At 42.4% G+C, this 144,179-nt stretch overlaps 3 protein-coding genes and 1 long non-coding RNA gene across 6 annotated transcripts in view; 2 read left to right on the forward strand and 2 right to left on the reverse strand.

The window, feature by feature from the left end:
* Positions 1-27,419: 27,419 nt before the first annotated feature.
* map1lc3c (microtubule-associated protein 1 light chain 3 gamma) lies at positions 27,420-28,376 on the reverse strand. The gene is made up of 4 exons (XM_055906186.1): positions 28,217-28,376; positions 28,079-28,134; positions 27,883-27,989; positions 27,420-27,621 (listed from the first exon to the last, which is right to left on the reverse strand). Exons 1-4 carry the CDS (start codon positions 28,275-28,277, stop codon positions 27,444-27,446), a joined length of 402 nt encoding a protein of 133 aa, XP_055762161.1. The 5' UTR covers positions 28,278-28,376; the 3' UTR covers positions 27,420-27,443.
* A 736-nt stretch (positions 28,377-29,112) lies between these two features.
* Positions 29,113-109,430, forward strand: LOC129838898 (striatin-like). 3 transcript variants are annotated; one of them, XM_055906159.1, is made up of 18 exons: positions 29,114-29,481; positions 63,774-63,877; positions 70,412-70,500; positions 74,021-74,102; positions 90,038-90,208; positions 90,488-90,623; positions 92,875-93,034; positions 95,764-95,874; positions 97,664-97,807; positions 98,095-98,231; positions 101,872-102,047; positions 102,506-102,553; positions 102,811-102,932; positions 103,275-103,442; positions 104,540-104,680; positions 105,133-105,234; positions 105,413-105,499; positions 105,804-109,430. In XM_055906159.1, the coding sequence occupies exons 1-18, from the start codon at positions 29,266-29,268 to the stop codon at positions 105,971-105,973; spliced, it is 2,364 nt and encodes a 787-aa protein (XP_055762134.1). In that variant the 5' UTR covers positions 29,114-29,265; the 3' UTR covers positions 105,974-109,430. The 3 variants fall into 3 exon arrangements, with proteins under 3 accessions (XP_055762150.1, XP_055762134.1, XP_055762144.1); XM_055906169.1 differs by having other exon boundaries at positions 29,115-29,481; positions 70,412-70,488; XM_055906175.1 differs by lacking the exon at positions 95,764-95,874 and having other exon boundaries at positions 29,113-29,481.
* Positions 109,431-125,293: 15,863 nt separating this feature from the next.
* Positions 125,294-132,447, reverse strand: LOC129834402 (opsin-5-like). The gene is made up of 6 exons (XM_055899339.1): positions 132,098-132,447; positions 130,885-131,090; positions 127,194-127,293; positions 126,947-127,051; positions 126,403-126,626; positions 125,294-126,098 (listed from the first exon to the last, which is right to left on the reverse strand). The coding sequence occupies exons 1-6, from the start codon at positions 132,258-132,260 to the stop codon at positions 125,583-125,585; spliced, it is 1,314 nt and encodes a 437-aa protein (XP_055755314.1). The 5' UTR covers positions 132,261-132,447; the 3' UTR covers positions 125,294-125,582.
* A 5,916-nt stretch (positions 132,448-138,363) lies between these two features.
* LOC129838922 (uncharacterized) overlaps positions 138,364-144,179 on the forward strand; it is an 8,197-nt gene continuing 2,381 nt past the window's right edge. The window contains exon 1 of the long non-coding RNA XR_008756932.1: positions 138,364-138,493. This is a non-coding gene — a long non-coding RNA (uncharacterized LOC129838922). The remainder of the gene's footprint in view (positions 138,494-144,179) is intronic.

Raw genomic sequence — 144,179 nt, forward strand, 5'->3', positions numbered from 1 at the left:
TCTATCTATATGCAGGAGGTGTAGCGTGAGATACGCACTCGCATTCCAATCAGAACGAGGTCTTGCAAGCCAAGTAGCTGTCCCATCCAGCCGTCCGATTTCAATCTCCACGTCCTTGGCATATTGGCAGCCCATGCTGCGGGTGAGCGCAGGGTCACACGGCCCGGAACGTCACTCATTTCAAAGGCCATCATCAAGGGCCCTCCCTCTCCAGCCATCCTCCTCCAACTAGGCCCCCTATTCATCGTCTATGGGGCTGGAGGTGATATGTGCCTTGAATTTCATTGGCAGGGCATTGGTTGTTAAGGCATACTAAGCAACACAGCGATGACATTTATGTTTGTGTTTTCGCACCTGCGGGCTAGTAGAGTTGAGCTGTTATGGAGTGTAAATGCATGTTACAGGGGTAGAGAATATATTGACGTGTATATCGGATTTGACAGGTGTCAGTTTCCAGAGCGCAGATATACAAACTGAATGTTTATGTGTATGTGTGTGTGTGTGTGCATGTGAGGGCATAACACATTTTTACCTCCTACAGTGCTTGGCCCGATGCCAGGAGTACCACTGTTTCTATGGCCATCTGCCAATGTTATCCACTATTATTTTTCACCCACACCTCTAGCGCTCACACCCACATAGTATGCCTTTCACGCACACACACACACACATTCATTTTCACCCACACGCACACGCACACACACACGCACGCACGCACGCACGCACGCACGCACGCACGCACACACACACACACACACACACACACACACACACACACACACACACACACACACACACACACAGGGTGCAGTTAAAGGTCACCATCTGATCCAACAAAGTGAGAAAAGTATGTTGGGAGGAAAAATCACCATCAGTGTTTCATAACTTTATCAACAAAACTTGGCAATGGTCTAAAGAGTGAAAAAACACGGTCAGACAAAAAAAAAAACAGAAAGAGGGGGGCAAAGAAAAAACGCTCACAGCATAATTGGTGGCCCGAGCTCGGATAATTAAACATGTGAGAACCTCATTGGCCGGAGGACAATTTCTGAGGAAAGGGGGTGGAGCCGGTTATGAGCTACAGACAGAAGGTCATGTAGCTGAGGCTGTCTGTGTGTGTGTGTGTGTGTGTGTGTGTGTGTGTGTGTGTGTGTGTGTGTGTGTGTGTGTGTGTGTGTGTGTGTGTGTGTGTGTGTGTTGAGACAGTTGGTCAGCTGATAACGCCATGCACAGCCGTGTCAGTTAGCTTTGCTGCATCGTTTTGATTGATTGGATGTGGGGCATAGGCCCTATTAGCCCGGCTGTTTGCGTCACAGGGCTCAAAGGCCAGGGAAAGTTCTGGAAACCCCACTCGGGTGATGTGGTATGTGTGTGTATTGTGTAATTTGTGTGTGTGTCTTGTAGTTCGGGTCAGGATGGATCCATAGTGGATACTAAGTTTCAGTGACACCAAGGCCGGGTCAAAGGGTATTCCCTCCCTTCCGTTGTCACTGCCTCCCTTCCGTTGTCACTGCCATTCATCTTTCCTGAACATTATGTGATGTAAACCACATACCAATGTAAAAAAAAGCTTTATAGATAGACTAATATGCATTTAAACTTTCAGTTTAGCAAACCAATGGCAGAGGCTGAATTCCACAAATCAACGCGTTTCTAGTCTTCATGCCTGACTCTCATGTATGTAGGAAAGGGTTACATTTTTGGCCAAGTCAGTAAGCATGCTTTGCTTCTGAACTATGGTGTAGAGGGGACGATGACAAAGCATTCTCTGGAACCTTCAGGAATTGCAACATCAGGTTGAGTAACTTCTTCTTTTGTTTCCTAACAGCGAAACGCAATTGAGTCAGTGCCTCAGGTCTCTAGCAGTTTCACTTGAATTACATCCATGTACACACAACTGTCTACTTGTCACAGAGACTGTGGGCCTATATCAACACAGACACACGGTAGCATTTTAAAAGTCGCAGGCTACTCCGTCAAAAGTCATTGTCTGAATTTTACTAGACAGACGTGACATTCCGTGCACAGTTACAGAAAACCATGTATTCACGAGTGGAGCCTCCTCAGAGAAGGAAGGGGAAGACCATCTTCCTCAGTGAATTTCATAGAAATACAAATTGTGAAACATTAAAAAGTTTTCCTTTTTAGATAAAACTTTACTAAATATATATATTCACGTCACCAAAAGATTTATTACAACACACTGTTTTGCAATGAAGGTCTACAGTAGCCTCAGCAGCACTCTGTATGGTAGCACCATGGTGTAGCCGGAGGACAGCTAGCTTCCGCCCTCCTCTTGGTACATTGACTTCAATACAAAACCTAGGAGGCTCATGGTTGTCACCCCTTACATAGACTTACACAGTAATTATGACAATTTCCGGATGACGTCCTCCAACCTATCAGAGCTCTTGTAGCATTAACTGACATGTTGTCCACCCTAGCAAAGTATCAGATAATTAATCTAGTACTGAACACATAAGCTATAGCTAGCTAGCGCTGCAGTGCATAAAATGTGGTGAGTAGTAGACTCAAAGAGAGAGAAAAACAATAGTTGAACATGAAGGAGAAGCAAGAGGAGAGAGAGAGAGTAAGAGAGAAAGATATATGCAGCTAGCTGGTTTAGCCTACTCAAACACTCAGATCAAACAGAGAGGGATGCTATGTTAGCTAGCTGGCAATGGCTATCCAACACTGGAACTCTTCCAAGTCAAGTTAAGCTTTTGGTTTAATTAATTTATTGCCACCGGGAACTGCCGGTGTAACTGCTAAACTGCTCGCAGACTGTACACTGTACTGCATGATTGTAGTGGGTTTACTAAGATGTTTGTTCTAGTAGCTATGTTAACGATGACGTTGATAACGTCGTTAGCTAATATGGTGACAACAATGTAGGCTGTGTGTAGCGGGTAGCCGTTATGATATGAAGGTTCAGCTTTGAATGTTTTTTTTGCCTGGTCACAGAAAACTGATGTGTTGTGCACTGAAGTCCACAAGCGAAGGGAAAAGGAGAGAGGAGGAGAGCAAGCAAATTCAAGAAGGAATTATACAACGAGCAAAATATTCATGCTGTGTGTATGTGTCTGCTATATAAGTGAATCAGGGGTGTATTCATTCCGCCGATTCTGTTGAAAAACATTTCTTAAATGGAAGCAAACAGAACGAAACAGGGATAAACATACCTGAATTTGTCCAATAGAAACTCTTGTTTGCAACTGTTGGACTAATGATCACACCCTAGATCAGCCAGATGCAGGCAAGAGTGTGCAAGGCAGTATTGAATGTGTCACTGTCTGTCTCCTTGATTACTTACATTTTTCACTCGACCTGTGCACCTACATTGTAAACTTTCTTTCATAGGCTAGTTTTAGCAACCTCATGATGAGTATAGGGAAAATGTGAGTATCATGTAGTAGCATAAACCTATCGATGTTACATTGAGCTGGGTGAAAGGAATATTAATGACAGTCATCCAATATGCTGTAATAGAAATAAGGCCATGCTCATAAAAAAAACATTATTGTCCTCCCTCATCTTAAATGTCACCATCCAGGCTCTGTCACATCCGGCCGCGACTGGGAGACCCATGGGGCGGCGCACAATTGGCCCAGCATCGTCCAGGTTAGGGGAGGGTTTGGCCGGCAGGGATGTTCTTGTCCCATTGCGCACTAGCGACTCCTGTGGCGGGCCAGGTGCAATGCACGCTGACACGGTTGCCAGGTGTACGGTGTTACCTTCGACACATTGGTGCGGCTGGCTTCCGGGTTAAGCGGGCATTGTGTCATGAAGCAGTGGGGCTTGGCTGGGTTGTGTTTCAGAGGACGCATGGCTCTCGACCTTCGCCTCTCCCGAGTCCGTACGGGAGTTGCAGCGATGGGACAAGACTGTAACTACCAATTGGATTCCACGAAAAAGGGGTAAAGTACACTGCTCAAAAAAATAGAGGGAACACTTAAACAACACAATGTAACTCCAAGTCAATCACACTTCTGTGAAATCAAACTGTCCACTTAGGAAGCAACACTGATTGACAATAAATTTCACATGCTGTTGTGCAAATGGAATAGACAACAGGTGGAAATTATAGGCAATTAGCAAGACACCCCCAATAAAGGAGTGGTTCTGCAGGTGGTGACCACAGACCACTTCTCAGTTCCTATGCTTCCTGGCTGATGTTTTGGTCACTTTTGAATGCTGGCGGTGCTTTCACTCTAGTGGTAGCATGAGACGGAGTCTACAACCCACACAAGTGGCTCAGGTAGTGCAGCTCATCCAGGATGGCACATCAATGCGAGCTGTGGCAAGAAGGTTTGCTGTGTCTGTCAGCGTAGTGTCCAGAGCATGGAGGCGCTACCAGGAGACAGGCCAGTACATCAGGAGACGTGGAGGAGGCCGTAGGAGGGCAACAACCCAGCAGCAGGACCGCTACCTCCGCCTTTGTGCAAGGAGGAGCAGGAGGAGCACTGCCAGAGCCCTGCAAAATGACCTCCAGCAGGCCAGAAATGTGCATGTGTCTGCTCAAATGGTCAGAAACAGACTCCATGAGGGTGGTATGAGGGCCCGACGTCCACAGGTGGGGGTTGTGCTTACAGCCCAACACCGTGCAGGGCGTTTGGCATTTGAAAGAGAACACCAAGATTGGCAAATTCGCCACTGGCGCCCTGTGCTCTTCACAGATGAAAGCAGGTTCACACTGAGCACATGTGACAGACATGACAGAGTCTGGAGACACCGTGGAGAACGTTCAGCTGCCTGCAACATCCTCCAGCATGACCGGTTTGGCGGTGGGACAGTCATGGTGTGGGGTAGCATTTATTTGGGGGGCCGCACAGCCCTCCATGTGCTCGCCAGAGGTAGCCTGACTGCCATTAGGTACCGAGATGAGATCCTCAGACCCCTTGAGAGACCATATGCTGGTGCGGTTGGCCCTGGGTTCCTCCTAATGCAAGACAATGCTAGACCTCATGTGGCTGGAGTGTGTCAGCAGTTCCTGCAAGAGGAAGGCATTGATGCTATGGACTGGCCCGCCCGTTCCCCAGACCTGAATCCAATTGAGCACATCTGGGACATCATGTCTCGCTCCATCCACCGACGCCACGTTGCACCACAGACTGTCCAGGAGTGAGCCACCTCACCAGGAGCATGCCCAGGCGTTGTAGGGAGGTCATACAGGCACGTGGAGGCCACACACACTACTGAGCCTCATTTTGACTTGTTTTAAGGACATTACATCAAAGTTGGATCAGCCTGTAGTGTGGTTTTCCACTTTAATTTTGAGTGTGACTGCAAATCCAGACCTCCATGGGTTGATAAATTTGATTTTCATTGATAATTTTTGTGTGATTTTGTTGTCAGCACATTCAACTATGTAAAGAAAAAAGTATTTAATAAGAATATTTAATTCATTCAGATCTAGGATGTGTTATTTTAGTGTTCCCTTTATTTTTTTGAGCAGTGTATATATCTTTTAAATGTATTCAAATATTGCCTATTATGAAATGTTGTCTTAGCAAGAAAAACTCTTGCCTACCTGAAAGAATTTGACCTACAGGTGTGTCTGTGTTGGTTAATACGGTAACACAGCCAAGTGTAATACTTGACATCCCTAACATTTTGCTCATTGGCTTCAGGGCATGTTAGAGCATGTTAGCTGTTTCAAGCTTTTAGATATAGTTTCACAAGCAGATCATTCCTCATTTCATCAAAGCAAGGCATCTACTCAAAATAGTAGCCTTTCGGGAAAGGCACAAAAAGGTTGTTAGCCAACGGCCACTTTTGCTACAGTTGGTCACTAAGCTAGCTCCAGCATTAGCTTAGCTTGCTCAAGCTCAGCTAGCTCAATCTAGGTTACCTAGATGTAGTGCATTAGCACATGAGAAGCACACGTCCTTAGCATGTTCTCGTTGATTCACTAAGCATGGAGACACACGTGTCTGTTCATACCAGGAAATGTAGGCTAGGCTACACAAGAAAGAAGACAGAGACAAAAAGAGGGTTTGATCGGGGCCTGTTGTCTGGTAACTCTGGGAGAGATTTCTCATTTCTCTCACTCCAACTCCCCCCCCCCCGTCCTTTTGATGTACTAGCCTGTGGATCCTCCTACGCCCTACTCCCCACCCAACGACCTTCATGCACCCACGCACATAACCCAGCCGTTACCTGGCAACCCAGCTCCTGCATGGAACACCTCGTTGCCATGTCAACAGAACGCAATACACGTGCAAGTGGGGTGTTTTGTGCTCGCAGTTATTGTCAAGGGGCGGGAAACAAACCTCCAACCTCCAACTGCAGTTTTGATCTCTAGACGTTCTTTCGAGGCTGATGAGGGTCGCATGGGGATGTTGTCAACACACTGACACACCAGAATATCCCCCAGATGATTCATATTTCCTAGGTCTCAGTGGAACAATCAGTGTTGACAACTAACAATTTGTCTAAGTCCATTTCTGACATTCATTGTCTTTTTTTTTGTGTATGTTAAGATTAAGACATTTTGAATTCTTGGTGTCTTACTTAATTACACATTTTGAGGAATAAAAATAACCCCGGCTTCCCTGTAGACATGAACTTGTGTCTCATCTAGTTACCCTTTCACTTCTACCTATATGAAAGGCACTTGTTTCTCAATCCCTGCTGGGAAGAATTTCACTACACTAAAATATGCGCACAGAGCCTCTTGCTCAAAGGTTCTCAAAGGGTTGGCGGCTCTCTAACGGTTGTCCTGGCAACCACACTCCATTGACTCTGTATTGGCATTACTTCCAGGGCACGCCTCAGAACTCTTTCCTACATGCCATATCAGGGGGTAACCTAGCACTCTCACGGTCAAGCTATCAATGTTGATCCCTTCGCTAACTTCCAACAATAGTGTGATGGATGAGCAGGTAAACAAAGTATGCTATACTCCAAAAGTTTGGATTTGAAATCAAACAATGACTAGGTGGGTAGAGTGCAGACTGTCAGCTTTGATGTGATGGTATTTTCATCCATGTCGGATGAACTGTTTAGAAATTACAGCCCTTTTATGTATATAGTATTGAGACAAATTCACTTAGTGCATTCGGAAAGTATTCAGACCCTTGACTTTTTCCACATTTTGTTACATTACAGCCTTATTCTAAAATGTATTAAGTCGTTTTTTCCCCTAAAATCTACAAACAATCCCCCATAATGACAAAAATGTTTTTTAAGAAACGTTTGCAAATGTATTAAAAATAAAAAACTGAAATATCACATTTACATAAGTATTCAGACTCTTTACTCAGTACTTTGTTGAAGCACCTTTGGCAGCGATTACAGCATTGAGTCTTTTTAGGTATGACGCTACAAGCTTTGCACATCTGTATTTGGGGAGTTTCTCCCATTCTTCTCTGCAGATCCTCTCAAGCTATGTCATGTTGGATGGGGAGCTTTGCTGCACAGCTATTTTCAGGTCTCTCCAGAGATGTTCGATCGGGTTCAAGTCCGGGCTCTGGCTGGACATTCAGAGACTTGTCCCGAAGCCACTCCTGCGTTGTCTTGGCTGTGTGCTTAGGGTTGTTGTCCTGTTGGAAGGTGAACCTTCGCCCTAGTCTGAGGTCCTGAGCGCTCTGGAGCAAGTTTTCATCAAGGATCTCTCTGAACTTTTCTCCGTTAGTTTTTGCCTCGATCCTGACTAGTCTCCCAGTCCCTGCCGCTGAAAAACAGGGTGCCAGGTTTCCTCCAGACATGACGCTTGGCCAAATAGTTCAATCTTGGTTTCATCACACCAGAGAATATTGTTTATCATGGTCTGAGAGTCTTTAGGTGTCTTTTGGCAAACTCCAAGCGAGCTGTCATGTGCCTTTTACTGAAGAGTGGTTTCCGTTTGGCCGCTCTACCATAAAGGCCTGATTGGTAGATTGCTGCGGAGATGGTTGTCCTTCTGGAAGGTTCTCCTATCTCCACAGAGGAACTCTGGTGCTCTATCAGAGAGATAATCAGGTTCTTGTTCATCTCCCTGACCAAGGCCCTTCTCCCCTGATTGCTCAGTTTGGCCGAGTGGCCAAAGAGTCTTGGTGGTTCCAAACTTCTTCCATTGAAGAATGATGGAGGCCACTGTGTTCTTGGGGACCTTCAATGCTGCAGAAATGCGTTGGTACCCTTCCCCAGATCTGCGCCTCAACACAATCCTGTCTCGGAGCTCTACAGACAATTCCTTCAACCTCATGACTTGGTTTTTGCTATGACATGCACTGTCAACTGTGGGGCTTTATATAGACAGTTGTGTGCCTTTTCAAAGTATGTCCTATCAATTGAATTTACCACAAGTGGACTCAAATCAAGTTGTAGAAACATCTCAAGGATGATCAATGGACACAGGATGCACCTGAGCTCAATTTCGAATCTCATAGCAAAGGGTCTGAATACTTATGTAAATAAGTTTCTTAAAATGTCTAAAAAACTATTATCGCATTGTCATTATGGCGTATTGTGTGTAGATTGCTGAGGATTTTGATTTATTTAATACATTTAAGAATAAGGCTGTAACGTAACAAAATGTGGAAAAAGTCAAGGGGTCTGAATACTTTCCAAGGCACTGTATATGTGTATTACAGTAATAAAAAGTTAAGTATTTGGTCCCATATTTATAGCACGCAATGACTACATCAAGCATGTGACACATTTGTTGGAATGCATTTGCTTTTAGTTTTGGTTGTGTTTCAGATGATTTTACATTATTTACCATTCATTTCTATGTCATTTTGGAGTCACTTTTATTCTAAATAAGAATAGAATATAGAAGTGTTTATAAACACTTCTACATGAATGTGGATGCTACTATGATTACGGATAAGCCTGAATGAATAGGGAATAATGACAAAGTTACAGACGCACAAATATCATACCCCCCCCCCACCCCCCAAAAAAAAAAAATGCTAACCACTGTTATTATAATGGTGAGAGCATGTCTTGGGGGTCTCATATTTGTGTATCTGTAACTTTCTCAATCATCATTATCCACGATTCATTCAGGAATTGGTTGTGATGTTCTACGAAATTTCCCAAAGATGAGTCTGTCTTTAATGCCCAAGTGACATTAAAGTGTGTGAGAGCCTACCTATTCTCCACATCCAAAGTCAAGTCACATAATTTAACTGGGGATTAACCTTATAACGCTGAGGGATAACGCCATGGGAAAAAAACCCTAAGGAGGTAGCAACTCACTGGCACATACTTTCTTTCCAAAGCTTGTGTTTACATAATTCCGTACCGAACAGGGAATACTAACTGACAACTGATATATGACAGCTAGGTAATAAAACAGGCCGAAATGGGGAGGTACTATCTGAAGTTGTCCATTCATTTTTGTTTTCTATTGCTCAACATTTTGAAACGTTTTTCTGCCCTAATTAATATGAGCCTTTTGCAGTAATCACTTCCTCTTTGTACTGAATGTGTTGGACAGCAGTTGTATAACAACCCACACAAACACAACTATCTGTCTGGTTATGTAGCTCGTAAATCCATGGGGTATGCTATGTAACAATGCTGTAGCCGCCCCATGGCAACATCAGTTTGGGACGACCTCACCATGCAACAGACAAACAAGACAGAGAGAGAGAAAGAGAGTGAGAGAGAGAGAGTTAGAGAGAGAGAGAATGAGGGCAGAAAGGGAAGCTCAAATAAGTCATTACCGAGACCAAAGTGTTGTTAAATTATTGATGTCATTCCGGGAACCTCTTGCCACTAGTCATCTCTCTGGGGTGTTATATCACCCACTATGCTGGGCCGGGGGGGGAGGGGGTCAAACATCGACGCCAGTCCTGGGATCGAAAAAACAACACATTAATTGATTTGTTAATCAGCTTTGTGTCAATTTAATTCAGGAGGGCTGCGAATTAGCGAAGACAGATTAGCTACGAGGAAGAGAGTGAGGGATGATGCACGAAGGAAAAGAGGGAAAGAGCGTGTCTTGCTTTTAATATTTGGCCCACTCGCGATTCGCTTCTGATCCCCACTTTCCTCGTCTTCTACCCGCCCTCCAATCTCCCCCGCCTCTCCCCCAACCATCACATTGGCAAAACAAACACGGTTACAGTCGGAAGCTTCAAAGCTCTCGTGCCTCAGATAATGACATCAAAAGAGAGTTATTTTCTTTTCAGATGTAAATTGGGTTTTCAGGCGGCGGACAGAGGCGCCGCTTCTTTGCGCTTGTGTGCAAAAATAAACATGTTTCCACGGTGTCACAATTATTCATTGGCACACACACTCTCTCTCTCTACACCAGCTGAAGAGAGGATGTGAGGGGCTTTTTGTTTCCTTATTTGGGGATGGGGTGAGGGGGTGGGGGGTAGCTTGACGGACGGGGGCGGATTAGTCAAGCTCTCACAATGGGCTGATAGGATTATGGGGGGTGCGGGGGAAAACAACACTTGTTTGCTGAAGGGGCAGAATCTAGTTTGGCTCATTTGTAATGAGAGTCAGGGTGTGTGTGTGTGGGCAAATGCAAATGTAAAACCAACGTGCCCCCTAAGAAGGTAGCGAGGGTGCAGCCTGTAACCAAAAGACACCAATAACCATCGATAAAGGCCCTATTTTAGGAACCATCATTTCTAGCGTAGCATAACTGCTTTAAGTCCAGGGTAACCTAGCTTGGCGCTATTCATTTGTGTGCAAAAAAAAACTCCATAGGATGCTCATGCTAATTGATACAACGCAACGTAGCACAGACTACTCACATTGAATAGTCAAAATAGTCACACCGAATTGTAATATAGGGTAGTCGCATAGAATTGTAAGCCAGAATAGTGATGAATAGTCCCATAGTCATGGAGGCTCACAATATATGATAGGATAGTCACACAGAATAATAATACAGGATAATCATAGAGAATTGTCAGAATAGTCGTACAGGCTCGTCCTATAGAATAGTCAAAGTAGCCACAAATGTTAGTCAGACAAAACAGCCTATAGTCGTGTTGGCTTGCCGCGTGTAATAGTCAGACTGACTCAGGCCACAGCATCTGTCACTGCTCTCCTGTAACATGCGCTCTGCGGCCCTCTCCGATGACAACGTGGCGAGCGCACGGCAGGGCATGCTCTGATCCGTATAACCCTGGCCATGTGGAAAGGGATATCGACTCATTTGCCCTTTCCTTGTCAGGGGTGAGGGAGTTGTCCCCCCAGTCCCTCTTCCAGTACATTCGCCCTCATCGGCAATAGAAACCCTGAAGAGGGTAGACTATTTGACTATTTTTACATTGGGCTCATCTTTGTTTGGTGGGCAGCTTGGAGCCATTTTCAAATGGCTGTTTGACAAACAGCAGCAGTGGACTGTGGGAACTAATACCAAGTCGTGGAGGCCAGGAACATGGAGCCAGTGAGAAGACACAGCTGTGAGATACTCCATCAAAGGACTACCGTATAGTGTTACTGTTGATGCTCAACCAGTCCAATATCAAAATATGCCAATTCCTCGGTTTCTCAGTATCACACACGCATACTGGCATGAAAATACACACATACGGTCTACCTCTAGATTGGCTGCACCATCTGTGTTTGTGACACAACGAACCAGGCCTCAAATTAGCTTAATCTCACCATGGAGATCAGGATATGGGTTAGTCTCAGGCTAACGCTAATTGTGGTTCGCTACGCAGCTGTGTATACCCAATTCTGGGAGAATAGCCAAGACTGACTGGGACTCTAAGCACGGAAAACAATGAAAGAATGTCACATTTAGCTGAATATGAACGTTTGACTTTTGACTAAAGCGAGTAAGGCTGAATACCACGGGTCAAAATGTGGAGTCAGCGTTATCAAATAAGTATGTGGAAATGCAGTAACAGGGATAGAGCTAAGTTGTTCTGAAAAGGAAAATAATGTTGCCACAAATGTTCACTCAGGAGAAGAAAGTGAAAATGCAGCAGTTGTACTGACTCACTCTCGGTCTTTTAGAGGAAGAAACTGCCGAGCAACAATCAATTTTAGTTGTATTTCTCAAAATCATTGCTCTGAATCTAGATAAATTGGTCAAAGTCAAATAGCCTAACTGGTTGAATACAAGGCAAGAATAGTAGAGATACTCTTAATGATCGGCTATGAAAAGCCAACTGACATTTACTCCTGAGGTGCTGACTTGCTGCACCCTCGACAACTACTGTGATTATTATTATTTGACCATGCTGGTCATTTATGAACAATTGAACATCTTGGCCATGTTCTGTTATAATCTCCACCCGGCACAGCCAGAAGAGGACTGGCCACCCCTCATAGCCTGGTTCCTCTCTAGGTTTCTTCCTAGGTTCTGGCCTTTCTAGGTAGTTTTTCCTAGCCACCATGCTTCTACACCTGCATTGCTTGCTGTTTGGGGGTTTAGGCTGGGTTTCTGTACAGCACTTTGAGATATCAGCTGATGTAAGAAGGGCTATATAAATAAATTTGATTTGATTTGATTTAATTACTGTTTTAAGAATGTTGACCAAATGTTCAAAGAATATTGACCTTTGACCTCTTCTCACTACCTTACTTCTTCGTCCTGTTACAATGTATTAAATTCAATGCATTGGAACAGAAATGCAACCTATAGTATCGACACCAAATCCTCCACTACACCACGCAATTAAAATCCCCATTGGGTATTGTTGTAACACACAAGTGGACCTTCTTGCGCAATCTTCCACCCATTTTCGGAGAGAGGTGTGTGTGTGGGCGTTCGTGCATGTGTGTGGGTTTGAGGGGGGTGCAGTAGAGATGAACTCCGTAGAGATGAACTCCCGCAGATGTTTGAGCTCATTCAAGTCAGAGAGAGAGAGAGAGAGTGGGTGGTGCCTACACATGCCGAGACCTCAGTCAGCCGAGTCACACAACAAAGACAGAAGAGGAAGAAAAGAGGAAGAAGGAAAAACAGATTTTTTCCCCCCTTCCTTCTCTCGCTCTCTCTCTATTGGTGCTGTCGACATCAGACTAGGGAAGGAGGGAGGGAAGGGAGAAGAGGGCAGCGAGTGCAGATTGCATCATAAGAGGGCTCGTCTCTTTCATTCGGAGGTTGCCGGCCCCCAGCCATGTAAACAGGAAACAAGAAAAGGGCTGATGATGAATCTGGGAGGGAGGGAGGGAGGGAGGGAGGGAGGGAGGGAGGGAGGGGAAAAAAGGCGAGTGCCTTTCATCATCTCAGAACTTGGAAGAGGGGGATAGAGGGAAGGGAGGAGAAGGGAGGAGAAGGGAGGAGGGAGAGACAAAGTAGGTGCGGTTCAGAATGTTTCCAATACCTCCCGTTCCCGAACATGCCCAGAAAACATCGCCTCAGGGCCCCCTTATGAAGTATCCCTGTCCTCCGTAACATGCAACAAAGACTTCAAAGCCTCCGAACATGATATCTACTTTACGAGCTCTGTTTATTTTTAACACGATACTTCTGTATTTTATTGCCAAACACGGCATACATATAATGCATCGGAAAGGAGTTTCACCCACCACACAAGTCCTGTGCTTTTTCTGCAACACCTCAAGGCTATGAGATTTGAGATATGAGATAGTAATGAATGTGTTTTGATTTCAATTTTCCTCAATAGGGGTTTGGTTACATGAGGAAGTAAAGTGCGGTTAACATAGCAACAAGCCCATAGCTTTGCCTTTCCCCTCCTCAAGGCTGTCTGTAGCGCTCGCATGGGTCTGGAGGATGAAAAGCCAGATGGGTTGCATGGCAAGACAGCACAAATAGATTTACGACCGGGCTAGTTTACATATAGGACGTGGACACCAACACGGCTGGCCAATGCATTTGATGGCGCTCTAGAGACTACAGGGGTTGCTTAAATAACATCAACATTTGTAGGAAAATAATCATTTAGGGGCAACTTGTTTTTCCACCTCAGCTTCAGTTGTGAGAGTCTAGTGAAATCGGATATTGTGGAGGTGAACTGTTGTTAAGGAGGAAGTGAAATGCTGTTGGAAACGTCTGAATTCCAGAGTGCACTTTTCAGCCTGGAGCAACAGTGCCCCCTGGGGCTGGTGTACGGTACTACAGTCTGACCTACAAGAGCCTCAAATGAGGTTTATAAGCAGAAATAATGAATGATACGATGTTGCACCTGAAGAGGGGTATACTTTCGGAACAATGACATGTTTATATAAATGTTTGCATGTGTATCTGTGTGTGAGCATGCATGCAGAATTGGAAGTGGATTTGTGTGTGTGTGTGTGCGTGTGCGTGTGTGTGTGTCAGCCAAGGTCGTATTCATTAGGACACACAATGCAAAAAGAATTAACACGGAAAACGAAAATGAGCACTTCTCATTGGTCAAATCCAGAAAGTCCCTCCCTGTTTCAGTCAGTTTTCTTCTGTTTGGCTCAGGTCTGCTATCAGATATTCTCCTCAAATGACAAGATTGGAATCCTACGAAGGGCACAGCTGTGCAGTTTAGCACGCATAGGTATTCTCCACGCATATCATGAATGTATGGTGTCCCTACTAAGACAGCCTCAGACTGACTCATGTCCTGTTCAGATTGAGACTGTTCTTATATGGCACTGCATTCGTGCAAAGAAAATATGAGTGAAGGATGTTGGTTAATGCGATTTTATGTAATTATTAACCCATAATGCCTTGTACTCCTGTATTTAACTCTTTTATTGTCCATGTTTTGTTTTTATTGTGTTGCTGTGTTTTTGCCCCTTGGCTGTTATTTTAAATTAGCACTGGTTCTCGGTTGACTGGCCTGTTTAAGGAATGAAAATTGCATAGATGAACCCTAAAAAATGTGACATACTGTATATGTAACATTTCATAACATTTTATTAGGAGGGGGAAAAATCTGCTTAATTTTCATGGTTTCTAGAGGTTAAAGTATAAATATTTTACCAGGTAAGATGCTAATTATGTAATATATTGACCAGCCTTGGACTAATCCTTCACTGCCACCGACACACACTGTCGAAGTGCAGGTCGTCACGGTTACCATGATTTCAGGAGTACCTTGCATAAGATCTGGCTAATTGCACTATTTGCATTTGAGGCACGACATTATCAGTCGAAGACCTCCTTAAAAGAACACGAGGACCATCTACGTGAGGTGTATCTTAATTTACAGTGCCTTCAGAAAGTATTCATACCCCTTGAATTATTCCACATTTTGTTGTATTACAGCCTGAATTCTAAATGTATTACATTTGTTTTTGCTCTCACCCATCTACACACAATACCCCATAATGACAAATTGAAAACATGTTTTTAGAAGTTTTTTTGCTGATTTATTGAGAACGAAATAAAGAAAAATCTAATTTACATAAGTATTCACACGCCTGAGTCAATACATGTTAGAATCACCTTTGGCAGTGTTAAGTAAGTGAGTCTTTCTGGGTAAGTCTCTAAGCGCTTAGCACACCTGGATTGTACAAGCAGATTTAAGTCAAAACTGCAATTTGGCCACTCAGTGTAGATTTGGCCTTGTGTTTTAGGTTATTGTCCTGCTGAAAGGTGAGTTAATCTCCCAGTGTCTGGTGGAATGCAGACTGAACCAGGTTTTCCTCTAGTATTTTGCCTGTGCTTAGCTCCATTACGTTTATTTTTTAACCTGAAAAACTCCCCAGTCTTTAACGATTACAAGCATACCCATAACATGTTGCAGTCACCACTACGCTTGAAAATATGGAGAGTGGTACTCATTAATGTATTGGATTGGATTTGCCCAAAACATAACACTTTGTATTCAGGCCATTTTTTGTAGTATTACTTTAATGCCTTGTTGCAAACAGGATGCATGTTTTTGAACACATATATATATTTCTTTTAAAAAATGAATTATTTAACCAGGTAGGCTAGTTGAGAACAAGTTCTCATTTGCAACTGCGACCTGGCCAAGATAAAGCAAAGCAGTTCGACACATACAACAACAGAGTTACACATGGAATAAACAAACATACAATCAATAATACAGTAGAAAAATATACAGCATGTGCAAATGAGGTAGGATAAGAGAGGTAAGGCAATAAATAGGCTATGATGGCGAAGTAATTACAATATAGCAATTAAACACTGGGATGGTAGAATGTGCAGAAGATGAATTTGCAAGTAGAGATACTCGGGTGCAAAGGAGCAAGATAAAAAAAAAAATACAGTATAGGGATGAGGTAGATTGGATGGGCTATTAACAGTTGAGCTATGTACAGGTGCAGTGATCTGTGAGCTGCTCTGACAGCTGGTGCTTAAAGTTACTGAGGGAGGTAAGAGTCTCCAGCTTTAGTGATATTTGCAGTTCGTTCCAGTCATTGGCAGCAGAGAACTGGAAGGAGAGGCGGCCAAAGGAAGAATTGGCTTTGGGGGTGACCAGTAAGATATACCTGCTGGAGCGCGTGCTAGGGGTGGGTGCTGCTATGGTGACCAGTGAGCTGAGATAAGGCAGGGCTTTACCTAGCAGAGACTTGTAGATGACCTGAGGCCAGTGGGTTTGGCGACGAGTATGAAGCGAGGGCCAGCCAACGAGAGAGCGTACAGGTCGCAGTGGTGGGTAGTATATGGGGCTTTGGTGACAAAACGGATGGCACTGTGATAGACTGCATCCAATTTGTTGAGTAGGATGTTGGAGGCTATTTTGTAAATGACATTGCCGAAGTCGAGGATCGGTAGGATGGTCAGTTTTACGAGGGTATGTTTGGCAGCATGAGTGAAGGATGCTTTGTTGCGAAATAGGAAGCCGATTCTATATTTAATTTTGTATTGGAGATGTTTAATGTGAGTCTGGAAGGAGAGTTTACAGTCTAACCAGACACCTAGGTATTTGTAGTTGTCCACATATTCTAAGTCAGAACCGTCCAGAGTAGTGATGCTGGACGGGCGGGCAGGTGCGAGCAGTGATCGGTTGAAGAGCATGCATTTAGTTTTACTTGCATTTAAGAGCAGTTGGAGGCAACGGAAGGAGAGTTGTATGGCATTGAAACTCGTCTGGAGGGTTGTTGACACAGTGTCCAAAGAAGGGCCAGAGGTATACAGAAAAGTGTCGTCTGCGTTGAGGTGTATCAAAGAATCACCAGCAGCAAGAGCGACATCATTGATGTATACGGAGAAGAGAGTCGGCCCGAGAATTGAACCCTGTGGCGCCCCCATAGAGACTGCCAGAGGTCCGGACAACAGGCCCTCCGATTTGACACACTGAACTCTATCAGAGAAGTAGTTGGTGAACCAGGCGAGGCAATCATTTGAGAAACCAAAGCTGTTGAGTCTGCCAATAAGAATGTTGTGATTGACAGAGTCGAAAGCCTTAGCCAGGTTGATGAATACGACTGCACAGTAATGTCTCTTATCGATGGCGGTTATGATATTGTTTAGGACCTTGAGCGTGGCTGAGGTGCACCCATGACCAGCTCTGAAACCAGATTGCATAGATTATTCCATACAGGCTTCCTTCTTTTCACTCTGTCAATTAGGTTAGCATTCTGGAGTAACTCAAATATTGTTGAGCCATCATTCAGTTTTCTCCTATTACAGCCATTAAACTCTGTAACTGTTTTAAAGTCAGTGTTGGCCTCATGGTGAAATCCCTGAGCGGTTTCCTTCGTCTCTGGCAACTGAGGCAACTCATGCCTGTGTCTTTGTAGTGACTGGGTATATTGATACACCATCTCAAGTGTAATTAATAACTTCACCATGCTCAAAGGAATATTCAATGTCTGCTTTTTTTTACCCATCTACCAATAGGTGCCCTTCTTTGTAAGGCATTGGAAAACCTCCCTGGTCTTTCTGGTTGAATCTGTTTGAAATTCACTGCTCAAATGAGGGACCTTACAGATTGTATGTGTGGGGTACAGAGATCATTAAAAGTGAGTCCATGCAACTTATTATGTGACTTGTTAAGCAGATTTTTACTCCTGAACGTATTTAGGCTTGCCATGACAAATGGGTTGAATATTTATTGACCCAAGACATTTCAGATTTTAATACATTTGTAAACATTTAGAAAAACATAATTCTATTTTGACATTATGGGATATTTTATGTAGGCCAGTGACAAAAGAAATCTCTATTTAATCCATTTTAAATTCAGGCTGTAACACAACAACATGTGGAAAAAGTCAAGCGGTGTGAATACTTTCTGAAGGCACTGTACTTCCCTCTCCTCTGACACAAACATTGATATACTGTGTTTTAACACTCATGCGCAGGTACACACACACCTCACTTTAACATAGTGTTTACAACCCAGGGGACACACCTGTCACTTCTTTGGTTACAGTACAAATCTCTTATCTTTCTTATGTTGATCTTTCGGGATCCACAATTTTTCCATTTTTTATTTAACCTTTATTTAACTAGGCAAGTGAGTTAAGAACAAATTCTTATTTACAATGACGGCCTAGGAACAGTGGGTTAACTGCCTTGTTTAAGAACAAATTCTTATTTACAATGACGGCCTAGGAACAGTGGGTTAACTGCCTTGTTTAAGAACAAATTCTTATTTACAATGACGGCCTAGGAACAGTGGGTTAACTGCCTTGTTTAAGAACAAATTCTTATTTACAATGACGGCCTAGGAACAGTGGGTTAACTGCCTTGTTTAAGAACAAATTCTTATTTACAATGACGGCCTAGGAACAGTGGGTTAACTGCCTTGTTTAAGAACAAATTCTTATTTACAATGACGGCCTAGGAACAGTGGGTTAACTGCCTTGTTCGGGGGCAGAACAACAGATTTTTACATTGTCAGCTCAGGGATTCAATCTAGCAACCTTTCGGATACTGGTCCAACGCTCTAACCACTAGGCCAACGCTCTAACCACTAGGCCAACGCTCTAACCACTAGGCCAACGCTCTAACCACTGGGCCAACGCTCTAACCACTGGGCCAACGCTCTAACCACTGGGCCAACGCTCTAACCACTGGGCCAACGCTCTAACCACTAGGCTACCTGCCGCCCAAGAAATAATAGGAAACAACTGTACAAAACCTCAAGGGATAATCTGTTTACAGTGAGCGGCAGTGTAATGTGTTTGTGTGTGTGTTGAGATGGGCAGAATTTCTGTTATGTGTATTTGAAATATGTATTTGAATGACTTCTGAGTGTGTGACTTGTATTTTCAAAAATACAAAAATACTTTTCTATAACATTTTTATTTATTTATAGCGGTTCACGTTTTGTGGCCCCCTTTCACCCTGCATTGGAATCAGAAGTCTGATGGCACTATGGTGTGATAAGAGTGTCTGCTAAATTAACTAAATATAAATGTACACTGATTGTACGAAACAACTTTGCCCTCAGAACAGCCTCAATTTGTCGGAGCATGGACTCTATAAGGTGTTGATATTGTTCCACAGGGATGCTGGCCCATGTTGACTCCAATGCTTCCCATAGTTGTGTCAAGTTGGCTGGATGTCCTTTGGGTGGTGGACCATTCTTGATACACATGGGAAACTGTTGAGTGTTAAAAACCCAGCAGTGTTGCAGTTCTTGACACAAACTGGTGTGTCTGCGACCAACTACCATACGCCGTTCAAAGGCACTTACATATTTTGTCTTGTCCATTCACCCTTAGAATGGCACACATACACAATCCATGTCTCAATTGTCTCAAGGCTTAAAAATCCTTTAACCCGTCTCGTCCCCTTCATCTACACTGATTGAAGTGGATTAAACAAATGACATCAGTAAGGGATCATAGCCTTCACCTGTATTCACCTGGTCAGTCTATATCATGAAAAGAGCAGGTGTCCATAATGTTTTGTACACTCTGCTCTGCCCCCGAAACAAGGCCAATAATAACACCCAGTGTGCATTGCAGTTCATTTTGGTATGTTTATTTTGATTCATTGATCTGGTATTTTGTCATTTTTGCCCATCCCTGTGTGTGTGTGTGTGTGTGATGCCTCGCTTTACCTTATTGCTATTCACCAAACATTTAGCCATCCGTCGATGAACCATTTATGGACATATAATGTCTTGTTTAACCTGAGCTCTCATTAAATTTTCATGTGTTCCTTTTACGGCTCTCTGGGAATATATGGGCTGTGTCCCAAAACGGCACCCACACAAAAGTAATTGTGCACTATATAGGGAATAGGGTGTGGTTTGGGACGCAGGGACAGTTATGAAATATTTATCATGCTCTGAGAAAGATTCACACACAAAAATAGAACAAAACATTTTAGATCTCCCTCTCTCACTGCCCTTGTCACTTTCCCTTGCTACATTGCTCTCGCTCCCTTTTCTCTCCCTCATTCACTATATCTACTTTCCTTTCTCTCTTGCTCTCTCCTCCCATCTCCCAATCTCTCCCCTCTCTCTCATTCTCTCCCTCCTTCACCTCTGATGGGGCCAATAGCATTCCGGGAGAAGTGATGTCACAGCTAGCCGTCTTTAAAAGAGAGAGAGGTTGAAAAATGTATCACTCCAGAACTCAACTCCAAGTAAGCTTCCGGGCCTTCAGGGTCCTCATCCTTTTTTTTTTTTAAATGGCCGCCCACACACTGGGGCTCATTAGGGGTCAAGGGTCAGGTGGTCAGGTTGAGATCACATGGCAGTGTCTGTGGTTGATATGGAAGTCACATATGGATAGAGAGTTTAGTAAAGAATAGCCAAACTGATGCATTTGTATGCAGTGTCTGATGTTTTGGATATAAGAGATAGGTATTGTTTAGAGTAGCTGGATATCTCCAATGAGTTTGGAGAAGAAGACACAAGACAAACTGATACATTACTGTGGTATGTTGTGTTTGTTTACTCAGATAATAAGACATGTTACAAGTATGGAGGCAAAATGCAATATTCAGGATTATCGACTCTACAGTATGTAGCTATATGGGACAGACAATGCTTATAGCACAATATACTGTATAGTTTCCGTCCCAAATGGCACCCTATTCTCTTTATAGTGCACTACTATTGACCAGAGGTGGTCTAGAGTTGTGCACTATACAGGGGATAGGGTGCCATTTGGGGGACACACATAGCCCAACTGACCTGACCTGTATGATGTCATGGTGCAGTAGTAATTCATCGCTTCCTGGCCAGACGGCAGATTTGCTTGGTTATGTTGTCATCCTTCTGATCGATCATACTTGGGACTGAAAATCAGAGCCAGCAAGGAGTCTAGACTCCAGACTGACATCACATGAAGTAATAATGTATGACTTGAATGAAGCAGAGTCTAGGGTTTCATCTCAAATGGCACCCATTTCCCGATAGAGTGCAATACTTTTGACTAGGGCTCTGGCCAAAAGTAGTTCACTGTGTAAGGAATAGGGTACCATTTGGGATGCATCCTAGCAGTCTACTCAGTAGACTGTTTGTACTAAAATGGATGTCTACATAGCTTGCCTTTGGCAGGAGCTACAACATAACATTATAGAGAGACACTTATGATGAATGCACTCACTTTAGGACACCCCCGTGCACACATTTATGTATAGACCCACACTCTCACGTACACACAGTGTATAAATGTCAACAACTACAGGTTGGGAATTCCACTGTGTACCACTGAGAATGCCAACCTGCACTTGTTGACATTCAAGTAGAGCAAATCCTCTGAAAAAAAAAATGAGGCGCTTCCATAAAAAATTCTCAAACAAAAAAGAAACCATTCCACTGTGTTCAGTTCAAATGTTCACTGTTAGAAAAAGCAGAACATTAATAGTCCTAAAGAGTTCATTTTGCGTCATTTCATGTGAATTAGTCTCGGCAAACAAATGTATTAACTAATATATATTTTTCTGGGGTTTGGACAGGCAATTTACACTTTTAGAAAAAAAGGGTAATAAATATTAACCTGACATTGATTTTGGAACTTTTATTTGGTGTTTTAGTAGTAATGCTCATACTTCATCATTGCCATATAGCCCTGCAGTCACTGAGTCAGTCTACATTAGGCCCCTTTCCCCACTTTGACTATAACAACCACGAAAACTCAATTACGATGATGCATGGTCTATTTGGTCTTTGGCTTGATTACATTCATGAAGTGAAGTCAAGGCATTTCATGTTCCTGCCAAAACGTGGTCCCTTAAGATCCTACCTTGATGACACGTCAGGTTTTCCTGAAGCCAGATTATGATCGTGACAGTGTAGTAATTATTGAAGTACTTTGAGACCTTGTGAAACACTTTTTCATGAATGTCATTACGGCTAATTAAACTAGTATATTGATTAGCTTCGATTTTATTGTGTTTGTGGTTTATTACAAAGTGTTAGGTGCACTATACATGAGTGATGCTTATTTTTTTAATTATAAAATGACATTGGGCAAATACAAAGAAATGTTCCTGGAGTCCTCTCCCCCATGACCACAAATAACTGAAAAAACTGAATAGATTCCACTAGAGTATTCAGTATATGGATCTGGATATAACCATATTTCCTACACCTACTGTTTCAAGGCTATTTAGATCAGTGGTCAGACAGAAAAGGAGACAAGGAAAATATTGACTGTTTCGCTACCCCCTATAATCTACAGATGTAGGATCTTAATATGAGCCAGTTTGCTACAGCAGGAAGATAATCCTGCAGCAACAGAAAATGTGAATTATAATGTGGATTATAATTCACAGACATTTTTTGTAGGGGTCGATGAATTGTTTATTTTTCAACAAATCAAGTCTGAAATTTTAAAGTGGAAATCACAAACTAATACACTACAAGTTTGCATTTCCTGCTGTGCAGGAACATTCTGAGCAACAGAAGAGTGATCAAATGAAGATCCTACATCTGTAAGTAATATGACACATCACAAATAGAGTTTGCACAGCAACAGCCTAAAGAGGTAGAGGCAAAGCCCTGATCAAAGTTAGCATGACTTTTCCCGACCTTGAGAAGAAACCCTTTTCTCTCCTCCAGATGCTGCTTTGCCCACTTTCTCCCCACACAGCAGGCTCCCTTTGGCCTGCTGAAGGGTTGCTATTACTGCTATGGCAGCTTGCTAATGTCTGTCTGTCTGTCTGTCTGTCTGTCTGTCTGTCTGTCTGTCTGTCTGTCTGTCTGTCTGTCTGTCTGTCTGTCTGTCTGTCTGTCTGTCTGTCTGTCTGTCTGTCTGTCTGTCTGTCTGTCTGTCTGTCTGTCTGTCTGTCTGTCTGTCTGTCTGTCTGTCTGTCTGTCTGTCTGTCTGTCTGTCTGTCTGTCTGTCTGTCTGTCTGTCTGTCTGTCTGTCTGTCTGTCTGTCTGTCTGTCTGTCTGTCTGTCTGTCTGTCTGTCTGTCTGTCTGTCTGTCTGTCTGTCTGTCTGTCTGTCTGTCTGTCTGTCTGTCTGTCTGTCTGTCTGTCTGTCTGTGTGTGTGTGTGTGTGTGTGTGTGTGTGTGTGTGTGTGTGAAGACCTCCTGGGCTACCTAGCATTTAGGACAATTAAACACACACACACCAGCAGGATGCCTGTCACCTCTCACAGTTCTCTCGATGACCTGTCTACTGTGCTAGGTCATAACCAAACAGCCGTCTAAAGAGTCTGAAGGACATGGGGTAACTGATCCCAATATCCTGAAATCCTACCATGTTTCTAGAAAACGAGAATTTTGTACTGACATATAGCCCTCTAACAACTCAATGATGAGGACAGACAGTAGGACAGTCAGACTGGGTGCGTGTACGTGCATATGGGCACTCGTGCAGGTGGCAATGTATATAATAATCCTTTGATTTTGCTCTTAGCGAAGCACACTGCTTTTTATATGATGACCAATATAACCAGGAACCCTTACGTTAAAACATTTGCCAAAACAAATGGTCTGGCAACTCCGACAAATGAGACTTTGTAAAGTTAGTTTGGAACATTAAAGCTTCAGTTGAACAACAGGCCCCATTAACTTTCAGTATTGGCGCTCCAAGAGGTCTGTGGCTGCTTGCTTGCTGATTGCGGTGGCACATTAAGCCGGGATCTTTATGCCATTAAACAAATAGGTCTGAATGTCTCCCTCGCCCCCTCTTTTAAAGCGGAAAAGGATATACTCGCTTCCCCAGTCACCGATAAAAAGGCAGGAATTGGAAAAAGGGGGTTTGTGATGAACAGTGTGTGCGTGAGTGTTTTCTTTGTCCCCTAATGAACCAATGTAATTTGGTAATGTACAAAAGCACCACTTGAATCAAAAATGACAATTATAATATAGTGTGGTCCTGATTGCAGAGAATCAAGTGGTCCTCTCACTTTCTCTCTCCATGGCCCCCTCCTGCTCTCCCTCTCTACATCTGTCCACCAGGGCTCTCTCTTTCTCTCTCTCAAACATCCATCCACCAGGGTTCTCTCTCTCTCAAATATCTTACCCCGCTTCCTCTCTCTTCGCCTCCTTCTCAACATGCAGTGGAGGAGAAGGTCAGAGGGAAAGAACCTTGGATCCTCTCCTGCAACGCATTTTGAGAGGAAGGCCAGGAGAGAGGACATGAGGAAAGACAATCGTACTGTCTGTCTCTCCAACTACTGTACATTTTGAATGCTCCTCTTTGAGTTCTTTCAGATTATATTCCACAGAGCTTTGTCTTTATTTTTTTAACCACCGTTAACACTTGGTAGCATCCATGGCTAAATGTCACAACGAGATGTTTTAATGTTGCAAAGAAAAGCCATTCAATACAGTCATGGGCATGACTAAGGAAAATGAAAACATCCTGCTCCCCAGTCAGAATGAGATGGTCGATATCGTTGGGACGTAATTGGTTAGTCGCATTACGGTTAATGGACCATAAAACTTTATGCTGCCTATCCAATGTCCTGGACTTCGACAATGCAGCACTGGGAGGAGTGTTCTCCACAAAGTCTTCAAAGATGAAAGAAATAATGTAATGTAGTCTGATTCACGTGTGAAAGCCAACATGGCTGTACATTTAGAAAAATAAGATAACATTCTTTACACGTTTGGGACTAAATATCAGGTGCGCTGCAGTGCTGAATGATATTGGACTTCTTTAACCGTCACAACAGCTCTATGGATCTTGGGCTCCCCCTTGTGGTCAGAGTTATAGTCACTTAAAATTCTCCATGCAGAAGCACATCTGTTTCTGTATTGTAGGGCAGCCCTTGAAGTGACTCTTTTCATCAACTGTATGCAAGCATTTCCTCTGTGTTGTCATAGGAATTCAGCATTCTCTGTGTTGACGTCTCCGACACCCATTGTCCAGAGGTTACATCATGTAGGTCTGATATCGGATTGGAGGTTAACTTTACAGTAATACTATTGGTCAACAACTCCGATTTTGAATCCAAACAACTCAGATGCTTAGAAAAGGGTCTTAGATTCATTGTTCTTTCTCTTTTTTGTTCCTGATCTGCTGTGGTGAGATATTCTTTCTTTCTCTGGACACCCAATGGACTTTTGGGGCATGGTTTTTCAGGCTGATTTCTCGCTCTCTCTCTTTCTGACCATGCTTAGGATAATGCCTTGTAATACTTTGTAACTTAAGCTTTATGCCTTGTACGTGAATCCATTCACATACAATGCTTGAAATCAATATTCACTAATATCCAGAAAGTAATACCTGAAATAAGCAGCTGTGGGAAAAAATACCGTTATTCTACAAGGAAAATGAACTTGTTCATGTCACTATGATCGCTCGAAGACCATTTTGGAAATGTGTTTCAAGTGATAGGCCTATACTCTGGGATCAAATGGATGTATTATTTAACCCCCCAAAAATGCAATTCAATACTCTTAGAGCTGCAGGAGTGACTTAGAAATAGGGGCTAGGGGTTGATTTGGAATTCAGAAAGTGATTCACATTTCTCTGGGCTATCCCAGTTCCCTGCCTTGTCAAGGAACATGTCCAGTCCCAAGTTGCAACAATTAGGCTGAGATTACACCGGCAGCCCAACTGATCTTTTTCCACAAATTGGTCTTTTGACCAATCATTTCAGCTCTTTTGCCAATAGGACAAAATATCAGAATTTGGATGCCTAAGTAAATGCAGCCTTAAGCACTGCATACAGACTTGTGCTTAGTCTGGAATTCTTCATTTTATTCCACATGATAGAAAGTAGATTGACAATTTGAATATTCTATGCATTCTACACATCTCAATAGGACCTCAGTGCATCATATTAACCACACATTGATTTGGAACTTTGGTGTTTCAGTTGTATTGCTCATACTTCTTTGCCATATGGCCCTATTGTCACTGAGTCAGTCTACATTGGGCCCCTTTCCTTTATTTGTAGCCCTAAGACTAAAACAACCACAAAAACCAAATTAGGATGAATGGTCTACTTGTTCTTTGGCTTGATTACATCCAGGAAGTCAAGGCATTTCATGTTCCTGACAAGTGGTCCTTAAGCTCAATAGGACCTCATTGAGTCAGTGAAGGTCCTACAGGATCCACGCCACAATGAACATTAACAGTCTTCCTGTTTGAAATACATCAGTCCAGTCAAATATGCTAGGTTAAGATACACTACCAAAATTGTTTTCTAGAAGTTGGAATGGTTCTCTTACCAGTATGTTTTGCAGCCTATTGACTCAAGAACTTCAGCCTTAAAGACCCAAAATCAAACCAGATTTAAGACTGTTTAACAATGCCACTTTCAGGAGGATTGTTCCTAGCTGGGAAGTTCCCCTTTGAATGCAGTCCTTACACGTCAATCTTCAGACCTTGGTTCAAATACTGTGTGTTGTCTAGCCTGCCTGGAGTGGCAGGTAGAATAGCCCCAAAACCAAAACCCTTTATTGGTTCATTAAGCCAAGCAAGTTTGGTCAAGCACAGATTTCAAATACTTAGGTCTGATCCCATATGGCAAAAAGGGACCCATATTGGATTGAATATGAATAGCTTTGCGTTAACACTGGCAACCTAATTCTGATCATTCTCGTCTTTTGACCAATCAGATATGCACAAGTACTTTGAGGTAGTATAGGAGTCGATTTGCGCAACCTGTCAACAGGTCCTTCCTTTATAACTGATGTCTCAGAGTTCCTATTGAAGGCAAAGTCCAAGTCTACACTTAGAAAAAATAAATTAGCATTTGAGTGACAAGAATTTTTTGTTGTTGCGGAAATCGCTGCGCAACGTCGTGTTTACTGAAATGCTAAATGTGCCCAATCTCAGTTTGTGACCAAATAGAGAATAATTAAATGTACCATCTAACCCGCTGTGAAATCACTTTAAGAACCAAATATTTAACTTCAGCTGTTTGAAGCTGGCTTACAAACCAAAAAGTTGGAAAAAAAACTCAGGAATAGCGCACAGAACAGATCTACCGCTTAGACATGCTTTGAACGAGTGACAAACCTACAACTATTTCTTTGCGAATTTGATTGGTCACCCAAAGTCACATATGTCCGCTTAAATTAATCCGGCCAAAGACATGTAATTCAGAGCATGATCCTCAATAAAGGTTGAAACATTTATTACCTTAAAAACAATACAAAAACATCAAGTAATATTAAATATCCTTATATATAAATTGCATTTCAAATCTATAGACGAAGTTCAGTTATTGGGCCTGCCAAAAGCTGAGGCCTCACATTATCCAATCCTGTAATTTAGATCTTCTCAAACATTTCCAGCAATTTGCACCAACTCTTAATGGATTTCAACGCAATTCCCAAACATTTCTTGAGAAGCATATGTCATGTAGAGAAATCCATCGTCATCTTTGTGGTCCTTGTAGACTTGCGCCATGGTAAGAGACATGCTGGCCAGGCCACTATTATTGATGAGCAGGTAGAACGCTTGACTCTGCATCAGCGACATTCGATTTCTGAAACGATAACGTGCAGCAATTATTGACAAGTAATCAAATGTAGAAATTCTCATGCAGAAACGCAAGTCATTGAGTCATTTAAGAAAAGTGACAGTCGCGCGGCACTCGTGTCTGATTCAGATCAGGTGATTACCAAGTTTGAAATTACGCACGAGCTCAACCAAAAATTTAACACATGATGATTTAGGTCAATTTCAGTCATGATAATCCACGCTTAACAAGTTAAACATTCACAGCAAAACACATCAAGAGACAAACCTTATTATGGTGACAAACTGAGTCATGGAAAGTTCTTGGGGGACCAAGAATTTCGTTTTATCAAGAGGCGGCAAGTACTTCTCCCGTTGATACCTTTCAATTATAACCTGTGTGTGGTTGGAAAGGTCACTTTTAGAAGGTGCAAATTCAATGGAATTTCAGGGTAGAATAATGTTTTAGAAATAAGCGAACTTACAGGAATTTTAGTTGGAAACTTCGTTCGGATCCCCGCGACCTCCTGTTTTCTCGTGGCTGTTTGGGATGGAAAACGTGGTTGAGATTATAAAGCAAATCATAGCCTACCACATGCAAATTATTACATCAAATTAATCACCAAAGCTTTTTCTCTGCTTGAAGGACTTGGGGTGCTGTGGTTTCTCAAATGGCGGCATCATGTGGGCAAGTGACTCCTCTCTTCAATTCCTGCTGTCTGATCTAGGCTATAAGATTTGACCAAGTTGATCAGCCAACTGAAATTAAATAGTGTGGTTGCAGTGACGTATCACATGATTACCATGGGGCTGTGTCAGCACGCATCATATGGCTAATGAATTGACCGTGCATTAATGACTCGGAAGTGTGTAAAACCAATCCAAATGCTTAAGATCTAATAAAATACCTGAATGTAATGTTTCATTTAATATATATTTGAAAATAACAATACATTTTGAATTAGTAAACATTATATATAGGTAATTTGGTAATTCAAATATCTTACACACAAATCATACATAGAGGCCTTATAATATTCTCACACTAAAGTACGCCCTATCATGTGTTGGCAATATTTAGTTTAATGTATTTTCTTGGATTTCAGGCCATTAAATTTAGTCAGGGGGTCGTGGATGATAGGCGTGTGAGTGTGCTATGTAAACAACTGGATGAATGGCTCTATGGAATGCATAGATAAATTAATGGAATTTGCTATAATATATGAAATATGGCTACCACAGATACACTTCTGTAGCATACATTATGACATTTCCAGTTTCAGATACAAACAACTAAAGAAAAAGACAGTAAAAGAGAACAGGCGCATTTTAGTGTGAAAAATGCAGCTCTTTCTTCTTTGAACTTCAAATTCCATCATGCGTAGGATACGGCAGTTGTCAACACCACGCGCATTTATGTCCGATTGGCTTATTCCAATGTGAATCGTTGAAATCGACCAATGGGTAAAGAAAACTCTGGATGTGGGTGGGAGCTCAGTGTGAACGTCACCAATTGACAGCTGGCTGCTCAGACATGAGTGTGCCTGCCCAGTAGAGAGAGCTGTAGGTAGCTATTTCCTTTCATATCACAGGGGCGGCTAAAGGAAAACCCATTCGTCTGAGCACGGTCGTGCCAGTTTGCGCGAACCGAATCCACACACCTGGCCTGGGCATGGACGAACAGGCAGGGCCCGGCGTATTCTTTAACAACAACAACAACTCGGGTTTGCCTGGCGCTGGCAAAGGACCGCATCAGCCTGGCGACGGCGACGGAGAGGCGGCCAGGGCTCATTACAACATTCCGGGGATATTGCACTTTCTGCAACACGAATGGGCCCGCTTCGAGGTGGATAGAGCGCAATGGGAGGTGGAGCGAGCCGAATTGCAGGTAAACCACGTCAAAATGTCCCGCTTATTTTTGGTGGGGGTTTACTGTGTTGAGTCCGCTCTAGGAAGATTGACATTTGTGTCAGGAAGCCTACTCGCGCGCTACGGTCTATTGTGGCGTGAACTGCTCGAGCTACGTAGCTACTAGAGTAGTCTTGGTCGGATGACATTAGTCACTATAGCACAGGGTTTCCCAAACTCGGCCCTGGCCCCCCCCCTGTGTGCACGTTTTGGTTTCTACCACACCACAACACAGCTTATTCAAATAACCAACACATCAAGCTTTGGTTAAATTGAATCAGTTGTGTAGTGCTAGGGCAAAACACAACGGGGGACCTTATAGCAGAGCACTGCCTGTATTGTACTGTACACAACTTTTAATTTCCAAGTGTAGCCTACTGTGCACAAGTGTATTGAACAAGTAACTCATTAGGCCTACACACACTTCATGTTATTGAAAGCTGAGTTCACCTGTGAAGTGCAATGGCATGTCCAGTTTAAGTCGGTTGAACAATTAACAGTTATTCTTATGAACAGCACAGTGACATACGTTTTTGTGCCTTATGACTCATCTTAAATCTATCAGAGGTAAGGCTATTAGCATATTGTGTAGGCCTTGAGTGAGTTGTAGCTCCCAAATATAAATTTGGGAGTAGATTGAAACAAATTCATTAGGCCCAAATCTATGGATTTCACAAGACCGGGAATACAGATACCTTAAAAACAAAGTAGGGGTGTCAGTATCTGGTGTGTCCACCATTTGCCTCATGCAGTGCGAAAGATCTCCTTGCTTAGAGTTGATCAGGCTGTTGATTGTGGCCAGTGGAATGTTGTCCCACTCCTCGTCAGTGGTTGTACGAAGTTTATGAAAATTGGTGGGAACTGGAACACGCTGTTGTACATGTTGATCCAGAGAATCCCAAACATTCTCAAAATGGGTGACATGGTGAGTATCCAGGCTATGGAAGAACTGGGACATTTTCAGATTCAAGGAATTGTATACAGATCCTTGCGAAATGGGGCCGTGCATTATCATGCTATAACACAAGGTGATGGCGGTGGATGAATGGCACAATAATGGGCCTCGTCACACCATTGATAAAATGCAATTGTGTTTGTTGTCTGTAGCTTATGCCTGCCAATACCATAACCTCACCCCACTCTGTTGTGAGACCTGTCGGACGTACTGCCAAATTCTCTTAAACGACATTGGAAGAGAAATGAATGTTCAATTCTCTGGCAACAGCTCTGGTGGACATTCCTGCAGCCACCATGCCAATTGCATACTCCCTCAACTTGAGACATCTGTGGCATTGTGTTGTGACAAAACTGCACATTTTAGACTGGCCTTTCGTTGTCCCCAGCACAAGGTGCACCTTTTTAATGATCATGCTGTTTAATCAGCTTCTTGATATGCCGCACTTGTTATCTTGGCAAAGGAGAAATGCTCACTAACAGGGATGTAGTGAGCAACATTTTAGAGAAATAAGCTTTTAGTGCATATGGAACATTTCTGGGATCTTGTTTTTCAGCTCATGAAATAAGGGACCAACACTTCACATGTTGCGTTTTTATATTTTTGTTCAGTGTACATGAGTACCTCCGAACATTGCTAACAAAGGACAGTGCCAAGTGCTAGCCTAGGCAACCGATAGTGCATGGGTGCTACGTTAGATCTGCACAATCATCAAGGCTTGATGTGCATTCCCGTTAATACAATCGTGTCCCCGTAGACCGGATTGTACATGAAGCATCCTCTATTCAGGCCGCAAAGACATAATTTTCCTACTTAACTAGCTTTAATGGTGGGGATAAATGTGGTAGATATGCATACTTTCTTTATGAAACACAATTTTCCACCAACCTTTTTGGAGTTTCGGAAAATTTAGGATGTACACTGTTTTCAGCCAAGGGTGTGCAACATCCAGAATTGTCTGAAAATGGTGGCGTAAAATTGTTTCATAAAGAAAGTATGCTTATTTCCCCCCCAAAATTCTGTCTTCTCGCCATTAAAGCTAGACGATAGAGCATGGGCGCTAGATCTGTACAATGGGCTGCCTAGGCTAGCTAAAATAGGCATATTGTTTTTCATTTTTAAAGGGCAATGCTTGATCAGATTTGAAATGAATGATGTGTAACTGGACGTGGCATTTGTGCATAATCTACTTTGAAAATGTCCTGCCTCAATCAAAGCAGACTTTCATTTCTTATTATGCCTGGACGAAGGAGAGCGACTAGGCCTAGATGTCGAAGGTACCCTCCTGATTCCGGAGTAGGTTTTGTTTAAGTTTTCCTCCCCATTTACTTCTAGTGCTTATCAGTAGTAGAGGGAGCTCATTGGCAAGTGACAAATGAGTGTCAGAACCGCTCCACTGGCAATGAGCAGAAACCAATTTCATATCTTAATGCAATTGTTCTGCTGCCGTGCTACTATATATTGTAGTAGCGACCCTGCATTCCGTTAAAGTCTTAGCTGAGCAAATGCAAAAATGTAATTGACCGGATATACAGTGCCTTCAGAAAGTATTTACACCCCTTGACCTTTCCCACATGTTATTGTTGTTACAGCCTGAATTTAAAATGGAATAAATTGAGATTGTGTGCCACTGATCTACACACAAAACCCCACAATGTCAAAGTAAAATTTTGTTTTGAAAATAATTAATAAAAAATTCAAAGCTGAAATGTCTTGAGTCAATAAGTATTATGGCAAGCCTAAATACGTTCAGGACAAAACATTTGCTTAACAAGTACCATAATAAGTTGCATGGACTCACTCTTTGTGCAATAATGTACTGAACAAAATGTAAACGCAACATGCAGCAATTTCAAAGATTTTGCTGAGTTACAGTTAAATATAAGGAAATCAGTCATTTGAAATAAATAAATGATTGACTGGTCAGGGGCGCAGCATAGGCCCACCCACTGGGGAGCCAGGCCTAGCCAATCAGAATTTGTTTTCCCCCACAAAAGGGCTTTATTACAGACAGACTCCTCAGCACCAAATGCTCACCAACAGGAATGTAAACAAATTTGTGGACATTTGAGAGAAATAAGCTTTTAGTTTGTATGGAACCTTTCTGTGATCTTGTTTTTCTGCTCATGAAACATGGGACCAGCACTTTTACATGTTTTTGTTCAGTGTAGTTCTTAACAATTTTTGAATGATTATTCAATCTCTGGTTTTACCCCACACTTGCAATTCTATGTAAGGTCCCTCAATTGAGTACTGAATTTCAAGCACAGATTCAACCACAAAGACCAGGGAGCTTTTCCAATACCTCACAAAGAACACCTTTTGGTAGATGGGTAAAAAAAAAAGCAGACACTAAATATCTCTTTCAGCAAGGGGAAGATATTAATTACACTTTGGATGGTGTATCAATACACCCAGTCACTACAAAGATACAGGTGTACTTCCTAACTCCGTTGCTGGAGAGGAAGGAAACCGCGTAGGGATTTCACCATGAGGCCAATAGTGACTTTAAAACAGTTACAGAGCTTAATGGTTGTGATAGGTGAAAACTGAGAATGGATCAACAACATTGTAGTTACTGCACAATTCTAACCTAAATGACAAAGTAAAAGAAGTCAGTGCAGAATAAAAAATATTCCACAACATGTGTCCTGTTTGCAATAAAGCACAAAAGTAATACTGTAAGACATTAACTTTATGTTTGGGGCAAACACAACACATCACTGCGTACCACTCGTCATATTTTCAAGCATGGTGTTGGCTGCATCATGTTATGGGTATGCTCATCATCTGAAGGACTATGTTTATTTTTATCCTAAAAAAAAAAACAATCGAGCTAAGCACAAAATCCTAGAGGCAAACCTGTTTTTGTCTGCTTTCCAACAGACAACGAAAGAGACATTTACCTTTCAGCAGGACAATAACCTAAAACACAATGCCAAATATACACTGAATGTTCCCGAGTGGCCTAGATACAGTTTTGACTTAAATCAGCTTGAAAATCTATGGCAAGACTTGATCAACAACCAATAATCAGCAACCAACTTGACAGAGCAAGAGTTAAAAAATAATAATGGGAAAATATTGTAAAATCCAGGTGTGCAAAGCTCTTAGAATACTTAAATAAAATACTAATAAATCTTGACTGTTCATTAATCTTTTTAAATGTTCTTTCACATTGACATTACAGTATTTTGTGCAGACTGTTAAAAACAAAAAACAATGAAATTAGTCCCAATTTGTAACACAGCTAAATGTGGGAAAAGTCAAGGGGTGTGACTGTAGGGTTTCACTCTGCAACAAAAGCTTTTCCCTTCTGGAATCTACTGGAGAAAGATGTAATTGAGCAGATGGAGATGTTTCTGAACCTTCGTTAAGGCCCTACTCAACAAGCTGACCTGGAAGTGCCTGTGTTAAAACAACATGTTGGTGGGGAATGCCCACCACAGAGCGCTCAACATTGACGGCAAGGAGCTTTAAAAATGTTTTTTAACGTTAGTTAGTCACTAGTATGTGGTCACCCCACTCCCCGTTTCCATGTCCTTGTGCAGGAGTGTTGTGACACACCAACCTGGTCTCAGAGCATTTTGTATTATTCTGTAAGTAATCCGAGACACTATATTTAGTATGATATGTTACGTTTTGTATGGTTTTGTATTAATTTGTGGATGTCCAGCACCTTTTGTATGAAACACTACATGACCAAAAGAGCATTAGTGAGGTCGAGCACTGATGTTAGGCGATTAGGCCTGACTTGCAGTCGCCGTTCCAATTCATCCAAAAGGAGTTCGATGGGATTGAGGTCAGGGCTCTGTGCAGGGCAGTCAAGTTCTTCTAGACCGATCTCGACAACCCATTTCTGTATGGACCTCACTTTGGGCATGCGGGCATTGTCATACTGAAACAGGAAAATGCCTTCCCCAAACTGTTGCCACAAAGTTGGAAGCACAGAATCGTCTAGAATGTCATTGCATGCTGTAGCACTAAGATTTCCCTTCACTGGAACTGAGGCCTAGCCTGAACCATGAAAAACAGCCCCAGACCATTATTCCTCATCCGCCAAACTTTACAGTCGACACTATGCATTGGGGCAGGTAGCATTCTCCTGATGTCCACCAAACCTAGATTCATCCGTCGGACTGCCAGATGGTGAAGCGTGATTCATCACTCCAGATAACGTTTACACTGCTCCAGAGTCCAATGGCGGCGAGCTTCACACCACTCCAGCCAACACTTGGCATTGTGCATGGTATTCTCAGGTTTGTGTGTGGCTGCTCGGCCATGGAAACAAAAAGTTTTTGTGCTGGCGTTGCTTCCAGAGCCAGTTTGGAACTCTGTAGTGAGTGTTGCAACCGAAAACAGACAATTCTTACGCTCTTCAGCAATCGGCGGTCCCGTTCTGTGAGCTTGTGTGGCCTACCACTTCGCGGCTGAGCCATTGTTGTTCCTAGATGTTTCCACTTCACAATAGCAACACTTACATGGGCAGCTCTAGCAGGGCAGAAATATGACAGACTTACTTGTTGGAAAGGTGCCATCCTATGACAGTGCCATGTTGAAAGCCACTGAACTCTTCAGTAAGGCCATTCTACTGCCAATGTTTGTCTATGGAGATTGCATGGCTGTGTGTTTGATTTTATACACCTGTCAGCAATGGGTGTAGCTGAAATAGCCAAAGCCGCTAATTTGAAGGGGTGTCCACATGCACTATATATACACAAAAGTATCTCTGGGCTGGGTCCTATTCGAAATGGCTGCCTTTGTGACCATTGCTGTCGGAGTTGGACGATAACATTCGACGATCACTGACGGGCACTGGCCTAGCATTTTGACCCCGAAGTACTGCTGTTGCACAACACTGGGAATCCATGACATCACATTGAGTGTGTTAAAGAATCACTATGAGCCTCTCTCTGCCTCTGCTCCTCCTTTGCCCCAGAGGATGTCTGGCATCATCACCACTTTTCCTTCTCTCCTTCCCCGCACTATAAATACGTTGCAGAGTAGGCGAAGACGGGAGTGGGTGCAGAAAGAAACAACCAATGGGAGAAAGAACCGACCAATGCTCAACAGCCCCTGTTGGGAGATCTCAGTTTTTTTTCTTGCTTTTTTCTTCTGCATAACCCACACTTAATGTAAGTGCTGAGTCTCTGAGGAAACAGTACATGGGCCTGTTCAGCCTATTTCTTTGCCTTGGCTTGCACTAGGGAGCCATCCCCCCCATCTGAGCTGCCTGTCAGTGTTTGGTATTCAACTCCCTCAGACATTTGAATAATAGTCATTTTTTTCCCTTGTTCAGAGACATTTGTCGTCGAGAGGGCGGCACAGAGGCGGCCCGCGTCTTTGGGATCTTTCGGATCTCACGGCTTGTCGGCTTCCGCGTGTTCTCCAACAACCCATAACAACCAGTATGAGTTTTGGTTTCAAGTGACTCATGCCACAGAGCTGACACGGCGGATGTCGTGGCTCCCTGCCCCGTCGTTAAAACGGAGCCCGGTGTTTTTCACAGGAGCAAGCTCCAGGCTGAATCTCAGGTAGCTACTACCCAGTGCTGGTGAGGTGTGGGAGGGCGCCATGCAGTCAGGCATTTCAAACACACAAGTTCTCGAAATGCTGTCTCCCCAGCATTTTTTTGTGTACATATTCCGCCACACTGACTAGTATACTTATCGATGTGTTATGCATACTCAAGATACTATTACTTCCTGGCCTTTTCTGGGTCATCACATTTAGTCATTTCCCCACAAGTGTTTATTCCAATGACTCCCTTCGACCGCCCTGGTACAGTATGTCCATTCGAGAATGTGGGAGTGTGAGAAAGTCCTCTCTGAAAGAGAGAGGGTGCGTCTCCAATGGCACTCCGTCCCCTATTTAGTGCACTACTTTTGACCAGATAGCTATGGCACCCTATTCCTTGTAAAGGGAATAGGGTGCCATTTGGAAGGTAGCCAGAGAGCGTTCTCTCAGGCAGTTGGGTTTACAGTAGCCCGGCACCTCCCGTCTATGAGTAACAATGTCTGGTATTCTAACGAGAGGCCCACCTGCTAGCCCTATGAACACCATCACTGTGTTTTACAGGTGTTTATACCGGAAGGAACTGTCTGGCACAGTGGACAACACTGCAGTATTCATACTTAGTTTTTCTGTGTTATTTCTTTGCATTTTATTCCACAATGCATTGGCCTTTAGATGATTTAGAGATTGCACTTCATGAGTTGTTTCACAACATGAATAACTTTTTACTTCAGTATCACTTCATTTTTGTCTTTGGACATTCAGTTATATATACCGTACACAACACAGTGCCAAAGCCAATGCTGGACCTACATCAGTGCGTGGATACTCAATAAGATAGAGATGTTTATTCAGTAAACAAACACCGGTAAGAGGTCACGGGCCAATAGTTAGAAAAGGCGACATCAAACCAACAACTCGGAAATCTCAATTATAACTCTGCATAATGTAAATGTTTTACTAAATAACACCTTTTTATACTTTAATGATTTGCATACCACCATGCTTTCCGTGTGTGGGCCATCATATCATGACACTTAAATTATGCAAAGTTATGTAAATTGGGATAGGCTATGGGGGGTAATAAGGCTGCAGGCTACTATTTAAAGTATCACTGCTTTGGCGTGTAATTCCAATGCCCTTTATCTTTAAGTATTCTTTTTCAGACTATTTTCATCTCACTAATTAAATGATATCGTCAAGAGACCGATGTGCAATAGCCTTTGCTGTGTGTAGACAGTATGCCGAGGATTATGCGTAACTGACTGCATGTCAAGGCAAAATCTGGACCTTGCTGTCATTGCAGGGCATACGTCAAATTCCAGATCGCTGTTTTTATGGCTTCCCATCATTATCCCATGTAATGAGGTAGTTAATGATAAGACCAGACTATTATCGTTCTGCTGTCTGAGGTGTGTTTTATATGCTCAGACTTTGCACATTTGCACATCCACCATGTTGTGATGACATGACACAAATCGGTATACTCGCCAAATGTTCAGGAGATCAATTGACACCCAGGCAGCAATTTTCCCACTCTGGGGAGAAGGCGTGGAGTCCATCAGACTGGGGATAGTGCATCTATAAGCAGTCTCTCTGACCTCTGGATCGATGGGGGAGATTTGAGACCGAGTGCCCCAGAGCTTACAGTCTACTCCAGTGGAACTCGTCTAGCAGCTCCAGAAACACTTGGCCCTGCCACAACATTTGTCAGGCATAAATAAATCTCATAAACCAATTTTAGAATTTGGAAATATACACTGCTCAAAAAAATAAAGGGAACACTTAAACAACACAATGTAACTCCAAGTCAATCACACTTCTGTGAAATCAAACTGTCCAATTAGGAAGCAACACTGATTGACAATAAATTTCACATGCTGTTGTGCAAATGGAATAGACACAAGGTGGAAATTATAGGCAATTAGCAAGACATCCCAAAAAAAGGAGTGATTCTGCAGGTGGTGACCACAGACCACTTCTCAGTTCCTATGCTTCCTGGCTGATGTTTTGGTCACTTTTGAATGCTGGCGGTGCTCTTACTCTAGTGGTAGCATGAGACGGAGTCTACAACCCACACAAGTGGCTCAGGTAGTGCAGTTCATCCAGGATGGCACATCAATGCGAGCTGTGGCAAAAAGGTTTGCTGTGTCTGTCAGCGTAGTGTCCAGAGCATGGAGGCGCTACCAGGAGACAGGCCAGTACATCAGGAGACGTGGAGGAGGCCGTAGGAGGGCAACAACCCAGCAGCAGGACCGCTACCTCCGCCTTTGTGCAAGGAGGTGCACTGCCAGAGCCCTGCAAAATGACCTCGAGCAGGCCACACATGTGCATGTGTCAGCATATGGTCTCACAAGGGGTCTGAGGATCTCATCTCGGTACCTAATGGCAGTCAGCCTACCTCTGGCAAGCACATGGAGGGCTGTGCGGCCCCACAAAGAAATGCCACCCCACACCATGACTGACCCACCGCCAAACCGGTCATGCTGGAGGATGTTGCAGGCAGCAGAACGTTCTCCACGGCGTCTCCAGACTCTGTCACGTCTGTCACATGTGCTCATGTGCTCAGTGTGAACCTGCTTTCATCTGTGAAGAGCACAGGGCGCCAGTGGCGAATTTGCCAATCTTGGTGTTCTCTGGCAAATGCCAAACGTCCTGCACGGCGCTGGGCTTTAAGCACAACCCCCACCTGTGGACGTCGGGCCCTCATACCACCCTCATGCAGTCTGTTTCTGACCGTTTGAGCAGACACATGCACATTTGTGGCCTGCTGGAGGTCATTTTGCAGGGCTCTGGCAGTGCACCTCCTGGCACAAAGGCAGAGGTAGCGGTCCTGCTGCTGGGTTCTTGCCCTCCTACGGCCTCCTCCACGTCTCCTGATGTACTGGCCTGTCTCCTGGTAGCGCCTCCATGCTCTGGACACTACGCTGACAGACACAGCAAACCTTTTTGCCACAGCTCGCATTGATATGCCATCCTGGATGAACTGCACTACCTGAGCCACTTGTGTGGGTTGTAGACTCCGTCTCATGCTACCACTAGAGTGAGAGCACCGCCAGCATTCAAAAGTGACCAAAACATCAGCCAGGAAGCATAGGAACTGAGAAGTGGTCTGTGGTCACCACCTGCAGAATCACTCCTTTTTTGGGGGTGTCTTGCTAATTGCCTATAATTTCCACCTTTTGTCTATTCCATTTGCACAACAGCATGTGAAATTTATTGTCAATCAGTGTTGCTTCCTAAGTGGACAGTTTGATTTCATAGAAGTGTGATTGACTTGGAGTTACATTGTGTTGTTTAAGTGTTCCCTTTATTTTTTTGAGCAGTGTATATCTTCCTGCAATTTGTATCGTAAAAGTGTTACAGTACGGATGGTACCTCACCTCCCAAAGCATGACAGAATATAAATAATCTACATTTAGCTAGGTTTCCATTCATTTGGCGACAGATTTTCCATGTGAATATTCTAAGATCTGCATTTTCCCAGCAGAGGTGGTTTTCCATCAAGCTGACTTGTTGTGGATAGAAGGCTGGGAGTTATGTAGTGCACATAAAAAGCTTTTTCTACGCTTAAGTTTTCATGTACCGAATATTATTATTTATTTATTTTACTCTGCCGATGCTTTTGTTACAAAAACCTATTTGATAAATAGCAAACTTTCCCAAGCTGTTTTTGGTGCATGCTCTCTAGACCAGTGGTTGCCAACCTGTACTGCAGGTTGGCACACGTGTGTATATATATTTTTTTCCCAAAATAATAACAGTTGGGAGTATTAATGGTATTATAAGCAATTTTACATTACTTTTCACAATGCTAATTGTTTATAATAATAATAATAATAGTCCTTTAATTTGTTACATTCACTGCTATAATTGACTTAGTTTGACCAGCAAGATATTTTGTTTTAAAATGTAACTCTGCAAATTGTGGTCCTTGAGCTTTTAACAGTGATTTGGTGGTCCCCGGAACGGTAAAAGGTTGGGGACCACTGCTCTAGACAATAGTTCGCTGGTAAAGTGGACAGGGTATGTTGTATGATGAGACATGGATAAGATCATTTTTTTATTTTATAATAGTCAGCCAAGCACCGATCATCATATCTTCAGCCTACAAATATTACCCTGGATCTATTTGAAATTTGCATTCATTTCATCACCGTGCACGAAACCACCATGTGAAGTTCATCATGACTCCTATTTCGTCTGTGCATAGTAACTTTACCTCTACCTACATGTACATATTACCTCAACTAACCTATGCCCCTGCACATTGACTCTGTTCCGATGCCCCCTGTATATAGCCTCGCTACTGTTATTTTAATGTTGCTCTTTAATTATTTGTTATTTTCCTATTTTTTTATTTATTTAAAAATAATAATAAACTTCAGTTCATTTTAGTAAATACTTTCTACACATGTATTTTTCTTATCTTCATTGTTGGTTAAGGGCTGGTAAGTAAGCATTTCACTGTAAGGTCTATTCGGCACATGTGACAAATACAATTTGATTTGATCTCCTTAATAAACTATTCATGCTTTTCCACGTCATGGTGGGAGGATAACACAACTTACCCTCTTGTGGCTCCAAGTTCACTTCGACATGATGGTTATTAAATCAATATTCACTCATAAAACGCTTCCAATGCAATTGTCGCATAATCTATTTCACTGGCCAAAAAAGTATCATGTGACTTGGGATGGTTGACAACCAGGCGGGCTGCAGTGTTCTGGAGTTGATTTATGCGTCAGCTAATTCATCCAAGTTAATATGGTTGGATGGAAACCTGGTTATTGTCTAACATTTATTGGTGGGTAGGTTTCTAGCATGCAGGTGAGCTGGACAGGTGAGCTTTTGAGATGAGTGTTTTTTATTTATTTTTAACCATTAAAATAATCCCTCTTGCTATTCTGGGAGAGTGCTGGTGGCTATTGTTTTGAACCCTTTCTTTGAAGATATGCCAACACCAAAAAGGCTTTTCAGAATTGTACAGGAGCGCCTTGGAATTTGTTTAGCTTTTCTTGGTCCACTTGCTGTTCTAATGGAGTATCTGTGGCCTAATGTCTCACATCACCTTCGTGTCTTCGCTGTAGCGGTGACAATGTCAGGTATAATATTACTGCAGCAGTGCGATCACGGAAGAGCCCTGCCAGCAGTTAGTGTCACATTCCCCATAGATAAGTCTCCTGACATTGGAGAGGGAGGGAGTGCGGGCTGCCTTACGTGTCTGGACAGGTGAGCGAACGTCGCGGTGAATGCACACTGCTCTTGTCATATGGAAATCACAGCAGACTCCCACGCGTCATTTCACAATTGCCATTAGCAATATCACCCAGTCTGTGGCAGTAATGCTGCTGACTGGGTTTTTCAGGTTTATACCCCATGATGCATTGTCTAAATAATGTAACTTATATTTTAGAAATTTAGCAGAGTGACTTAAAGTAGTGAGTGCATACTTTTTCGTACTGGTCCCCCGTGGGAATCGAACCCACAACCCCGGCGTTGCAAGCGTCATGCCCTACCATCTGAGCCACACAGGACCACTTGTTGGGGCTAATCTTGGGTGGATGCGTGGGATTGAGACGACGCATGCTTCTTAAGCAATGATGCATCACACAAGCACTCTTTCGCTTATGCAACACAGGCCAAAGCAAAGCCCAGGTTTATACCTCTTCCCTTTGACGTCATTCAGAGGCTCCCTTGTAAGAAATGGTATGCACACCTGCTTGTTTTGCCATGTAATGCAAACAGCCGAGCCAAATGCACCACACCCTGGGTCACGCCTAAGCACCATAAGCACATTACTATTATCGTCAACAACAGGAGGTGCCTGGCAGACAACGCTCTGGAGAGTGGCACTGGGGCGTCCATCTTACAATGTGTACCGGGCCCGTGAGTGTGTAAGAGTGACTTTGGGTTTGTGCAAGAGCAGATGTGAGTTCTGGCATCCCTGTGCATTGTCAACCTGATGTATGCCTAATGATGAATCACATATGAATTACAGTTCAACTGATTTACCATGTAAGTATAGTACTGTTTATGTCCCACAGTTTTTGACCACTATACTCAGTTGATTCTTATAACCTGGATCATGTGATGATGGCAGCAGCGACGACACATTAGTGATGGATGCGATTGGACTGGTGACCTGATTTCAAGATTCAGTTAGATAGCCCTCCGAGAACTAACTGGTTGCTCCACTTAGCCAAGTGCTCCAGCTCAGTAGCCGTGTTGGACACAAAATCATGCATACAGGTCCTGGATCTTTCTGGGGGGGCTTGCTGTTGCTTTAAGAAAGGGCTTTGGGAAGAGTGAGTTTTTTTCCTCTGAGAGGAAAACCCTACCACCCCTGCAGTACATAGCAAGGACAACTGACGTGGTAGAAGAAAAGGATGTGGAAGCAAGAGCGAGACTAAAAGAGACTTCACTTCACGTGGTGTCGTCAGTTCTTACTAGTCGGCACTGTTAACTGCTTTCTGGCCCTTGTGATATTATCCACGGGTTACAACTCATGGCAGTTGTCATCTGTTCCTCAAGCATGTGGACCAGATGACAACAGGCTGAGAGCGAGGTATAGAGAGAGAACATGGGAGGAGGGTGAGAAGTCGTCAGGCTCGCACCACAGAGCGAGATGTAAGAAAGGGCCCTGTGGCGTTCTCCAGACAGAAAGTACTTCCTTCCTACTACCTTCTTCGTGCCCCTCAGGGGAAACCGAAAACCAAAAGGGGATTATGAATCCTGTAATTTACATTTTGATGTAAACAAGAGGACTAAAAACAAAACACCCGCGGCTTTCTTAGTCTCCCAAAAAATCTGTTTGTCAAAGCCCCTGGTTGGTCCTTCTCCTTTGGAATTGTTTTGTTGCATTTTTGTTTCTGATCTTTTAAAGTGTCTACTGGTTTTATAAAGAAAGTATTGACATAATTTCTAGAGACTGTCAAGCTATCTAAAATGGATGTGGGTGTATTGAATTAACCATACCATTAAACACAAATGTTTCCTTTTGAGTTAAGTAATCACACAGGCGTATGCGTGCTCTATTCTCCAGATGCTCTTCAATGTCGGTTGCCAGATTAAAAGGAATCTGAGCAGACTGTGTGTGTGTGTGTGTGTGTGTGTGTGTGTGTGTGTGTGCCTCAGGGACACCACCTACTCTTGTGGTCCGCAGTCTCCACACACAGCATTGGTGTTTACACTCTGTGTGTGTGGGTCCTTAGTTCAGACACACTCTGTCAGGGGACTGCTCCAGCCGTTTCGGTATTCATCTGAATTAAGGTTCAGCACTGGAGAGAGACCGTGCCGACGTTAATACCGCTTTGGCAAAGCCTGCTGTTAGCTGTCATGTTTCTTGTTTTGTATTGGGGAAGTCTCAGTGCTCTCTCAAAACCTTTTCTAGCAGGCTACCTATAGAGGGATTTTCACACTACGGAGTCAAACTGCACAGAGCTGACCTGGTTATGTATCCAGCGTTGTTGCTGTAACCGTGCTTAAGAGAACAATGTGAAAATAAAATACCCGAGCCGGCACGGTTGGCTTTGGATCGTCACAATGGTGTGACAAGGGCATTACAGGCATCAAGGGACAGGGGATACATAAACTAGCAACGCTGCAACGTTGATGAGTTCTTCATCTTGGCACTCCTTTGTAAATAATACAACTGCATTGTCATTAAAAGACTGACTATTCAAATCCAATGTACCAGTAATCACTTTGGAGATGTTTTGACGGTAACGACAAGCCCTAGAGTTACATACAGTAGGAGTTTGGAATCGAGTCTTTGTCTTGCAGACCGACGAATATACAGATCACACGGAGTCGTCATTTAGGATGCCGGGTGATTTGTAGATCAGTCAGGCTGCAGTTGCCAAATGCACTTTAACTACTCCCTGAGAGTGCACTGTTAAGAGCCCGACTCTGCAAGGATCCTTGGCCGTTACTCCTCTCCCAGTTGGCCTTGTCGGCTCCAATTGCTGCCGCGTGGCACAGAAATGGCCCGCAGGATGCCCTTATCCAGGTTATTAAACAAAATGAATTGAGACACTTTTGCGCTGTGGCTTGTCAATGAGCGTCCGCTTCGTTAAGCTGTGCTGAAGGACCGACCAGAGAAGAGAATTCAGGATCGCCTTGTGCCAGGGAGCTGATAAACAGTAATAGTAAAACCTTGTTCAGGTCCTGTATGTATCAAGCATCTCGAAGGTAGGAGTGCTGATTTAGGATCAGTTTTGCCTTATTAGACCACAATGAATAAGGTTGCATGGATGGGGGCAGCTGATCCTAGATCAGCACTCCCATGCTGAGGTGCTTGATACATACGGCCCCTGGTATCTTAAAGCTGTTGGGTTTTGTTTGTTAGTCATCTAAATACAGCCACTCGTGAGTGACCGCTTTGTTTGCCTTACAGCACATTTTATCTGTCAAAGCCGTGTGGTTTGTTTGTGTGTGTGTGTGTTCTTCTAATCCCTAACCCCGTTGCTCCCCGCTACTGTATTGTGACATGGAGGGCAATACTGATTTGGTCGTGCCCTCTATGTATATTCTCACACAGGCCCACGTCCTGTCAGTCATATTGTCACATTCAGTATTCCGCAAAGACCTTCAGGTCGTTGAAATGGAGCATTGTTTTGAATTGAGCTATAGCTTGACAACTCCATAGTCATTATGTAGTATTCTAGTACTTCCAGATGAGTTTAGCCTCTTACTAAGCCGTGAAACCAAGTGTTACATTATGTTGACTGATATATCATTAGTATAATGGCGGCATCTTTGCTTGAACTAAGCAGCTCTGAAACTTTTTAAGGATGAAATACATTTGGTGGCTCGTGTGCTGGAATCGTGGACGGTGTATGGACCGTGTGCATAAATGTGGCACAATAAGTTAAACGCAACAGTTTCATTGGCCTCTGCTGTGTGACTGACAATAGAGAAGCTTTTTTGGACTCTGCAATGCCTCGCCATTGATTGGCTGATGTTTTTGGCGGGATAATCAGACTGCTTCCACAGACACTACCGCTTTGTTTTAGTTCAACACAACCTGTGCAAGACTTCACTGTAGAGCTAACCCCGGCTGGCTGGCTGTGATCAGCTAACCACTCTAACCACAACTTTCATCTTCTCGTTCTTACTCACTTAACCACCTCGTAACGGCCGCCGGGTAGCTCAATGCCCGTGCTGTTGCCCCGTAATCCTTGGGAGTTGACTCCTGTCAGCCGCCGCGAATCAAAGGTACAACGGGCGCTTTGTGCCTATGTGAGCCACTATGTAACGCTGGTTAAGCTCGCACGCATACCGTCGTCCACAGCCACTTCCTGTGTTAGCATAGCGAGCTAGCATGGCAATGTTGCGTTCATTCTGTGAGTCCTGGCTGCTCTCTCAGGCAGAAAGACCCGAGAGAGCAGTTTTTGGTGCCTCACTCCATCTGGGTCAGCAGTATATAATCTCAATTTGGGCCAGGTATAGCCGAGTGTATGAATGCATTATGGAGTCTGTTAGAACCAGAATGTACTAATTGCTCTGATTCTTCTGCCATGAGCTGCTGAGGTTACTGAACATAGAGGAAAATTAAGTCCCACTCAATACACGGCAGTCCTTCAACAGTTCATTTTGGGTGTTGTTGTTCAGTGTGACTGTTGAATAATTGTCTGACAGTTAGTGTGTTGGATTTCCTCCTCCCTACTACTGCACCATATGTTGTAACACCTTACACTCTTTGTAGGAGCCTAAATCATATTTCCTCAAACTCTGTCTGCTCTTTTGTATTGTAGGTAATGAATGTCCTTAACATTGGCTTATTTTGGAAATGCCAAAGACACCAATTCGAAGGCATAGCTTTTAAAAGCCTTACAGGATAGGCTATATCAGCTACCTATACTAGTAGTGTGTGTGTGTGTGTGTGTTTTCATGCATTTCAGGCATACACTCCACTGAGCTTCTCGAGCATCAAGGAAAAAAACAGAACGTACTGTTTTAACAAGCATTCAGTTGCTTATGTCAGCATAGCAGCTCCTTTTCCCAACGGCCTTGCTGTTTTCGCCCATCAAAGGGGGAGTATTTGACTACACGTGTTTACAAGTGCGGCCGGGCCCAATTTAATGCTAATATGGCGGTGCCTGCAGAGCTGGGCGAACTGGCCAGGGAGCGGGGGCTTTAGTCCCGCAAACATCATGGTCCCGGCGAGCCAGACCTTACGTCATGTCTCAGGCATTTATAACCCCCCCCCCCCCTTTTCATTCCTCCCCACCACAAAACCCTTTCCCCTGCAGCTTAGTGGAACAGAGAGGATCGGCAATGAAAGACCCTGACTTAAATGTGATTGGGGCTACACACAACCCCCCCCCCCCCCCCCACTCTACCCAAGCCCAACTCCACCCCCTCTGACATTGCCTCCATGCTCCAGCCACAGCTTAGTGGAGCAGCGACTGTGTACAATTTACAGACCTTCCCTGCTGTCTAAATTCTCTAGTAACTGTATACTTGTGCACTTCTCCCCATGCAATTGAAAGCATTGGTTTGGCCACTGTATTTATTCTACCTTTTTTTTAAATCCATGAAGGGAAGTAAGAAAATGCGCACTTGGGCAGAAGTGTAGAGGATTGGGACACAACCGACTTGCATGTAATGGGGTTACACATTTTCTACACTGTCATGATGATTGGTTCCCACTCGTCAGATGGTCCTTCTGTTCTGTGCAATGCTGTACTGCACATCACAGGACTAACTTGCAGGGGTTTTCTCAAGCCTCTCTCGTGTGTGTAAGGCAGAGGGAACAAGCGACGCGTGAGCTAGTCATAGTGTAGTCAGTTCATTCCTTCCTTTCATTTATCTACTTGCCTCCAACTCAGTTCACTCAATAAAACTCTACAGCCAAAGAACGTCAGCAAACGAAAAGCTGCCTGGATTTACTTAGTTTGTTCAGTGAGCGGCTTGTAAGTTGTGCATATTTACATGTAGGCCTAGTCTTTGCTCTATATACTCTTTCCGAACTCAAACAAACACAATCTGCAAGGGCTCCCCTCCCCTCTTGTCCCTGCCCCGGGCTCCGAGAGTTTCGCTGTTCTAATTTAGATGTTGCCCTCAGAAGTGTTCTCATGTCAGCGCTCACCCCAGGGCTGCTGCGTCACTCCGTTGTTCCTGCCATTCCAGAGGCCTAGCTCTTACTCTCTCTCCGAGCTGAACGCAAAAGGCCTCGTTGAGTTTACTCTCCACTCCTCCCTTCCTCCCATCTATTAGTAGCAGTTACTGTGGAGCTGGGGAATTTGGGTTCATCACAATGCCAGTGCTGTGGGTATCCAACTGAAGGTAGTCCCCTCAGGCACGTGTTTGTTTGTGTGAGTGAGTAAGCAAGCAAGTAAGAGAATGAAAGATTATTTGTTAGAGCCAGGAGATTTTTTTTCTCCCCCCGGAGGGTTTCTCTGTTTCCTTTGACGCTCCAACATTTTAGCATAGAGATTCTTTGCATCACTCCGGTGTAACCACGGCTGGTTTACGGGAATGCAGACCATCCACACTGTCTAGAGCAGAGAGCAGCGATCAGGATCTAGGACAATGGATCTAGTGAGGCAGATCTCGCAAAACACATCTGTGATTACAAAACAAACCTATAGAGGAAATACTGAAGACGTGCATTCCCTCCCTAGTATGAAAGATTGAAATAGTCGCTGTGTTCTTTGTACATTTTGAGTTACCAGAGCTGTTTGGTGTCGGTGTGTTCAGGTTTCCACGGTTACCTAGATTTTGCATTTCTATCAAAGGGCTCATAAGTACAAGCATGAAGGTCATAGGAGTATATCGAATTGGGTGTCAAACGAAAGCTAAGAGTCTCAATATTTTTGCGGAAATAAAGCCATAGATACTTTACATATGCCTGTTTAAGATAAAATGTATTTGATTTCTGGGTAAACAGATGGAAAAGGGGGTCTTATAAAACATCTATCAGGAAAAAGAATCAGAAATACATCGAAACACAATGTTGATGTGAAGACCTCTGCCAACTAATAACACTTATTAATTTGTTTTGGAGAAATTGTTTACCTTCTGTAAGTTTAAGAAATATTGCCCAGTGTCTTGTCATTCTGTTACCAAAACCCCACATATCTTTAAGATATTTTCTAATTTCTCTCCCTCATGAGGAGGGAGGATGATGAAAGTTCACAGAAGTAACAAGTAATAGTAGATCTACCAATTAATTATATTGATTTTACTGATATCAATTTTGTTTATGAATTATTAGGTGACTAAATCTCGTAATTCCATTACCAAATTGGTAACTGACTTAACAAAAAATCTGTATCTGAATTACCTCACCTGAGTTGTCGACAATGGGGAAATCATAATAGTATTTTTTTTACTGTTTATGTTCAGCTCATAACTGTTTGTTTTTACACTCTTGGTTTCACCACTAGAAAAACAATCTGAGTCTGGACAACCCCTCCCCCCCTCTCTCTCTGCGTCACTTTCTCACTCTCCAGTTACTGTCACCACTCCCGGCTCTCACTGACACCGACCTAAGAGCCCACTCTTTCCATTTACTGTAACAAACATCCTCACCCACTGAGCACCGACAGACACCGGATGTCCATGGATGTTGAAATTTGATCAGTCCTCCCTGGCCTTGATGTTAACTTCCACAGACTGACTGGACTGGATCAAATCTGAAGCTATCATAGATGTATGTTTCACAAGTTTTGATAGTACTGAGTATTAGTGATGTGGGGGAAAAATCGATACATTTACATATCGGGATATTGTGACGATATATCATTTTGAAAATGTGCTAGTTTTCTGTACCTGCACCAAAACTCCAGTATTTTTCCAACATAGACAATTTGTTTTCTCATCGCTCGCTCTTGTCCCTCTGCAGCAGGCTTATGGTGAACAATATGTTTGGAACGCAATAAAATCACAGTATGGAATCGTTATACGTAGAGAATTGTGAGAACCACAATACATTTTGGCACCAAAGTATTGTATTGTGAGGTCCTTGCCCTACTGAGAACAGTACAGAACAGTGAGTAGAGGACAATAGAGTACGGTATATTGTACTGTAGGGCTTGGAATTGCCAGGGACCTCACGATACGATCACAATACTTCAGTGCCAATATACAGTTGAAGTCGGAAGTTTACATACACTTAGGTTGGAGTCATTAAAACTCATTTTTCAACCCCTCCACAAATTTCTTGTTAACAAACTATAGTTTTGGCAAGTCGGTTAGGACATCTAGTTTGTGCATGACACAAGTAATTTTTCCGAAAATTGTTTACTGACAGATTTTCACTTATAATTCACTGTATCACAATTCCAGGGGGTCAGAAGTTTACATACACTAAGTTGACTGTGCCTTTAAACAGCTTGCAAAATTCCAGAAAATGATGTCATGGCTTTAGAAGCTTCTGATAGGCTACTTGACATCATTTGAGTCAATTGGAGGTGTACCTGTGGATGTATTTCAAGGCCTACCTTCAAACTCAGTGCCTCTTTGCTTGACATCACGGGAAAATCTAAAGAAAACAGCCAAGACCTCAGAAAAAAATTGTGGAACTCCACAAGTCTGGTTCATCCTTGGGAGAAATTTCCAGACGCCTGAAGGTACCACGTTCATCTGTACAAACAATAGTACGCAAGTATAAACATCATGGGACCACGCAGCCATCATACCGCTCAGGAAGGAGACGCATTCTCTCTCCTAGGGATGAACATACTTTGGTGCGAACAGTGCAAATCAATCCCAGAACAACAGCAAAGGACCTTGTGAAGATGCTGGAGGAAACAGGTACAAAAGTATCTATATCCACAGTAAAACAAGTTCTATATCGACATAACCTGAAAGGCGCTCAGCAAGGAAGAAGTCACTGCTCCAAAACCGCCATAAAAAAGCCAGACTACGGTTTGCGACTGCACATGGGGACAAAGATTGTACTTTTTGGAGAAATGTCCTCTGGTCTGATGAAACCAAAATAGAACTGCTTGGCCATAATGTCCATCGTTATGTTTGGAGGAAAAAGGGGGAGGCTTGCAAGCTGAAGAACACCATCCCAACCATGAAGCACGGGGTGTCACGTTCCTGACCTGTTTTCTCTTGTTTTGTATGTGTTTATTGGTCAGGGCGTGAGCTGGGTGGGCATTTCTATGTGTTGTGTTTCTATGTTGGGTTAAAGGGTTGCCTGGTATGGCTCTCAATTAGAGGCAGGTGTTTGGCATTTCCTCTGATTGAGAGTCATATTAAGGTAGGTTGTTCTCACTGTTTGTTTGTGGGTGATTGTCTCCTGTGTTTTTCGTGTCTGTGTATGTGCACCACACGGGACTGTTTTGGCTGTTCATTCGTTTGATGTAGTCTGTTCCTGTCCGTGAGTTCTACGTGTAGTTATGTAAGTTCATGTTCAGGTTTCGTCTACGTCGTTTTCTTATTTTGTAATTTTCCAAGTGTTTTCGTATCCGTCTTTGTATTTCAAATAAATTCATTTATGTCTACTTACCTCGCTGCGTATTGGTCCACCGATCCTTCTCTCCTCTCCTCGTCCGAGGAAGAGGAAGACGACAGCGGTTACACGGGGGTGGCAGCATCATGTTGTGGAGGTGCTTTGCTGCAGGAGGGACTGGTGAACTTCACAAAATAGATGGCATCATGAGGGAGGAAAATTACGTGGCTATGTTGAAGCAACATCTCAAGACATCAGTCAGGAAGTTAAAGCTTGGTTGCAAATGGGTCTTCCAAGTGGACAATGACCCCAAGCATACTTCCAAAGTTGTGGCAAAATGGCTTAAGGACAACAGTCAAGGTATTGGAGGGCCATCACAAAGCCCTGACCTCAATCCTATAGAAGATGTGTGGGCTGAACTGAAAAAGCTTGTGCAAGCAAGGAGGCCCACAAGCCTGACTCAGTTACACCAGCTCTGTCAGGAGTAATGGGCCAAAATTCACTCGACTTATTATGGGAAGCTTGTGTAAGGCTACAAGAAACGTTTGACCCAATTTAAACAATTTAAATGCAATGCAAATGCAATGAATTTTTTAATTCTTCAGTTTAAATTGTTAAAAGTAGTCATTTTGTATGGAGTTGTATGATTGGTTAACCTTTTGAAATCAATGGTTTTCGTTTGGCATACATTTTAAAGTGGAAAAAACTGAGTCAAAGCCTATTTCCCTTACCATGGAATGTCCCTAAGGTTACTGGTCCTCAGCTCACTGCCAAATGGTTTAACTTAATTTCTAGTTTTAACTGAACACATGTAGGCCTATAGATATGACTTTGTATACAGACTGTACGAATTCAGTCATGGTCATTTTGGCATAAGCTTTTTGCACCTGCTGCAATACTTAAACTGAATGTGATGTCTTTTCCTCCAAGTTAGAGCCAGTGCTCTGAGTAAGCTACTGTTTGTCATGCACCGTTCCCTCTCTTGCTCAGCACATCCTTTCGTTCCCCTCTAGTTCTCTCTTCTCTTCCCTCCGTCCCCACTCTCTTGATGATTCATCCCTGTGCTGCTCCAGATTTTGACGAGGGGACATTTCCCCCTCAAGGAATCTGTTGCTGCTCACTTTCTATCCTGAAAATCCCTGACTTTCTGGGATAGTAATGTGGCGGAGGGGTTACTCATTGTCACCCGTTTGAAGTTTGGTTGCAGAATAATTGAGGTTTGGATGACGTATGTGGTATTAGGCAAACTGGATTATTGGGCTGCCTTGTACTGCCTCAGCACCTGATTCAACCCGAAGGGGCTAGTCTTGCACTCCACACACAGGAGGTGGGGCTGACATGCTGGTTATAACAGGTTACAACAGGTGCTCAGCTGGAAATTACCCCGGGGATATTTCGTAACCCATACGACAGCAGAAATGTCATGATTCTCCTGGGATTCACTCTGCATGTCTGGTGATATTCATAAGAGGGTCACTAGTCGGTGCCCATTTACTCGGTGTCCTCCGTCATCAACTATGCATCCAGCCCCAATCCAAGATCTACTATGCGTTGGGCTATTTCCCAATGCATGTAGGTCAGCTTTTAGACACCATACACATGTTCACAAATTTCCCTTATGAGGAATAACGCGGAAAGAAACGCGTCAAGTAAAAACTGGAACACTGCTCTGTAAAGTCGGAACAGTCTGTCTTTTCATTTAAATGTAATGTTGTCAGAAGGCACAAAGACGCTGTTGGAAGGATATGAATCGGAGACCGTCAGTCAAATTTTTGCTACTTCCGTCCCTTCATGTAGAGCAGCAACTCCTAAAGACAAGACAAAGGGAATTTTTAAGAAGTGGGTTACCCAGTTTTCCTGCATTTAGGCGAAGGCACCTCCACATGAAGGCCCCACTGCCAACATACCATTTTTTCTTTTAGGACCAGGCATAGCCTGTACAAGTCCCCTGGGGCTAAGAGAGATTTTTCAGGTATACATTTTCCTACTTTTAAGAGCATAGCTATATGCTTTTACTCATGGGTGTGGGGAGGTGTGCCCCTTTCTGTCCAATGTGGTAATTTCTGGACAATATATCTCTCCATTTAGGGGACCCTCTTGGTAGAGCACCCCCAGAGGCAAAAGTTTAATATAACACTTTTTAGAAGCAGTAAACTAGGTTTCTTAATTTAAGTCTAATGTATTAATCAAGAAGAAGAAGGCCTTAGGATGGCTTTTTCTCTAGTCACTTGAAAATAACTAGAATACTAAGGCCTCAACAAATGGGCTTCCTGAATCCATACAGAGCAGGAGCATGTGCCCAAGGATTTAATGTTCTGGGTTACTGTTTTCTAGCAGAGTCGTCTAACTAGATCAGTGACTCAACTATGACATAATGAGATATTTTTGAATCTGTCGCTGTATCGAGTTGTTCCTAGTGCAGGGGTGATGGAGAGACGGTGGCTCATCATTGGAAGACCTGCTCTCTGCCTGTCTGCCTTGTGCCTCTGCCTCGACCAAAAAACCTTGTCAGTTGCCTTGGTAACCTTGCACATTAGACTGCCAGAGAGGCAGGCTTAGCGTCATCATGTGGGTGAAGTTGAAATTTGGGCCCTTTTTCTATTAGTGGACGAAGCATCGTACACAGAGAACGTTAGGAACTGCTCTTTCCATGACAGACTCTTCAGGTGAAAGCTATGACACCTTATTGATGTCACTTGTTAAATCCACTTCAATCAGTGTAGATGAAGGGAAGGAGACCGGTTAATGAAGGATTTTTAAGCCTTTAGACAATTGAGACATGGATTGTGTATGTATGCCATTCAGAGGTTAAATGGGCAAGATAAAAGATGTAAGTGCCTTTGAACGGGGTATGGTAGTTGGTGCCAGGCGCACCGGTTTGAGTGTGTCAAGAACTGCAACACTGATGGGTTTTTCACTCAACAGTTTCCCCGTGTGTATCAACAATGGTCTACCACCCAAAGGAAATCCAGACATTTTGACACAACTGTGGGAAGCGTGGGAAGCATTGGAATCAACATGGGCTAACATGGGCCACCTGTGGAACGCTTTTGACATATTGTAGGCTTCATGCCCTGACGCATTTAGGCTGTTCTGAGGGCAAAAGGGGGTGCAACTCAATATTAGAAAGGTGTTCCTAATGTGTTGTACACTATATAAACATTGTATAAGAACATTTCTATATACTGGGGATGATCAGAATTATTAGCTGTGCTATGTTTCTGAGCAGCCATGGCTACTGGCAAGAAGCTGTAACATCACAAGACTCACTAACTGCATAATGACTATAGGATATTCTTTTATTTCTCACAATAGTTGCTTAATACAATGTTGAAAGAGCTCAGTTTGCCTGAAAGTAATGTGCCAATCATTACTGTCTTTTTCTACATAATTTGGAATTCTCTATTCCTAGATAGTCTTTGGATGACTAGTACAGTTTGCCCCCCGAAAAATCATTCACTTAGCATTTTTCAGTCGAAGCACATAATCGCCTGGCAATGCACTTTGACAACAGATCAGTGTGCTCAAAGGCACAGCAGATTCCCTCTAGTTAAATCACTGCTGGATAATCAGGGCCTGAGCTTAGAATTAAGAAAAAGTCTGAGCAAACGCACACGTTTGCACTAGCACACACAAACATGTATGCATGCACACACACGCACACGTGCAGGCTTGCTTTCTCTCACTCACATAGTCAAAACACGTCAGTTGGCCAAGTCATTTTCCCGTACACAAACAAATTCGAGAAGCCAAGTATAAGAAAAAGCGGGGAAGATTATGACAAAATTAGCCTTAAAATAAGTCCTACTGTGACATCACTCCAGAGGCCTCTCCTGGGGTCAACATCCTATCTAAATGCACTAACCGCTGTGGCCCATGCAGGCGTTCACTGAGCTGTTGGCCTCGTATAGCATCAAACCATGCTGGGGTGAACAAAACGTGAAAGCTCCTGTCTTGAGCGATGATGGTCCGGGAAGAATGATGCACTATCGTTAGAGGCGATGGCAGTAACTCCTCCTACTGACTTCAACTGGGTTCCTAACTACATAATAATTCATTAGAATTGATTGGATTTATATAGTGCTTCTCCAGAGCTGAAAGCACTTTACATAGAAAGGGTGGAAACTCCCATCATCCACCACACAGAAAATCAATGAGTTTGGTTGAAACGGTGACTTGAAATGAGAGCGGGTAATGCAGCGAAGTTAGCGGTTACGTGGAGGGGCTAACACTCTGTCTTGAGGAGTTGTTTAACAAGGGAAATTGACAGTGACTGCTTGGAGAGGAAAAGCAGGGCATTGCTGCATTCTTGGCCGTGTCCATGGGGCTAAGGAGGGTGGGTGGTGGGTAGGGGTGGCATTCCCCGCTGCGGTTTGTGTTTGGATGCGAGTGAGCTGGCCGCATCATACCGCTCCATTTGGAAACTGTGGGTGTCTCGCAAACAAAAACTGGCAGCAAGAGAGATGAGCTTAAGGCAATGGAAGATGAGTGTACTCTTAAGCGGAGAGGAAACTGGAGAAGAGAAGCGTAGGAGCAGATATTGGGGAAAGGGAGCAAGGCATATGGGGAAATTGTTGTTTCTACAAAAGCTGAATTGCAATGCCTACGGCAGGTACAGTACATTTACCCACCGGTACACCTCAGTATGTCATGTTGACACAACATCGTCACTTTTATAATGTGTTATTGGCCCATATGCGCCAACCAATCCAGCCTCTCCTTACTATCTGGTCCTGTGTGGCTCAGTTGGTAGAGCATGTTGCTTGCAATGCCAGGATTATGGGTTTGATTCCCGGGGCCACCAATATGTCAATTGTATGCACACATGACTAAGTTGCTTTGGATGAAAGCTTCTGCTAAATGGCATTTTACTACAATGTGTTCACTGGCGCAGAATTGCATCACTTGAGCGTTGGCGCTTAAGTCCCTTTTAGCCGCCATATTAAGATCATTGACGTTTTTTTTTTCTCCCACAGCTAAGCTAGTATCGTATGTCACATCAGTCAGTGAACACCATTTTGACATGTCACTTTTGAAGTTAAATTGGATCAACAGACTGAGAATTTTAAGACTTCTCTCATTAACGAGTCACGAGTGCGCAGTCAGAGCACGTCCTCGACGAGGGGAGCCAGCCCGGGTTTTAGATATGTGGAATCGCCCCTCCTCCTTTTCCCAAGTGGCTTGTGCTATCTGGGATGCCTAGAATCAGGCCAGAAGTCTTAAAGCAAGAGATGGAGAGGCTGAAAGACTGCAAAAGATCAAGAGAAAGAGATCGAGGGAGAGAGTTGGGGAAAGAGACAGAGGGCTGACATGAGATACGCGAAGATTGGGAGAGACCGAGTGAGCGAGGCGGATAGAGAAAGATAGAAACGGAATGGCTAAAGAGTGAGACAGAGAGGGAAAGCGAGTGGGAGAGTGCGGGATCCAGAGACACACTAGGAGACCGAGAGAGAGCTATTGGGAAAGAGTGGTAGAGACAAAGAGGAAGGCTCAGTCTGGCTTGACACTGACTAGGGCAGACATTTATCACCTAATTAACAAGAGTCTCGTCTGCATTCTCACCACCATGCCAGCAAAGACAGGGGTATGGGGGGACTCAGCCACGCAGGCTAAAAATACACTAGCCTCAGTGCTTTAGAGGCATGACCCTGGCACAAATATAGCCTGGTCCCAAATCAGTTTGTTCCAGGTTGGCTAGACAGCACAAACAAATATCTGGGATCAGGCTAGTGTGAACAGGGCTCTGCTCAGGATATGATTCATGGCATGTTCCATCATAACATTGAGTTCAAGGTAAAATGAAGTTAGATTAAATCAAATAAAAGTGTGTTTGTCACATGCGCCGACTACTACAGGTGTAGTAGACCTTACAGAGAAATGCTTACTTACAAGCCCTTAACTATATTTCTGGAACTGCATTGTTGGTTAAGAAAATATTTAAATAAACTAAAGTAAAAAAATAAAAATAAAATGTTGAAAAATCTAATAAAGTAACACAAAAAAATTACATAACGAGGCTATGTGCAAGGGGTACCTGTACCGAGTCAATGTGCGGGGGTACAGGTTAGTCGAGGTAATTTGTAGCTGTAGGTAGGGATAAAGCGATTATGGATAGATAATAAACAGCGGGAAGCAGCAGTGTCAATGGAAATAGTCCGGGTGGCCGTTTTTGATGAATTGTTCAGCTGTGTTATGGCTTGGGGGTAGAAGCTGTGTCGTGGAAATTCAATGAGCTCAATGAGCGGATTTGAGCCGCAGCATTTTATAGCAAATGTTCATGACAAACATATGTATGGAATGGGTCACAAGGTTAGGACTCATATTATAGATACTAATAATTAAAGACTGTAGAAACCAGGATCTGGCCCCCAAAACAAAATTCCTCTCATAATTATCCATACTGGAGCCATCTCCACCCGGGTACCTCAGTACAGAAACACCAACTCATGCTATGGACTGTGGTCTTGTTAGGTTTATCACCCAAGGCACAACCATTTGATGCAATTACAGTATTATAACAATCTTGCAATTTTGCTCTCACAGCTGTTAAGGAGCGTTTTGGACCTAGACTTGGTGCTCCGGTACCGCTTGCCGTGCAGTAGCAGAAAGAACAGTCTATGACTTGGTTGACTGGAGTCTTTGACAATTTTTTGGGGCCTTCCTCTGACACCGCCTAGTATTTAGGTACTGGCAGGAGGCTTGGCCCCAGTGATGTACTGAGCTGACTGCACTACCCTCTGTAGCGCCTTACCGAGCAGTTGCCATACCAGGCTTAATGATGGTGTTGGAGTCGTGCTTGGCCACGCTGTCGTGGGTGAACAGTGAGTGGAGTTTTAAGCACGCACCCCTGTGGGGCCCCCGTATTGAGGATCAGCGTGGCAGATGTGTTGTTACCGACCCTTACCACCTGGGGGCAGCCCGTCCCGAAGTCCAGGATCCAGTTGCAGAGGGAGGTGTTTAGTCCCAGGGTCCTTAGCTTAGTGATGAGCTCTGTGGGCACTATGGTGTTGAATGCTGAGCTGTAGTCAATGAACAGCATTCTCAAATAGGTGTTCCATTTGTCCAGGTGGGAAAGGGCAATGTGGAGTGCTATTGAGATTGCGTCATATGTGGATCTGTTTGGGCGGTATGCGAATTGGAGTGGGTCTAGGGTTTCCGGGATGATGGTATTGATGTAATCCATGGCTAGCCTTTCAAAGCACTTCATGGCTACAGACATTGGTGCGTGCATGCTCTGAGTACGAGTCCTGGTAATCCGTCTGCGGCCTTGTGAATGTTGAATGTTTAAAGGTCTTGCTCACATTGGCTACGGAGAGCGTGATCACACAGTCGTCCGGAACATTTTGTGCTCTCATGCATGCTTCAGTGTTACTTGCATTTAACTCGTCTTGTAGGCTAGTGTGACTGGGCAGCTCGTGGCTGGGTTTCCCTTAGTAGTGCGCAATAGTTTGCAAGCCCAGCCACATCCGACGAGCATCAGAGCCAATATAGTAGGATTCAATCTTAGTCCTCTATTGACGGTTTGATGGTTCATCTGTGGGCATAGGGGGATGTCTTATAAACATCCGGATTAGTTTCCCACTCATTGAAAGCGGCAGCATTAGCCTTTAACTCGGTGCGGATGTTGCCTGTAATCCATAGCTTCTGGTTGGGATCTATACGTATGGTCACTGTGGGGACGACGTTGGCTATGCACTTATCGATGAAGCCGTTGACTGAGGTAGTATACTCCTCAATGCCATTGGATGAATCTCGGAACATATTCCAGTCTGTGCTAGAAAAATAGTTGTGTAGTATAGAATCCGCGTCATGTGACCTCTTCTGTATTGAGTGAGCCACTGGTATTTAGGTCTTGATTACTAAACATCGGTTTGTTGTGTGCACACCCACACACAGGCTATATTTGCCCTGTTAACTGAAGGTGTATCCGGCCACCCGAGCCTCGACCAACTAGAAGGCGGAGACAGTACTGGTGCATCAAAGCTGGGACTGAGAAACAGCTTCTATCTCCAGGCCATCAGACTATTAAACAGTCACCACTAGCCGACCTCCGCCCAGTACTCTGCCCTGAACCTTAGTCATTGTTTCTAGCCGGCTACCGCCCGGTTACTCTGCCCTGCACCTTAGAGACTGCTGCCCTATGTACATAGTCATTGAAGACTGGTCACTTGCATAATGTTTACATACTGTTTTACCCACAGTGCATTCAAAGTATTCAGACCCCTGGACTTTTTCCACAGCCGTATTCTAAAATGTATAAAACAATATATATCCTCATCAATCTACACACAATCTACACACAATACCCCGTAATGATGGGTTTTTAGACATTAGGACATTAGGACATTAGGAAAATAGGTTTTTAGACATTTTTGCACATTTTTTTACAAATAAACATACCTTATTTGCATAAGTATTCAGACCCTTTGCTATGAGACTCGAAATTGAGCTCCGGTGCATCCTGTGTCTATTGATCATCTTTGATATTTCTACAACTTGATTGGAGTCCACCAGTGGTAAATTCAATTGATTGGACATGATTCGGAAAGGCACACACCTGTCTATATAAGGTCCCACAGTGGACGGTGCATGTCAGACAAAAAAAACAAGCCATGAGGTTGAAGGAATTGTTCGTAGAGCTCCGAGACAGGATTGTGTCGAAGCACAGAGCTGGGGACAGGTTTGAAGGTTCAACATTGAAGGTCCCCAAGAACACAGTGGGTTCCATTATTCTTAAATGGAATACGTTTGGAACCACCAAGTCTTCCTAGAGCTGGCTGCCCGGCCAAACTGAGAAATCGGGGGAGAAGGGCCTTGGTCAAGGAGGTGACCAATCACCCGATGGTCACTCTGACAGAGCTGCAGAGTACTCAGGACCTCAGACTGGGGCAAAGGTTCACTTTCCAACAGGACAACAACCCTAAGCACACAGCCAAGATAATGCAGGAGTGGCTTTGGGCCAAGTCTCTGAATGTCCTCGAGTGGCCCAGCAAGAGCCCGGACTTGAACTCGATCGAACATTTCTGGAGAGACCTGAAAATAGCTGTGCAGCGACGCTCCTCATCCAACCTGACAGAACTTGAAATGATCTGCAGAGAAGAATGGGAGAAACTCTCCAAATACAGGTATGCCAAGCTTGTAGCGTCATACCCAAGAAGACTCGAGGCTGTAATCGCTGCCAAAGGTGCTTCAACAAAGTACTGAGTGAAGGGTCTGAGTACTTATGTAAATGTGATATTTCAGTGTTTTTATTTGTAATAAATTTGCAAAAATGTTAAGAAACCTGTTTTTGCTTTGTCTTCATGGGGTATTGTGTGTAGATTGATGGGGGGAAAAAATGATTTAATCCATTTTAGAATAAGGGTGTAACGTAAAAAAAAAAAGTTAACTTTCCGAATGCACTGTATATACTCTATTCTAGTCATGACTCATCCTGTATAACTGCTGCTGTACACACCTTGTTCTATTCATGTTCTTACACACCATTACATGTACAGCATATACAGTACCAGTCAAACATTGGGACACACCTAGTCATTCCACGGTTTCTCTTTATTTTTACTATTTTCTACATTGTAGAAGAATAGTGGACACATTAAAACTATGAAATAACACATATGGAATCATATAGAAACCAAAAAAAAGTGTTTAACAAATCAAAATACATTTTATATTTGAGATTCTTCAAAGTAGCCACCCTTTGCCTTAATGACAGCTTTGCGCACTCTTGGCATTCCCTCTGCCAGCTTCAGGAGGTAGTCACCTGGAATGCATTTAAATTAACAGGTGTGCCTCGTTAAAAGTACATTTGTGGAATTTCTTTCCTTAATGCGTTTGAGCCAATCAGTTGTGTTGTGACAAGGTAGGGGTGGTATACAGAAGATGGTCTTTTACCGAATAGGGCTAAGTCTATGTTATGGCAAGAACAGCTCAAATAAACAGAGAAACGACAGTCCATCATTACTTTAAGACATGAAGGTCAGTCAATCCGGAAATATTTCAAGAACTTTGACAGTTTCTCCCAGTGCAGTCGCGAAAACCAACTAGCGCTATGATAAAACTGTCTCTCATGAGGACCACCACAAGACCCAGAGTTAACTCTGCTGCAGAGGATAAGTTCATCAGAGTTAACAGAAATTGCAGCCCAAATAAGTGCTTCACAGAGTTCAAGTGACAGACACATCTCAACATCAACTGTTCAGAGGAGACTATGTGAATCAGGCCTTCATGGTCGAATTGCTGCAAAGAAACTACTGCTAAAGGACACCAATAAGAAGATACTTGCTTGGGCCAAGAAACACGAGCAATGGACATTAGACCGGTCTGTTGAGTCCAAATTTTAGATTTTTGGTTCCAACCTCCGTGTCTTTGAAACGCAGAGGTGGTGAACGGATGATCTCCGCATGTGTGGTTCCCACCGTAAAGTATGGAGGAGGTGTGATGGTGTGCTTTGCTGGTGATACTCAGTGATTTATTTGGAATTCAAGGCACATCTAACTAGCATGGCTACCACAGCATTCTGCAGAGATACGCCATCCCATCTGGGTTGTGCTTAGTTGGACTATGATTTATTTTTCAGCAGGACAATGACTCAACACACCTATGTAAGGGCTATTTAACGAAGGAGAGTGATGGAGTGCTGCATCAGATGACCTGGCCTCAACAATCAGCTGACCTCAACCCAATCGGGATGAGTTGCACTGCAGAGTGAAGCAGCCAACAAGTGCTCAGCATATGTGGGAACTCCTTGAAGACTGTTGGAAAAGCATTCCAGGAGAAGCTGGTTGAGAGAATGCCAAGAGTGTGCAAAGCTGTCATCAAAGCAAAGGGTGGTTACTTTAAAAAATCTAAAATATATTTTGATTTGTTTAACACTTTTTTGGTTTCTACATGGTTCTATGTGTTTTTTCCTCGTTTTGATGTTTTCACTATTATTCTACAGTTTAGAAAATAGAAAAAATAAAGAAAAACCCTTGAATGAGTAGCTGTCCTAAAACTTTTGACCGATATTGTATGTTTTGGAAGATCTCTTTATAAAATAGGTTAAAGTTATGTATAGTAACCCTAGGTAGTAAAATAGTAATTTAAAAAAAGGCTACTTCTCAGAAAGTGTTAAACTGTCAAGAGGAGTAAAACATGTGTCCAAACTTTTGACTGGTACTATACATAAACAAAACTAATACCCAATCCCTAAAAATAAAGAAATTAAGAAATATATCAGAACGAGCAATGTCAGACTGGAATATAAACAAACAAACATCTACAAATCTGTGTTTTCGACCAATAAACGTCTGATTTGAATGTACAGCGTAACATATTTGAGTTAGGCAAACTCATATTAGTTAAGCTAAAATCAGATTAGTTCAATTGATCTGAGCATATGTTTTAGTACACAAGTTCGCTAAATTTGTTCTAATTAACTGAATGTGATTCTTGGTATTGATTTGTGGCATGTTGAGTAAGTTTAAATCAAATCAGGCCATTGATGACACGGAGTGTCTTTTTTACTGGGTACACAAGCTTGGTAGGCTTATATTTAGACTTCGCTAGTTAACGTTTGTAGCTGGTGTTCAGAGAATTTACTCTAGTAGTCCGGCCTGAGAACAAAGTTGCAAAACTCAAGACCATTCAACCCCACAAAGGCCTAATTTAAGTTTAGTTTAAATGTTTTTGTTGTTACATAAATGATGAGCTCTACAAAGTCAAAATGGCTTAGAAGGACGCATGGTCCTGACCTGGTTTGAGTTTTTGGACCAAAGGCGGCTTGTTTTGGCTGAAGTACTTGGTATGTCAGTGCATTCCGGTGTTCATGGGTTACGTGGGGCTTGAAAGCCCTGCGGTTCTCTACAAACCAACAGGAATGTGTGGAGAGTCAAGTAGATGGCAATTTTGGAGATGAATAGCACAGATACCATGGTCAACCCTTGCCATCAGCAACTGGGTAACTGGAATTCACTGTAAATGTTGGGGAGTGGAAAGGTCATTCTGATTTTAGTTTGGAGTGAGGGTTTTATGAGACAGGGTTTGATCAGTGTGTGTAGTATACTGTGTGTGTGGTATACTGTGTGTTTAGTATACTGTGTGTGTGCGTGTAGTATACTATGCCTGTAGTGTACTATGTGTGTGTGTAGTATACATTGTGTAGTATACTGTGTGTGTGTGTGTGTAGTAGTACACTGTGTGTTTTGTAGCCTATTATATACAGTCTGACTTCAACTGAAGTGTTAAATAGGCCTATTATTTTAATTAGACTAATTTTCTACTAATTCTAAGTTACTACTAATTAATAACCTTAAGTATTTAAAGCAACTTTCATTTTGTTGTACAATATACAGAGAAGAAAATAGGCTGTTTTGGGGGGGTGTGCGAGTGTGGGTGGAGGTATCTTATTTTACTGGTTTAGCAAAATGGCTCAGTATCGCGATACGGCCCGATGCTAGTCCTAGAAAACTGTGTGTCTGTATGCGACTCACGTGTGTGTGTGTGTGTGTGTGTGTGTGTGTGTGTGTTATTGGGGAGGAAACGATTCCTTTTTGTGTTTATCCTTAATCGGATTAGTTGCAATTTAGAGTGCTGTCCCTGTGTGGCCGGGCACAATTAGCCCATTCACCCCAGTGACAGATCCGGGATCAGTTCTGCCTATCTTAACCTTAACTATTACGAGGTGATAAACAAGATTGGTCCGGATCTGTCCTTTTTAAATGCAACTTTCACAAACACCCACTCAGTGAGTACATCAGTCAACCATAGCGTTATGTCACGAATCAGCTGACCAGCTACGATGCCTGGAAGCAGTTAAAATAATCCAGATCAAAACAAACAACAGGAAATGTATCGCAGTTGAGTAGCCTATGACATGAGTTCGTCCCAAATGGCACCCTATTCCGTATATAGTGCACTTAAGCCCTGGCTCTTGGTCAAAAGTAGTACACTATAAGGAATAGGGTGCCATTTGTGTCAGAATGTTGAGATTGTGGACATTGTCAGCTTTAAAGCCACAATCAGCACAACTATATGAGCACCTAGCTAAATATTGTGCAGGTATTTCTCTTCTTTTGCTGGCCTTTGTTTCACCCTGCTCCTGTGGACTTTTGTTAGATGTGTGTCCTCTTGATTTGTACTGATGGCTTACGTACCTTCTTCTTTTGCCTCTCCTGGTCTAATGTTCACCTTGAGTTAAACACCTACAGTCACTGCTGCTACTGCACTACTACTGGTACTACTGTATTACAACTACTCCTCTACTACTACTGTACTACTCTTCTACTACTGTACTACTAACATTACCATTGCAATCACTACTACTTACACTGCCATAGAAAGATAGCTCAGCTGAAGCAAACACACACATTTTTCTTCAGGAAATTGACCTTTTCACTCTTCTTTCCTCCAGGCCCAGATAGCCTTCCTGCAGGGCGAGAGAAAGGGCCAGGAGAACCTGAAGAAGGACCTGGTCAGGAGGATCAAGATGCTGGAGTACGCCCTCAAACAGGAGAGGTGAGGACCACATTACACTAAACTACACCACACCTTCAGTCTTTACGCTAGGGATGGGCAACTCGCGGGGGCTTTGGTCCTAGGGGGGCTGAGTCAGTATCTGCTGGTTGATTTTTGTCTTTTGCCTACACTTGTACCCTTTTCACACTATCGTGCCGAACCGTACTATGCTGGCTTGAGTTTTTCCCTTACACATTGTCCTGTGCAGTACTGTTCCAGAACTGCGGTGGATGCGTAACCAGGCCAGCGCAGTACAGGTCAACTTGGCTCAATTCAGCTCAGTAGTGCCAGTTTCCCAGGTCTAAATCAGATGAAAACCAGCAGACACTCAGAAGGCCTCCAGAACTGGAGTCCCCCATCCCTGCTACATGCTGTCCCGAATATGTCAACATAGCTATATGTCACACACTGCATGCCAAACAAAACTGTTAGGTGCTTTGTCATTTTCTAAGCATGTAGCAGCTATGATCCAATACATTTTTATAGACCTAAAAGCTGACGGGGGACTCAACTCTCACTCAATATTTTTCTCCACAACAGCAGGCTGCTGTACTGTAAATTGATGTCTTACTGGAGGGAAATCACACACGGTGGTTTCTCAGGACCAGAATAGAAAAACACTGCCCCAGTAGCGCACGCGCGCACACACACACACACTGTGGAAATATTAGCATTGAGACATTACTATTTTATCCCATCACATACTGTGTCTTCAGAAAGTATTCAAACCCCTTGACTTTTGCAACATGTTGTGTTAAAATTGATTAAATTGAGACTGGGAACAATGAATAGAGCCAAATACAGGGAAACCATTGAACCTGCTTCAGAGTGCAAATGGCCTTAGACTGAGGTGAAGATTTACTTTCCAACCTGACAATGACCCCAAACATACAGCCAAAGCAACGCTGGAATGGCTTCAGAACCAACAATGTGAAAGTCCTTGAGTGGACCAGCCATTGCCCTGACTTGAATCCCATTTTAAAAACTGTGGAAAGACTTGAAGATTGTTGTTCACCACTGCTCCCCATCTAATCTAACAGATCTTGACAAAATCTGCAAGGAAGAATGAGAGAAAATCCCCAAATACAGATTAGCTTTGCACATACAGACTCAAGACGACTCAAAGTTGCTGCCAAGGTGTTTCTACAAAGTATTGACTCGGGTGTGAATACTTATTTAAATGAGATATTTCTGTATTTTATTTTCAATACATTTCTAAAAGCAATTTTTCATTTGTCACTTTGGGCTATTGTGTTGTAGCTGGGGGAGAGAAATTATATTTAATCAATTTTGAATTCAGGCTGTAACTAACTCAACAAAATCTGGAATAAGTCAAGGGGTATGAATACTTTATGAAAGCACTGTATGTACACACACACACAAACACACACTCACGCCCTGTGGTGCCATATCGTAACCCCTTGTCCCCTACACAGGATTATGTCCCATGTTAAAGACGCACACATACATTGTGGGGAAACGCAGCACCGAGGCGGCGCCGTGTCCCCTATAAAAACATTCCCACAGTCATGTGCTGCTCACACCTTATCATGGGTAATGCAGCATGGCGTCACACCCCTATTCCACCATATAATTGCATGTAGCACATCTAGAATAATTGAATAGGATCTTTCTCTGCTACACACTACTAGGCGACCTGCGGATTAGACTAGACTGATTACATGGGAGACTCTGAATGGTCATGTGGTTTGGATGGCTAAAACCTAGCCTGGAATCCAAACTCTCGTATGCTCTGTTTCATTTTGAATTCTAGGCTAGGATGGAATCACTGGTGAAACAGTATGCCAGTTTGGAGTCCAGTCTTTACAATGTGAAACGGAGTATACAAGTTTGGATTCCAAGCTTTAGCCATCCCAACCATGTGTCCAGTCTCTTATTATCAGTTTGGATTCCAGGCTAGCTAGAGCCTCACTCTGAGTCTTAAACCTAGAGAGTCTGGTAGGGTGGATGAAGGAATGAAGAGAACCTGAACGACATGGTCTTTCTGAGAACCTCCGCCACTCGCCGCCATGTGATAATAGCCTCGGAACAAAATGTTCCCGGCAACTCCACGTCACTCAGCCACCCTTTTCTTGCGCACGTTCACGGTCTTATTCTCTCTTGCACTCTTATTCTCTCTTGGTCTCCTTTGCCCTCTTGTTCTCATTCTGTTTCTCTTTGTCGTCACTCTTTCTGTCCTTATCTCACTCTCTCTCCTTGTCCATCCTTTCCCCTCTCTGACCCTGCCCGTCTCCCATCTGTTTCACTTTCTCTGCCCTCTTTTCCTCGCCTTTCTGTTCTCCATCTCTTCCCTTTTGCGCACTTTCCTTTTCTCTCCCTCGCTCCCACTCTCTCTCTTTCTCTCCCTCACTCCCACTCTCTCTCCCTCTTTTTCTCTCGCTCGCTCCCACTCAATTGAGCATGAGTCATTCTGCATCGTTCTGCGTTCCGACTGGTATTATAGGTTTCTGTTTCTGCGTTTCCATGTAGGAGAAACCTTGAGCATCCAACCTACAGTTTATTTCAAATCAAACGGTCTGTCCGTTGATATTGGAACGCTAACATTTCATTGTGCATCTATCAGTTTGCACCTACTGTGCGTAGGAAAGCTAACATTGCTTTGTGTATCTTTAATCAGTTTGCCCCTACTGTGCGTAGTGTTGGCATTTATTGATTTATGCCGAAGTACTTCTTCAGTTTGTCATTTCCTTCATCTGCATTCTACACTAAAATGAAAGAACTAGAGTTAAAAAATGATGTCTAGTCTGAGAGAAGCATCCACAATATTACGTTCACCCGTGTAGAAATCAGTGCAGATGAAGGAGAGGAGATGAGTCGAGGAAACTACATTAGACGACTACTTTTTACAGTCTTGCCAACTCCTATGGTCACTGTCATGTCAAATGATGGGAGTTGGCAAGACTGCACAAACAGATCTGGGACAGGGCTATAACTCCTGGACTGTGGCAAAGTCAAGGACTGCGTCCCAAATGGCACCCTATTCCCTACATTGTGCATTACTTTTGACCAGAATCCTAAGGGCCCTGGTCAAAAGTAGTACACTAGGGATTAGGGGGCCTTTTAGGATGCAGGCAAGGTCACCCCCATGGTTAGCAAGAAGGGTTTATTTTTAGTTGTCCCCCACAATGAAATTGGGGAGGGGACTGTGGATGTGTGTCTGCCTGTTAGTCAGATGCGATATCTCAGACAGCACTAACCCAATTTTGATGAAACGGGTAATGATCCATCACCCCGTTTGACCTAAAGTCATGCAATTCAGTACATTGGTCCCTCACAAGGAACAAATTTGCCTCAGGGACCCATAAGGTCTGCCACGGATGTTCCGCCATTTTGAATTTTGTGATAAACACTTAACCCTACTCTTCTGGCACCGAATGACCGATCTGTAGGAAACTTCAATATGTGGCATCTATGGACAAAGGCTTCTCAATGCATAGAATATACACTGCTCAAAAAAATAAAGGGAACACTTAAACAACACAATGTAACTCCAAGTCAATCACACTTCTGTGAAATCAAACTGTCCACTTAGGAAGCATCACTGATTGACAATAAATTTCACATGCTGTTGTGCAAATGGAATAGACAAAAGGTGGAAATTATAGGCAATTAGCAAGACACCCCCCAAAACAGGAGTGATTCTGCAGGTGGTGACCACAGACCACTTCTCAGTTCCTATGCTTCCTGGCTGATGTTTTGGTCACTTTTGAATGCTGGCGGTGCTCTCACTCTAGTGGTAGCATGAGACGGAGTCTACAACCCACACAAGTGGCTCAGGTAGTGCAGCTCATCCAGGATGGCACATCAATGCGAACTGTGGCAAAAAGGTTTGCTGTGTCTGTCAGCGTAGTGTCCAGAGCATGCAGGCGCTACCAGGAGACAGGCCAGTACATCAGGAGACGTGGAGGAGGCCGTAGGAGGGCAACAACCCAGCAGCAGGACCGCTACCTCCGCCTTTGTGCAAGGAGGTGCACTGCCAGCGCCCTGCAAAATGACCTCCAGCAGGCCACAAATGTGCTACGCTGACAGACACAGCAAACCTTTTTGCCACAGTTCGCATTGATGTGCCATCCTGGATGAGCTGCACTACCTGAGCCACTTGTGTGGGTTGTAGACTCCGTCTCATGCTACCACTAGAGTGAGAGCACCGCCAGCATTCAAAAGTGACCAAAACATCAGCCAGGAAGCATAGGAACTGAGAAGTGGTCTGTGGTCACCACCTGCAGAATCACTCCTGTTTTGGGGGGTGTCTTGCTAATTGCCTATAATTTCCACCTTTTGTCTATTCCATTTGCACAACAGCATGTGAAATTTATTGTCAATCAGTGTTGCTTCCTAAGTGGACAGTTTGATTTCACAGAAGTGTGATTGACTTGGAGTTACATTGTGTTGTTTAAGTGTTCCCTTTATTTTTTTGAGCAGTGTATTTTTTATACAGCTTAGGTTGTTATGAGTGTACTGATAAGTAGACAACTGTGAGGGGAAAAAACTTGATCGGAGTTGTGCCTGTTGTTCACACGCGTATGTGCCCTGTCATTGGCTAGAATGGTCCCACCTGATATTGCCTCTTCCCGACTGCCTTCTAGTCTGAGTACCAGTCTCTTTAGCTAACATTCCACTTCATGCCACTCCTTGTCATTGCCAAAGAGACTGCCCTTTCGGCGATCTCTATGTTCAATATGCGCTGGATTTACGGCGGAGTTGCTCATTGGTTGTTGTTCACGCCACATGTTTCCATGACAACATGTGGAGCCTCATAGTCAAAAACAAACATTTAGCTGTTAGCTGGGCAAGTTGTATAAGACGTTTTGTGGTTGGAATTGCAGTCTTTGGCACATGACATGGGGTACAGGGAGTGGATTAGCTAAATAGCCTGGTACACCGGCTAACTGCCTTCCATTTTTTTAAAGACATTTATTTTCATTGTTAGAGTGGTCATTTAAGTATCTGGTCAATATAATGGATAATCTGTTGTCACACAAGATAACTGGGAAAAAACAGAGACGCAACATCGCGAGAGCTCTGGGAAGGCTTGCGAACCAGACTAGGTAGACCAGGTCGGGGTTTGGGAAGTCAATGACTTTGAAATCTAAAGGCACAACCTAGATTTGAGCCAATGTCTTAACTATTTGAACATGTTATTATACTAACTTCGTGAAAGTGACAAACTGACAAGTTTTTATTTTAGTCAAAAACGACTTTATATGGAAGGAGTGCGTTTTATTTGACGGCCTGCACATGCGCAGTTCGGTGCGAGATGACCGTTAGACCCGATGACGTGTTTCTGCGGCTGAGCTTAGGTAGCCAACGTCGCCATGACATCATCTGCAAGTGTGATCGGGGATTTCTATACTGTATTTGACTACTTTTTGGGGAGTGCTCTTGTTTTGGATGACCTCTGGTGCTCTCCGGGGTGAAGTTTCTCCTAGGTAAAGATCTAGGCTAATCTTCCCCTCCCCAATCCTTACCTTAACCATTAGTGGGGGAAGTGCAAATGTGACCCAAGATCAGCATCTCCTGGTAATACTGTTACTGACAAACAGAGACCTTTAGTTTTTGGGCCTGACAATTAGTGTTGATGATATTGATGATGGTAATGAGCATAATGATGATAAGAATCACTGGAAATGAGCATAAGCTAGGGTGTGATGCACTTGACTGTTTTACGTTCGATGTGTCAATGTTTTAATTATAAATCCCTATGTAAACGATTTGAAAAACAAATAAGTTAAATTACGAAGATGATGAGGACAATGATGGTGGTGAAGTGATCCATCATCCCCTCAGTGTCTTATCCTCTTATAGAATTACAAGCACTCCACTCACCTAATCCTCTCTCCTCGTGGCCTTTGTTTGTAGTGATTTAGACGTTTGAGTGACGTCGCAGTCTAGTAGCTAAGCAAGTTTTTAAGTTTACATTTAAGCGCATCTTCCTTCACACGAGGGTACCCATCCAGGGCCTGAATTCATGAAGCCTATCATAGTAGGAGTGCTGATCTGGGATCAGTTTTGTGTTTTATATTATAAGGAATGGACAGGGCGAGTACCTGATCTTAGATCAGCACTCGTACTCTGAGACGCTTTATGAGTAAAGACCAAGATATCACACACTCCTCTGGCCGACCTATAACATATGTAGTATATAATTTGTGTGCTATTTGGGTTGTGGAAGCAATCTTATGCAAAAACCCATCAAATGGCTTAATATCCACCATTAAGTTTAGATTAATATCAACCCAGTGAATTAACAAATTAATTTCTTACCCCAGCCCTTGCGTAGCATCCCTCCCACCTGTTCTTAATATAATATATGCCATTTACAAGATACTTATTCAAATGTATGTGTGAAGCCAGATAATTTACAGATACAGTGAGATGGTTATCTTCTGTTAGATCATTAATGAGCTGTTAAATCACTGTGGCTGCCTTGTCATTAAAGCTTTTTATTTATCTCTTTCTCCTCTCTCTCTCTCTCTGTATCCCTCTCTTTTTCTCTTTTCCTTTCCCCCTCAGGTCAAAATACCACAAGCTCAAATATGGAACAGAATTGAACCAAGGAGACATGAAACCTCCCAGCTACGATGATTCTGGTAAATCTAAACGTATGGATTATTTGAAGGAAATGCTATAACCACTCCACAGCCACATCTAGCTAAGTGGATTGGTCACTGTTGTCTAGACATGTACACATATTCATGAAATACAATAGATGGCCGTAATCGCCCCCAGACACACCTGGCTGACTTGATGGGTCATGTAATCATCTGGCGAAGTGGAGTCTATTGTTTAGACATGTAGGTAGATAGCTAAACAATGAACCGGAATAATCTCAACACCTACTACTACCAATACAAGCATTGTCATAGCTGTAGTATGAATCTGCAGGTAGCTAAAGAGCTAACCAACTAGGTTCAATGTTAGCTAGCTAACATTAGGCTATAACTAGCAATGCAAATGGCTTTCTGAATCGAATAATAATACTACACAGATCATGCACGTAATGTTAGCTAGCAAGCTAACGTTCGCTAGCTAGCGAACAGTACACTTTAACTTGCAATGAAAATGACTTTCTGACAAAATTAGAAACATATAATATCTGAAAATGTAGTTAGACTCTTACCTGTATACATGGATGAACACTTCACGGCAGACTGGAACCATTTAACTCTGTTTTGTTTGTAGCTACATTTTGTTTGGCCAGTGTTGTCAAGTCACTCTGGTTCATGCCACCATGACCGTGGCATGTGCAGAAAGTAGCCCATCACTTTTTCCAACTGATCTGTCAATAGCACCTGCTAAATTCAGGGCATCAATGTTGTTGAGAAAAGTATCAATACTTTTGTAGTTCTCAATGTCTAACGTTATATCTTTCAAAAATGGCACAGTAGAAATGACTATCAACACATGCTGAGCAGTTCATGTAATAGACAGAAGCAAGCTACATGGCAGACCAATCCAAACTCATCTCCCGGCATGTCCAGCACATGCATAATCTCAGCCAATCATGGCTAGCGGGAAGGTTACTGTTATTTTCCGTGGCTAAACCAACTAGGCTCGTAATTTTACATTTTTAGGGCCCTATGAAATCAGTTTTATTTTTTTCCCAAATTCATTTTTTTCCATTTGAATGTTTCTGAATTCTATGTTTTACGATTTACGCTAATTTTATCATCAGGAAGAGTGTCTAATAATTTGAAATTAATAAAACGTTAACAATTTAATAAGATAAAACAGTAAATTTGTAATGATGCAACACAACATTGCACTGTTTTTTTTTTTATCAAGGCAAGTGCTTCAATACAGATTTCTACTAAGTTTTTCATTATAAATGAATAAAAGTAATGCATGAATCTAGGCAACAATGCAACAAGCAGTAGGCAAAACCTAGAGTTATACTTATGTAAAAATAAGAAAATGTTGCATTCATCTTTTTTTGTAAAATAAAGTGCTTCACAAGTGTTTCATTATAAATAAATAAAATATTCATGCAAGAATCTAGGCAATAATGCAGCAATAGGCAAAACCTATGGAACTACCTTATGAGCTCCTATGTCAGTCCGTTGTAAGTTTTCCATCTATCACGGACATCTCCATTGAAGTATATGATTGTCAGCCTCTTTGTGTTGAGCTCGGTGAGTGCCTCGCGCTTGTTTGTGAGCAGAGTCTTGCATTTGCTGAAACTCCTCTCACTGTCGACTGAGCTGACTGGGAAGTAGATGTAGGGCACTGCCACTTCTGCAACTCTTGGGAATCTCTCACTCAGACCCCTCCAGTAACCGGCAAGCTCCAAAGCAGGTGAGGGCTCACTGGACATACAGTGCTGATAGGCAATCCATTATTCACTGAGCTCTGTTGATGGTCTTGCCATGGGTTTCAGTTGTGTAGGCTTCAATCTTCTTTTCCATGGCTGGAGCCTGCCTCGGATCGAACACCCTAGCCAGCCTGTAGACCTCTGGCTGGATGTGTGTCCCAGTGCTTTGAGAACTTTGTGAAGGCCAAGTGGATGCATCATGAAGTTGGTCAAGCTCCTCTCTCCAATCCCCATCTTTCTCAATAGCTCGTCTGTCTTGGCACCATAACCACATGTTTTTGCCGTTCCATTCACTCTGTAAGATCCTACAATATTCCAATTGTATGCAGACACTGCTGTGGGACGGTGGGTTCCTTCCAGAATTGACAGAGCTGTCATCAGTTTGGAGCAGCCCTCAGAGAGGAAGGTTAGCTTAACAGTGAAGGCCTGCACAATATAGATACAGCGATAGTTAGCTAGATGGAGAGGCAGACAGCTATTGACATTATGCATCGTTATATTTCACCACGGTAGCTCATCGTTTGGAATATCACAATTTGCATGCGGACAATTCATATTGCAGAATGTAAATGTAGGCTATTGCAACGGTATATTAATAGGCTGTTAAATTAACTCCCCAATGATAAATGCTGCAATCCCTTGCATCTATTTTCTCGTCAACAACCACCGCAAACTTCTTCCCACGGATCTACTGTAGAGCGGCAGGGGCAGGTGAGTTTGACAGAGGCTGCTCTCATTTTTAGGCAACGCTCCTCCCTTATTTGCAATTCTTTACTAGAAATGGCCGTAGCTTTCTTAGCTTTTCTAAGGAAATGTCAGACTCGGCGCACTCAGGCACAAAGTCCTGAATAAATTCTCGTCCTGAATCTGCTGATGCGCTTGCACTAGTAATGGTCGTTTGAAGAGGCATGCTCTGGCTAACACGGTGCTTTTCCTTGTTCTTCACATGGGCTTTAGACTTTAAGTGGTTATCACATGTATTTTTACAGGTCCAATCAATAGTGTGTTGACAGAATTTGCAAAACAGCTAATCGCCTGACTTATAGTCCTTTTGTGTATTGCTCAGCTCTGAATTTAGGGGTTAGCATCACATTTTTGTGTTTTTGAGGACTCGGCCTCTTCGACATGTTTCTCAAAATGACAGCCAAGTTGTGAGGTAAGGGTCCTACGCACGACCAACCCCCCCCCCCCCCCCCGGAATTATTTCCCTATGCCTACTCGTCTGTAATTTTACAATTATGAAATCATTTAGGTTACTACAATAATTATTAATTAGGCCTACTTTAGATTTTTTATTCCATATTTACAGTTGATTCCATTTTTATTACCAAATCATGCGATTCCGTCTGTGTTTTCCACATCGCGGAAAACATAGGGCCCTATATTTGTATTTACGGATGGAATAGAAGTTTGTTATTAAAGCACATGAAGGCCTTTTTGCCAAAAAATCCCACATTTTCATAAAAAAATAAATGTTTATGTTCAAATGGCTCTCCTGTGAAGTAGTGACGTGCGACATGCCTAGCTTCCTGAAACGAGTCACATTTGCATGTCAAATGTCACAATACTGACATGTTTTGTTCAGATGTACTTTATGCATTCTGATAGGTCAGGACACATGGTGCAATCCAGGTTAGACTATGTTTCAATTGGAATTTTGGAATGAAATTGAATGCAGCACAAATACTGTATGTCAGTCCATGCTTCAAGACTGTGAGTGGAGCCTTAATAACACGGTGCATCTCTCTCTCTGTGTTTCTCTGTGTCTGTTTGTCTGTGTGTCTCATTCTTGTTTCCCCTCTCTCCATCAGATGAAGGGAATGAAAACGAGGTCCCGAGCCCCCCCAACAGTAGTCAGCTGGGTTGGAAACAGGGACGGCAGCTACTCAGACAGTGAGTGCAACACACACACACCTTTTTTGTGCCCAATGGCTGTACACTTAAGGGCTTTGAGACCCGGTGACCTTCTGAACAGCAGGTTTGCATGGGCAGGAGTTTCAGCTTTCCACGGTGACATCACCATGTGGAATATTGGCTAATAGACCAATAATAAAGAGCGTTCCAAACCTCTGCCAATAAAAGCCAGTTTTCAGTTTTCCCCTCCCCACTCAGACCACTCCCAGACAGTCCTAGCGAAGTTGTTGCTGGAGAAATAGTTTTTTGCCGAAAAGCTATTTTTGCCAATTTGAATGGAAATCCACTACAATAGGTACTTACACTGAACAAAAATATAAACGCAACATGTAAAGTTTTGGTCCCATGTTTCATGAGCTGAAATAAAAGATCACCTACATTTTCCATACACAGAAAAAGCGTACAAATGTATTTACATCCCTGTTAGTGAACATTTCTCCTTTGCCAAGATAATCCATCCACCTGACCGGTGTGGCATATCAAGAAGCTGATTAAACCGCATGATCATTACACAGATGCACCTTGAGCTGGGGACAATAAAAAAGGCCACTTTAAAATGTGTAGTTTTGTCACATCACAATGCCACAGATGTCTCAAGTTTTGAGGGAGCGTGCAATCGTAATGCTGACTGCAGGACTGTCGAACCAGAGCTGTTGCCAGATGATTGAATGTTAATTTCTCTCCGTTGTTTTAAAGAATATGGCAGTATGTCCAACCAGCCTCACAACTGCAGACCACGTGTATAGCATCGTGTGGATGAGCGGTTTGCTGATGTCAGTGTTGTGAACAGTGCCCCATGGTGGCGGTGGGGTTATGAATGGGCAGGCATAAGCTACGGACAACCAACACAATTGCATTTTATCATTGGCAATTTGAATGCACAGAGATACCATGACGAGATCCTGAGTCCTATTGTCGTGCCATTCATCCGCTGCCATCACCTTATGTTTCAGCATGATAATGCCCCATGTCGCAAGGATCTGTCCACAATTTCTAGAAGCTGAAAATGTCCCAGTTCTTCCATGGTCTGCATATTCACCAGACATGTCACCCGTTGACCATGTTTGGGATGCTCTGGATCGACGTGTTTGACAGCGTGTTCCAGTTCCAGCCAATATCCAGCAACGTCGCACAGCCATTGAAGAGGAGTGGGACAACATTCCACAGGCCACAATCAACAGCCTGATCAACTCTATGCGAAGGAGATGTCACACTGCATGAGGCAAATGGTGGTCACGTTGTTGCATGGTGTTTTTGTTCAGTATAATTGTTACCCAGAAACAATTTGATATTGATATACAAATGGTTGCATTGGGCCTTTTTAAATGCAATCCTTTATAATCTATTTAGTTGTCTCATTTCTAGCTGGGAGATGTGTGGCGACGTGTACAATCAATATTATCCTGCATCTGGGTTGTCACAACACCCACTGACTCAATAGGGAAGGCCTCTGGGAGTGGTTTACTGTATGCCACCGGACTGTCTGTGTGTGCTTGTGTTTCTATTGACCATCTGTGTGTGTGTGGCTGTAGTCATAGGGCACCACCATCAGCTGCAAGTGTCTGTCTTAAGACAAAAAGCCATCAAAGGGAGGAAAATCTTCTGAATGGAGATTAAGAGCTTTGGTATGAATAGAGTAAGGGAGTAATCCCCCTGAGACTGGTGTGGATCGTCAGACATGCATGCACACACACAGAGACATATAGAGTAACACACACAGAGTAAAATACGTGCACACACTTAGACACATGCTCACACCCACAGTCTGACACACATACACAAAGACTGACTGACACACTCACATACTGTGTGTTACTCCTATCATGTGAATGCAAAGGGGTGTGAAAGCTGTTAAAGGTTTGTGCTTTGGTGCCCTCTGGGTGTCAAAAGTAGGCAGGACATAGAATGAGCGAAAGGGGGATACAGAGAAAGAGTGTGCATGCTTGTGTGTGTGTGCATGCTTGTGTGTGTGTGCATGCTTGTGTGTGTGTGCATGCTTGTGTGTGTGTGCGGGCTTGTGTGTGTGTGTGGGCTTGTGTCTGTGTGCGTGCGCGGGCTTGTGTCTGTGCGTGTGTGCGTGCGGGCTTGTCTGTCTGTGTGCGCGTGCGTGCGTGTCTGTGTGCGCGAGTGTGTGTGCGTGGGCATTGTCGTGGAAATTTAGTACTGTGTGTGTGTGTGTGTGTGTGTGTGTGTGCGCGCGGGCGGGCTTGTGTCTATGTGCGTTCGCAGGCTTGTGTCTGTGTGCGTTCGCAGGCTTGTGTCTGTGTGTGCGCGCGGGGTTGTCTGTCTGTGCGTGCGAGTGTGTGTGTGTGTGTGTGTGTGTGTGTGTGTGTGTGTGTGCGTGGGCATTGTCGTGGAAATTTACTACTGAGAGAAATTTGGTCATTTCTTCAAACAATCATCTTTATTTAATATTGATTAAATATTGCAATAATGAGGTTGGTCGACCACTCCCCCCCTCTAAGTGTTGGACCGAGTAACCTAACCTTTACACAAAAGCAGAGTTCTATATATAACTGACACTAACAATGCTCAGTCATGGTTGGTTCAATGCAGATTGGTGCATCATATGCCACTCTGGTTTCATCCTGTCGTTATCCGCACGTGGGTTGTTGTCTTATCCCTGCTCTGGCTTAGTTTCCCAGATGCAAGGATGATTTTGAGACAATGAGGGATTGTTCTACTCCTAAACTATCTCTAGTAAAACACATTCTTGTCTATGTAATGCAGTCTTTAACTAATTTGTCAGCTCTAGCCATTCTCCAGTGACCATACGCCCAGATTATCTGCAGGGAACTTGTGGAAACCATCTCTTTACAGAAACACATGATTAAACAGAACAGACATTTCCTATTTAAGTATTAATATCAAACAAACCAGGTAAATATGTAATGTTTCTATCACATTCCCCCATTTTGAGAATTCTCTCTACTTAACTTTACCTTTTAAAGGTTTAAAAATACATTTAATCCGTTTAGTGCCAAATGAACATGACACAGGACAAGCATTTTCTATAGGATTGAGGTCAGGGCTTTGTGATGGCCACTCCAATACCTTGACTTTGTTGTCCTTAAGCCATTTCGCAACAACTTTGGAAGTATGCTTGCTGTCATTGTCCATTTGGAAGACCCATTTGCGACCAAGCTTTAACTTCCTGACTGTCTTGAAATGTTGCTTCAATATATCCACATAATTGTGCTTCAAGGTTAGGATGGTATTCTTCGGCTTGCAAGCCTCCCCCTTTTTCCTCCAAACATCACGATGGCCATTATGGCCAAACAGTTCCATTTTAGTTTCATCAGACCAGAGGGCATTTCTCCAAAAAGTACGATCTTTGTCCCCATGTGCAGTTGCAAACCGTATTCTGTCTTTTTACATTGCGGCTTTGGAGCAGTGGCTTCTTCTTTGCTGAGCGGCCTTTCAGGTTATGTCGATATAGGACTTGTGTTACTATGGATATAGATCTTTTTGTAACTGTTACCTCCAGCATCTTCACAAGGTCCTTTGCTGTTGTTCTGGGATTGTTTTGCACTTTTCGCACCAAAGTACATTCATCCCTAGGAGACAGAATGCGGTATGATGGCTGCGTGGTCCCATGGTGTTTATACTTGCGTACTATTGTTTGTACAGATGAACGTGGTACCTTCGGGTGTTTGGAAATTGCTCCCAAGGATGAACCAGGCTTGTGGAGATCTACAATATTTTTTGAGGTCTTGGCTGATTCCTTTTGATTTTCCCATGATATCAAGAAAAGAGGCACTGAGTTTGAAAGTAGGCCTTGAAATACACCCACAGGTACACCTCCAATTGACTCAAATTAAGTCAATTAGCCTATCAGAAGCTTCTAAAGCCACAACATAATTTTCTGGAATTTTCAAAGCTGTTTAAAGGCACCGTCTGCTTAGTGTATGTAAACTTCTGACCCACTGGGATTGTGATAGTGAATTATAAGTGACATCTATCTGTAAACAATTGTTGGAAAAATTACTTGTCAAGCACAAAGTAGATGTCCTAACCAGCTTTCCAAAACTATAGTTTGTTAACCTCTCTTGGGTACGTGAGACGTTAGTGTCCCACCTCTTCAACAGCCCGTGAAACTGCTAGGCGCCAAATTCAAATAAACATAGGTTTAAAGATAAACTTCTTGTGAATCCAACCACGGTGTCAGATTTAAAAAATGCTTTACGGCGAAAGCATACCTTATGATTCTTTGAGAACATAGCCCAGCAGACAAATCATTACAAACATTAACCAGCCAAGTAGAAGAGTTACACAAGTCAGAAATAGAGATAAAATGAATCCCTTACCTTTGATGATCTTCATATGGTTGCACTCAGCAGACATTCATTTACTCAATAAATGTTCCTTTTGTTCGATAAAGTCTCTTTATATCCAAAAACCTCAGTTTTGGTCGCGCGTTTTCTTCAGTAATCCACAGGCTCAAACGCAGTCAACAGGCAGACAAACAATTTAGATTTTATCTGTAAAGTTCATAGAAACCTGTCAAACAATGTTTATATTCAATCCTCAGGTTGTTTTTAGCCTAAATAATCGATGATATTTCAACCGGACAATAACGTCGTCAATATAAAAGGTAAACAAGAAAGGCACTCTCTCGATCGCGCTCATGAAAAAGCTCTGTGACAGCTCTGTGAAACACTCATTCAGACTGCTCTTACTTCCTCATTTTTCAGAATACAAGCCTGAAACAATTTCTAAAGACTGTTGACATCTAATGGAAGGCATAGGAACTGCAATTTGAGTCATAAGTCAATGGATACTGTAATGGCATTGAATAGAAAACTAGAAAACCAAAAAGAAAACTACTTCCCGAATGGATTTTTCTCAGGTTTTCGACTGCCAAATCAGTTCTGTTATACTCACAGACACTATTTTAACAGTTTTGGAAACTTTAGAGTGTTTTCTATCCAAATCTACCAGTTATATGCATATCATATCTTCTGGGCCCGAGAACCAGTTTCATTTGGGCATGCTTTTCATCCAAAATTCCGAATGCTGCCCCCTACCCTAGAGAAGTTAACAACAAGAAATTTGTGGAGTGGTTGAAAAACGTTTTTTTAATGACTCCAACCTAAGTGTATGTAATCTTCCGACTTCAACTGTAGTTCAGTTCATTTCTGATTCAGGAAAGAAATCCAAACAAATTATCTACCGTATGACAAATTATTACTACCAATATTCTTGATCCAATGTTTAAAACACATGTAAAATTTAAAAAAATAACATAAAAAAAATAACATCACATTCTGTTGAAACAATTTTCCCATATTGGTTTATACTCCCCTTATCACAATGTCAACCTCATTGCAGAGTCATAGGACCAGTCACAGGGTCAGGAAGTTATCCTGATCATCCAGCAGACCCAATCTGGTGAGATTTTCAAAACAGAACAAACAACGCAACAATACACCCATTCATATATCACTCGATGCATCCCGATATATCACTCAAGGTGTGTAAATTTCAATCCAAAAACCCTCAAAATGACTGGTTTTGACACATGACTCACCATAGTGACTGTGTAAAACAACAACACTGCAAATCAAAATTGGAATTACTACCCTTAACCTCTCTAGGGTATGTGGGACTTTAGCGTCCCACCTCGTCAACAGCCAGTGAAACTGCAGGGCGCCAAATTCAAAACAACAGAAATCCCATAATTTAAATTCCTCAAACATACAAGTATTTTACACCATTTTAAAGATATACTTGTTGTAAATCCAGCCAAAGTAACCGATTTCAAAAAGGTTTTACGATGAAAGCACACCAAACGATTATGTTAGGTATGAGCCAAGTCACAGAAAAAGACAGCCATTTTTCCAGCTAAAGAGAGCAGTAACAAAAAGCAGAAATATAGATAAAATGAATCACTAACCTTTGATAATCTTCATCAGATGACACTCATAGGACTTCATGTTACACAATACATGTATTTTTTTTATATCCAGAAATCTGAGTTTAGGCAAGACGCTACTGTATCACTTGGCAAAAAGCCTTAGAAAATGAAGAGCGCCAAATTAATTACTATAAAAATTACTATAAAATCAAACTTTCATTAAATCACACATGAAAGATACCAAATTAAAGCTACACTGGTTATGAATCCAGCCAACATGTCAGAATTCAAATAGGCTTTTCAGCGAAAGCATACGATGCTCTTATCTGAGCATAGCACCATAGTAAACAAAAGAGAGAAAACATTTCAACGCTGCAGGCGCGACACGAAACGCAGAAATAAAAATATAATTCACGCCTTACCTTTGACGAGCTTCTGTTGTTGGCACTCCAATATGTCCCATAAACATCCCAAATGGTCATTTTGTTCGATTAATTCCGTCGATATATATCCAAAGTGTCCATTTATTTGTCGCGTTTGATCCAGATAAACACCGGTTCCAACTTGCTCAAACGTAACGACAAAATATCTCAAAGGTTACCTGTAAACTTTGCCAAAAAATGTCAAACTACTTATGTAATACAACTTTAGGTATTTTTTTACGTTAATAATCGATAAAATTGAAGACCGGATGATATGTGTTCAATACAGGATTAAAACGATATGTAGCATGCCTTCTGTTTGATTGAAGCGCATGTCCAGGACACCTGGTGTGCCTCGACTTCAAGATGGCCGTATTTCTTTATTACACAAAGGAATAACCTCAACCTATTTCTCACGACTGTTGACATCTAGTGTAAGCTGTAGGAACTGCAAGCAATTCGCTTAGAAATCTTGTTTCCCAATGAAAACACATTGAAAAGACAGTGACCTCAAAAAAAAAGAAATCTGAATGGTTTGTCCTCGGGGTTTCGCCTGCTAAATAAGTTCTGTTATACTCACAGACATGATTCAAACCGTTTTAGAAACTTCAGAGTGTTTTCTATCCAAATCTACTAATACTATGCATATCTTATATCCTGGGGATGAGTAACTGGCAGTTGAATTTGGGTATGCTTTTCATCCAAACATGAAAGTGCTGCCCCCTACCCTAGAGAAGTTAATAACATAAAAACCAAAAAAACATTTGTACCCATAACTTTATAGTAAAAATAGACTAGAGACAGGTCTATCCTTCTCGTGGTTCTATTAGTTATAAAACTTCTCCGTATTTATCAGTATTCAAATCGGTATTAAATTTGACCTTTAAATCATCATCCTATCATCTCTCGGCTTTCCAGTGAGGGCGATCAAACCACACTAGAAAGTCAGGACAGAGGTCAGAGGTCATTCAAACCCTTCAAAGAACACAAAGAAGTGTTAGATTAATTATGTAAAAACAGCCAACATTTCATACATTTCTATTTCCAGGTTCACAGTAAGTTTCTTCAAAACATTTTATCAGAATAATTCACATGTTCAATTAAAACTCAAAAAATACAAACTTCAGAAAATTCCGTGGTTGTGCATGTCCCTTTAAAATACCCAAATAAAATAGAACACTCACAATAAATCAGACATATAGTAGTTTTTAAATTACAAACAAATATCCATAGCAAGTGTGTTGTGTGTGGGTGCCTGCAAACCCTATGGTAAAAACGAACAAAAATGGCCTTATTTAATTTGGTAACTCCTCTTTAACACCAAATCCGGATACCTTTATACCTATAAAACTGCTGAATATCACTAACCCCTCTCCCAAGACCATAGCCTCAGGAGACATTTCAAAGTGAGAGAGAAATGGTTACACCATTCTCCTGGAAGAGAAAGTGTCAATTTCTTTAGCATTCACTATACTAATATCATAATCAGCAACCCAAATGTTTTAACTACAAACAAAACATAACGATACGTCCATTGTACTCCCTCAAATCATTAATAATTTGTTTTAATGTACCCCAACGTTTATGTGCTCCTAATTTAGCGTTCAACGTATCTCGCCACCGAGTCTGACAATTCACTCCCATATCGTATTATTTGACTGGTCTCTCCATTCATAACCATGTAAACTTATCCTGGTATCGTTACTAGACCAACATCCAACAACACATATGTAACAGCTCTTTCGCCATAGATTGTTCCTGTTGCCACTCCAAATGTAATACTTTTTTCTGTCGCAAATGTAGTGTGGTGGTTAATTTCTTTACTATCAAATGAGGAGACAAACTTCCCACACAAGTCAGAGTTATACTTAAACTAAATCTTTATTCACTCATTAATAAGGGAGCAGGTCAATACAACGCACACATATAAAGTGAATCGATTGAGTGCTCTACGATAATGGTGGCTGGTCGACGATTCACGCTCAGATGATTCGTTGAGAGCCCCGAGACAAATGTACAAAGGTCTTTTATAGCCAAGATACACCCCTTTCAACCTACATAACAAACAACCGATATACAGAATGTCACAAGGTTAAGATCTGTATGAAAGATACCTATAATACATAGCAGACAGTATCTGCTGTGTCAACAGTTTTCATTGTGTAGAGACCAGTGTCTGGCCCTCCAACTCCAAACTGGGACCATCTCTCCCTGGTACGGTATAGAACAGAAACATTAACTCATGCTCTGGAATGCTCTTTAGGTTTTATCACCCAAAAGACATCTTAAATCTCCTGTCAGTGTTATCTCCCAGAGGGCCACCCTCAGTAGAACACACACACAGTATATAGAACACACTATTATGTTGCATAAAACAACCATTTCATGCAATAAAAGTATTATAACATCTTGCAATTTTTCCACCATAGTAGTCAATTTCTCAGCATAAGGAATCAGTGATATTTGATCACAGGCATCTAATAAAAAGTTGTTTGAGACATGGTCTCCACGTCTCCCTTAATTAACAAACACACTGTATTGGACTTCCATCAGTCCTGGAAGCAAGAATCCTATTCAAGACACATCAGATAATACCGTGTTCCATTAAGTGGAATCGACCCCGTCTAAAATAAACAATCCCAGAGCCCCTTTCCGGTAATCCTATCAGTTTAACATGTTGCATTCATTTAGTAAAATAGAAAACTGTTGTTTAACAAATGTACAACCTTCACAAAACTACAAAACCAAGAAACAATCATCAGAAACTGTCAGAATGTTTCTCATACCTCTACTTCAAATATCCCACTGCCTGCTCGCTTTCAACCACAGCTAATTTGTTTTGCAATCTCAAGGCTCAATCCCCCTACTCATCATTTAACCTTGTACCTTGTATTACAAAAATATCGCCACATTAGAGTGCTATAAAAAAAATACTAATAACCTACAGGGGCTTGCGAAGGTGTTCACCCCCCCTTCACTTGGCATTTTTTCCTATTTTGTTGCCTTACAACCTGTAATTAAAATAGATTTTTTGGGGGTTTGTATAATTTGATTTACACAACATGCCTACCACTTTGAAGATGCAAAACATTTTTGATTGTGAAACAAACAAGAAATAAGACAAAAAATGAACTTGAGCGTGCATAACTATTCACCCCCCCTCCCCTCCCCAAGTCAATACTTTGTAGAGCCACCATTTGCAGAAATTACAGCTAGAAGTCTCTTGGGGTATGTCTCTATAATCTTGGCACATCTAGCCACTGGGATTTGAAGGCAAAATTGCCCTAGCTCCTTCAAGTTGGATGGGTTCTGCTGGTGTACAACAATCTTTAAGTCATACCACAGATTCTCAATTGGACATTTAAATGTTTCCCCTTAAACCAATCGAGTGTTGCTTTAGCAGTATGCTTAGGGTCATTGTCCTGCTGGAAGGTGAACCTCCTTCCCAGTCTCAAATCTCTGGAAGACTAAAACAGGTTTCCGTCAAGAATTTCCCTGTATTTCGCGCCATCCATCATTCATCATTCCTTTCATTCCTTCAAACCAGTTTCCCAGTCCCTGCCAATGAAAAACATGGGGATGGTGTTGGGGATGGTGTTCTCGGGGTGATGAGAGGTGTTGGGTTTGCGCCAGACATAGTGTTTTCCTTGATGGCCAAAAAGCTCCATTTTAGTCTCATCTGACCAGAGTACCTTCTTCCATATGTTTGGGGAGTCTCCCACATGCCTTTTGGCAAACACCAGATGTGTTTGCTTATTTTTTTCTTAAAGCAATGCCATTTTTCTGGCCACTCTTCCGCAAAGCCCAGCTCTGTGGAGTGTACGACTTAGTGGTCCTATGGACAGATACTCCAATCTCCACTGTGGAGCTTTGCAGCTCCTTCAGGGTTATCGTTGGTCTCTTTGTTGCCTCTCTGGTTAATGTCCTCCTTGCGTGGTCCTTGAGTTTTGGTGGGTGGCCATCTCTTGGCAGGTTTGTTGTAGTGCCATATTCTTTAAAAATTTTAATAATGGGTTTGATCTGTACTTCTCCACAGCTTTGTCGCTGACCTGTTTGGTGAGCTCCTTGGTCTTCATAGTGCTGCTTGCTTGGGGGTGCCCCTTGCTTAGTGGTGTTGCAGACTCTGGGGCCTTTCAGAACAGGTGTTTATATACTGAGATCATGTGATCGATTATGTGATACTTAGATTGCACACAGGTGGACTTTATTTAACAAATATGTGACTTCTGAAGGTAATTGGTTGCACCAGATCTTATTTAGGGGCTTCATAGCAAAGGGGGTGAATACGTATGCACGCACCACTTTTCTGTGTTATTAAAAAATACTAGTTATTTTTTTCTATTTCACTTCACCAATTTGGACTATTTTGTCTGTCATTACATGAAATCCAAATAAAAATCATTTTAAATTACAGGTTGTAATGAAACAAAATAGGAAAAACACCAAGGGGGTGAATACTTTTGCAAGGCACTGTATTACCATTCACATACTGTCAACACTCATTAAGTTTACATCAACCCTCCTTATCAATATTACCCCCAAAAAATGTATACCAACGTCTGCTTCACACTCATTCAACATCTGTTATTTTAAGATTAACTTGTAATGCCCAAATGTATAACATACATCAGCCAATTCTTAAGGAAAAAACACACAAAGGTGGGCATAATACTATAGCCTCTTGCCACCCAAAACTTCGATCCATTGCTACTGTTTTATCATTTTCCCGGACGCTGCCTTGTGGGAATAATGCTCCACACGTATCCTCAGTGGTTCCTAGACTTCCAGAAATTATAGACTTGCAGCTATTTTCTAAAATAACATCTAGCACTTAATAATACCACCCCCTGATATTCTATGATGGGCAGTGTTGAACGGACCCCAAGATAACGCTACATATCTTATTATCCAAATGTAAGATTAACACTTATTTCTGCCCTCACACACTCTAATTCACATTCACACAGTACTGTTCCCCAAACATACTTCCCTCACAGACTCTCGTATCACATTCACAGAAAACACAAAGAAAAAAACAGAGGGGAATGAGGCGGACGAGGAAAACCGGTTAGGGCTGTTTTTAGATTTCAATACCCTGTCTATATAAACAGGGAAACCCATACCCTTATCAAAATATTGCCTAATTAGTGGTCCCACAACGGCTGTTGTATCCACACTGGGATATCGCCTACTGCGATTACGATGGTATAGATTATCTTCCATCTATCCAAATATGCAAAACTACCTACAGAGTGCCCATGTCTGCTATCTAACTTTGTAACACAGTCCCAAAAATCCTATCTTACCTCGTGTTTTCTAAGTATCAGGAATATCAAAACACGCACAATAAAACCTAAAAATAGTAACCCGGGGCATACCTGTTAACACACTAAAAAACACATAACTAACACAACACGTTATAATTAGACTTCGCCAGGGCCAGTGACCTTTCAGGTGTCACCGGGTGCAAATCCCCTCGTCTAATAGAACTTTGCCAGCACTAGTGCCCCCGCAGGGTGTCACCAGGCTCTGGTCCCTTGTTCCCACAAACCTCACCAGTCCTACTGTGATCAATTCAGTACTACGGGCTGGACTTTTGGTTGCCCTCAACTGGCTAATTAACAACCATTCCCAAGGACACCTCACTTAAGAACACTCTTATCAACTCAGTCCTGCTAGTTACCTCAGCTAGTTACCCTCTTAAGGAAGAACTTGCTCTGAGCGTACCTTCAACAGGGGCTTTTATTTTTAAAATGTTTTTCTCTTCGTAATGTCATACACTTATTGATACATTGTCCAAGCCTACCTCTCTCCGAACTCTGGTATCCACCCATGCCCACTACCTTTCAGATCATAGGAGGGTCCAGCTGCTCAATAATGAGTGTGGTTTTTCCCTGAGATCCCAATTTCTGATCCCCTGTGCACAGTTTACCCAGATCGTCAGGAGCAGGTGAAGTTGCAGAGATCCCATCCTCATCGCTAAAAATGGCGTGGAAATTCAGTACTGAGAGAGACTTGGTCATTTCTTCAAACAAACATCTCTATTTAATATCGATTAATTATTGCAATAATGAGGCTGGTCGACACCCCCCACTCTTAAGTGTTGGACCGAGTAACCTAACCTTTACACAAATGCAGAGTTCTATATATAGCTGACACTAACAATGCTCAGTTAGGGTTGGTTCAACCCCCTCATGCAGACCAAGGAGCATCATAAGCCACTCTGCATTCATCCTGTCGTTATCAACACAGGGTTGTTGTCTTATCCCCACTCTGGCTTAGTTTCCCAGATGCAAGGATGATTTTGAGACAATGAGGGATTGTTCTACTCCTAAGCTATCTCTAGTAAAACACATTATTGTCTCTGTAATGCAGTCTAACTCATTTGTCAGCTCAAGCCATCTCCAGTGACCATACGCCCAGATGAGCTGCAGGAAACTAGTGGAAACCATCTCTTTACAGAAACACAGGATTAAACAGAACAGAAATGTCCTATTTGTTAAGTATTAATTGCTAACTATTAATATCAAACATACCAGGTAAATATGTAATGTTTCTGTCACAGTGCGTGTGCGTGCGTGTGTGTGTGTGTGTGTGTGCATGCATAGGAGTGAGACATATAGAGAAAAAGGAATGAACAGAGAATACTGTGATGGAGCAATGAGAGAAGTGTGTGTGTCTTTGCTCATCCATTGCAGAATCATCCACTTGTATTATCCCAGCCATCCACACACAGTACAATCTATGGAAGTACAGACTAGGGTTAGCACCGCAACTCCTAACACAGAGTGACTACACACACACACACACACACACACACACACACACACACACACACACACACACACACACACACACACACACACACACAATCCTCTCTCTCGCTCTCTCTAATATGCCTTCTCATGATTCACACAACTCGTAGAGCACACCAACAGCAGCAGCACACATGGCGTGGCCACATCTCGGTTCCACAGAGTGGTCATTGATTTCACATGTCGGAGCACTGTTACACACAGACACACAGCACAGCAGATAGTCCACGCAGCCCCAACCCTAATCTCATCTCGCCAGCCCACACTATGTAACAGGGTTTTTCTTGTCGATATTACTCCGGTCTCACTGACCTGGGCTGCAGAACGTACAGTGTACAGTCGTGGCCAAAAGTTTTGAGAATGACACAAATATTAATTTCCACAAAGTTTGCTGCTTCAGTGTCTTTAGATATTTTTGTCAGATGTTACTATGGAATACTGAAGTATAATTACTTGCATTTCATATGTGTCAAAGGCTTTTATTGACAATTACATGAAGTTGATGCAAAGAGTCAATATTTGCAGTGTTGACCCTTTTTCAAGACCTCTACAATCCACCCTGGCATGCTGTCAATTAACTTCTGGGCCACATCCTGACTGATGTCAGCCCATTCTTGTATAATCAATGCTTGGAGTTTGTCAGAATTTGTGGGGTTTTGTTTGTCCCGCCTCTTGAGGATTGACCACAAGTTCTCAATGGGATTAAGGTCTGGGGAGTTTCCTGGCCATGGACCCAAAATATCAATGTTTTGTTCCCCGAGCCACTTAGTTATTACGTTTGCCTTATGGCAAGGTGCTCCATCATGCTGGAAAAGGCATTGTTTGTCACCAAGTTCATCAGTTAATTTGCAAAGAGGTAGTTTGCAATTAATTGCAATTCATCTGATCACTCTTCATAACATTCTGGAGTATATGCAAATTGCCATCATACAAACTGAGGCAGCAGACTTTGTGAAAAATAATATTTGTGTCATTCTCAACTTTTGGCCACGACTGTGTATATATATATCTGAGTGTGTGTGTGTCAGTGTGTTTAAAATAAAGTCCATGTGTGAGAGTGTATGTGTGTTTCAAAATGGCAACCAAGCCCTCAAATGGGATAAGAGAGAGGGTGTGTGTGTATGTTGTATCTGTCTGCGTGTGTGTGTGTCGCAAACAGTGACATGAGCGGCAGCTACAGGCAGGCACTGAACCACTCAAGGGACAGGGTCCCTCACTCCCCCCATCAGAACCATGAACTCACTGAACCGGACCTGACAGAGAGGAGAGAGAAAGAATAGGGGGGAAAATATTGAAGAGTGATGGGAAGAGGGCAGAGCAGAGAATCATGGAGTGCAGCTAGTCTGAAGACAGTTAAAAGAAGAAAATAGACAAAGTAAAGTTCAACAGACACTTGATCAGAGTCCAACATTCATTGTTACACCTATTGACTTCTGGCTCTAAAATATTTGAAATTTTCTCAACAATTGAACTAAAATAGTTTTAATAATAAATACTAGGTTTTGGCTAATTTGCGTTCCTCTGTGCATGTTATGAGCAGTTTTACCCATTGGGAAGTTGCACATCGCTCCAATACCTACAGCATACAAGGCCTTATGTTAGCAAGAATATGTGCTTATTGCCAAAATAGATCAAGCAATAAATCTGGGCACTAAATTGTATTATCCTTGGATGACGTCCTTGGATGGATGAAGGAATGTGAATGCAGCGTCTCATTGAGAGGAAATGTGTGTGTTCTGTGTGTATTGTCTCTGGTGTGTGTCTGTGTAACGAAGCACAGTGTCCGAGACCGAGATGGTGTTAGCCCATGAATGGAGGATTGTGTCGGGGCATTCAGGGCTCCTGCAACTGGAGAGGCTGGTACAGCAAGAGACGGAGAGGAACTTTTTTTTTCTCCTCTCCCCCTTCCCTCGTTCTGTTAAAGCTTGCACAAGACGCTGTTTTATCGAAACCGCCGACCTTGGAGCATCAGCATCAGAACTTAAGCGCGTCTTGAAGGAATCAGGATAGAAGGGTGTCATCTTGATTTTGGTTTTACCTACCAAGTGAGGTATGTTGTGGTTTTGGAGAGCTTTCATGAAATTTAGCATTTGATCTTATTAAGTTGGCTTAAGATTCTATTCATGTGTCGTTTTAATTGGTTCCATTATGCAGTACTGTTTCATTCCCTTGTTGTGCAGTGACTGAAAACTGTTTTTTTTCTTCTGCTCGGAGGGAAATAGTTTTTCAGTCAATTGCTGTCTTTGGACACTATGGTATATAAAGGAACATGTTTGTTTTCTTCAGAAACTGTATCCTATAAAGTAGGCCATATTGATGAGTTATGGCTTGTTTGCCTGTAACAAACCTTTTTTTTTCTCACGGATTTTGTCTTTGTTGTCTAATCCAGTACATCTTGCTCCTGAAATGGTCAATGTCCTGCTCTATCTTGTCCGACTAACACACCAGGAACTCCACTTTAAATACAGTTAACTCCAAATAACTCTACTTAAATATGAATGAAAATAGTTTTAGAAACACTTTCAAGTGTAATTTTATCCCTTTAATCTTGACTCTAATCGTCTGTTTTGAAACCTAATTTACAGTGATTAGCGTGACACACCAAATATCATAATCAGTCGTAAAAATATGACTAATATAGTCATGTCGCTTCTGCAATGTTATGTGAAAACTAGAGTAGATGGAAGTTGCACCTAGGATTTAGAGCTGGTCCTAGATCAGTGCTTAAAGACACTTCTCCCTCTACGCACAAAATCTCCAAATTATTAGCCAATCTCTCCCGTAACATTCAGTCGGGCCTTACTTTCTCCACTCCTCCAGGTACCTTCAGGAGGTGGGCTACACGGACACCATCTTGGATGTGAAGTCCCAGAGGGTCAGAGCGCTGCTGGGCCTGGCTGGAGACTCCGGAGAAAGGCCGTCGGACAGGAAACCGGAACCCATGGTGAACGGCACTGAGCCATCTTTGCTGAAGGACAGCGGCATGATCAGGTGAGCAACTGCTAATGACTATTGCATTATTGTTAAATGCTGTTGTTGTAGTTGGTGCTAAATTTATTGCCATCACTAATGCTATTGTTGTAGCTATCGCTAATGCTATTGTTGTAGCTATTGCTAATGCTATTGTCGTAGCCATTGCTAATGCTATCACTAATGGATAACTAGCATTCATCAAGGAAATCCAGTGAGAAATTGCAAGTGTAGAAGTCCTGCATTGTTTTTGTGTTCTCACTAACATCGGTCTCGCTTTCTCTCTGTTCTCTCCATCAGTAAACCTGACATGTCTGACTCGGCCACTGTCCTTGAGGCCTTCAAGTTCATAGAAAGCGCCGCCGCCGAGTTTAGCGACGAGGAGGACGACGAAGACAGCGAAGGGAGGGACAAGACTATTATGAACTTGGCCACTGTAAGCAAGGACACACACACACACACACACATTCATGATGTGACTTTGGCTTCTTCATGGGGCAATTCTAATTAGCCATTAGCAATATCATTAGCAATGGCTACAACAATAGAGTAACAGCCGGAACCCTATTGAATTAGCGACAGGCAGCAATAACAGACCAGTAGCAGTCACAAGCCATGTTGGCTCATTCCTCGTACTTCATTCTAGGGTGGTGATAAAATTAAGTGATACAATTTCACTTATGTTACAAAATACATTTTACCAAGACAAATATGAATATTCATGTTCTGAATCAGTGGGGTCTTTCTCTAACATATTAACATTATATTCAAAAAGCTAGAATTCGTATCCAAATACATCCGATAATAAGCACCAATCAGTGTTGACATAGTGGCGCAGGTTTCTCTTAACTTTTGAGGATTTTACATTTTGTGGTCGTCGTCTCCCAAGTTGTTTCTGTGTGTCACAAAAAGCGAAGTTAGCATGACACAAGCTGAATTAAATGTAAAAGTATTTTAAATTTAAAAGCTTGGTATAAGCTCCATTGACATTTCAGAGAAGCTTGTTTTTGTGAGAAATCACGAATTTCAAATTAATACGAAAGCGTATACTACAATATGAAAATACTACATGTCATGTCTCAAAATAGATATACATCTTACTTACAGTTGAAGTCGGAAGTTTACATACACTTAGGTTGGAGTCATTAACTCGTTTTTCAACCACTCCACAAAGTTCTTGTTAACAAACTATAGTTTTGGTAAGTCGGTTAGGACATCTACTAGTAATTTTTCATGGCTTTAGAAGCTTCTGATAGGCTAATTGACATAATTTGAGTCAACTGGAAGTGTACCTGTGGATGTATTTCAAGGCCTACCTTCAAACTCAGTGCATCTTTGCTTGACATCATGAGAAAATCAAAAGAAATCAGCCAAGACCTCTGGGGAAAAAAATTGTAGACCTCCACAAGTCTGGTTCATCCTTGGGAGAAATTTCCAAACGCCTGAAGGTACCATGTTCATCTGCACAAACAATAGTATGCAAGTATAAACACCATGGGACCATGCAGCCGCCATATCGCTCAGGAAGGAGATGCGTTCTGTCTCCTGGACATGAACGTACTTTGGTGCGAAAAGGGCAAATCAATCCCAGAACAACAGCAAAGGACCTTGTGAAGATGCTGGAGGAAACGGGTACAAAAGTATCTATATCCACAGTAAAACGACTCCTATATCGTCATAACCGGAAAGCCCGCTCAGCAAGGAAGAAGCCACTGCTCCAAAACGGTTTGCAACTGCACATGGGGACAGCATACTTTTTGGAGAAATGTCCTCTGGTCTGATGAAACAAAAATAGAACTGTTTGGCCATGATGACCATCGTGATGTTTGGAGGAAAAAGGGGGAGGCTTGCAAGCCGAAGAACACCTTCCCAACCGGGAAGCATGGGGGTGGCAGCATCATGTTGTGGGGGTGCTTTGCTGCAGGAGGGACTGGTGCACTTCACAAAATAGATGGCATCATGAGGGTGGAAAATTGTGGCTATATTGAAGCAACATCTCAAAAAATCAGTCAGGAAGTTAAAGCTTGGTCGCAAATGGGTCTTCTAAATGGACAAGCATACTTCCAAAGCTGTTGCAAAATGGTTTAAGGACAACAAAGTCAAGGTATTGGAGTGGCCATCACAAAGCCCTGACCTCAATCTTATAGAAAATTTGTGGGCAGATCTGAAAAAGCGTGCCCAAGCAAGGAGGCCTGCAAACCTGACTCAGTTACACCAGCTCTGTCAGGAGTGGGCCAAAATTCACCCAACTTATTGTGGGAAGTTTGTGGAAGGCTACCCAAAACATTTCACCCAAATTAAACCATTTAAAGGCAATGCTACCAAATACTAATTGAGTGTATGTAAACTTCTGACTCACTGGGAATGTGATGAAAGAAATAAAAGCTGAAATAAATCATTCTCTACTATTATTCTGACATTTCACGTTCTTAAAATAAAGTGGTGATCCTAACTGACCTAAGACAGGGAATTTTTACTAGGATTAAATGTCAGGAATTGTGAAACTGAGTTTAAATGTATTTGGCTAAGGTGTATGTAAACTTCCGACTTCAACTGTATATATTGTTTTTTTGTCCTTTCCCCGTTTTTGATTGGACACCCTACTCATTCAGACCTACACTTTCACTCAAGTCATTCAGTCACTCAGACCCCCTCTCTGTCTCTTCAACCCTCTCTGTCTTCCACAGATGGTGAGGAAGAAGACGTCTTCGTCCCCCTCCTCATCCTCGGACATGAGTGACGACCAGGACACGGAGGAGGCCCTGAAGGGCTTTGACTTCCTGGCCAGCCCAGATGAGATGGACGGCTCGCCCGATGTCCGGAGTGCCGAAGACAGAGGAGACTGGGGTGAGGGGTGCTTGGTTGGTTGGTTGAACACTCAAACTAGAATGGTAAAGTTTACATGTGGGCCAAAGTAACTTATTGGGGGCAGTGGGTCTACTAGTAGGCCCAGTCAACAGTGAAGGGGAAATGTTGACCGCGGATCATAATTGGAACAGTGGACTATAGTGGCCATAGTAGGACTATAGTGGCAAGTGGGGACAGGCATGTATTCTCAGGACACTAGAGCATAAAAGGGACATGAGGGCCATAGAAAGAGGACAGTAGACCAAAGGGAGGACGAGTGGGCCATAGCAGGGACAGTTGGGTCAAGAGAACATTGAGCGTAACTAGGTTTCCTGCTCTAGCTCCACAGAACAGTCCCCACTGAGGGGACTTACCCTTCCCTCAATCGCCCACTCACACAGAACCCTGTATTCTCTGACCTAGTCTTCACACAGACACAGCTGGCCACCTGGCTACTGTGGCTCCTTTATCCCCTTCAGCTAACAGAGAACCCCCTTCACTCCCGTCACCTAGCAATGCCTTGTGTTTATCTCCACTCAGTGACAAAGGTCATTCCCACGCAATCAGTGAGTCAGCGTGTCACTGGTCAGGCAGCAGTCAGTTGAGTTGCACTGCCAAAGAGGAGCAGATGATGTGGCGTCGCTGGTTGTGTGACAGAGGAAGCCAGAGGGATCCAGTCGAAGGCATAGTATGCATATTGGAAGATCGCCTATGTTCATAGTAAATACTAAGTAATATGCTAGTGTAGACATTAGAACACAGCCACAACAAATGACCAATTGTCTATGATGCATTGACCCACTGACTAGATGTTGACAATCCAGTTAATTTTATAAAGATTATAATTCAATAGTAGTTCATATAAATAATGGTGACAATTAAAAAAATACTATTCTTGTGTTGTTGGGATAATTCGGTCAGCTTGCATGCAAAACTGAGTTGTTTGCATTTCTCTATGTTATATATATATAATATATATATATAACCATAATTGAAGAAGCCATGAGCTGAACACACAGCAAAGGACGGCTAGATGGATGGATGGTATTAAAGGTCCAGCGGCAGCGAGGCGCTTCGCTGATCACTTATGAAACAGAGTTGTCATCAGCAGCTCTGTGCTCTCAAGTGTTCATCTCCTCCGCTTGATCCCACACACTGCCACTACAGACCAAGGATATCTTTTCTATTTATTTTTTTCGCCTTTATTTAACCAGGTAGGCCAGTTGAGAACAAGTTCTCATTTACAACTGCGACCTGGCCAAGATAAAGCCAAGCAGTGCGACAAAAACAACAACACCGAGTTGCACATAAACAAACGTACAGTCAATAACACATCAGAAAAGAACATTAGGAAGATCTATGTACAGTGGGTGCAAATGTAGAGGAGTAGGGAGGAAGGCAATAAATAGGCCATAGAGGTGAAAATAATTACAATTTAGCATTAATACTGGAGCGATAGATATGCAGATGAAGATGTGTAAGTAGAGATACTGGGGTGCAAAAGAACACGAGGGTATGTCCTAATGGCACCCTATTCCCTATATGGTGCACTATTTTTGATCTGAGCCCTATGGACCATGTATGATTATGCCTGCATTTGAACTTAGGAATAGTGATATGCTTATAGGTATAGATACAGATAACTCCCCCACATAATTAGATTTTTTTTGTTGAAATACATTATTTGTTGTGTTTTTAGTTCTTTAGCCAGCTCACACTATAAAAGCTACATGGTTGCTGCTTTTGACATTTAGAACATTTCAAAACATGATGGACTACGGTTGAATGGCATTGCATTTTTTTTTTGGGGGGGGGGGGGGGGGGTATTGAATGTTATTTGCATTGTCTTAACATTAGCATGTTATGCTGTTATTGACGTTGCGGCACAAAGGACAAAGCCTTGCAGAGACTTAGTGAGGCATGGCATGACGGCTGTTCACCATATGCTTTGTTGTCACCTTATTTGGCTGGACACAGCTTTCTTTGACATGAATATTTTTGAATACATTAACGCAAAAAATGTCAGGATTGCTGCCGGCCATCAAATTCAACATTTGATTTCAGCTGTATTTTTTTTTGTCGGAAGCCAATCTGGCTTTTTACAACTCCCCCCCCCCCCCCCCCGAATCCTTTTGTGTTTTGTGTTTCCATATCGAGTGGCGCAGAGACGGTAACCCTCAGGCATGATTCTATTCTCCTGTTCCATCCCTGTTTGTTGTCATACGAGGAGAATTTTACCGATTCTCTTCCTGACTGACCCCAATGTGTTGACATCACCACCCCCCCCCCCCCCCCTATATTTGCTTTGAGATAGGCCCGAAGGCCTGTAGAAAACATAAACTTGGGGCTCTCGGTGGTGGGTGGGGGGGGGAGTATTACAGGAAGAATTTCCATCACACACTTTTTTACATACTGCAGCAAATGGCAATAATGCAACATACTATACATTGCCGTTCTCAAACCCAGATCTTCCTGCCCGTAGGCAAACTCGCTAACCACTGCTCCAATAGGGGTAATACACATGGGGGGGGTTGTAGGCAAGTGTCTCTGCAATACATTTTACAGGTTATATATATATTAGGATTAAAGAGGCCATCTTCACTTGAACCACCTTTTAATTTCATAACACTTTGGATTTGAGTTTCGTTTGGTCTGGTTCAATAGAAAGTTCTGGACACTGACCGGCTTCTCGGTTTCTGCCTTCCCCCAACCCCTTCCTTCGGGTGTAGAGAAGGAAGAGCAGTGCCCCATGTCCGAGGCCTGGGACGTGGACCAGGGCCTCATAGCCCAACTCAAGGAGCAGTACAGGAAGGAGCGCAAGGGCAAAAAGGGGGTGAAGAGTAAGTCTGTCAGGCCTCCCCTTCTTTCTTTCTCGCCATTGCTTTCTATTTCTTTCTTTCTCCTTGTCCTGGCGATAAGAGCTTCTCTCTCTCTTCTCTCTTCTTTCTCTTCTCTCTCTCTCTCTCTCTCTCGGGTTGAGGTCAACTATATCATGCAAAAATTATATTTACCAGAAACGTTAAGCATGTTAGACACTTTTCCTCCCATCGCTTTGTTTTGGCGCTCCTTTTCGGCCATCTGGCACCACCTTCTCCATGTTTGTCTGCTTCTGTGTGTGGCTCCGCGCGTACATGTTTCTATGTTAACATTTTAATGGGATTGCAATACACTGCCTCTCCTCACAGTGCTCAGACCCGCGCAGGACAATTTGATCACTCTTGTAAGTGATCGATCACTATAACCACATTCACTATAAGAAAAGTGCACTGTGCTGCATTCCTAACCCTCTCGCTGTATCAACATTACTCATTGCTGTTTTAAGTTGCACCCATAGAAATATAATTACTAAAAAAGGGCATAGCCCATCAGACCACAGCAATTTGACTGCACCCTCGCGGGTACACTCAGTATGAGTGAAATGGCTTACCCATTATGGCCTCATTGTCTTGAATGGGCGTGCCCCTTCTAGTAATTCTATGTCTATGGTTGCACCATCCTACACTTGAGACATTCCATCCCGCTTCGTCGTGTTTGTACCTGTCTTTATTATGCCATAGGTTATCAGCTGCACCTGTGTCTTTGTATGTGTGCTGGTTCCTTTTTTCTGTCTCGGTATTTTTCAACCATTCCAACTTCTTATTTTCCCTGAAAGTATGCCGGTGTCAGTGACTTAACGCTCTCCTTTCCTCCCAAACTTAAGTTGCTTTCGTTGTTCTATGAGTTATTTCTATGTTCTAGCTACGAAGTCGTCTTTTGCCAAGCATCAGCCATGGACCTGCTCTTCAATCGGCTTATTTGTGTCTTCAGTCTTATAAAGTTTCTGAGTATTTAAATAAAAAAAATATTTTTTAAAGTCCCTTTATTTAACTAGGCAAATCAGTTAAGAACAAATTGTTATTTTTAATGACGGCCTAGGAACAGTAGATTAACTGCCTTGTTCAGGGGCAGAACAACAGATTTTTACCTTGTCAGCTCAGGGATTCGATCTAGCAACATTTCAGTTACTGGCCCAACTCTCTAACCACTAGGCTATCTGCCGCCCCTGAGTAGCAGTGCTGAGCTAGGATCAGGTTCCCCCTGTCCATAAAATCTTATCAATTATTATCTAAAAGGCTGAACTGATCCTTAATCAGCACTGCTACTTTGTGATGCTTTATGAATACGGGCCCTGTTATCTTGTCCATTCTCTGCATCACTTTTTGATTGTGTTCAATCAGCCTTCCAGCAGGGGTCTCCAACTCCCAGCTACTTGGAGTGCAGTCTTTTGTTCCAGACCAGCACTAATGCACCTGATTCAACTAATGGTTCAGACTGAAAAATGTGGATTATTTGAAACTGATTAGTAGTGCTGGGCTGGTACAAAACTCTACGCACCCAGTAACTCCAAAGAGCCGGTGACCCCTGCCCTACGGTATTTAAGATGAGGATTGCGTGCCCTTCTACTCTAAGATGATGACCTTCCATTCTCCTCTCCTCGTCTTCCTTATCCCTCTCCTTTCTTTCTTTGACTCTTCTTCTTCCTGATCCTCTCTGTATACTGCTACTTCTCCTCTTCCTCCCTCTCCTTTCCTTCTTTGTCTCTACTCCTTCTCCTCCGTGATCCTCTTCTCATCTTCCTCCTCCTCCCAGGGCCTAACCGGTCCAAACTGCAGGATATGCTGGCCAACCTGCGAGATGCCGAGGACCTCCCCTCCATGCAGCCCCCCGTGACACCGCCCTCCCGGCCCAGCGTCCCCAGGCTCAACGAGCACGAAGTAGGCCACCCCGAGGAAGGTAAGACGAGAGCTTAATTGTCCCCAAAGGGTTTGAATTTACAGAGTGCACAATTTCCAAATATACACAAATGACTGTAAATAATTTTATTTACAAATTGACAATTTTACACAACACCATCTAATAGGCCCAAATACCAGTAGCTGTCATTTAGTGTTTTGACTTATTTTTGTCCGTCTGTTAATTTTTACCTACTTTTCTGGTATCTGTCTGTCTAATTTGTTTGTCTGGCTCTGTCCCTCTGCCTGGTCTGTCCATCTATCTCACTGTCCGTCCATCCATCCCAGTGGAGGCCATGACGTTTCCGCCCACGTCAGGGAAGTCGTTCATCATGGGGCCGGACGAGGCGGCGGAGAGCGAGCTGGGCCTGGGCGAGCTGGCGGGACTCACTGTGGCCAATGAGGCAGACAGCCTGGCCTACGACGTGAGTACCTACATCTGCAGGGAAGGGAGGATAAGGAAGGAAGAGAGGGTGAGGGGGAGTAAGGGGGGCGTGGCCAACAAAGCCGACAGCCTGGTCTACAATTTGAGTGGCGTCAGTCCTTCCTTACACTTGAAGCTCTCAATCTGCTCCACTACAGCCCCGTTGATGAGAATGGTGGTGTGCTCGGTCCTCCTTTTCCTGTAGTCCACAATCATCCCCTTTATCTTGATCACGTTGAGGGAGAGGTTGTCATGACCACAGCAATCATAAAAAATTAAGGAAAACAGGCGACACGGACATGGCAATCTTTTGACAGACAGGACAACATTCAGCTAATCAGATCAAAGGGCACCACCAAACAGCGGGCAGCAGCATTCACAAATTACATTTTCTGCTGTATATACACTGCTCAAAAAAATAAAGGGAACACTTAAACAACACAATGTAACTCCAAGTCAATCACACTTCTGTGAAATCAAACTGTCCACTTAGGAAGCAACACTGATTGACAATAAATTTCACATGTTGTTGTGAAAATGGAATAGACAAACGGTGGAAATTATAGGCAATTAGCAAGACACCCCCCAAAACAGGAGTGATTCTGCAAGTGGTGACCACAGACCACTTCTCAGTTCCTATGCTTCCTGGCTGATGTTTTGGTCACTTTTGAATGCTGGCGGTGCTCTCACTCTAGTGGTAGCATGAGACGGAGTCTACAACCCACACAAGTGGCTCAGGTAGTGCAGTTCATCCAGGATGGCACATCAATGCGAACTGTAGCAAAAAGGTTTGCTGTGTCTGTCAGCGTAGTGTCCAGAGCATGCAGGCGCTACCAGGAGACAGGCCAGTACATCAGGAGACGTGGAGGAGGCCGTAGGAGGGCAACAACCCAGCAGCAGGACCGCTACCTCCGCCTTTGTGCAAGGAGGTGCACTGCCAGAGCCCTGTAAAATAACCTCCAGCAGGCCACAAATGTGCATGTGTCAGCATATGGTCTCACAAGGGGTCTGAGGATCTCATCTCGGTACCTAATGGCAGTCAGGCTACCTCTGGCGAGCACATGGAGGGCTGTGCGGCCCCACAAAGAAATGCCACCCCACACCATGACTGACCCATCGCCAAACCGGTCATGTTGGAGGATGTTGCAGGCAGCAGAACGTTCTCCACGGCGTCTCCAGACTCTTTCACATGTGCTCATGTGCTCAGTGTGAACCTGCTTTCATCTGTGAAGAGCACAGGGCGCCAGTGGCGAATTTGCCAATCTTGGTGTTCTCTGGCAAATGCCAAACGTCCTGCACGGTGTTGGGCTGTAAGCGCAACCCCCACCTGTGGACGTCGGGCCCTCATACCACCCTCATGGAGTCTGTTTCTGACCGTTTGAGCAGACACATGCACATTTGTGGCCTGCTGGAGGTCATTTTGCAGGGCGCTGGCAGTGCACCTCCTTGCACAAAGGCGGAGGTAGCGGTCCTGCTGCTGGGTTGTTGCCCTCCTACGGCCTCCTCCACGTCTCCTGATGTACTGGCCTGTCTCCTGGTAGCGCCTGCATGCTCTGGACACTACGCTGATAGACACAGCAAACCTTTTTGCCACAGTTCGCATTGATGTGCCATCCTGGAGGAACTGCACTACCTGAGCCACTTGTGTGGGTTGTAGACTCCGTCTCATGCTACCACTAGAGTGAGAGCACCGCCAGCATTCAAAAGTGACCAAAACATCAGCCAGGAAGCATAGGAACTAAGAAGTGGTCTGTGGTCACCACCTGCAGAATCACTCCTGTTTTGGGGGGTGTCTTGCTAATTGCCTATAATTTCCACTTTTTGTCTATTCCATTTGCACAACAGCAGGTGAAATTTATTGTCAATCAGTGTTGCTTCCTAAGTGGACAGTTTGATTTCACAGAAGTGTGATTGACTTGGAGTTACATTGTGTTGTTTAAGTGTTCCCTTTATTTTTTTGAGCAGTGTATAAATATGGTGTGTTCGCACCCAGGTAAATTAGCTATTTATCTACATGACCTAAAGCCTGTGGGGCCCCATGGACAACTCTTTCAGCACTTAGGTCCCTCGGGGCAGCAAATATCTACTGCTTTACATTTCCATGTAGAAAAATATCAATTGATTGGCTAGATTTAGAGACTTTGAGCTTCTAAACTAGAACACTAAGTCGAAAGGCATATACAGTGCCTTCGAAAAGTATTCAGACTCTAAAATGGATTAAATAAAAAAATGTCCCAATCTACAAACAATACCCCATAATGACAAAGCGAAAACAGGTTTTTAGACGTTTTTGCAGCAGGGACTGGGAGACTAGTCAACATCGAGGGAAAGTACAGAGAGATCCTATTCTAGAGCGCTCGGGTTCACCTTCCAACAGGACACCGAGCCTAAGCACGCAGCCAAGACAACACAGGAGTGGCTTCGAGATGAGTCTCAATGTCCTGGAGTGGCCAAGCCAGAGCCCGGACTTGAACCTGATCGAACATCTCTGGAGAGACCTGAAAATAGCTGTGCAGCGACGCTCCCCATCCAACCTGACAGAGCTTGAGAGGATCTGCAGAAAATACAGATGTGCCAAGCTTGTAGCGTCGTACCCAAGAAGACTCGAGGCTGTAATCGCTGCCAAAGATGCTGTAACAAAGTACTGAGCAAAGGGTCTGAATACTTATGTGAATGTGATATTTCATATATTTTTGTGGAAAAAGTTATGGGGTCTGAATACTTTCTGAATGCACTGTATTTATCTAAAGGTCCAAACTATTTTTCAAAGCTTTCAAAATGTCAATTTTTAAACAGGCTAGTCTGATTAGCATGGGCTTTGACTTTCGCTTTTATTGACACACACACACAGAGGCACTCGCACACACAGAGACACTGGCACATACGTGCACATACACACTCCAGATCAATTGAATGTGAAGTGAACTGCGGTTGTATTGCTGTGGAGAGCTAGCATGCAAATTGAGGTTGTGGTAGTGTCATATTGCTCAGTTGGACCCAGTGTGGGAGGACACCTTAGTGTTAGAATTATATTTATATGATGGACACTCATCTCGAAATAGGAATGGATTTGTGTGCGTTAGATAACATTAACATTTGTGTGGTAACTTTCATACAAAGATGTTGCAGCTCTAACAAGCAGGAAATTAAAAGGATATGCAGTGACTGGGGTCTACCGGGGTCAAGCCCAAGAGGCACATTGCAGACATATTTAGCAGACTCGGTGAAGAGCATGGCGCCACTGAACTTGCATTGCAAACAGGAACAACCCTTTTTTTTTCAAGTCTGGCGTGACCACGTAAGTTAGTTTTTGTAAATTGAAATAAGTCAAAACTAGTGACTCCTAGCTTGCTATACCTTCTGAAACATTATTGTACAGCACTTAGGCTTGAATCCTAATAATAAGTGCTTGCTTGAGAAAGCTAAACAAAAACAAGCAAATAACAGCTGTAAGACAGTAGTTCTGGACTGCGATTTTCAGCTGGAGTTGGAGCCTCAAACAGATGGAGAGACAATCAAGAGGGAACCACATGGCTTGAGCAAAGGGAGGAGGTGGTCAGAAGGGGGACATCTGTGGGCATAACTTGCATTTTGTTGCATATCTCCAATTGACATCAAAACTCTTTGTCATTTTAACTCAGGTGAGCAACAGTCAGGATGCGCTGCGGAAGACATGGAGCCCCAAGTTCACGCTGCGGAGCCACTTTGACTCCATCCGGGGCCTGGCCTTCCACCCCGTGGAGCCCGTCCTGGTCACTGCCTCCGAGGACCACACCCTCAAACTGTGGAACCTCCAGAAGACCGCCCCCGCCAAGAAGTAAGAGCTCACATAGGCCTACCCTGTTGTCAGTCAAACACCTGGGTTGTATTTACTAGACCCAAAATAATTCAAATGTTTCCCTTTATTTAACCAGGTAAGTAATCGAGAACACATTCTCTTTAACAATAACGACCTGACCAAGATAAGAGCGATACACAGTAGTAAAGAAACTCTCGGTGTGCACTAATGAATACGACCCACCTGTCAGTCAAAGAGAATGATGCTTTTAAGCAGGTACCTAAGTAGTAAAAGTGGGTAACTTGGTCACTTTCAATGGGGTACGAGTCATTTGGAATTGTTAAGAGCACTATTGCGAAAAGACAATCGATAGCTAAAGCATGCCTTTTTCTGCTTATGCATTTCTGATGGCTGTAATGGGTCATTTTGTTCTACTTAGCGTATGTTCGTTGAATATGTACATCAAAGGTAGTTATATCCCCTGTCTGTCTTCCTAGGTGTGCTGCCCTAGATGTGGAGCCCATCTATACATTCAGGGCCCACCGGTGAGTAACCTTCCTTATCCACTAATAACCCAACCTTTTTATAAATGGACAGCTGGACCGATACTCTTGTATACATGAATCATTTGTTCAAGAAAATGTACTTTATCTTTGCATAAGTTAAAAAAAAAAAAAAAAAAAAAAATGGTTGAATTTTATAATGACAGGTACTGCCACTTTCTCCTGTAGCGGTGTTGTGTTTTGTCTTCCCCAAAACAAGTTGAAGTTAATAATGAGATGAGTTTTCCTGTCTTCTGTAGGGGTGCGGTGTTGTGTGTGACCATGAGCTCTACAGGGGAGCAGTGCTTCAGTGGGGGGGTGGATGGAACCATTCAGAGTTGGAACACCCCCAACCCCAATATCGACCCCTATGACTCATATGGTACGCCCCCAAGATCCCTTAGCTACACCTCTGATTATTAGCACATTTCTCTTGTTTCATATTCTCTTCATCTCTTCACTGATCTCTTGACTCTTTCTTTCTCTCTCTACCTCTGTTTTCCCTTTCCCTACATCGCTCTCTAACTTTCCACCTGACACTCCTTTCATCCTCCTCTTTCACTCTTCTCTTTTTTTCCCCCCTGTCTCCACATGATCTTTCGTTCTCTATCATTCCCTCTCTCCTTTTCCCCTCCCTCCTTTTAACTCTCCCCACCTCTTAATTCTGTATCTCTCCCTCATCTCTCTTTCCCTCTTAACTCTCCCTCTCTCTTTCCTGCCATAGAGCCCTCAGTGCTGCGGGGGGCGCTGCTTGGTCACACTGACTCAGTGTGGGGAGTGGTCTACAGCTCGGCCCACCAGCGCCTGCTCTCCTGCTCCGGGGACGGCACTGTGCGCCTGTGGAACGCTGCCAACACCTCCCCCGCACTCGCCGTCTTCAACGAGAAAGGAGGTGAATTGCTGAACGCAGATCAGATCGACGAAATGATCCCCCAATAGACTTACTTTGTCTGCCCCATACAAACACTGCCCTAGGTTCAGTTCATAAAACAGATGCCTCACACATTTTCACCTAATGTTCCACAACGCCTGCTCTAGAATCAGCTTACAAAGCACCTAATTGACCCTCTTACACAGACTTTTCCACATAACCACTGCTCTTGGATCAGCTTATAAAATATTCGTAATTTCACACTATACAATGACCTAGAATCCGCTCCATAAAGAGTTACTCCGGGGTTTCCCAAACTAGGGGTCGCAACACCATGTAGGGTCGCCTGATGGGGGGGGGGGAATGGGGTCGGGAGAGAAAATTGACGCTTGGTTCATAGAAGGTAGCCGATAGATGCGGTTGTAAGAATCAGAGGGGTTTCTGTTTTCTTCCTACAAATGTGTCCATCTTCTGAATGGTTTATGCTACTATGCCCACACGCCATTAGAACAGAATTGACAAGACCAGGCACTAAATCAGACTGGGGGGGAAAATAACATCATCAATGATGATGTTCTTTTCTACACAGAAAGCCTTACAATATTATTGCCTGCTGATCTTCTGAACTTCCCAATGCCTTACTGGTGCATTTCAGTCACTTCAAACCATACTGTCTTCAGATTGAAAAACTGTCAAAAATACTATGACTGATTTGTAATAGACTGTCATAGTCCCAATTTTAAAAAAGTAAACATTGGCCGTTAATTACACAACTTTTTTTACATGGTGGGGTCGCGGGTCAAAAAAGTTTGGGAACCTCTGAGTCAATTCAGAACACTACGTGCTCCAAAAAGAGGTCTGACCTAGGACCAGCCAGGTCCCCACAGCCAAAGCCTAACCTCTGTCTGATTCAGAGCGAAACTGATCTAGAATTAGCTCAATTTGGGACACTATCAGCCCCCAAAAAAAGGCCTGACCTAGAACCAGGTCACCACCATAGAAATAGATGTATAGAATGGCATTCTATTTCTATGGTCACCACACTCAAATCCTGCCCCTTTCAACAGAACTCCTGCTCTAAGATTAGCTCATAACCTTTCCAACTCTGTCGGTTTCAGAGCTGGGCGTCCCCACGTCAGTGGACCTGGTGTGCAGTGAGCCGGCCCACATGGTGACGTCGTTCAGCACGGGGGAGATCGGACTCTTCAACATGGAGACGCGGCAACTGATCCTCAAGCTGGACCAGACCGGAGAGCCCGGTAAGCTCCGCTGCCATTTCTACACAGTGACTGTATAGATTTGTAACTCAAGAGAGTAATTGAGTGCACTATGCGCTCACTGCCTATTCTTGCGCTCTCCCTGTCAATGCCCTTTTACCCCTCTTGTCACAACATAAATGTTTGATTGTGCATTAAAAGTCATACTTTATTTTGTTGGTGTACTCTCTTCAGAAAGTTTCCCTAGCTTATTTCTTTGTTTTATTAGCAATAGGGTATAGCAGCTGGTATATTAGTACAGTCTGCAATATAACCCTAGTGCCCACCAATTATGTTATAGCTCTGTGGCTTTTCCTTTCAACTCCCTACTTTTGAATCATTTTGTCTCGAGTTATAACTCCCATTTATCCTGTTGTTCTGACAAATGACTAAATGTAAATGAGAAAGGCTAATCGGGCAATGTTCAATTGACTTCCATGTCTTGTCAAACACAGAAGCCCCGTGCAAGATCAACAAGGTGCTGAGTCACCCCACTCTGCCCATCACCATCACGGCCCAGGAGGACAGACACATCCAGTTCTTCGACAACAACACGGGTGAGCTAGACAGCGGTCATTTTGAACCGACATTCCAGCTGGAATTAAAATGTAAATAAAATGGATACATAGTAAGACAAACACATTTTGTCACACTATAACGTGTACTTATAACAGTTGGTATAAATACAACATTGAGGACAGTGATTTTTGTACTCATCCCGGGTTCCTATTACAGGGAAATGTATTCACTCCATGGTAGCCCACCTGGACGCAGTCACTAGTTTAGCTGTGGATCCCAACGGCTTGTACCTGATGTCTGGCAGTAAGTATTTATCTGGAAACAGGGAAGTACTAGTGTTTATGTTGGTTAGCGTTTCATGTAATTACAGCAATATTGTTCCTTGCGTAACATACAGAGATACAAACTGACAGTGTGGCAAATATCTGAGCACAGAAACGGAAGCCCCCTTCTATCTTTCTTGTGGTAACTTTCACTAAAAGGCAGTTTTAGAATTGTAACGTCTTCCTCTAGCTCTCTTTCTTCCTCTCTCTCTACCTCCCTATTTCTTTATATTTTTGTTCCTGTTTCTTTATATTTTTGTTCTCACCATCCTCCGCCCTGTTAGGCCACGACTGCTCCATCCGCCTGTGGAACATGGAGAGCAAGACGTGCATCCAGGAATTCACAGCGCACCGCAAGAAGTCGGACGAGGCCATCCACGACGTGGCGTTCCACCCCACCAAGTGCTACATCGGCAGCGCCGGGGCCGACGCGCTCGCCAAGGTCTTCGTATGACCGCAAATCCCAATGGCTAACAGCTGCGTCCGGCTCGAAGGACCATCAAAAAGGGGACGAGTTGTGTTGTAACTAAAGGGAGAGATGGGAGTTGGAGCCCAACTCAAAGGCAGTGTGGAAGGAAATGTAGTGAGGTGGATGGGTAACTAGCCACTGGTGTCTGAGTCTTGACCAGTGGCAGTCGAGAGGGATGGTTAGACATCTGATGGTTTGAAGGCTGAAAGGGGTGAACGTGAGAGAGTTTTAAGAGAAAGAGGGCTGCTCTACCATCTTTCCACCCGGGCGGGCCTGGGTGCTACAGCCAAACCAGAAGGAGATGTGGTCAAACATCACAAAGACCAAGAGGATATCCAGGAAATTCTCAAGACCTGTACTCTCGTTTAGAAACATTGCGTTTGTTTCCTAACTAACAGAAACACAATACTCGTATTCTGGCCCCCCCCCCCTCCCCGGCCATCCCTAAGACTGCCTGTGTCTTCAATGTCATCGTTTTCAAAGATTTCATGAAAATGTGCCTTTTTCGTCAGTCTTGCAGACAACGTTATTTTACAGTTTGTGTGCAAAGTAGAAGTGGGCAGGGTGTTCAACAACAAGTTATAATTTATTGTCCAACATAGTACTGGACATTGTCTATTCCATTTGATCCATAAAACTGAGTTTGAAAATAATTATATTTGCATCAGATGTACACAGCATATATACGGCTAGTGGTCAATAGTCACAGTACTGTTTAAATTGTTGAACGAGTGAGTTGAGATCCACAATGCCCTCCAATCCACTGAAATATACAGTAGCGTGCAGAACTCGAGTGCCCCTGAATAAGAAAAATGGTAAATAAGTTTAAAGAAACCTGAAAGTCAGTTTGAAGTTGAAGTAAAGGCCATGAGTCTGCATTTCCTTGATGTGTGATTTATTATAGCCTTTTGTATATGTCAATGTGGTTTTGTATGTGATCACAAAGAATTGGACATGACTCCATTAATTCATCTCTAAAACAAGTAAAAATGTAGCTTTTTAAGTGGTGCCTATTGTCCATACTCTTGCTTTGTACCCTCTTGAAAAGCCAACCCCATGAAAATAATTGAATTGTGTGATAAAACTTTTCTAACTAAATTCTACATATTAGCCCATATGAATCTGTCACCTAAGTGAGCAAGCCATCCTTGTATTCCAGCTTGCTTTGCTTCGGTGTTGAATCAGTGTTCAAATCCAAATTGCCTGTACACAGCCAAAACACTGACTTACCCAGGCCACATTCTTTCTTCAACTTCATTTAGTTTCCAATTAAATTGTAAATGCTTTTATGCTCCAGCTTCAGCTCGCCTAGGTACAAGGAGTGCCTCTTGTTGTTTGGATGTTCCATTCTTCACATAAATAGGACAACAACATTGTAATATACTGTACCAACATAAGTAGAAGCGTTAACTCTTAACAAGATCTGTCCTGTGACACTTTGCTAGCGGTAGATTAATTACTCAAACTTTGTTTCACAATTTAACGGAATTGATTGATCAATGTTGTGGTTTGACCTAATTTGAATACATGCTGCTTTATCGTGTATTTATAGTTGAGCAATCAGACAAACTGCACTGAAAAATGGTTTGCAGTGAATCAATTTATTCATTTGATTTGTTTTTTTATTTGAGCTGTGTATTTATTTATGCCTCCGTGTCATTTAAGCCAAAAGAATCAACCAAGTATTGTCTTACAACGACAAGATGCTTCACAGAGAGCCTGCACATGTAAAGTTTCCTGCGACCGTTAAGTTGGCTCTTTCAGCTTATAATGCTAAGTTAGCTATTTTGCTAATGCTAAGTTAGCTATGGCTGCTAAGATAGTTTCTTCATAGATATCCTGCTTGCCCCTGTGCTGAGTTAGCCCCTTGGCTCCCATTTTTGACAGCAGAACTGACGTCTCTCAGTACTCAACTGCACACAAGCTACGCTCCTGTGTTTAGGCGATATGACCAGCTCTGGTCAGAAAGCAGGGTAAATGCTTTAGGTAATAACTGTTTGAAAATAGAATTTTGTCAAATTATTTTGAGCAATTACTAGTTTTTTATTTACTATACATGGTTGGTGAAAAAGGTAAATCCTTGTTAAATACAGGTAAATATTTTTTTAAAGAATATTTTCTGTTTTACTTGAACATTTAGGAGTTATTCCTTGGGATTTGTGTACTTTGTTTCTTTTGTAGTGGAATGGTTGGAGATTTGCCGGTCTTATCACAAGTTGTATGCCTTTGGTTGTGAGCACTACAGAACAAGACAGGTTTTTGTCATTTATTCTCAAAGTTGTCTCATCTGCAGTTGAACATGTCAGAGATTAGGATTTCGCTATCTACCAAATGCTTTGGTCTCTAAAATAAGGACTGTTGAATGACGAGGATGGATCAAAATCTGTGGGGAATTCGGTGTGCTTGCGTTGTACAAAGATATTTTTTCCTTTTAATTTTTCTTTGGTGTCAGGTAATTTTAGACAATGTAAGGGAGCGAACAAAAAACGTGTACAGTTTTAAAGTATATAAAAAAAAGAAAATAGATATTTATTAACACAGTATATAGAGTGGCTAAACATGGTGATGTGAAATGGAGTCCGTATGTATGGTGCGCTTGTCGTGGTAAACGTACAGTAGTCTCATCACAACACTGAGTAGTTGAACAAAAGAGGAGTAGGTATATGGCCCCCTGCTGCTCACAATGTGGAAGAACCATATTTCACCAGGTTGGCTCACATTTCATGTCTTTTAATGGGCTGTATGTCCATTTGAATGACAGAATAGTGAGGGCCGACCATAAACTAGTGTTTTTTTTGTTGTGTGTTTTTGGTCGTGGAGAACCACTTTAAATACTAGTTTTCTCCAAACCAGTTTGATTGAGCTGTCGTTTTTGAGACCTGTTAGTTCGCTGTGTGTCCATCAAGACTGCATACGATCCTCAATTGGAATAATAATAACCAAGCAAACAGTGGTCCTCCAGAACCAGGAGTCGGACAAGAACTAGACTTTGAACAAATAATTATCGTGTTGTTATAGGCAGTGTAAAAGCAGAATGCTCTAGTCTAAGTGACTCATAGTGACTCATAGATATGCGTCTAAAATTCACTTGTCCGTTCTGAGCAGCAGGGGGTGTTGCTTACAAGCACTACAAAGTGTATGAAAAGAGATCACACAAAACAAAGAACATATTAATAACCAATGGGAAAACAAACACAAAGCATTGGGCGAAGCCAAGTTTGCCTGTTGTACATCAAAAGTAATTCCCCTTTTAACCTCCAGTTGTATAGAGAATTCTTTTAAGATGTGAATTTGATAAATATGCTAATTGGACTGTACATACAGTACATATAATTATTGTCATTTATAGTTTATTCTTTTTTCATGATGTATTGTATTTTTTCTCAGATGGGAGATTGACAGATTTATCAATAACAACAATAAAGGAATATGTTGTATATCATACTGGTAATGTAGTATTTGTTTCCCACCTTTAGAATAATGTCTTTCATTGCTTCAACATTCACACATTTTCCATTCAAGTGTATACTATAGTGTACCTATAGGAACATATATTTGTATTTGATTAACACTTTAAGTACCCCACATTACATATTAATTGTAATCCAAATGTAATGTTTATACCATGCAAAAGTCCTAACAATAAGACTTTTCAAAACTTGTTTTATGTTAACATGTATATTGTTTAAATACATATAGAGCTGGTATGTATGTAAGTACCATTTGTTGACGATGTAGTACTTCTCCCAGTGTGTAAGAGAACACACACACCAGAACGATGGTCAGCCAAGCAAAGTAGTAGGCCGTTCCATCAATTACTTCCGCCGTGGGGTCATAGGGAGCCGTGCCTGTTTTCTTTGCCAATTTAACATGTAGAATCGTTGGAAAATGACCAGAAAATGCTACCTGATATTCTGGTCAGAAGCACTCTGTTGTACTCTCAGCTGACTGTCGTTTTGGTGTGTTCTACTTAAGGGTTCAGTTTTGGGGCTGTGAGTTGAACTCTTGACAGATGTTATGTACGATAGTGGGCACCAGCTTATGGAGGTCATCAAAGTCCTCCATGAAGAACGAATGCTCCTTGACTGGCTCACTGGCTATGTCTTCTAGCTGCTCCTGGGAAGTCCAAGCAAGAGCAATGGAGTAGGCAATTATACCTGTTTACACACACACACACACACACCATATATCAGTTTCTTGCTCCATTCAAATACTTACATTCAAATGAACCCTTTCTACATCAAGGGAGTCTCTGATGTGATTAAATGGATAAAAGCAATGATGTGGAAAGTGAAACCTTGCTTTCATTCACTCAGGTCACCCAAATGGTACCTTAAAAATGAAGGAGAGGTGTATTTTCAGTCTTCAAATGTGGCCTCTGCCCTGCTACAATTCTTTTCCACCCCCCATTGTTCCCTTTTAGCCAATCAGCTCTTGAAACCTCCCTCCCCACCTTACTTACCTAACTGTTGAGTGGCCAGAGCAGGGGACCTGACGTCGTCATATGAACTATGACCTTCTGCTTACTCCTGTTCGGTTGGCTGGAAACTTCCCGGGTGGTGAACGCAATGGCCACCCCTGTGCTAGTCCCCCCGCTCCAGTAGCTTATCCCCAAAATGGCGTCCAACAGCTCCTCCTTTCCACCATATTCCCCAAGGGAAATCTCCAACCTCTGCTCATATGTGTACTGCACTAGCGCCACGTGTCCATGGTGGAGTTGTCGACGTAACATTGGCGACAAACTTGAGTAGGGTGGCGAAGTGGACAGTGCCCATACTGCAGGAGCCATCCAATAGGAAGATGAGGTCATGGGCATTTGAGGCAGGTGGCGCGACACACCAGGCGGGGCATGGAACACGCGTTCCATCAGGGGCCGTACGGGGGAGAGTAAGGAGAACCAACTGGCAAAGGGCAGGGAGAAGAAGACGCCGGCCCCACACACCACCTAAAGAAGGGAGAAGAGATGAAGGAGAAGATTCCTCATCAAAAAGATTGGAAAATTGTCCAATACACAATGACGACACAACAGTGGTAGGCCTGATCACCGACAACGATGAGACAGCCTATAGAGACGAGGACAGAGACCTGGCCGTGTGGTTCCAGGACAACAACCTCTCCTTCAACATGATCAAGACAAAGGAGATGATTGTGGGCTACAGGAAAAGGAGGGCAGAGCACGCCCCGGTTCACATCGACGGGGCTGTAGTGGAGCAGGTCGAGAGTTTCAAGTTCCTTGGTGTCCACATCACCAACAAACTATCATGGTTCAAACACACCAAGAAAGTTGTGAAGAGGGCACGACAACACCTTTTCCCCCTCAGGAGACTGAAAAGATTTGGCATGGGTCCCCAGATCCTCAAAGTTCTACAGCTGCACCATTGAGAGCATCCTGATCGGTTGCATCACGGCCTGGTATGGCAACTGCTCGGCATCCGACCGTAAGGCGCTACAGAGGGTAGTGCGTACAGCCCAGTACATCTCTGGGCCAAGCTTCCTGCCATCCAGGACTTATATACTAGGCGTGTCAGAGGAAGGCCCAAACAATTGTCAAAGACTCCAGTCACCTTAGTCATAGACTGTTCTCTCTGTTACCGCACGGCAAGCACTACCAGAGCCAAGTCTTTTCCCTCCCATTTCTCTGTTTAATGTGGCTGCATATCCTGGAGAGGAAACAAAAAAATGAAACACAGTACTGTGAAGTGATGAGCTTGAAGACAATTCAACTCCCCCGGCTCCCGGCTTGGTGTCACTCATGGATTTTAATGAGTATATGTGAATTATATAAATTTGAAGTAGATCTACAACACAATTTTATGTACATTTATTTTGATTGTCGTTTTTCAATGTGTTGCTTTTCAATGTGTTTTTAAGCGATTTCGATGGAGATTCTCATGTGTGTTTTTTTTTTTTTTTAAATAGATGCAGATGAAGGAAGTCTCTTTGTTTAGATCAAGGCTGCTATTTAATCAAAGGTTTCTCGGGGAAGTCAACCATCTTTGTTTCACAAAGTAAACAAAGTTTCGAGGATTACACAAATCTTGAAAGGCATTCTTGCAAGAGACTTATTGTGTCTAATCCCTGGAGACCCATCCCACCCAAACCATACTATTCATGTTCTTTTTCTAAATTGCAATGAGTCAACCTTGCCTGCCTGCCATCCTGTTGCACACAAACTTGATAAAGCCTTGAGGCTGATTTCCATTATCTTTTTACATGTGTAGTGTTCCTCTGGCTGGAGCAGCTTTATATCTATTTTTTTTATTGTCAAATAAGTCATTTAAATTCGTGTGTGGCAACTCACCCACATTGGAATGACCCCCTTTTTGGATGATACGCTCTACACGGGTCCTTATATTTCTATGTGTTTATTTAACTAGGCAAGTCTGTTAAGAACAAATTCTTATTTACATTGACGGCCTACACTGGCCAAACCCGGACGACGCTGGGCCAATTGTGCGCCGCCCTATGGGACTCCAAATCACGGCCGGTTGTGATGCAGCCTGGATTCGAACCAGGGTGTCCGTAGTGACGCCTCAAACACTGAAATGCAGTGTCCGGCAAAAGTGTCCCACTCGGGAGCCAGATTTTAAGAACCCCGGGTTTGAGATTGGCCTTCAGTCTAAACTATCACTGGGAAAAACACACCTGTACTGTATTTGAACCGAGTTAATAATGCCTACCTATAGTAATGAGTCAATTCAAATATGAGGTCTTACATTGCAAGGTGGCTGAGTGTGTTAGACCATGGTGCTGGCAACACCAGGGTGTTATTGAAGAAATGGGTCACTGTCAGTGTTGATAGATATATTAACATTTCATTCATTTAGCACACGCCCGTATCCAGAGCGACTGGATGTGTGTACACTTTTCATACTGGTCCCCCGTGGGAATCAAACCCACAACCCTGGCATCGCAAGCGCCATGCTCTACCAACTGAGCTACACGGGACCACAGCTCTGTGAGTTGCTTTGTTTGCATGCACGCATGTCCTAATAACCATTTCAAATATCTTGTTCGGACATTTCTCTTGTTCTCTTCTAGTTGAGGGGGAAAAGGGATGCAGCGGAGTTACGTCTGACAACATGTATTATCTCTCCTCCCCCTCTCTCCATCATTATCCATCACTCAATCTGTCAAAAATGTCTCTCTCAGGATGTTCATTAAGCATGATGGTGAAGGAGGAGGCCCGGAGTGTGTTCCACATGGCACACTATTCCCTATGTAGTGCTCTACTATTGACCAGGGCCCATAGGGCTCTGTTTTAAGTCTGTTTGACAGCCCTAAGGGGGGCAGTGCTGTACAGATGACAAGTGGTTTGTAGACTACATGGCAGCATCTCACCATAGTCCATTTTCAGTTAGCTTTTTTAAATGTATTTTTATTTCACCTTTATTTAACCAGGTAGGCTAGGTGAGAACAAGTTCTCATTTACAATTGCGACCTGGCCAAGATAATGCAAAGCCGTTCGACACGTACAACAACACAGAGTTACAGCTTTGACATGTTGACACCCAATCTAAGCCCAGGAGATGGATGAGTGGCCTAGTGTGCTTCCCAAAAGCACCCCATTCACTACATAGTGCACTTACTTTTGACCAGAGCACATGGTCAAAAGCAGTGCACTAAGGTTATGTAAGGAATAGGGTGCCAGTTGGGAAGCATTAGTAGTGCCCATGTGCCAACTAGCACTACCTCTTTCAATCTTTCTTCTTCCCCATCTTACTCTGTTCTTTTCCTGTCCTCCTTTCTCCAACCGCGATAGCAATCGCCCGTTCTGTCCTCTATCCCAGTATATTGTTTTTCCTTTCTGCCCATCAGACTCCACTTCTTTCTTATACCTCATAAAGGTCATATGTTTATACTGTACTTATAACAGTGGCTAGTTAGATATATCCGTTTAGAGTTCAAAATACTGCTTGTAATCAGCACAGTGGGTGGGGGGAACAAAGAATATTTTGAGATACTTGACATTTCTCTCTATAGATGCCACTATGACTTATACCTGCAGCCTAATACTGTAGTAATTATGGTGATTGCAGCACTGTAATCGAGTTCAGTTGTGCGAAGCTGGGTATTTCAGTTACCCGTACTGAACGACTCCCATTATGGCTCCGCTCCGGGCACGCCCACATTGATAACCCGTAACACCTCGACCCGGAAGTATTTCTGGATCTGAAAGCGCCGCCTGCCCACGTTCGCGCTGCCGTCAATCAGAAAGGCGATGTCCACCATGCAGCCTGGAGACAACCCAAGGTCAAGTCATTTTACCCATAAACAAATGACAACATTTAATATACATTTATTTTTAAATATAAGGTTTAACAACAGTCTGCTTATGTCATTTAACCCCTAACAACAATAGTCTGTTTAAGTCAATGACAGTAGTCAGGGTCACGTTTAATAAGCTCTAAACTGGAGCAAATTCACCCAAAGAAACATGTTATTACCTGAATTTCTTCAACAAAAATGCTATTTAAAAACATTTGTGACTAATGAGCTTGACTTCGGTAAAACAGATTGCTTTTTCCCCTAATAGAAAGACTTTATCACACGAGATGACGTTCATGTGTACCTACTTGGGTCACCTTTAGGAATAACCTCAGGACCTTGATCTTGTGAGAGGACACCTAAGAGAATTAAAAGTTAGATTTACTGTTGTAATACATACAGTAGCTTCCGTTCAGCAAGTTGATCCTACATTGATCATCAATTTGAGTGGAAATATATTTTTGTGCATATGGAACATTTCTGGGATCTTTTATTTCAGCTCATGAAACACGGGCCCAACACTTTGCGTGTTGCGTTCATATTTTTGTTCAGTGTAGTTAATCCACAATACTAACTTCATTGACAAAGTGAAAAGAAGGAAGCTTGTACAGAATGCAAATATTCCAAAACGCATCCTGTTTGCAACAAGGCACTAAAGCAACACGGCAAAAAATATGGGAAAGCAATTGACTTTTTGTCCTGATTAGAAAGTATTATGTTTGTGGCAAATCCAGTACAACACACTACTGTGTACCACTCTCCATATTTTCAAGTATACAGTTGGAGTCAGAAGTTTACATACACCTTAGCCAAATACATTTAAACTCAGTTTTTCAGAATTCCTGACATGTAATCCTGTCTTAGGTCAGTTAGGATCACCACTTTTGTTTTAAGAATGTGAAATGTCAGAATAATAGTAGAGAGAATGATTTATTTCAGCTTGTATTTCTTTCATCACATTCCCAGTGGGTCAGAAGTTTACATACACTCAATTAGTATTTGGTAGCATTGCCTTTAAATGGTTTAACTTGGGTCAAAAGTTTTGGCCTTCCACAAGCTTCCCGCAATAATTTGGGTGAATTTTGGCCCATTCCTCCTGACAGAGCTGGTGTAACTGAGTCAGGTTTGTAGACCTCCTTGCTCGCACACGCTTGTTCAGTTCTGCCCACACATTTTCTATGGGATTGAGGTCAGGGCTTTGTGATGGCCACTCCAATACCTTGACTTTGTTGTCCTTAAGCCATTTTGCCACAACTTTGGAAGTATGCTTGTTGTCATTGTCCATCTATTTTGTGAGTGCACCAGTCCCTCCTGCAGCAAGGCACCCCCACAACATGATGCTGCCACCCCAGTGCTTCACGATTGGGATGGTGTTCTTCGGCTTGCAATCTTCACCCTTTTTCCTCCAAACATAACGATGGTCAATATGGCCAAACAGTTCCATTTTTGTTTCATCAGACCAGAAGACATTTCTCCAAAAAGTACAATCTTTGTTCCCATGTGCATTTGCAACCCGTAGTCTGGCTTTTTTATGGCGGTTTTGGAGCAGTGGCTTCTTCCTTGCTGAGCGGCCTTTCAGGTTATGTCGATACAGGACTCGTTTTACTGTGGATATACAGTGGGGAGAACAAACAAATACACTGCCGATTTTGCAGGTTTTCCTACTTACAAAGCATGTAGAGGTCTGTAATTTTTATCATAGGTACACTTCAACTGTGAGAGATGGAATCTAAAACTAAAATCCAGAAAATCACATTGTATGATTTTTAAGTAATTAATTTGCATAGGAAAACTTGGTTCAGTCTGCTTTTCACCGGACACAGGTAGATGGGTTCACTTTTCAGCAGGACAATAACCTAAAACACAAGGCCAAATCTACACTGGAGTTGCTTACCAAGAAAACAGTGAATGTTCCTGAGTGGCCCAGTTAAAGTTTTCACCTAAATCTTCTTGATAATCTATGGCAAGACCGGAGATTGGTTGTCAAGTAATGATCAACAACCAATTTAATAGAGCTTGTGGAATAACAAAATAAAAAGACGGCCAGCATCCCAGAGTCGCCTCTTCACTGTTGACGTTGAGACTGGTGTTAATGAAAATGCCAGTTGAGGACTTGTGAGGCATCTGTTTCTCAAACTAGGTACTGATGTACTTGTCCGCTTCTCAGTTGTGCACCGGGGCCTCCTACTCCTCTTTCTATTCTAGTTAGAGTCAGTTTGCACTGTTCTGTGAAGGGAGTAGTGCACAGCGTTGTACGAGATCTTAAGTTTCTTGGCAATTTCTCGCATGGAATAGCCTTCATTTCTCAGAACAAGAATAGACTGACGAGTTTCAGAAGAAAGGTCTTTGTTTCTGGCCATTTTGAGCCTGTAATCGAACCCACAAATTCTGATGCATCAGATACTCAATAAGTCTAAAGAAGGCCAGTTTTATTGCTTCTTTAATCAGGACAAATGTTTTCAGCTGTGCTAACATAATTGCAAAAGGGTTTTCTAATGATCAATTAGCCTTTTAAAATGATAAACTTGGATTAGCTAACACAACGTGCCATTGGAACACAGGAGTGATGGTTGCTGATAGTGGGCCTCAACATAGGCGTACAGATATTCCATTAAAAATCAGCCTTTTCCAGCTAGAATAGTCATTTACAACATTAACAATGCCTACACTGTATTTTTGATCAATTTGATGTTATTTTAATGGACAGAAAATGTGCTTTTCTTTCCAAAACAAGGACATTTCTAAGTGATCCCAAACTTTTGCACAGTTGTGTACATTACTCTTACAGAATTTCCACGTGGGTGAGGATTTTGGAAATGTAATCAAAGCCTATTGGATGATAACTTGTTTTTAACTAGGACAGAAGAATTTATAACTGACCTTTTCCGTCATAACATACAGTAGGTACAGCAGATCCCCTTATTGTATGGGACACTTTTAGATGTGCCTTTAGAGGCCATGCAATTCAGTACTCATCTCTAAAACAAAGCAATTCCGGTCAAAAGAGTCCATATTAACAAAGGAAATGGAAGGGCTAACAGAACAGATAGCAATGAAAACTGCCCTACTCAGAATAATTTAGATGAAAAAGAAATTGAGGGACCTATTCAAAAAAGATCAAGTGTAATCTATTATAAGATATAACGCGAACTCGATGGAAGTGGGGAAAAATGCTCCAAATATTATTTTTAATCTTCAACATAGAAATGCAACCAAAAATAATTTACTGAAATTTGTTAGAACTTATGGAGTCATCCATGATTCACCAAACGATATTATGAAAGAGGAGGCAAAGTACTTTAAGCATATGTTTTTGTTTGTCTCCATCTCCACTAACCGAAGTTATTTGTATGGATTAAAAAAATAATAAGAATGTAAAATTAACAGCTGTACAGAAAGATTCATGTGAAGGCCAAATTACAGAGGAGGAACAATTTGATGCATTTAAAGCATTTAAGTCTGGGAAAACTCCAGGGCTGGATGGCATACCGGTGGAGGTATACTAAACCTTTTTGATATGCTCAGAGGACCATTATTAGCATGTTTCAACCACTCCAATAAAAATGGTAGATTATCAGATACTCAACAAGGTCTGATTTCCTTATTACTGAAACAGGATCCAAGTGCTAAATATAAATATCCAGTCCATTTCAAAAACTGGAGGCCCCTTACACTTCAGTGTTGTGATGCAAAAAAAAAAAAAAATGCAAAGAATTTAAAATATATTGTCGGTTATTATTCATCCTAATCAAAAAGGTTTTTTACATGGACAATACAGTGGAGATAATATAAGACAAGTACTGAACACAATGAAAGATCTGGGAAACCAGGCATGTTACTCACAGCTCACTTTGAAAAGGCGTTTGATTAAGTACGACTGGAATTTATATACACTACCGGTCAAAAGGTTTAGAACATCTACTCATTCAAGGGTTTTTCTTCATTATTTTACGTTGCAGAATTATAGTGAATACTTCAAAACTACTAAACAACACATATGGGGTCATGTAGTAACCAAAAAATTGTTAAAGAAATCAAAATATATTTTATATTTGAGATTCTTCAAATAGCCACCCTTTGCCTTGATAACAGCTTTGCTCACTCTTGGCATTCTCTCAACCAGATTCACCTAGAATGCTTTTCCAACAGTCTTGAAGGTGTTCCCACATATGCTGAGCACTTGTTGGCTGCTTTTCCTTCACTCTGCGGTCCGACTCATCCCAAATCATCTCAATTTGGTTGAGGTTGGGGTATTGTGGAGGCCAGGTCGTCTGATGCAGCACTCCATCACTCTCATTCTTGGTAAAATATCCCTTACACAGTGTGTTGGGTCATTGTCTTGTTGAAAAACAAATGATAGTCCCACTAAGCCCAAACCAGATGGGATGGCGTATCGTTGCAGAATGCTGTGGTAGTCATGCTGGTTAAGTGTGCCTTGAATACTAAATAAATCACAGTGTCACCAGCAAAGCACCCCCACACAATAACACCACCTCCTCCATGCTTTATGGTGGGAAATACACATGCGGAGATCATCCGTTCACCCACACCGCGTCTCACAAAGACACGGTGGTTGGAACCAAAAATCTCCAATTTGGACTCCAGACCAAAAGACACATTTCCACAAGTCTTTCTTTGAAGCAATTCGACCATGAAGGCCTGATTCACATGGTCTCCTCTGAACAGTTGATGTTAAGATGTGTCTGCTACTTGAACTCTGTGAAGCATTTATTTTGGCTGCAATTTCATGCAATCTGAAATATATTTTCATTTGTTTACCACTTTTTTGGTTACTACATGATTTCATATGTGTTATTTCAAAGATTTGATGTCTTCACTGTTATTCTACAGTGTGTAAAATAGTAAAATAAAGAAAAACCCTTGAATGAGTAGCTGTTCTAAAACTTTTGTGTATATTTTGGAAAATCTTTTATAAAATAGGTTAAAGTTATGTATGGTAACCCTAGGTAGTAAAATACAAAAAATTGTTTAATTCTCAGAAAGTGTTAAACTGTCAAGAGGAGTAGAACAAGGTTGTCCACTATCGGCATATCTATTTATTATGGGCATCGAAATGTTAGCTATTAAAATCACATCCAACAATAATATCAAGGGGTTAGAAACCCAGGGCTTAAAAACAAAGGTGTCATTGTATGCTGATGATTCTTGTTTTCTTTTAAATCCACAATTTGGATCCCTCCACAGGTTTATAGAATAGCTAGATACTTTTTCTAACCTCTCTGGATTACATCCAAATTATGGTAAGTGTACTATATTACTTATTGGATCTAAAAAGAAAATACAACTTTAACATTACCGAGTAGTTTACCAATAAAATGATATGACAGTGATGTGGACATACTCTGCAGAGGTGTGGACTTGAGTCACATGACTTGGACTTGAGTCCGACTTAAGTCACAAATATGAATAATTGCAACTCGACTTTGACTTTAACACCAATGACTCGTGACTTAACTTTGACTTGAGCCTTTTGACTCGACCTGACTTGATACCCTCCCGAAGCCCAAATATTTAAAATGATGCTATTAAAAAAAGTGTGCAGCGCATCAACTCTTCATTTAACGGATTACAGTTTGAATCGGACAGCAGCCAATCAAATTGTGCCAGCTGAGAAAAAGTTGTGCGTGGCAGTGCAGAGGAACGTCGGCGGGTGAATTCAGAAGGAGCCCTTGGAAAGATGATACCCAAAATTATTATTTTTGGATATAAAGACAACTCTGCATCAACAAAAAAACAGATTGCAACTTGCAAAACATGCTGGAAGGAAATTACAGATGGATGTGCAACAATTTACAACTTTGTTCGACATTTGAAGCTGCACAAAGAACGGTAAGTCGTGGCTAATATAGCCGACAGCTATATATTTTATTACTTTACTAGTGTATCATGTAGGCTAGAGTAATGTTAAATCAATGAGCCTCCACACAGTCAGTCAGTGCGGGAACATGATCATTGCACCCAAGATTGAGCTACAACTGGCTAGGCAGTTGGTAGCCTAAATCCTGCCTGATGTTACTGCTGTTCCTTAAACCATTGACATATGTTAGCCTACTGTACCCACACAGAGAGAGAGTGTGTTTGTGTGTGTGTACAAGACTACATCGCCCGATTGCACCCCATAGCGATCCTCGATAGTCGATCACTATTGGGGGGAGTCTTTCTCATGGCTACCCATGTATTTACATGGAAATATAACGTTCATTTGGAAAGTAATAAATATATAGATATTTTTAAAAGCATTCATGATTTGCGTAAATGTAATCTATTACTCTTGTTAAAAATATGAAATGGCATTACATTTAGTGAAGAGCACATTATGACTTGTTTAGGACTCGAAACTTGACTTGAGACTTGACTCGGACTTGACTGTCTTGACTTGGGACTTGAGTGCTAAGACTTGAGACTTACTTGTAAAACAATGACTTGGTCCCACCTCTGATACTCAGTATACATATCTCGAAAGAAAGAAATTATCTCGCTGCAATACATTTTAATATAAAGTCAGCAAAAATAGATAAGATCTTGCTACCATGGAAAGGAAAATGCCTGTCTATTCGTGGAAAAATCACCATGAATAACTCGTTAGTCATATCCCAGTTTACCTATTTGTGAACGGTCTTGCCTACACGTAGCGACCTGCTTTTTAAATTATATGAGCAAAAAATATAAAATTTTATTTGGAACGGCAAGCCAGACAAAATTAAACGGGCCAATTAAAATAATGAATGTGAATTTGGAGGGCTGAAATGATTAAATATTAAAGCATTATACCGCTCACTAAAGGCGTCAGTCATACAAAAGTTATACTTAAATCCAAACTTGTTGTCTAGCAGATTAGTAAGATTGTCTGACCCTATGTTCAAGAATGGCTTTTTCCATTTTTTCAGATTACAACCTCTCACTTTCGGTTCTTTGAAAATGAAAGAATTACCTAAATATTTTTAAAACAAGCCATAGAAAGTTGGTTGCAATTTCAGTTTAATCCACCAATGTCAATGGAATATTTGTGAGTAAACTTGCGTTATGCACTCGGAGGTTTTAGGTCCATAATGAACATGTATAATGACTATTTACATGTGTTGGAAATAAATAAAATGTACACATTACTGTTGTTGTCACTGAGTTTTAAGGTGAATTCCACTATAATCATATGCCGTGTGTGAAATATGTTGATTTATAGCCAAGGTGGCAGCGGCGCTTCACCTAAAAGGCTAAGTAACAGCTGGTTACTGTACAACCCTTCAATATCAGCCCTATTTTTCTTCTCTCCGATAGAAGTTAAACAGGTTGATCCCCTGCCTCAACTCCCACTGAACCCCCAACAGATCAGGCTAAATTCAATTCAACCGGCCGCATTCGGTTCAAAGCTCTCTGTGTGCGTGCTCCTGTAATCTGTAATGAATGGTGATGGTAGAGATTAAAAGGGTAATGTGATTTCTTAAAGGACACCTACAGACACAAACAGAGCTGAGGACTGTCCTGTACATCACCACTGCAGAGTTGAAAGCGGTTTGGAACCTCTTCAGTTGAACCTACGTGTGGGCACGGTTGGAGAAAGAACACGTCACGACGACTCACGACGCCAGTGATGTAATATCCCCAAAGAAACAATCTTAATTTAATCGTCTAGACTAGTAAACTGTTTGTTGTAGACACTACAGCATGCTCCAATATCAGGCTAAAGAATCCCTGAAGACCCGAGGAGGACTGAAGTCTGCTTTCATTCTATTGAATTGTGGCATAAAGTCTATGCAGGTTTACGTACATTGTGTGTGTACACGATTGGAAAGTTTTGAAGAATTGCAGTAATGACCGCTCTTATTTACCAATCTGAGGAATCACAGGAAGCAGGAACAGTCTCGTGGGTCAACAGGGTGTTTTGACAGGGTTCAAATTACAGAGGTGGCCAGTTGTGTGGCCACACCCATAAGCATTGATATGAATATGGGCACCTCATGATCGTTAGAAAATAATATACAGTATATCACAAAAGTGAGTACACCCCTCACATTTGTATAAATATATGAGTATATCTTTTCCTGTGACAACACTGAAGAAATGACACTTTGCTACAATGTAAAGTAGTGAGTGTACAGCTTGTATAACAGTGTACATTTGCTGTCCCCTCAAAATAACTCAACACATAGCCATTAATGTCTAAACCGCTGGCAACAAAAGTGAGTACACCCCTAAGTGAAAATGTCCACGTTGTGATCAAGGCACTGTTGGGAATGAGACCCTGGCCTCAATGGGTTTTCCCTGAATAATTAAAGAATAATAACAACAAAAATAGGCATACCACATCATTCCTTTGTCAAAGTAAAGACGTATGAGTTCATGTTTTTCTGTCTGTCAAGACATGTAGACCTGTATCTTTTTCATAAGAAGGGCTATTAAAGCAGATCACGCTGGAAATCCCCATGTTGAGTTCACCAGATTCAAAAACACACTGGAATGTTTACTTTATCCAATGAGTTAACACAGGCCTAACAGCAGCCTTATTATATGGGGGTGTTCCTTTAAAAAGGAAAAACAGGAAAAGCACTAACAGCAGGCTATGCTTTCACAGGGCAGCTCAAGTCCACACTTGTCTTACGAGACCTTGATCGTGACTCTCAGTTCCATTTCATTACACATAAGAGTCATTGGACAAAGGCGTCTCCTGTACGGGGGAGTTTTGCTTGCGGTAAGGTTTTGGAAGCATAAGGACCTTAATCTTTCATATCTGCGAGAAATAATCAAAAGAATGATACATTGACACCCACCTTTATAGGGTTAGAGTTAGTGTTCCCACACGGCCGTACTGAATATACTGTACATGTTACAGCGCGTGATTACGGAAGACTGGCGGAATTAGCTATCTAGCATGCACCAAACACCTGCGTAACGCAAAGAGGCCGCCAGAAATGTTTTGTCACTGAAAAATACTATCGGCTGCAACTGTGATAAAGCCAGGTTAAAACAGTGTACAGTTGCTGTTTATTTTGCATTTATATATGATATGAAAGTAAAGGGTTTTATGCTTCTAGAACCGTACCTCAATTTAAAACCGATTCACGTTTAGATGGAGTATTTGGCTGTTTTGGCTGCCAGAACCTACTCTGAAGATATCATACACTGAACAAAAATACAAACGCAACATGTAAAGTGTTGGTCCCATGTTCCATGAGTTGAATTAAAATATCCTAATATCCTAGTATCCTAATGTTGAGCACAAATTTGTTTGCATCCCTGTTACTGAGCATTTCTCCTTTGCCAGGATAATTCACCTGACAGGTGTGGCATATAAATAAGATGATTAAACAGCATGATAATTACACAGGTGCGCCTTGTGCTGGGAACAATAAAAGGCCGCTCTAAAAAGTTTTGTCACACATCACAATGCCACAGACGTCTCAAGTTTTGAGGGTGCGTGCAATTGGCAAGGTGACTGCAGGAATATCCACCAGAGCTATTGCAAGAGAATTGAATGCCTCAAACATTGTTTTAGAGAAATTGGCAGTCTGTCCAACCAGCCTCACAACTGCAAACCACGTGTATAGCATCGTGTGGGCGAGCGGTTTGCTGATGTCAACATTGTGAACAGAGTGCCCCATGGTAGCGATGGGGTTATGGTATGGGCAGGCATAAGCTACGACAACAAACACAATCGCATTTTATTGATGAAAATTTGAACGCACAGAGATACCGGGATGAGATCTTGAGGTCCATTGTCGTGCCATTCATCTGCCGCCATCACCACATGCTTCAGTGTACATGGCCCCACTTTGCGGGGATCTGTACACAATTCCTGGAAGCTGAACATTCCCAGTTCCAGACATGTTTTTGAGCATGTTTGGGATGCTCTGGATCGACGTGTACGACAGCGTGTTCCAGTTCCCGCCAATATCCAGCAACGTCGCACAGCCATTGAAGAGGGGTGGGACAACATTCAACAGGCCACAATCAACAGCCTGATCAACTCTATGCGAAGGAGATGTGTCGCATGAGGCAAATGGTGGTCACACCAGATACTGACTGGTTTTCTGATCCACACCCCTACCTTTTTTTAACGTATCTGTGACCAACAGTTGCGAATGTGTATTCCCAGTCATGCGAAATCGATAGATTAGGGCCTAATGAATTTATTTCAATTGACTGATTTCCTTATGTGAACTGTAACTCAGTAAAATCGTAGAAATGTGTTGTATGTAGCATTCATATTCTAGTTCAGTGTACTAGGTCCTTGGACCTTAAGGAGTAACGGTAGGCTCCTTAAAGGAAAATACAGAAATCATCCCGTATGACGCATCATGAAATAAGCTGAGGGAAGCATGAAGATAAAGAAGACATAAATAAAATCTGCCAGCCTGTTGTCCTGTGGGGCATCGAAGACCCTTTCAATGTATTTTTTTTTTCTCCCTCTTTCCAACGTCCGACTTGATTTAGACTACTTATTAAAGCAGCCCACAACTTCACCATCGGCACAATCAACCTTGCAGTCAGTCGCCTTTGATAGTAGATTGTGCATGTGGAATGGGTTCTTTCGTGCCAAACCCACAGGTGGTCAACATGTGAGCATATTGCAGGGTCTTGAGAAGTATCTGCTTTTTGTTTTGTATTAATACAGCTCTCTTGCGTATTGTAGGTTATACTTGTAGCCTATCAAGGGTGAACGCACTTTCATTCACTTCAACTGTTCCTTATGGTACATGTCCGACCTGAGGTAAAGTTGGTTTGTGTGGAGTTCCTTGGGGAACAGATGAATCATTTTTTCACTGGACGAAAACAAGTCTACCCATGAAGACACGCCTGCCTCACTCAAGTAGAAGACATTACAGAAGTGTAAGTGTGTCTCTTATGAAAATGCTCTGAGATGCTCAGCTCACACATAGGCGACATACCAGTTCTAATGATAACTTTATCATTAGAACTGGTATGTCGCCTATGTGTGAGCTGAGCATCTCAGAGCATTTTCATAAGAGACACACTTACACTTCTGTAATGTCTTCTTCTATATTTGCTAATGGGGTTGAGTTATTATGTTGGACAGGAATTTATTTGAAAAGAGTGACAATATGAGTATTGATATTGCAAGCATCTTTCAACTTGTTCCCTTTGAATAGAAACAGTTGAATTCACAAGTATAAACACAATTCATTAAGAAAATAACAAACTGTATCAACAGGTATACATACTTACGCAAATCAAATACAAAATAGCTATCCTTAACATTATCCCCTAAAATTCAAGGAGCCACCTTTCAAGTAAATTCCCATGTGTTTTTTTAAATAAAAAGGTAACACACAAAAAAAACAGGTTGTTCTTAGAGTCTGTCACATTCCCACTCTGGTCCATCAGACAGATGGGGCACCTCGATAAGGGGCACCTCGATAAAGTACATCTCCTTGTTGGCGGGAGGAGTACAGGGGGGGCTCTCCACTCCCGAATCTGGGCTTGGGGCAGCCTTAGTCGCCGTGAGCGGATACGGATTTCCAGGGGCATACTTCATCTCCTTCATCTCCTTCTGGTGATGAGGAGGTGCTTTGAGTCCATTGCCTCTTCCGGGGCCCTGGTGAGCCTCGCCTTTCGGCTTAAAACGCTTGAGCTTGACCGTGTCCTTGCCATCGCCGGTGCAAGGCAGCAAGATGGCGACGTCCTTGCGGAACTTGGAGCTGAGGCCGAAGTAGATGAGCGGGTTGTAGAAGCTGGCCGACTTGGCAAAGAGGCGGGTGAAGATGCTGGTAAGGCTGGGTACATGGAAGCCACAGGCCGACCACATGGAGACCACGGCGTACGGCGACCACGCCAGGATGAATGCTGTGCAGATGACAATGGATACCTGGGAGAATGACCTAAGTTAGGTTGCCCGTTAAATCATAACCCTTCCTTTAAAGCTTGGTCTATATGTAGTATTATTTGTACATGTTGTTTTCTGGATTCTGACACAAGCTCACTCTAATATATCTACTCTGGATTGTTTATTGGACTCTGTCATTTCTTGATTTCTTTTTGTATTGTATTTGCAAGACATTCTACTGCACTATTGGAGCTAGTAAACGTAAGCATTTCGTTGCACCTGCTGCAATTCCTGCAAATCTGTGTATGTGACCAATAAATGTTGATTTGATTTGAATCCTACTCACAATGGTGACGTCCCTTTCAATCTTCCTCTGCCTGTCCGTCAGGTCTCCCTCAGCGGCCATGGCGTTGCCTCTCTTCACTGTGTTGATGATGGACACGTAGGCGAAGAGCATGACCAGCACGGGGACCAAGAAGCAGAAGATGAGGATGGAGATGATGTAGGACTTGTAGACGGTGGAGTAGTTGGCTTTGGCCCAGTCGATTTCACACGTTCCATATCCACGATCTAAAAGGAGGAGGTTGAGACACAAACACATTGTTCATGTGAAGATTGTTTAACATTTAAGAAGAATTTCCTCTATTTTGGCCCTCAGGGTAAGTGTGAAAAAAAGGTCCACATATGTCAATATGGTCAGTTCTCGTTTAAAGATTGTCTTCTGCTAACGTTTTAGATAACTTGCTTAAGGGCTATTCTTGTTTTGTCGTTATTGTGCACATACAAATCTTGAAAATGTTGCCCAACCAGAATGTTACAAGAACCTAACACAAGTAAGTGCCCCTGTATCAAATAGTATGTCACATGATTACTAGCCATGTTCATCTCACCTGTGTAACTCCCCCAGCCCAGAAGGGGCGCTGCCGACCAGAACACAGCCCCTGACCAGATGAATATTAGGCACATGCCTATGGTTGTGTTGGTTATGCAGTGAGCTAGGTAAAGGAAAAAAGTTGATAGTTAAAAGAAAGTTTCCCACAACATTATGTCTGACCAGAACATCTAGCCAATAGGGGGCATTTTTCTGGAATTATTGAGCTGAAGATTAAAGGTTAAGGTTGTGTCACAGTGCCTTGCCTTGACTCGGATGGCATCCCTTGATGTATCTTGTGACACTGATGACAGTCAAAGTATTGATGCTGCTGAGGCCAAAGACCAAGGTGAAGAAGCCGTCCACCTGGGAAAGACCAACAATACTGTTAGAGATGCTTAGAGGGGAAACGTGCAGGGAAGCAAATCTCAAAACAAATACAGTAGAAAAAAACAGACATCCACTTTTCTTGCAGAAGTTGAAGGACCCCAATCACTCAGAAGATCAAGTTGAAAACAATTATCCTGCTATTGAATACTTGTCTGGATTCTCATGTACTTGACAAATCCGTCATTAACCAATTACTGATTTTGTGTGAATAGGGCTAGAGCTGATCTAGCTACATTGAATGGAGTTAAAGATCGGTCCATCACAGCTATGGTCAGCAGTGGTGAGTATGTCTGATCAAGATCGACAGCTTCTACCGAATTAACTTCTCTTCCTAGTAGAGACAGAACCAAATGTACTTTGACTGATCGGATTACTTAATCTAATCTAATATATTTACATCCAAGCCCCTTCACTTTGGCTTACGGTCAGATACACTTTGGAGGACAATGCAAAGTCTATTGGAGGAAAAACCTTGGACCATGATGTAAAAAACACCTGGTGGGCTGCTTCGAGCAACGTAGTATTTTCTGCAAATGGGGTTTCTCCGTAATTGGAAACAGACCAGGGTTCAAATGCTATTTCAAATATCTCAATTTCTTTTACATATATTCAAAGTAAGTATTCAGATATAGTTTATTAGAAAAGGCAAGTAGTTTAATATTTTAATGTATTTGGATGCTTGGAAAGTATTTGAAAATACTTGGAAAGTATTTGAAAATACTCTCAAATAGAATTAATTTGGTAGATTTGGTTTTTACAAGGAACCGTTCAAATACTTCAATAAAAGTACTTGTTTTGGGCTGTGTATCTAAAAAAAACTAAAATACACAGAAAAAAAAGTATTTTAAATACCAGTTACTCAAATACACATGTATTTGAACCCAGGTCTGGTTGGAAAGTAGTTACATGTCAGAGTTCATGTCCCATCATGCATTTTACTTGCTGCTTGTTAGGGTAAGCATACCCATTAAGCCCACTTCCATCTTTGGACAAAAAATAAATAAGTACATTTCCTGCTGTTTAATGTTTCAACCAATTCATCTGATTGTCTTAGAATGAAATATGTTATGGAAATAACAATCAGATGTTTTATTATTAAGTTATTGACAGTTATGTGTAAGTTCCTACTAGTGGTCCATTTCAAAGCTTCAAAAAAACTTTGGTGTGGAGGTGACTCAGATAATCACTTTTTTGGACATTTTCTGTACCTTTTCAGATAAGTGATCACACTTCATGTAGAATTAAAGAGATGAAGGTGTTGATATATGCACAAGATAGTATACTAAAAATAGGTATTAATGCCTATTTCTTGCCAATTGAAAAGATGTTTTTTTCATACTAACGGTCGTACCACGTGTCAGTCAATACAGTAGCAACATAACTTGGTGAACAACAACAATATAATAGATCTTAAGCAATCACAGCTCACATTTTATTATGCATTGTGTCTTATTTTACTGTTAAATTAACCTTGCATTGTTATACATGGATGGCTTTTTTTGTCAATTTGACATTTATCTCAGGTGGGCTTAAAGGGTACAGTAGCACAACAAGCCCTCGCTCTATACAGAATGTAAATGAAAATAAAATAATATTGTTCAACATGATCAATACTAACATCACATAATATTGTAGTCTATAGTGTATATTTATACCCCAAACCATTGGTTTCAAAATATTTTATGTTTGAACTTTGCTATTCTGTCTTTTCTTTTTACCCATAAATCACTGTTGTTCCAATTAAGGCCAGTAGCCCGGTTTGCATTGAAACACCTGGAGATTGTGTGATGATATCACAAAAATTCAAAGAACCTGAGCATAAATGTTTTTTCTTCACATTTATTTTCATTAAAATACTCAAATTACATTTATGCTTCTATCCATTGTGTGTTTACCAACATTAAAAACAATTAAGAACATGTAAAAGCCTCTGTACTCTCTCCAGGACGTTTGGAGTGGACATGTAGTCATTGATGCAGAGAGAGTAGAATAAGATCAGGGTTGAAGGATATCAGGGATGGAAGACCTACAAGTAGTGGACAAAAATGGAAACAAATGAGGGACAAGAAGATGACTATTGGATAACTACTTGTGCAGTTAGAGCCAGGCGCATTAGTCATATTTATCACACCAGCCTTCGCTTTGGCTCTCCCTCTTCTCCAGTTCAGGCGTTCGGCGTCGCCGGCCTTCTAGCTGCTGCCGAACCTGCTGCTGGCAAACGCTCTTCACTCATCAACCCCAGACTTGTCTCTTCATCATTACACACACCTGGTTCCAATCCCCACTCTATCACTGTATATATACTCCCTCTGTCATATGTCTGTCGGTCATTGTATATGTTGCTTGTTTTCGTGAGAGGAATCTACTATTTCCTGTGTGCTTTATTATTTTTGAGTTTCGTCCCGCTTTTATCTATGGTGCTGTAATAAATTCAGTAGTTCTAAACCTGTGACTACCTCCTGCCTACTCCTCTCTACACTTGTGACAATGTTGTTGTCCCTCGTTCATCCAGGTGTTTCTATTCACCACATGAACCTTCGTAATACAACAGTAGAGAGGGAGATTTTAAACTGAGCTAACGAACAAGAATAAGACTACACCAAATGTGAACCAGCTTTCAGATAATTCATTACTAGTTGTTTGGGTTATGTGCTTTGTGCATGGCGTCTTATCCATAGAGGGACAGTGAAGGTGCATGTTTTTGTTCTAACCAACCAGTAACAATGATTCAACTTATCAAGTCTTGGTTGAAGTCTATGACTAGTTGATTAGTCAAATCAGGTATGTACTGGTTGGCATGAACAAAAGCCCGGGCCCGCATTGTTCTCTGCGGATACGATTGGACACCCACTTTAATCAGTTGATTTTAAGAACTTTAGGGGTGATTACTATAATTTAAGTTTACATAAGATATGTCAGTTTGTACGTTTTCAGCATTAGGAAAGATATTTAAATTGATTATTTAAGAGGTGGGCTTTTTTGGGACACCCATGGACTTAAAAGGTAGATTCGGTACCCAACCTCTTAAGGATCAGACCCTTTCTATTAATTTTTACCTAAAATGACATACCCAAATCTAACTGCCTGTAGCTCAGGACCTGAAGCAAGGACATGCATATTCTTGATACCATTTGAAAGGAAACACTTTGAAGTTTGTGGAAATGTGAAATTAATGTAGGAGAATATAACACATTAGATCTGGTAAAAGATCAGACAGAAAAAACAACCGTTTTTCTGTATTTTTTTGCACCATCTTTGAAATGCAAGAGAAAGGCCATAATGTATTATTCCAGCCCACACGCAATTTAGATCAGCCCACGCGCATCTCTCATTGACATCACCTTCCAGGAGACCTGAACTACTAAAGTCGTGTCCAATCATGCCATGTTTTATGGGATAGCGGCAATGTCTATGTTTGTGAGTATTGCTGTGAGTGAGTGTATAGTATCAGATCCTGCAGTAGGATGATACATGCAACACATTACCATTCACATACAAAACAAATTTGAAGCCTCTCAATTCTCAAAACAACTTTTCCCCCTCCAACCAGATATCCTCATTGCCTACCTGGCATGTCCAGATGGAGTTAACCAGGTATCCGCTGTCCCGGAACACATTGAAGATCTCCAGGATCCCCCGGGAGTAGCCGAAGACGGAAATACTGGCGTCGGAGATGGCCAGGTTAAAGGTCAGATAGTCCGTGGGCTGCAGTGACACACGCTGCTTGTACAGGACGAAGATCACGATACTGTTGCCGAACCACGACATCCAACCTGACGAGGAAAAAACCCATTGACATACTAACTGATTGGCTTTATATAGCTCTTTTCCAGACGCTAAAAGCGCTACATAGATGGAAACTCACCCCATCTATCACCAGTGTGTCCCACACTACCTATTGAGCAAAGGCCTTGTCAGTTTTGTGAAATGTCATGGAATTGTAGTCACACCACACAAAATGCAGGTCATAAAGCAGCAGGAAGCATTGAGGTGAAAAAGTGCCTCATCTGTGATTTTAACCTACTGACCTTCTCTTCAGACACTACATATTCAAATACCAAAATGAGCATAAACCTTCCTTCATTCAATTTCCTTCAGAGCTAATAGTAGGTGCACTAAGTAGCCAACCTATACTGTAAATCAAATTACAGTCACCCTATTGGTTTCAAAAGTCAGGATCAATTTAAATGAATTTGCACCAAATAACAGGTAATTACAAGTCTTTCTGCCCTCTCTTAAAGAAGGTCAGACTGGCTGGCTGCCATCCTTTCTTGATTGACGATTTCCACGGCTTAGACAGGATCTGAATGGCTGCAGGATCCACCCCTCTTTACCAGGAGAAGATTTGTCCTGGTCTACTTATAGCACCAAATCCCCTAACCGTTGCCCATACACTACACTGACAGTAGCAGTAGTATAACAACTGCAATACCAAAGGTGTCTGGTATTGGTGATTTGTATTCTGCAGTGCAATCCAACTCTTCATCCAATGGTTGAATATTGCGATGCCAAAATGTGGTCGAGTAAAAATGAACAAGATAAATGTAGGCTACACTCTGAAAATTTTATTTTGACAATTGGTAAAAAGTACTGTCATTCATCTTACCTTAACGTTTAGGTAATAAACTATAAATGATGAAATGGTAAGCAAGCCATTAGTGACATATTTCCAGATTGTTTTGCCATGAAAGCTAAACTAAAGCAAGTCTTTGCATCATAAAAGCAAAGCTGCCTTTTAAAAACGAAATTACATTCCAACTACATGAGCAAGTTCTCCCACCTAGCACCAGCAGGTATATTCCTATAATGGTCTCCCCTTGATCCGAGAAAGGTGGGTCTTTATTCGACATGGTAAAATTGTTATTCCTCCATGGAATGTTAGCCACTTGAAAAGCATTATTGACTGACATTTTGTTGTCCGAACGTTCCAGCTGCCGAGACATACACGGAGCTGCGCAGCTCTCCGCTTGCAAAAACACAAAGGTGCGTCCTCTGAGAAAACACTTGACCGGCTCCTCTTTCTCTAAATCCAGTCTAATATTATTAGTCGGCGCACAGTGTGTTGACTGAGAGGGATGACGTGTACTTCGCTAATCCCAATTATGCTCTGAGGTTGATACCCTGCGGGGGGAAATCAGTTGAGGATTCTGATTTGAGCTATGTTGTTTTGTCCACGAGGAAATTGATTTGCAACTAAGGAAGCGTCAGTCTGTTATTGTATTTGGGTGAAGTTGTAGGCTAAGCACAAGTTGTCGCGGATTTTATTTACTACGTGCCCAACTCAATTTAATATAACCCACTGTATAATGAAAAATATTAGAACAGTTGCCAGCCTACACGTTTTACAGGGACGCACTGCTGTCAAATTGAGAGCAAGTCAGCGACTGCAGACAAGGATTTCCATGTAGCCTAAAACCGCTGTCCAAGGTGCTGAAAATGAGAGCGCTTACAATTAATTATGCTTTTACTTGTCTTTATAGTCGAAATACGTTGTTGCAGTGACTGAGGCAAATAAATTATATCAGGTCAATTAAACTTACATTTCTTCATATTAACCTACTTTTTGACACTTGTATATATTATTAAATGTAATTATGGCATTGGGCGAAAATTATTAGAATTCTTTAACAAAAATAATTTTAGGCATCATAAATACATGACTGTTTTGTACTAAAATAGTCCGTCTAATTTACCTTTTCGCCTTTAGAAAATGTATTTAAAAGTGAATGCTTAAATATAAAAAAAGGATTAATAATCTTTTTGAGATTAAGTTTTCTATCTATAGGAGATGATAATAGGCTATTATACTGCCTTATAATGCACAGATCGTGCTACACAAATTTCGTTGCTAGATGTTGTGTTAACTGTGTTAGTTTAGTGCTCTTAAAGGTTTAATTTTCAACTTTGTGTGCTAACTTTCCAGTTTCCCGTACTGCATGCATGCATTTTGTTGCATTGTGTGAATTTGTATGCTGAATTTCCATGTAAATGGACATTAAATGAGACTGAACAAAAATATAAAACGCAACATACAACAATTTCAAGGCCTTTACTGAGTTACAGTTCATATATGTCAGTCAATTGAAATACATTCATTCGGCCCTAATCTATGAATTTCACATGACTGGGCATGGGTGCAGCCTTGAGTGGGCCTTGGAGGGCATAGACCCATCCACTTGGCAGCCAGGCCCACCCACTGGGAAGCTAGGCCTAGCCAATCAGAATTAGTTTTTCCCCACAAAATCGATTTATTACAGACAGAAATAGTCCTCAGCACCCCCCTTGGATGATCCCGCAGGTGAAGAAGCCGGATGTGGAGGTCCTTGGGTGGTGTGGTTACACATGGTCTGTGGTTGTGAGGCCGGTTGGACATGTTGACAAATTCTCTAAAACAACGTTGGAACCAGCTTATGGTAGAGAAATTAACGTTCAATTCTCTGGCAACAGCTCTGGTGGACATTCCTGCAGTCAGCATGCCAATTGCACACTCCAACAAAACTTGAGACATCTATGGCATTGTGTTGTGTGACAAAACTGCACATTTTAAAGTGGCCTTTTATTGTCCCCAGCACAAGGTGCACCTGTGTAATGATCATGCTGTTTAATCAGCTTCATGATATGCCACACCTGTCAGTCAGGTGGATGGATTATCTTGGCAAAGGAGAAGTGCTCACTAACAGGGATGTAAACAAATTTGTGCACAAAACTTGAGAGAAATACGTTTTTTGTATGTATGGAAAATGTCTGGGAATTTTTATTTCTGCTCGTGAAACATGGGAACAACATTTTACATGTTGCGTTTATATTTTCGATTAGTATATATTGTATCCTCAAAAGCTAAATGGAACATGGTAGACATAAAGCAGGGCTATTTAACTGGCGGCCCGCTGGCCAGATCCGGACCGTTTATTCATTTAGACTGGGCCTTTGATCAATATTTAACATTAATAAAAGATATGCAAAAACATACCTGCCAAAATCTGAAGTTCTGTTCCAAAATTACAAGCACTATTGTGGTTGTCTATGGTGTGGTTTCTAGTGGTTTCTAGCGCCTATGTGGCATGTTGATAATTCTTTCTTCATATGAATTTGGCTCTAGTGTTTAAACGGTTTCAGATTAAAAATAGTATGACCCCATTCCTGAGAGCTATGACTCTCAGGAACATGCTTTCTAGTTTCCTCTCTGATGCTCACAAGGACTCGTTAAAAGGGAGTGTGAGGGAAATTACTGAGGGAAATTAATTCAAAGCATACTTCCTTCAGCCTGGAATTATATATTACCTGATTTGAGATACTTAGCTTTCAGATGATTTTAAAATGACTTACTTTTTTAAAACCGATTGACTTTTAATTAAGAAGCTTTAAATAGTTTTTTTTTTTTTAAACGGTGAGAGAGCGTTGTGCCTTTTCCTTTTCAATGATTATCAAATGTTTCGGTTGCACCTCGACTCTCGTTGGTTGAGCACTCTCCACTTCTTTCCTAATTACTTTAGCTACATTTAATTTGAAGAAAAGTGCTTTATTGGTGTGTGTGCATTGCTTTTTCATACAGTTCTTCCGAAGAATAATCACACGTGGAAAATGTCCGTACCCCCTGCAATTAACCTTCTTTATTTATTTTTTTATTTTTTTACATCTGGCCCCTGTAAGATGTCAAATCTAAAACAATCTACATACTTTTTGTTTAGTTTGACCTTTCTTTGGTAACCTCAGTGCAATAACAAAACCATCATGAATAGCGTGTGTTGATTGTGAATTGTGTGAATATAAGATGCCAACTGTATTTAAGGCCCGGTTTGTGGATTGATACATGCAGTAGCTGGTAGACATTTGTATAGTGAGAGACGCTCCAAATTCTTTGCCTTGAACTGTGAAGGGAGACGTCAAACTGTGTACATAGATCATCCCTTCACTGTCATGGCTGCTCTCCTAGGGTCAGGCCCATTAGGAGCTTACTGAGCTAATGTGACCTCAGAGAGACATGTTACTGTAGTGTAATGTTTAACGTTCAACTTTGGCACAGTGAACAGATCCCAGATCTGTGCCTTGGGGCTACGTACGTTTTACCTGGAGTAGAGAGTTGTGCAATCGCAGAACAAGTGTACACTAGTAAAATTTAAGGTGTGATGCGGAAATGGACCTCATGAGCTGAACACACACCAGCTGTGTCTTGATACCCATTGTTAATACACACACACCAGCCAGCTCGATAGCCACTGTCTCTGCATGTAACATCTGTAGCTTTCAGACTCATAGCAGCTGGGTTCATTCATAAAATGAATTATATTAAGTAATTCTATCAAACGTTAACCAGTCCATAAACAGGAAGCCCAGTCCTCCCTTTCACCTAAGCCAGTTTAAGTGCACTCCTAGACTACCTAATTACACGTAACACCTAGCTGAGCGCACCAAGCTTACGCACAGGGGTCAAATTATGGTGTCGGCTTCAAAGCCTTTTATTACGCTAATGATCCAGACAGAGGGCCCTTAATTTAGTGAGTCATGGTTAATGAGTAATGTTCTGATGGAAGTTTTCAATAGGGCTCTTACACGCGTCAGCACACACCCCATGCCTTGACCGCTGATTGTCTTTCTCTCTCTTTCTGTCTCTCTATCTCTCTCTCTTGGATTCATGGGTCTTTTTCTTTCTCTCTTCCTTTCTCTCTCGGAGCCACATGTTTTTATTTAATAGTGTATCATATGTCGAAATGTCATGCTGAAAGGGAATTCACAAAGTAATGCACTGTAGACCATAAATACTGTACATAAAGAGTTTTCAATTTTCTTGTACAGAGCATTTCCTACTGTACAAAGCCACAGTTTAGGTTGCCAATTTAGGAAGCTTCCTCCAAAGCTTAATTTTACCATGGCAACTCAAAGGAAATTGCTTGTGAACCAATTATATTGAAGACATTTTTACATAAGAAAAGTTACACCATTAGTTGTCAGAGTAGGTGTTATATCCAACTCCAAGCTGAAAGCACGTTGAATTTGCACATCTGTCTCTCTTCTCACTCTCTTTCTACAGTATCACCTATACTGTATCACTACAGGATTTCTGTTATTCTCTCCTCTAATGTGGTCATATACGAATTCCCCTCTCTCCATCTGACAGTGGTGCAAATGGAAGCCTTTTGGCCTTAATGATGGGTGTTAATGACTCCCCTCCTGTGGCGTGTATGGGGAGGAAGCGTAGGATTGAGGGTGTCGGGAGGCGGACAGGGATCCATGTCAATTTAACGGCGCAAATAGCATTAAGTGATCAGAGCTTAAAGTGGAACTGACAGCATTTTAGCAAGATGTAATAGTATTCAAATCTGTTCATACACACCCACAGGAACAATATGACACTTGTTGAAAACATTTTCTGACAAGTGAGCACTTACAGTTGAAGTCTGAAATTTACATACACCTTATAGCCAAATATATTTAAACTCAGTTTTTCAGAATTCCTGACATTTAATCCTAGTAAAAATTCCCTGTTTTAGGTCAGTTAGGATCACCACTTTGTTTTAAGAATGTGAAATGTCAGAATAATAGTAGAGAGAATGATTTATTTCAGCTTTTATTTCTTTCGTCACATTCCCAGTGGGTAAGAAGTTTACATACACTCAATTAGTATTTGGTAGCATTGCCTTTAAAGTGTTTAACTTGGGTCAAACGTTTCGGGTAGCCTTCCACAAGCTTCCCACAATAAGTTGGGTGAATTTTGGCCCATTCCTCCTGGCAGAGCTGGTGTAACTGAGTCAGGCTTGTGGGCCTCTTTGCTCGCACACCCTTTTTCAGTTCTGCCCACAAATGTTCTATATGATGGAGGTCAGGGCTTTGTTGTCCTTAAGCACTTTGCCACAACTTTGGAAGTATGCTTGCTGTTATTGTCCATTTGGAAGACCCATTTGTGACCAAGCATTAACTTCCTGACTAATGTCTTGAGATGTTACTTCCACATAATTTTCCTGCCTCATGATGCCATCTATTTTGTGAAGTGCACCAGTCCCTCCTGCAGCAAAGCATCCCCACAACATGATGCTGCCACCCCCGTGCTTCACAGTTGGGATGGTGTTCTACGGCTTGCAAGCCTCCCCCTTTTTCCTTCAAACATAAAGATGGTCATTATGGCCAAACAGTTATATTTTTGTTTCATCAGACCAGACATTTCTCCAAAAGGTACAATCTTTGTCCCCATGTGCAGTTGCAAACCGTAGTCTGGCTTTTTTATGGCGGTTTTGGAGCAGTGGCTTCTTCCTTGCTGAGCGGCCTGTCAGGTTATTGACGATATAGGACTCGTTTTACTGTGGATATAGATACTTTTGTACCCGTTTCCTCCAGCATCTTCACAAGGTCCTTTGCTGTTGTTCTGGGACTTATTTGCCCTTTTCCCACCAAAGTACGTTCATCTCTAGGAGACAGAATGTGTCTCCTTCCTGAGTGGTATGACGGCTGCGTGGTCATGGTGTTTATATTTGCGTACTATTGTTTGTACAGATGAATATGGTACCTTCAGGCGTTTGTAAATTGCTCCCAAGGATGAACCAGACTTGTGGAGGACTACAATTATTTTTTCTGGGGTCTTGGCTGATTTCTTTTGATTTTCCCATGATGTCAAGCAAAGAGGCACTGAGTTTGAAGGTAGGCCTTGAAATACATAAACAGGTACACCTCCAATTGACTCAAATTATGTAAATTAGCCTATCAGAAGCTTCTGAAGCCACGACATAATTATTTTGAATTTTCCAAGCTGTTTAAGGCACAGTCAACTTAGTGTATGTAAACTCCCGACCCACTGGAATTGTGATACAGTGAATTGTAGAAATGGTCATTTTCACATTTTCATAAAATCATAGAACATTTGGGAAAGACATATACTAAAGCATTTGTAAAATTTCTAAGCAATATAGAGTGGGAAATCGACCGCGTGTTTGGACAATTAATAGACACTGCGGTTAAATAAAACCTAATAAAAACATGTCTTGTCCAGGACCAGTGTCTACGCCATAGCCAATCAGAGCTACAGCAGGCCTATATGCAAATAAGCCATTTGCTACACGGGCCTGCCATCATTCACTTTGAAGTGGACTTTGTGTTTACAGACAGTAGCAACAGCGAGACTTTAGATCATTAGAACGCATTCGCCAAAAGGCACCTGAATGGATTTCTGCAAATATGGAAATACCACGTGAGTCCTCTTACATTTGGGAACTTCAGTCCTATTGATCAAACAACCATGAAAGGTAGGCTCTCTCCATCAGTTGCCTATGCACATCAACAACAACGAGATCAACAAGTAATGCTAGCCAGTGCGAGATGAGCTCAACTCTGACGTGGGAACACTAGATAAACCCTCTCAAACTTTTTCAGGTAGTTGGCCGTCAAAATTGCACTGAGAAACGATGGGGAATAGTAGCCTGCTTGTCCTTCTGCAGCTTGCCTGCCAATGCATGCTTATCCCAACCTACGTATTGACAACTGAATGGGAACTTGCCTGCCTGCCAAACACATTTGATTGACAACAAAGATATGCTAACAATGGATAACAGTCGTTCAAGTTCAGCATAGCCGAGTTAAATAAAGGTTAAATAAAAAGCTAGCTAGCGAAGCGATTCACATTTTTTTGCTAGCTAACCAAATGACACCTGCGTCTCTAGCTTTAGCCACTGAAAAACAATGAGGGTGAAAAGTCGGTCACTCACCCACTCCTCCAATAACATGACATCCTCCCAGCAGCTAACTAGCTAGTTAATGTTAGACTCTGTGTTTTTAGCTTGCTAAATAAATAACTAGCAACATAAATAGATACGCTAGATCAGGGGTGTTAAACTCAATCAGTGCATAGGCCGTATTGAAGAAACATAACAAATTCACGACCCAATCTTGCCATTGTTTTATTAGAAAAAATATGTCCCTTTATGATGTACAAAGTATGCTGCCAATAGCATTTTAACATATTAAAACAAGACTCAAATAATATTTGTACAGACTTTGCTGCTATGCTTGCAGATGTGCATGATATGCTTCGATCCTAATCAAAAAGTATCTAATATCTCCAAATAACAAAAAAAAAAACCCGTAGCTATAGGTTGTTCAAACATTTAAACGTAAAACATGTTTTTACTTTCTTTGAACTGCATGGTTCACCAGTGTGGTTGAATGCAGCATTCAGTATGGTGCGCTCAAATTGTCTTGTAGTTGAGTAGCCAGCCTAGGCTACTGCTCAAATGTTGCTGTAAAGGCCTACATGTTTCACCTTTGCATGGTGTTTTGTTGCAGGTTTAGTTTTTTGGTAATTCATTGTCAAGCTTCAAAAAACTGAAGCCAGACTGCAACATTTTAGTAGACTAGCCAGGACTGTGGCATGTGTCTACACACTTTCCCTCCGCTGCACGCTGTAAACGGGACAAACAAAAGCAGCCCAATTGAAGTCTTTTACGCTTCGAACACACCGACTGCGTCATTGCGTTTCGATACACCAGAAGTACATTCATTTCCAATGGAACGCTGCATTTGCCTTGCAGCATTGCGTTGCAGAGGCAGTTGCAGTGCCTTCTGTGTGGTGCATACGTTCGATAAATCGAACGTATGCATCAAATTGTATGAGTGGACTTGACAGAAAGTAGCAAAATATGAATGTAGATCTTTTTTTTGCACACATTCAGTAAACATTTGGGATTACATAAAAACAGTTTGATTGCATAATTTCTTTACATTTTTTATTTATTTATTTGCCAAGTATATTATTTATTCGATGACATCCTCAAATTAATTGTGAGAGCCTATAATATAATTTCCCCCCAATATGCAGTTTTGGAGCGAAATGCAATAATAAATAGTCAAGATAGGCAGAGTAGGCTCTTTCAACAATGAGACCAACGTGGAAGGTGGTATGACTATTTCTTTCACACACACCTCATTGGCTAGGTTAGCAAGCTAGGTTAGCTAGCTAGCTAACGCTAACTAGCCACATCTAGCACAAGCTCACTACTAAACTGACCTGGCAATCCTACTATCGTGGACACTTGTCTCCAAGCAGCATTTTTTGCGTTTATGTCCCTGTAGCTGTCAGCAGTTGTGTCAAAAAGACACGGTTTTGAGGATAGTGCGAAAATGATTCTCTCCTCCATGTGTCCAACCGCATGCGACCATTTGCAAAAGGTACCTGCATCAGTATAGTTGCCTAGTTGCGCAAAATGTTATGCAGCAGTGATGCAATGACACAGTCGGTGTGTTCGAAGCGTAACGCTTCGAACACACCGGCTGCGTCATTGCATCACTGCTGCATAACATTTTGCGCAACTAGGCAACTATACTGATGCAGGTACCTTTTGCAAATGGTCGCATGCGGTTGGACACATGGAGGAGAGAATCATTTTCGCACTATCCTCAAAACCGTGTCTTTTTGACACAACTGCTGACAGCTACAGGGACATAAACACAAAAATGCTGCTTGGAGACAAGTGTCCACGATAGTAGGATTGCCAGGTCAGTTTAGTAGTGAGCTTGTGCTAGATGTGGCTAGTTAGCGTTAGCTAGCTAGCTAACCTAGCTTGCTAACCTAGCCAATGAGGTGTATGTGAAAGAAATAGTCAAATAAATTATGCTAGTTACTACCCCTAATAACTTTACCAAATGTTCATGTTTGAAAGAGTGTGAATGCTAGATAAATAGTAATGGAAATGGTAGATACTACTGTACCCCTGATAATTTGGTCAAATTACCGTGTGTCGAATAAATAATATACTTGGCAAATAAATAAATAAATGTAAAGAAATTATGCAATCAAACTGTTTTTATGTAATCCCAATTTTTTACTGAATGTGTGCAACAACAAAAAAATCTACATTCATATTTTGCTACTTTCTGTCAAGTCCACTCATACAATTTGATGCATACGTTCGATTTATCGAACGTATGCACCACACAGAACGCACTGCAACTGCCTCTGCAACGCAATGCTGCAAGGCAAATGCAGCGTTCCATTGGAAATGAATGTACTTCTGGTGTATCGAAACGCAATGACGCAGTCGGTGTGTTCGAAGCGTAATTCACCTATGCAGGAACATCAGGCTGTAATTTTATGAAGTAGATGACTCAACTGTTAACTCGCTTGTGTCCTATTCGGCCTTGACACGTACGTACATGGGCCCATTAGACACGTTATGATTCACATTGCTAGTTTGATGGTATTGACATTCCCAGCCTTAGTTATAGTCGTCCTTTTTTGTTCAAAATAGTGCGTCATTGAAACTGAAACAATGCATCACGAATGGCAGCAATGTACCAGGGCAGCTGTGATTTACAACGTGATAGCAATATTATTTGGACTACCAAGAAATGTATTGGTGAATTATATTAATAATGCATTGAACTGCATCCATCTACTCAGCCAAGAATGCCTTACTGTAAGTCATGGATTTTTTAAAATCAAATAGAACCTATTTAGAAAACCTCTTATGAAGTTGGTTTTGTAGCATAAACTAGGAATTGTATATTTTTAACTATTATGATTGTCTGTTTGTTACAGAACTGTAAAGTAGTTAAAAAATGCTGTCAGTTCCACTTTAACCACTGCATCCGTTGAGCAGAATGCCTGTTAATGAGTGACAGAAAACACTGGGCCTCTGCAGGGAAACCTTGATACACTGCCCACTCCGAGAGACTGTCAGCCTGAGGGGGGAGTTTAATAATCAAGTGTTTCAAGGTTATTTCATGTTAGTATAAATTTGTAACGTGATTGCGATATACAGGTATCAAAGCAGTTAGCACAAAAACACACAGCTTAAAACGATACATACTCAGTGCTCCACTTGACCGTGGTCAACAAGGGCCTATTTGTTTAGCCTACCATCTCTATGCTAATGTCAGGAAGTGTTTGTAAATGGATGACTTGTAGCTCTGTGATTTTACACATTACATTTTGTTTCCCTCTCAAATGAATATTCAATGAAGTTTAGAGCGAGGAGAAACTCATAAATTTTCTCTCTCACGCCCTGACCATAGAGAGCTTGTTATTCTCTATGTTGGTTAGGTCGGGGTGTGACTAGGGTGGGTCATCTAGGGGTTTATATGTCTATGTTGGCCTGTTATGGTCCCCAATCAGAGGCAGCTGTTTATCGTTGTCTCTGATTGGGGATCATATTTAGGCAGCCATTTCCCCTTTGTGTTTCGTGGGATCTTGTCTATGTATAGTTGCCTGTGACCATTATTTATAGCGTCATGTTTCGTTTGTTTTGTTGTTTTGGTCTTTGAAGGTTTCATTTTCTAAATTACAGGATGGAAACATACCACGCTGCATCTTGGTCCACTCCTTGTAACGATTGTGACACTCTCCCTCTTTGTCAACACTCACTGCCTTTTTTGCAGTGGAGAGGATTACTCTCACTCTCAATGGCAAGTTTTTTTGGGGGGGATTTTTCTATCATTACAACAGTCAAACCATTGTCTGTCATGGAATAAAAACAGCAGTTTTGAGAACATACTCCAACCAATGTGCAGCCAGATTAATTTTGTTTTTTACTTTAATACAGCACCTGTAGCTGCATGCCGTTTCTTAAAAACGTGGTTCACAACTCCGATGAAAGTATTTGGGGTTATACGGTGCCGATTGTTGATCCTGGCTGTCTCGTATTTAACTCCAATTAAATAGCCTCTAATCCCAGTCTGTCCTTGGAACTGTTCCATTATGTAGATTAGGGTTGGGTGGAGACTGGAATGACATGTCGTCCCATCGACCTGTCCCAACATCGCTGGTATACGATTGTATATCAACGATGTAAACAATGTGTAATGCAGCCTGTGTCATGCACAAACCACCGATTAAAAATAAATAAATAATAATAATCTAATCATTCAACTACAATGTGGAAATCACCTTACCAATATTGTATTTTCTTGTGTGCAAATAAATAAATAAATATAAACCAATCATATGGTGGTATGTGGTACCGTTCCGTCTGAACGTGTTTTCAGTAGGCCTACAGCAGGTAATATTGTTACCCCACTCCGCAGTCTATTAAAGCCAGAAAAGGTCAACATGCTTGTGTTCCTTGGCAGAAACCTTTAGGTAGTCCCTGTGCCCAAGAAAGCGAAGGTAACCTGCCTAAATGACTACTGACCCATAGCACTCACATCTGTAGCCATGAAGTGCTTTGAAAGGCTGGTCATGGCTCACATCAACACCTTTATCCCAGAAACCCTAGACCCACTCCAATTTGCATACCGCCCCAACAGATCCACAGATGATGCAATCTCTATTGTACTCCACACTGCCCTTTCCCACCTGGACATAAGGAACATCTATGTGGGAATGCTATTCATTGACTACAGCTCAGCGTTCAACACCATAGTGCCCTCAAAGTTCATCAATAAGCTAAGGACTCTGGGACTCAACACTTCCCTCTGCAACTGGATCCTGGACTTCCTGACGGGCTGCCACAAGGTGGTAAGGATAGGTAACAACACATCCGCCACGCTGATCCTCAACACGGGGTCCCTCAGGAAGGAAAAAGAGGACCGAGCATGCCCCCATTCTCATCTAAGGGGCTGCAGTGGAGCAAGTTGAGAGCTTCAAGTTCCTTGGTGTCCACATCACAAACAAACTAACATGGTCCATGCACACCAAGACAGTCGTGAAGAGGGCACGACAAAACCTACTCAGGAGAATGAAAAGATTTGGCATGGGTCCTCAGATCCTAAAAAGGTTCTACAGCTGCACCGTCAAGCGCATCCTGACTGGTTGCATCACTGCCTAGTATGGCAACTGCTCTGTCTCACACCGCAAGGCACTACAGAGGCTAGTGCGAACGGCCCAGGACATCACTGGGGCCAAGCTTTCTGCCATCCAGGACCTCTATACCAGGCAGTGTCAG

This window comes from Salvelinus fontinalis, chromosome 3 (genome assembly GCF_029448725.1).
Source record: "Salvelinus fontinalis isolate EN_2023a chromosome 3, ASM2944872v1, whole genome shotgun sequence".
Taxonomy (NCBI): domain Eukaryota; kingdom Metazoa; phylum Chordata; class Actinopteri; order Salmoniformes; family Salmonidae; genus Salvelinus; species Salvelinus fontinalis.

Bases quoted from the DNA above. Each gene is read 5' to 3' on its own strand.
- map1lc3c (XM_055906186.1), bottom strand. From the start codon at position 28,277: ATGATGCCGCCATTTGAGAAACCACAGCACCCCAAGTCCTTCAAGCAG. The intron at 28,135-28,216 runs GTGATTAATTTG...CATCCCAAACAG, and splicing joins CAAGCAGAGAAAAAGCTTTG to CCACGAGAAAACAGGAGGTC. The intron at 27,990-28,078 runs GTAAGTTCGCTT...AACCACACACAG, and splicing joins AGTTTCCAACTAAAATTCCT to GTTATAATTGAAAGGTATCA.
- LOC129838898 (XM_055906159.1), top strand. From the start codon at position 29,266: ATGGACGAACAGGCAGGGCCCGGCGTATTCTTTAACAACAACAACAAC. The intron at 97,808-98,094 runs GTAAGACGAGAG...CATCCATCCCAG, and splicing joins AGTAGGCCACCCCGAGGAAG to TGGAGGCCATGACGTTTCCG. The intron at 102,554-102,810 runs GTGAGTAACCTT...TGTCTTCTGTAG, and splicing joins TATACATTCAGGGCCCACCG to GGGTGCGGTGTTGTGTGTGA.
- LOC129834402 (XM_055899339.1), bottom strand. From the start codon at position 132,260: ATGTCTCGGCAGCTGGAACGTTCGGACAACAAAATGTCAGTCAATAAT. The intron at 127,294-130,884 runs GTAGGCAATGAG...GGTCTTTCCCAG, and splicing joins ACTCCATCTGGACATGCCAG to GTGGACGGCTTCTTCACCTT. The intron at 126,627-126,946 runs GTGAGATGAACA...TCCTCCTTTTAG, and splicing joins GGGCTGGGGGAGTTACACAG to ATCGTGGATATGGAACGTGT.